This window comes from Hemiscyllium ocellatum, chromosome 19 (genome assembly GCF_020745735.1).
Source record: "Hemiscyllium ocellatum isolate sHemOce1 chromosome 19, sHemOce1.pat.X.cur, whole genome shotgun sequence".
Classification (NCBI taxonomy): Eukaryota; Metazoa; Chordata; class Chondrichthyes; order Orectolobiformes; family Hemiscylliidae; genus Hemiscyllium; species Hemiscyllium ocellatum.
The window spans coordinates 43,800,959-43,945,137 of NC_083419.1; the positions used below are offsets into that span (position 1 = coordinate 43,800,959).

At 40.7% G+C, this 144,179-nt stretch overlaps 2 protein-coding genes across 2 annotated transcripts; one reads left to right on the top strand and one right to left on the bottom strand.

The window, feature by feature from the left end:
* Positions 1-1,010: 1,010 nt before the first annotated feature.
* Positions 1,011-75,730, bottom strand: LOC132825069 (cystine/glutamate transporter-like). The gene is made up of 12 exons (XM_060840077.1): positions 75,511-75,730; positions 72,131-72,257; positions 62,789-62,904; positions 60,734-60,859; positions 53,971-54,070; positions 31,727-31,771; positions 27,678-27,801; positions 20,997-21,100; positions 19,457-19,553; positions 15,083-15,232; positions 9,103-9,280; positions 1,011-1,083 (listed from the first exon to the last, which is right to left on the bottom strand). Exons 1-12 carry the CDS (start codon positions 75,728-75,730, stop codon positions 1,019-1,021), a joined length of 1,452 nt encoding a protein of 483 aa, XP_060696060.1. The 3' UTR covers positions 1,011-1,018.
* A 13,377-nt stretch (positions 75,731-89,107) lies between these two features.
* ttc38 (tetratricopeptide repeat domain 38) lies at positions 89,108-134,981 on the top strand. Its single transcript, XM_060839419.1, has 14 exons — positions 89,108-89,237; positions 97,589-97,666; positions 102,360-102,441; positions 104,008-104,179; positions 106,314-106,487; positions 108,770-108,845; positions 111,591-111,710; positions 113,118-113,177; positions 116,828-116,866; positions 118,238-118,319; positions 121,451-121,616; positions 126,603-126,762; positions 129,120-129,193; positions 132,957-134,981. The coding sequence occupies exons 1-14, from the start codon at positions 89,208-89,210 to the stop codon at positions 133,048-133,050; spliced, it is 1,407 nt and encodes a 468-aa protein (XP_060695402.1). The 5' UTR covers positions 89,108-89,207; the 3' UTR covers positions 133,051-134,981.
* The last annotated feature ends 9,198 nt before the right edge of the window (positions 134,982-144,179 follow it).

Consider the following 144,179-nt stretch of genomic DNA (forward strand, 5'->3'; position numbering starts at 1 on the left):
ATGCAGTACACCTATATCAGCTCAACAAATACGTGCCAGCCATTTGCTTAGCGATCTCTCAGGGTAATGTCTTACCCAATCAGAGTCAACCTACCTGGTTTAAAACTGACAGATTGTGCTAGCTATGATGACACTATCTGCATGGTAACTCCTCTACCAATCAGAGTCCATTTGTTAATCAATCAACATTTCCTTCTCATACATATAGAAGTTAGTTTCCCCTTAAATTAGTCCTCTTCTCAATTGTCTTCATAATTACAAGATGAAAGCCTCAACAAAACATGGCTGTTTACAGCAATACAAAGCGTTATTACACAGTGAATAATTTGGATCTGGGATACATTGCCTGAGAGTCTGGTAGAGAAACATTCTGGTGGAGGAAAATTCAATTGAGGAATTGGGATTGAGAGTAAATTAGATAATTATTTGAAAATATTTGCAGGCTTCCAGGGAAATTGCAGGGAATGGAACGAGGAGCATTGCTATTGCAGAGGGTTGGCATGGATATGATGGAAAGAATAGTCTCTTCTGTACTTAATTTATGTTTCAGTATAAATTGGAGCCTCAATGTTTGGGCCACCAAATGTTTTTAATTAGTTGATCAGTTTGCATACAACAACAATGATGTACCAACAATCATTGCATTTCACAGTAATCCATTCTGCATGAAAATATTAAGAAAACTGACAACTACTATTTCCTTCTCTTTTTAATGTGTTTACTTTTCTTTATTAAATACTTTCTCCCCAGTTTGTTGTTATTTAATAATAAGTCCTCCATCTCTGACAACGAAGCCTAATTTACTTAGCACCTGCCTTCCTGTTGTATAATTCAAGCAATTAGTCACGAAAGAATTGAGCTAGCGAAGTTAACACAGAATTATTTAATGTAACAGAATTAGCAAGAGTGCATTTCTCACATAATGATCATATCCTATCCCTCAGATGGCATGCTTTGTTGAGGGTCTCTTGCAGTGATAAATGTGCAGAAAGAGTTGAGTGCTCTCTGTTACTGATTCTCAGTAAGTCACAATCTCCTGTTGAACCACTTCCATTAAAATCTGCAGTTTGAGAGTGAAAATATCTGAAAAGCAAGCAGATACAGTCTAATATTGAAGAACTAGAACCTGTAAAAGTCAAATAGATTAAAGCATATTGAAAGATAATTTCATCAAATAAACATATCAGGATGTTGAAGTTAATGATGGTTCTTTCCATTCAGTGGAGTATCAATGAGCCCAATTGCTTCTTTAATTGATAATCTGATAGATTGTGGATGTGTGGTAGTGTAATGTTTTGGAGTCATAGGGATGTACTGCCCGGAAACAGACCCTTTGGTCCAACCCGTCCATGCCGACTAGATATCCCAATCCAATCTAGTCCCATCTACCAGTACCCAGCCCATAACCCTCCAAACCCTTCCTATTCATATACCCATTCAAATGTCTTTTAAATCTTGCAATTGTACCAGCCTCCACCACTTTCTCGGGCAGCTCATTCCATACATGTACCACCCACTGCTTGAAAAAGTTGCCCCTTAGATCTCTTTTATATCTTTCCCCTCTCACCCTAAACCTATGCCCTCTAGTTCTGGACTCCCCGACCCCAGGAAAAAGATTTTGTCTGTTTATCCTATCCATGCCCCACCTGATTTTGTAAATCTCTAGAATGTCACCCCTCTGCCTCCAACGCTCCAGGGAAAACAGCTCTAGCCCATTCAACCTTGCCCAATAGCTCAAATCCTCCAACCCTGGCAACATCCTTGTAAATCTTTCCAGAACCCTTTCAAGTTTCACAACATCTTTCTGATAGGAAGGAGACCAGAATTGCATGTAATATTCCAGCAGTGATCTAACCAATGTCCTGTACAGCCACAACATGATCTCTCAACTCCTGTACTCAACACTCTGACCAATAAAAGAAAGCATACCAAACTATCCTATCTATCTGCGACTCCACTCTCAAGGAGCTATGAACCTGCACTCCAAGGTCTCTTTGTTCAGCACCACTCCCTAGGACCTTACCATTAAGTGTATAAGTTCTCATAATATTTGCTTTCTCAAAATACAGCTCCTCACATTTATCTGAATTAAACTCCATCTGCCACTTCTCAGTCCAATAGCCCATCTGATCAAGATCCTGTTGTAATCTGAGGTAACCTTCATTGCTGTCCACTACACCTCTAAGTTTGGTGTCATCTGCAAACTTACTCAGCAATTCTCTTATGCTCACACCCAAATCATTTATGTAAATGACGAAACGTAGAGGACCCAGCACCGATCCTTGTGGCACTCCATTGGTCACTGGCCTCCAGTCTGAAAAACAACCCTCCACCACCACCTTCTACCGTTGAGCCAGTTCTGTATCCAAATGGCTAGTTCTCCCTCTATTCTGTGAGATCGAACCTCGCTAATCAGTCTCCCATGGGGAACCTTGTCGAACGCCGTATTGAAGTCCATATAGATCATATCTACTGCTCTGCCTTCCTCAATCCTTTTTATTATTTCTTCAAAAACTTCTATCAAGTTTGTGAGACATGAGTTCCCACGCACAAAGCCATGTTGACTATCCCTAATCAGTCCTTGCCTGTCCAAATATATGTACATCCTGTCCCTTAGGATTCCCTCCAACAACCTCCCCACCACTGACATCAGGCTCATTGGTCTATAGTTCCCTGGCTTGTCCTTACCACCCTTCTTAAACAGCACATTAGCTAACCTCCAGTCTTCCGGCACCTCACCTGTGACTATCGATGATGCAAATATCTCAGCAAGAGGCCCAGCATTCACTTCCTTAGCTTCCCACAGAGTTCTCAGGTACACCTGATCAGGTCCTGGGGATTTATCCACTTGTATGCATTTCAAGAAATCCATCACTTCCCCCTCTGTAATCTGAACATTTTTCATGATATTAACATCTATTTTCCTACATTCTATATCTTCCATGTCCTTTTCCATCGTAAATTCTGATGCAAATAACAAATTTCTCTCCATCTAAACCCTTAACACTATGGCAGTCCCAGTCTATGTTTGGAAAGTTAAAATCCCCTACCATAACCACCCTATTATTCTTACAGATAGCTGAGATCTCCTTACAAATTTGTTTCTCAATTTCCCTCTGACTTTTAGGGGATCTATAACACAATCCTGATAAGGTGATCATCCCTTTCTTATTTCTCAGTTCCACCCAAATAACTTCCCTGGATGTATTTCCAGGAATATCCTCCCTCAGCACAGCTGTAATGCTATCCCTAATCAAAAATACCACTCCCCCTCCTCTCTTGCCTCCCTTTCTAACCTTCCTGTAGCATTTGTATCCTGGAACAATAAGCTGCCAGTCCTGCCCATCCCTGAGCTATGTTTCTGTAATTGCTATGATATCCCAGTCCCATGTTCCTAACCATGCCCTGAGTTCCTCTGCCTTCCCTGTTAGGCCCCTTGCATTGAAATAAATGCAGTTTAATTTATTTGTCCTACCTTGTCCCTGCCAGCCCTGACTGTTTGACTTGTTTCTGTTCTCAACTGTACCAATCTCAGATTGATCTCTTTCCTCATTGTCTCCCTGGGTCCCACCCCCTCACCTTACTAGTTTAAATCCTCCCAAGCAGTTCTTGCAAATCTCCCTGCCAGTATATTAGTCCCCTTCCAATTTAGGTGCAATCCGTCCTTCTTGTACAGGTCACTTCTACCCCAAAAGAGATTCCAATGATCCAAAAAACGTGAATCCTTCTCCGATACACCAGCTCCTCAGCCATGTATTCATCTGCTCTATCCTCCTATTCCTACCCTCACTAGCTCATAGCACTGGGAGTAATCCAGATATTACTACTCTCGAAGACCTCCTTTTTAAATTCCTGCCTAACTTTCTGTAATCTCCCTTCAGAATCTCAACCTTTTCCTTTCCTATGTCACTGGTTCCAATGTGTACAATGACCTCTTGCTGGCCCCTCTCCCCCGTGAAAATATTCTGCACCGTCTCTGAGACATCCTTGATCCTGGCACCAGGGAAGCAACACACCATTCTGCTTTTTCGCTGCTGGCCACAGAAATGTCTGTCTGTACCTCGGACTAGAGAGTCCCCTAACACAGTTGATCTCTTGGAACCTGATGTACCCCTCATTACATTAGAGCTTGTCTCCATACCAGAAACCTGACTGTTGGTGCTACATTACCGTAAGAATCCATCACCCCCTACATTTTCCAAAACAGCATACCTGTTTGAAATGGGGGTAGCACAAAAGACTCCTGCACTAACTGCCTACCTCTCTTACCCTTCTTGGATTTAACCCATCTATGTGACTGTACCTGTGACTTTTCCCCTTTCCTATAACTGCCATCCCTCATATACTGTTGCTATTGCAAATTTCCCATTGCCTCTCACTGTCTCTCCAACCAATCCATTTGTTCTGATAGGATTTCAACCATCAGTATTTATTGCAAATATAATCTATGGTAACATGTAAACTCTCCTTAAACTGCAAGGTTTGTAGCTCAGGTTAACTCTCCTTCAACTCCCACGTCTGACAAGAAGCGCATATTGTAAATAAATTACATCGACAGTTGCAAGATTGCGTGAAGAAAACAAATTAGTTTGGCAATAAGAACCTGATGAAATCACCTTCACCCAAACCCATTAAATATCGTCTAATTCTAATATACTTTGAAATGGCTGCTCAAGACACACAGTTATAGAGTCATTGAGTCATAGCACAGAAACAGATCCTTCAGTTCAACTCATCTGCCGAGCAGATAGCCTAAATTAATCTCGTCCATTTACCAGCATTTGGCCCATATCCCTCTCAACCCTTCCTATTCATATACCCATCCAGATGCCTTTTCATTGTTGTTATTTTACCAGCCTCCACCACTCCGTTTGGCAGTTCATTCCATACATGCACCATCCTCTGCATGGAAAAGTTGCCCCTTAATCCCTTTTAAGTTTTTCTCCTCTCTCCTTAAACCTATGATATCTAGTTTGGACACCTCACCCCAGGAAAAAGGCCTTGACTATTCACCCTATCCATGCCCCTCATGATATTATAAAACTCTATAAGGTCACCCCTCAACCTCTGACACTTCAGGGAAAAATAGCCCCAGCCTATTCAGCCCTTCCCGAAAGCTCAAACCCTCCAACCCTGGCAATATCCTTGTAAATCTTTTCTGTAAATTTTTCAAGTTTCACAACATCCTTCTTCTACCAGGGAGACCATAATAACATACAGTATTTCAAAAGTTGCCTCACCAATGTCCTGTACAGCTGCAACATGACCTCCTAAATCTTAAATTCAATGCATTAACCAATAAAGGCAAGCATATCAAATGCCTTTTTCAATACCTTATCTACTTGCGACTCCACTTTCAAGGAACTATGAACCTGTGCCCAAGATCTCTTTATTAAACAACACTCCCCAGGACTTATCATTGAATATATAAGTCCTGCCCTGATTTGCTTTTCCAAAATGTAGCACCTCACATTTAACTAAATTAAATTCCATCTGTCACTCCTTGGCCCATTGACCCACCTGATCAAGGTCCTGTTGTACTCTGAGGTAACCTTCGCTGTCCACTACACCTCCAATTTTGGTGTCATCTGCAAACTTACTAAACATACTGCCTATGTTCATTTCAAAATAATTTATATGAATGACGAAAAGCAGTGCCAGCACCAATCCTTGTGGCACATCGTGGTCACAGTCCTCCAGTCTGGAAAGCAACTTTCCAGCACTACCCTCTGTCTTCTACCTTCAAGCCAGTTGTGTATCTAAATGGCTAGTTCTCCCTCTTTTCCATGTGATCTAACCTTACTAACTAGTCTCCCACAAGGAACCTTATTGAACGCCTTACTAAAGTCCATACTGATCATGTCCTCTGCTCTGCCCTCATCAATCATCTTCATTACTTCTTCAAAAAACATAATCAAGTTAGTGAGACATGATTTCCCATGCACAAAGCCATGTTGACTATCCCTAATCAGTCCTTGCCTTTCCAAACACATGTAAACCCTGTCCCTCAGGTTTCCCTCCAACAACTCGCCCACCTCCAATGTCAGACTCACCAGTCTATAGTTCCTTGTATCTTTCTTACCACCTTCCTTATTACCTTGGCACCATGTTAGTCAACCTCCAGTCTTCTACAGTCACACATCTCTGACAATAGGAATGGATAATAAATGTGGTAGTGTGAGTGCTTCCCACTTTCTGAGAAAATTAGATTAATCTAATGCACTGAAGAAATGTCAAGGCTAAGGCATGGCATATCTAAATTCTTGCATTTGCCACATTCAAGGCATTTTGTACGACTTAACTGAAAAGTGGAAATAGAATGTATCCTGAACAAGATGAAGGACAATATTTTCATGGCCAAAATTTTGATGCTTATGTTAATGCTGTTAAAGTGATCAGGAAATAGAAACTGTGGTATAAACTGTCTTAAATGATTTTGCTCTTGGCATTTTTAAATTTTGTCAAGTTTCTTTGGAATACATGAACAGAAGAGATTTTTGTTTGTTCATTCATGGGATGTGGGCGTTGCCCATCCTGACTTGTCCAGAGAGTAGTCAACAGTCAACCACATTTTGTCCAATGTTCTCCACAGTCATTATCACTTCAAGTTTTTTACACTTTATTGTATTGAATTTTTAACCTGGACTGGATATGCCAAATAAAATTAATCGCTCTGTTTTTGATCTCCCTTCCATGTTTTGTAAAGATTGTAAAACCAAAAAACAATTGTGATTTCTTGCTAGAATGAGATGATGTACAACTCAAAAATAAAACACAGAGTTGTAAATGCTGGAGATCTGAATCAAAAATAGAAATTGCTGGAGAAAGTCAGCAACCAAACCTGTCCAGGTTCTCCAACTCACTTGTTAATATTCAACAGCCAATCTATAAATTGGAATAATATCGTGTCAGGAGTGCAGGTATTATTTGGTGGAAGATTTGAAACAAAATTGCCAAAATTAAACATGCTTATTTAAGGAGAATTTTTGTTACATGAGTACTGCTGCAGAAATATTTGATAAATCAAGGATGAAGTAAATTAGCCCTATTTGAATTTTCATTTTTTTAGTAATTACAATGAAAAGTTCTATCCTGAATAGATTGAACAATTTGTCCGTTATAAATTCTAAACAGCCTTGGTGAAATTATTGGAGGTTAAGAGAGAAAGAGAAACCTCTCGGTATGAGATAAAACATCAAAAAGGAGCTGTTGAAATATATACAGATTGAGCACATGAAAACTAAATAGATGACAAAATAGAAAAATTATATTGGACTCAAAATATTAACTTAGGATACTGCCAGATCTGCTCTTATTGTTTGTACTTCAGCTCTCCAGCATCCACAGTAGAGTCATAGAGCGTACAACATGGAGGCAGACCTCTCGGTTCAACTCATCCATGCCGACCAGATATCCTAAATTAATCTAGTCACATTTGCCAACATTTGGCCTATATCCCTCTGAATGCTTCCTATTCATCTACAGAGCTACATGACTTTTAAATGTTGTTATTGTACCAGCCTCTACCACTTCCTCTAGCATCTTGTTCCATACACGCGCCACCAAGAAAATAGCCCCAGCCTATTCAGTATCTCCCTATAGCTCAAACCCTCCAACCCTGGCAACATCCTTGTAAATCTTTTCTGAACCCTTTCTGTAGCAAGGAGACCAGAATTGCACACAGTATTCCAAAAGTGGCCTAACCAGATTCCTGATGAAGGGCTTATGCCCGAAACGTCGAATTTTCTGTTCCTTGGATGCTGCCTGACCTGCTGTGCTTTTCCACCAACACATTTTCAGCTCTGATCTCCAGCATCTGCAGACCTCACTTTCTCCCCTAACCAATATCCTGTTGAGCTGCAACATGACATCTCACTTCCTTTACTCCTATACATACATTCCAAATTCCTTCTTCACTATCCTTTTTACCTGCGATTCCACTTTCAAAGAACTATGAACTTACTTTTGATTTCAGAAATTAAGTATTGTTTTAATAGAAAACAGAAATGTCTTCTCATGATGGTATAATTGGGTTTCTTTTGCAGCCTCACCCAAGGTACAGTTACAACAACTTGAGTTTGCCCTTGTCACATGCATATATGCATCAAACCTTGGTCTGATATTAAGTATATTCCAGATGCAGCATTATTGAATTGTCCCATTTAACACTTATTTTTTAAAATCACGGGATGTTGCAATTTCTTCAAGGTAAAGATAAGTTTCATGATAAGCTTAACCCAACCTTGAATCTTGCCAAATAAGAGACCTGTACTGGAGAGGCAACAGTAAAGGTTATTATGCCTAATTATCTATCAGTTGGAGTAAATCATTGGAAATTTGCAAGCTCTGCAAATTGACTACATTGACATTCTGAGTCAATTCTTCAATTCCAGTTATATGATGCAACACTTCAGCTAATTTCTCTCAATTTTACACTAAAGTTTATTAAGATTAATTTCTCATAACACTGTTTATCAGGTCCTTTGGTTCTTTTATTTTGATTCAATCTCACAGCAAAAGCTTGCATTTATATCTCACACTAACATCATAAAATCCCAGGGCACTTCAGAGGAGCATTTTAGTGCAAAATGTGACACAGAACCACATAACAGTATGTTAGAGTAGGTAATCAAAGGTTAGACAACAACGTAGGCCTTAGGGAGTATTTTAAAGGAAGAAAGTGAGCTACATAAATGAAAAGGTGGAAGGATAGAATTGCAGATTTTACCGCCTCGATGGCAGCAAGTGCAGCATTAATGATCGAATGATGAAAAGGGCAGAATTAAAGTAGTGTAAATATTCTGGATAGTTATGGATCTGAAGGAAAGTTCGGAGAAAGGGAGGATTGAGTTGATAGATGTCTTCAGAAACAAAGATGAGAATTTTAAAATTGATGCATTGTTTAACTGAGTCAACTTAAGGCAGTAAGCACAAAAGTGAAGGTTGAATGGGATATTTGTATGCATTAGGACAAAAGGCAACATGGATTTGGAATACCTTAAGCTTACAGAGTACAAAACATGGGAGGTCATTCAGTAGTGTATGAAAATAGCCAGATGAGGAGGTATGAATTGACAGTTATTAATTTCCATCTGTACTTACAAAGTGCTTTTCTCCACCAGGCTGGTCCATGAGGTCGACTTACTATTAGGTAATAGACAGGTACACCAGACAGTGTTAAAGCACAGCCAATCCCAGTGTTGATAGGGTCAGAGTAAAGGGACATGACTACAAGAAACAGGCACATTACAGTAAAGATTCCAGGAATGATTATTGGAACCTAAGGGAGTTAAAAACATTTTTGATCAGCTCACTTTCAGTCAATTTTGACAGCAGTGTCATTTAAAAGCTTCTTAACAAGCCAGTGTTTTGTAATTTATGAATAAATATAAAATAATAAAATGTACATTTTATATACTATACTCTAGTTATATCATATTTTGACCATTTCCTTTTTGTTAAATAATATAAGCCTTTATCATGTGAAATAGTAAAGACTGTGGCAGTGCTCATTATATCAGGGACATACTGATATGCTGATATAGAGGAGGACTGACTCCATTCAGTTTTGTGAAACTAGTTCAGTTTCTGAATTAGAAAAATGTGCCCATGGAAGCCAATGGGTTAGCACAGGAAGGACAAAGATAGCATTGTTTAAAATCTGCTGCTTGAATTTAATGGGAAATACATTTTGTGCCTCAGCTGTTTTCACCCACTGTTTGGTTTGTTAGAAAAGTGGTGAAACCTCTATTTGGGATGAAGCTTCAGATGGCAAACTGCAGATGGTACAGCAAAGGAGTGTGTATGCTATTTGAAACGAATGGCTACTGTCTTCTCAAAGCATAGGAATATGCTGGTTAGATGGAGGTGACTGAGTGAATATTTTCAGCGTTTGAAGGAAGCAAGATCTGGGAGCAAAATGCACTGGAATCAAAAGAAGCATGAAGATATGGAAGGAAACTTCTCTTTTTTGGGATGAAGTTCCAGATGGCAAGAGTTCTGCTTTTTTGTTATTCACTCTTGGAATGTGGGTGTCACTGGCTGGCCAGCATTTATTGTCAATCCCTAGTTGCCCTTGAGAAGGTAGTGGTGAGCTTCCTTTTTGACCTGCTGCATTTCAGGTACTGTAGGTTGACCTCCAATGCTTTTAGGGAGGGAATTCTAGGATTTTGACCCAGTAGCAGCAAAGAAATGACGATATGTTTCCAAGACAGGATGGTGAGTGGCTTAGAGGGGAAACCTGTAGGTGATGGTGTTCCCATCCATATGCTGTCCTTGTCCTTCCTGATGGAAGTGATCATGGATTAGGAAGGTGTTGTCTAAGGGTCTTTGGTGAATTTCTGCAGTACATGTCATAAATGGTACACACTACTGCTACTGAGCATTGGTGTTGGAGAGAATGGATGCTTTGGGCTGTTTGTCCTTGATATGTCAAACCAATTGTGTGTTCTTGGACCTGTAGCTATCCAGAAAGGTGGGGAGTATTCATCACACTCCTGACTCATGCCTGAACGATGGTGGATAGGCTTTGGAGAATTAGGAGCTGAACAATTCGCTGAAGTATTCCTCACCTCTGACCTACTCTTGTCGCTGTTACATTTATATGGCAAGTGCAGTTGAGATTCTGGTCAATGGTAAGCCCAAAGATGTTGATAGTGTCAGATTCAGTGACAGTAACATGACTGAATGTCAAGGGACAGTGATTAAATTATCTTTGGATGGAGATGCTCATTGACTGGCATTGTTGTGACATGAATGTTACTTGCCACTTGTCAATCCAAGCCTGGATATTGTCCAGATCTTGTTCCATTTAAACATGGACTGCTTTGGTATTTGAGGAGTCACAAATAGTCCTAAACATTGTGCAATCATTGGCAAACATCCCCACTTATGATCTTATAATGGAGGGACAGTCATGATGAAGTAGCTAAGGATGATTGGTCCTTGGACAATACTTTGAAGAACTCCTGCATAGATGTCCTGGAGCTGAGATGACTGACCTCCAACAACTACAACCATCTTCCTGTGTGTCAGGTATGATTCCAACCCCGAAGAGTTTCCCCTCTGATGGTCATTGGTTCCAGTTTTGCTAGGGCTCCTGGATACCACACTCAGTTGAATGTGGCCATGATGTCAAGAGCTGTCACTCTCACCTCACCTCAGCTATTTTGTCCATGTTTGAACCAAAGCTGTAATGAGGTCAGGAGCTGAGTGGCCCTGGTGGATCCTAAATTGAGTGTCACTGAGCAGGTTATTGCTGAGCAGGTGCTGTTTGACAGCACTGTTGATGACACCTTCCATCACTTTATTGATGAGAGAGAATAGACTGATGGAGCAATAATTGTTCAGGTTAAATTTGTCCTGCTTTTTGCACAGGACATACCTGGGCAATTTTCCTCATTGTTAGGGTAGATACCAGTGTTATAGCTGTATGGAACAGTTAGACTAGGGGAGTGGGAAGTTATTGGGCACAGGTCTTCAGTACTATTATCAGAATGTTGTCAAGGCCCATAATCTTTATGGTGTCCATTGTCTCCAACTGTTTTTTTGAATCAAATTGTCTGAAGACTGGCATCAGTGACATTGGGAAGCATTGAAGGAGACTGAGAGGGATCATCCACTCAGCTCGCTGCATCTGACTTGCTTTAGGGGTCATGAATACAAACATACAAAGTAGGGGAGAAGTAGATCCTTCAGCTCCTCAGGCCTGCTGCATCACTGAATAGGCTCATGGCTGATCTGTTTGTTATTTGAAATCCAGATTCCCAATTTACCCTCAAGAAATTTTTCATTCCCTTTCCTGAAAGAAAATGCTTACTTTTCTCTTTAAAATATTCAATGACCCTACCTATCCAAACTATCCTCATAAGATAAACTATTCATTTTAGGGTACCAAGGAGCAGCGAAATCGATGTTTCGGGCAAAAGCCCTTCATCAGGAATAAAGGCAGTGAGCCTGAAGCGTGGAGAGATAAACTAGAGGAGGATGGGGGTGGGGAGAAAGTAACATAGAGTACAATGGGTGAATGGGGGAGGGGATGAAGGTGATAGGTCAGGGAGGTGAGGGTGGAGTGGATAGGTGGAAAAAGAGATAGGCAGGTAGGACAAGTCCGGACAAGTCATGGGGACAGTGCTGAGCTGGAAGTTTGGAACTAGGGTGAGGTGGAAGAAGGGGAAATGAGGAAACTGTTGAAGTCCACATTGATGCCCTGGGGTTGAAGTGTTCTGAGGCGGAAGATGAGGCGTTCTTCCTCCAGGTGTCTGGTGGTGGGGGAGTGGCGGTGAAGGAGGCCCAGGACCTCCGTGTTCTTGGCAGAGTGGGAGGGGGAGTTGAAACGTTGGGCCACAGGGCGGTGTGGTTGATTGGTGCGGGTGTCCCAGAGATGTTCCCTAAAGTACTCTGCTAGGAGGTGCCCAGTCTCCCCAATGTAGAGGAGACCGCATTGGGAGCAACTCATACAATAAATGATATTGGTGGACGTGCAGAAAAGACTTTGACGGATATGGAAGGCTCCTTTAGGGCCTTGGATAGAGGTGAGGGAGGAGGTGTGGGCACAGGTTTTACAGTTCCTGCGGTGGCAGGGGAAAGTGCCAGGATGGGAGGGTGGGTTGTAGGGAAGGCGTGGACCTGACCAGGTAGTCACAGAGGGAATGGTCTTTGCGGAAGGCGGAAAGGGGTGGGAAGGGAAATATATCCCTGGTGGTGGGGTATTTTTGGAGGTGGCGGAAATGTTGGCGGATGATTTGGTTTATGCGAAGGTTTGTAGGGTGGAAGGTGAGCACCAGGGGCATTCTGTCCTTGTTACGGTTGGAGGGGTGGGGTCTGAGGGCGGAGGTGTGGGATGTGGACGAGATGCATTGGAGGGCATCTTTAACCACGTGGGAAGGAAAATTGCGGTCTCTAAAGAAGGAGGCCATCTGGCATGTTCTGTGGTGGAACTGGTCCTCCTGGGAGCAGATACGGTGGAGGAATTGGGAATACGGGTTGGCATTTTTGCAAGAGGTGGGGTGGGAAGAGGTGTAATCCAGGTAGCTGTGAGTCCCTGACCTATCACCTTCATCCCCTCCCCCACTCACCCATTGTACTCTATGCTACTTTCTCCCCACCCCCACCCTCCTCTAGCTTATCTCTCCATGTTTCAGGCTCACTGCCTTTATTCCTGATGAAGGGCTTTTGCCCAAAACGTCGATGTCGCTGCTCCTTGGATGCTGCCTGAATTGTTGTGCTCTTCCAGCACCACGAATCCAGAATCTGGTTTCCAGCATCTGCAGTCATTGTTTTTACCTCATTCTAGGGTACCAATCCAGTAAATTTCCTCTGACCTATCTCTAATTATTGATATCCTTATATAAGACTCACCAAAGCCCTGTATAACTGAAGTATAACATCCTTACTTTTATACTGAATTTCTCTCAATAAAGGAGAAAATTCGATTAGTTTTCTTGCTATACCTGCATACTAACATTTTGAAACGAATGCACTACTGCATAGGTCCCTCTGCAGCTCAGATTTCTGCTGTCATTCTCCACATAAATAATACTGTTTTCTCTTTCTCCTTCTTGCCAAAGTGAACAACTTTGCATTTCCCATGTTATACTCCATCTATCCAAATTTTTCCAGTTCACTCAACTATTTATATCCATCTACAATGTCTTTAACCACCTGCCAGTTCAACATGCCACCCAGTTCCCAGGCCAACATCTCCAGCTCAGGTTTGCTGCAGTGCTCCAGCTAAGCTCAGCGTAAGCTGGAAAAACAACACCTCTTTTTCCACTTGGGGACCCTGCAGCCTTCTGAACTCAATATTGAGTTCAATAAGTTTGGGGCTTGAACTCTCCTAGGTCCTCACCCCCACCTCAACACACTAGGCCTTATTTCACATAGAGTGCTCTTATACACAACCCATTATTAGCCACCGACAGTTCCCATTAGCAGCTATTCACCCTCCTAGCCAGACTGTTATCCACTCTTTTGTCTGTCCAACTGTTTTTCTTTCTCTTTGAGTTCTATCCCCACCTATTGTTTGCTCCTTACCTCCTCTCCCCACCTTATCCTCTGCATAAAAACCGACATTTTCCTAGCTACCATCGGTTCTGAGGAAGGGTCGTTGGACCTGAAATGTTAACTCTGATTTCTCTTCACAGATGCTGCTGGACCTGCTGACCTTTTCCAACAATTTCTGTTTTTGTTTACAAGCTCTGCTTCACCACAGACCTTCTTACCCATGTGTCAGTGGTAAATTTAGCTTCCATGCCTGCATTACCCTCATCATGGATATAAATTGTGAAAAGCTGAAGTCCCAATATAGACATCTTTTGAACTTACCTTATCACATCCTTGTGAGTGGGCGGCACGGTGGCACAGTGGTTAGCACTGCTGCCTCACAGCGCCTGAGACCCGAGTTCAATTCCCGACTTAGGCGACTGACTGTGTGGAGTTTGCACGTTCTCCCCGTGTCTGCGTGGGTTTCCTCCGGGTGCTCCGGTTTCCTCCCACAGTCCAAAGATGTGCGGGTCAGGTGAATTGGCCATGCTAAATTGAGATCACCAATGGGTAAGGGGTAAATGTAGGGGTACGGGTGGGTTGCGCTTCGGCGGGTCGGTGTGGACTTGTTGGGCCGAAGGGCCTGTTTCCACACTGTAAGTAATCTAATCTAATTCTGTGATTAAAAAAAAATCATGCTTATTATTTTCTGCTAACCACCCAGTCTTCTATCCATGGTAATATATTGCCCCCTCTTCCATGAGCTCCTACTTTACACAATGAATGTGGTATCTTGTCAAATACCGCATATTGTACCTAGCAGCTCCTGTCAAGAAGGAGGATGGGAGAGGGAAGGAGGAAATTCCACCCCTAAAACAACAGGAATGGTGCTTCATTACTAGAAAATCTCATGTAGCACCTTAATGGGCTAGAAATGACACAAAGATCAGAAACCGGTCTTCACCCTGACCTTAGTGGAGGTCAGGGCTTTCAAGAGGCAAGCCAGTGAAACAGAATGAAAGAAAGGGAATTTGTTACCAGACCCAGTACCTTGGTACTGTGTTGCCTTTTGGTTAATGAATAATCTATTATACTCTACCTTGAATGGACGATGTATATCTGGTTGTTTGTAACGGTGTCGAATGAGTCCAAGGGTTACAAACCCCATAAACAACCAGCGAGGAAAGCTATTTAAATTCAGCAAACCATAGAGATCACCAATGAAAATCATCAAAATGACCAGCGGATACTGAGGAAGACAAATAAATAGTTTATTAACATTCGACAAAATGTATTAGATATTTTAATGCAAATAGTAGGACATATAAACCCAAGTATGTGTCCAGCTTTGGGAACAACATTTTAGGATCAATGTGAAGGCTTTAGAGAAAGCCCAGGATAGATTCATAGGAATCTAGAAATGAGGATCATTGGATGAATGTATAGATTGGATAAGCTGAGCCTGTTCTCCTTGGAGAAGAGATAATTAAGAGAAATTATTTTAGAGGTGTTCCAAATTATGAAGAATCTGGACAGAATAGATTGGAAGAAGCTTCTCCCATTGGTGGAATAATTAATGGCCAGAGGACAATGCTTAGGGTGATTGATAAAAGAAGCAACAGTGACATATGCAGCAAAATCTGGAATACTTTAAAATTAAGTTAGATAATTATTGGACGCGCTGGACTGAAGGGTTAATTTCTGTGCTATTTGACTCTTTGACTCTCCAACTGGTCCATTCAATCTGGTAGGATTTGCAACCAACAGCATTTATTGCAGATATAATCCACAGTAACCCGTTAACTCTCCTTAAACTCCTACGTCTGACAAGAAGTACATATCACTCTGCTAAAGGCCATTTTTGATCCTTCGCAATCTACAGACCCAGAAAATAATACCATCTTATTCCTCTACAAAATACTGCTCAAGGTTAAATTAATAGTTATGGCTTATATTTTAAGTTTAATCAAGAGACATGTCTCAAAAACCATATACTCACTCTACTCACTCTACTGCAGACTTTATGTAGGCCACACTTAAAACTATTCACTTATCTGATTCTGTGCTGTGATTTTGCCAAAACAGTTCCTTCAAGATTCCTCCGAGAGTAAGTTTACTGATGACACCAAAATTGGAGGTGTAGTGGACAGCGAAGAAGGTTTCCTCAGATTACAACAGGATCTTGATCAGATGGGCCAATGGGCTGAGAAGTGGCAGATGGAGTTTAATTCAGATAAATGCGAGGTGCTGCAATTTGGGAAAGTAAATCTTAGCAGGACTTATACACTTAATGGTAAGGTCCTATGGAGTGTTGCTGAACAGAGACCTTAGATTGCAGGTTTATAACTCCTTGAAAGTGGAGTCACAGGTAGGTAGGATAGTGAAGAAGGCGTTTGGTATGCTTTCCTTTATCGGTCAGAGTATTGAGTACAGGAGTTGGGAGGTCATGTTGCGGCTGTACAGGACATTGGTTGGATCACTGTTTGATTATTGCATGCAATTCTGGTCTCCTTCCTATCAGAACGATGTTAGAAACTTGAAAGCAATCAGAAAAGATTTATAAGGATGTTGCCAGGGTTGGAGGATTTGAGCTATAGGGAGAGGCTGAACAGGCTGGGGCTGTTTTCCCTGGAGTGTCGAAGGCTGAGGGGTGACCTTATAGAGGTTTACAAAATTATGAGGGGCATGGATAGGATAAATAAATAAATAAACAAAGTCTTTTCCCTGGGCTCGGGGAATCCAGAACGAGAGGGCATAGATTTAGGGCGAAAGGAAAAAGGTATACAAGAGACCTGAGGGGCAACCTTTTCACGCAGAGGGTGGTACATGTATGGAATGAGCTGCCAGAGGAAATGGTGGTGTCCATTACAATTGCAACATTTAAAAGGCATTTGGATGGATATATGAATATGATGGGTTTGGAGGGATATGAGCTGGATGCTGTCAGGTGGAACTAGATTGGATTGGGATATCTGGTCAGCATGGACGAGTTGGACCGAAGGGTCTGTTTCCGTGCTGCACATCTCTATGACTCTGATTCTATAACTCAATAACAACATGGGGAAAAGATGGCAAAGTGGGTCTAGGTAAGTTGCTCAGAGCTGGGACACACACATTAATCTGAATGTCCTCTTTTTATGCTGTAACCATTCCAGGATCCTTTCACAACTTTTAGAAGCTATTATCAACAGTGTTATCAAGTTGCAGCAAAATTACAATACTTTGCTCATTTATACTTAGTTTGGACCAGTTGGCTCCAGCTTTCATCAATGGTTCAGTTCAAAGTTGGACAAAGAACTGAACTCCGGCATTAAGAAGAAAGTGACTGTCTTTGACATCAAAGTTGCATTTCACCGTGAATAGCATCAAGGATAATTTAAGTCAATCGGTTTTGGATGGAAATTATCAGGAATTGGATGGCATGGTGACTCAGTGGTTAGCACTGCTGCCTCACAGCACTGGGGACTCAAGTTGAATTCTAGCCTCGGGGTGCTTGTATGTGTCTGTGTGGGTTTCCTCTGGGTGCTCCAGCTTCTTCCCATAGTCCAAAGATGTGCAGGCTAGGAGGATTAACCATGGTAAATGCTAATTTACAGGGATAGGATGGGGAGTTGGGTCTGGGTGGGATACTCTTTGGATGGTCAATGCAGACTCGATGGGCTGAATGGCCTCTTTCCACACTATAGGAATTCTGTGGTATGTCTTCTGAAGCCTCATATATTCATATCCAGAACAACTTGGATAGTATCAGATTTGGATCTCAAATTAACAAGTAATGAGTGCACAATATAAATTCCAGATCTCCTATAACATTATGGAACACTACCATCACTGAGAACTAGACAATTCCAAAAGACATTTAGAAACTAACATTAAATTCTCGCCTTGCCAATGATGCCCAGATCCACAAATCTAAGAAATAAAACTGCAGACTTTGAGAAAATCTAAAAGAAATCACGTTCTTGGGATGAGATTCGATTAAAAGGTATCTAAGATAGTGGTATCTGAAAAACAATTGATAATTACGAGGGAGTTATATCAGCCTAATAGTTGGCCCCGTAGTTCTACCTCCAGAGATGTTTAATGTGATGGCAACTTGAAGTTAATGCACAAGACCAAATAAACACTGCAATAATAATGAGCTTTTATCGCTTAGATGGGGAAGACCACTATGCTTCCTAATAAAGGAATTATTACTTTTATGTGAATAAGACATTGATGTAGAATTTCATGCTTTTGTTAAGTAGGAATCACACTATTCCCACATCAGTGGGAATCACATTTCACTTTCTGACTAATGGGTAGTTCAGTCAGCTGGATGGCTGGTTTGCAAATCAGACTGATGCTAACAATGTGGGTTCAATCCTGTACTGGCTGATATTATCATGAAGAATTCTCTTCCATAACTCCTCACCTGAGGTTTAGTGACCCTCAGGTTATACCACTGCCAGTCATCTCTCTCTAAGGAGAGAACAGCCTAACGGCCTGGTAAGACTATGCATACTTTAGCACCCAGTGGGTGATTCAGCAATAATAGTTCTGTTGATTAGATTATCTCAGTGATAAGGTTTTCTCTTGTTTGAGGTGGTCATTGCCTAGCTCTTTGTGGTAGGAATGTCATTTACCACCTGTCAACTTGAGCTTGGATGTTGTCCATATCTTGTATACAGATGCAGACTCTTTCAGTATCTGAGGTGTCACAACTGGCACTGAATATTGTGCAGACATCAGTGAACATCCCAATTCTGACCTTATGATGGAAGGGAGGTCATTAATGAAACTGCACTTGTGGTATGATGGAACACCAGTTAAGTTGAATAATAACACGGCACAGCCAGCACACAATGCATGACATACTGAGGGCAGCACATGTCTGGAGGTTTGGTGGTGAAGATCTCTAAGATGCCCATCAAGAAATAAGCACTTGTCTGTGTGCATGGATTCACATATTTTTGAGAAGGCATTGCAGAACACCAATGAAAATACTTAGTGGGTTGGATAGAGAGGAAGGAATGGTTTACAAACACAGGAGGAAATTACACTAAGTACTTCAATCTGTAGTTACAGTGTAGGTTACGAGGATGGTGTCTAGAAGTGTGTAACACATGTTGGGAAACCCTTCCTTGATATAAGGTCAGCAACCAACTTTGCACAGACATAAGCTTCATTGAGAGTTATGTATCATTGAGGAAAATAAAGCTTCCATTGAATGAAATAAAAAATATGGTTTGAAACATGATGGCAGCACATAAGGAGTGCATTTCCCACGTGAGGTCCTGCATTCAATGTCTAACGTCTGAACAACAGCAAATTAAAAGTAGTTCAGAATATTCAAAGCCAATTCAAGTGACCTGATTCCATACGACACAAGATGGAACTGAAAACCAATGGTATTTGATGCAGAATGTTTTGTTTGACACATGCTTTAGACTGTGGCCAGTTCTGCTGGGAAGTAATTGTGATCTGTACTCACCATTAAAAGTACAGCTGGAAGAGGAGTGTGGTGTCGAATGTGGATCATTGAGAAGAGAGTTGGCCATTGATTTTCCCTTGAAGCCACGAAGAATACCCTTTTGCGAGACAGAAAATAGCAGGTATTATCAATGATTTTGGACACGCTGTCTCCACCCATCCATCTCAGGATCAGTTCCTGATCTGCACAGCTCTCAGTGTGAAAAAGAATTGTTGGCTTAGGCACTAGCTCAGATAGTTCTCTTAAGCTCAGTGTTATAACTGCCCCTAATCCTAATAAACTGGAATATGAGCTTGCAATGCAGAAGTAACACTGCACAGAGCCTTCTTCTATTAACTTAGTATGTGGGTAATGAAAGAATACATATTAGTAGATTACAGTTTAGGCTATAAAATATATATCAGGTTTAAGTTAAAACAGTAGCACAAACCCAATGCAATCACTTTAATTTGGCTACAGAATTTCAACAGGCAAAGACTTTTCTAATTCCCTTCATAAGGGCTCTCAGAGATGTTCCTTCCACCAATAACTTCCCTTTTTGACATAAATCCATCTTACAACTTGTTCCTGGTTTTTGTTTTCGTTCACTGGAAGCAGTTTTGTCCCATGACTAGGTGCTTTGTTAATTTCGGTACTTGTCCCATGTAACACATATTGCCAAGATCTCCATCTCTTCTCAACAAATCCTTGAAGAACCCATTCAGCTACTAGAATGGGCATGAGTACTATAATTAAATATAACAATGGATCTGTTCCTTTCAAATATTAGAAGTAATTTTGTTACAGAATGTAGAATTTGAAATTCAATTTCAATGAATGACATATCCAATAATAGCAAATCATATTGAGTAGCCAATGTAACACACTAGCTTAAACTGGCCTCTTGTAGATGTTAAATTTTATGTTATTATCTGCAGTGATGTTTGATTGCAGATTTACAAGATGTGATGTGTAGTTGTTGCAGGCTGTTCTGAGTCTAGCTGCTAGCGAGGGCTTTTAGCAAGTATGCTTTGATGCAGTGTCAGACTTCCTATCTCATCGGTAACTAATCTTTAATGTTAGAAGAAAATGGAAGGAACATTCTTCTCATTGTGAAAATACCCTTTGTGCAATATCTAGACAATTCAGTTGACAGCACCATGGCTTTCAAAATATGCCTTGCTCTGGGCTAAAATTGTACAATACATACCAATGTATTCAAGATGTTTGTCTCAGCTTGGATTTTGTTTGGGAGTCAGAGCTGCAGTTATTCTTCTTTGATTGTCAATTGATTGTGCACATGAAACCAATTTCAGGTTCATTTCAAACTGCAGCATAATTGGTTCTTCGTTCTACTTAGTCTGCTGCTCGAAATATTTATCAATTTTTGAAGGAGAAAGGGGAGGAATTTATTTCTTAAACCAAATAGCAAGCTGAGAAATGAGGAAACTTGACATGTTGGTACAATGAAGCAACTAGTTTTAGTGCTTTTTACGACAGTTTCTGGTTTCAAGGAGGCACTTCATAATATTACACATACTTTCCATATGCTGAGCCATACCTGGAAACTGCAAATAGACCTCCAGTTATTGCCCCAAGGCATGACAGTGACACAAGAACTTGAATCACTGGGGTAAAGCTTTCCAAAGTCCTCTCTCCAAAGGTCTAATTAAAGCAAAACTCAAAATCATTATTTGGAAACACAGGTTCCCCTCCATATAGTTTTACTACAATGTTGACCAATGACTAATAGTATTTAATAAAATTCCTGATGAAGGGCTCTGGCCCGAAAAGTCGAATTTCCTGTTCCTTGGATGCTGCCTAACCTGCTGTGCTTTAACCAGCAACACATTTTCAGCAATGACTAATAGGGCAGTATTGAACAGTTATGAACAATTGGCTTGTCCAGAGGCAGAAGTATTTGAATGTTGTAGGACTCTATTAGGGCTGACATGTGGGAGCAATGACATTCCCATCTGGCTTATCCAGCTTCTTTCAAATAACTTGCATTAATGTAGAACTTAGATGGGTTTAGGAACAGAGCTCTGAGGTGTGGTGTTGAGAATGTTGAAGAATCTTTCATTAAAAGTGAGGAAGGGGTGAATAGGGCATGCAAAGTCCAGAGAAAGAAGATAAAATGATGTGGAAAAGGATATAAAGATAGAGACAATTATGTAGAAGAAATATTGTCTCAAATTATAATTTTTATTAATGCTTTTTCACTTTATGCACATTTTTATGTTGTTTGTCACATTAGAGAAATGAGACCTGAAAGTTTACTCTGATGAGAATTCTGCAAATTACATTAACTTTGGTGTGTGTGTGTGTGTGTTACTGGCCAGTAACCAGTTTGGATATTCTTGCTCCCTTGGCACATGAGGCCTAACAGAGCATTGGTACCTCATATACCAGGGAAAAACCAGGCCTATCAGGCTGACATGTGACAGATATGAGTTGATTACACCATTTTCCTCATCTCCCCTCCCATCACCTTATTCCAGATCCAACCCTCCAACTCGGCACTGCCCTTTTGATCTGTCCCATTTGCCCATCTTCTTTCCCACCTCTCTGCTCCACCCTCTGCTCTGACCTATCATCATTACCCCCCACCTGCATCCACCTATCACCTTCCCAGCTACCTTTGCACCAGCATACCCCCCACTCTCCCTCCTACTTATCTCTCTGCCTCCCCTTCTCCGCCCCAAATTTGTGATGAAGGCTTTATGCCTGAATTGTCGATTCTCCTGTTTCTCGGATGCTGCCTGACCTGCTGTGCTTTTCCAGTGCCACACCTTTTGACACAGATATGAGTCAGCCTCATGGCTCAGGTCATACACACGGCCTAGGCCTCTGAAAAGGAGGACTCAATATAACTGGGTTATAAGGTAGTGGGATGAGTGAACAGAGCGGTGTTCATATATCTATCTAACATGGGAATGCTTCTTTATTTCTGATAAGTACATATTCAAGCAAGCTGAGTTCAAAATTCACAATAGGGAGATCTTATTTGTGAAACAGAGATATTTGAGTATGGTGATAAGCCGAGTAAGTATTTAGCGTACTTGGCCAGAAAGAAGAACGCTCCCCAATCTATTACATGTATTAGAGAGAGTGCTGGTACTTTGACTTGCGATGCCAAAAAGATTAATGCAGCATTTAGAAAATTCTATTTTGAGCTGTATCAATTAGAGGGCTGTGAGGAAGATAGAGTCCTCTTTTAAGAATTTGGACCTTTCGGGTGTAACCTCGGAGCAGGTGTCCTTTTTTGAGGGCCCCATGACAATTCGGGAAGGCGGTGAGGCTGCTCCAGAGGGGTAAAGCGCCCGGGCCAGATGGATTTCTATAAGGAGTTTATAGATGAACTGGCCCAGCCACTCTTGGACATGTACAATTATTCATTCAGTCAGGGTAGCCTCCCATCCTCTTTGAGAGAAGCAAATATCTGTCTCATCCTTAAGAAAGGGAAAGCCCCAGGAGATTGTACTTCATACAGGCCTATATTGTTGTTGTGGTTCTGCTCGCCGAGCTGGAAGTTTTTGCTGCAAACGTTTCGTTCCCTGGCTAGGGAACATCATCAGTGCTGTTGGAGCCTCGTGTGAAGCGCTGCTTTGATGTTTCTTCCGGTATTTATATTGGTTTGTTCTGGCCGCTTCCGGGTGTCAGTTTCAGCTGCAGTGATTTGTATATGGTGTCCAGGTCAATGTGTCTGTTGATGGAGTTTGGGGATGAATGCCATGCTTCTAGGAATTCTCTGGCTGTTCTCTGTCTGGCTTGTCCTATGATAGTGGTGTTTTCCCAGTCAAATTCATGTTGCTGGTTGTCTAAGTGTATGGCTACTAGAGATAGCTGGTCGTGTCGTTTTGTGGCTAGCTGATGTTCATGGATACGGATTGTTAGCTGTCTTCCTGTTTGTCCTATATAGTGTTTTGTGCAGTCCTTGCATGGTATTTTGTAAACTACGTTAGTTTGGCTCATGCTGGGTATTGGGTCCTTTGTTCTAGTGAGTTGTTGTCTGAGCGTGGATGTTGGCTTTTGTGCTGTTATGAGTCCTAAGGGTCGCAGTAGTCTGGCTGTCAGTTCTGAGACGCTCCTGACGTATGGTAGAGTGGCTAGTCCTTTTGGTTGTGGCATGTCCTCGTTCCTCGGTCTATCTCTTAGGCATCTGGTGATAAAGTTGCGTGGGTATCCGTTTTTGGCGAATACCTTGTATAGATGTTCCTCTTCCTCTTTTCGCAGTTCTGGTGTACTGCAGTGTGTTGTGGCCCTTTTGAATAGTGTCCTGATGCAGCTTCGTTTGTGTGTGTTGGGGTGGTTACTTTCATAGTTTAAGACTTGGTCTGTGTGTGTTGGTTTCCTGTGTACCCTTGTGGTGAATTCTCCGTTGGGTGTTCTCTCTACTAACACGTCTAGGAATGGGAGTTGGCTATCCTTTTCTTCTTCTCGTGTGAATCGGATTCCTGTGAGTGTGGCGTTGATGATTCGGTGTGTTTTTTCTATATCTGTGTTTTTGATGATTACATCAAAAGTGTCATCAACATATCTGATCCAGAGTTTGGGTTGGATTTGTGGTATGGCTGTATGTTCTAACCTTTGCATAACTGCCTCTGCTATGAGTCCCGAGATTGGTGATCCCATGGGTGTTCCGTTGATTCGTTCGTATATCTGATTGTTGAATGTAAAGTGTGTGGTGAGGCACAGGTCCAGTAGTTTAAGTATGCCGTCCTTGTTGATAGGTTCGGCCTCCTGTGTTCTGTTATGTATGTCCAGTAGGTTGGCTATTGTTTCTCTGGCTACGGTTTTGTCAATTGAAGTGAACAGTGCCGTCACGTCGAATGATACCATGGTTTCTTCTTTGTCTATGTGTGTATTCCTGATGACGTCCAAGAATTCCTGTGTTGATTGTATGGAGTGTTTGGATCCGCTGACTAGGTGTTTCAGTTTTTGTTGTAGTTCTTTGGCCAGTTTGTATGCTGGTGTCCCTGGTAGTGATACTATGGGTCTGAGTGGGATGTCTGGTTTGTGTACTTTGGGTAGTCCATAGAATCTGGGGGTGTTGTTGCTTTCAGGTTTCATTCTTTGCTGGTCTGCTTTGGTTATCTGTCCATTTTTTTGTAGATTCCTTAGTGTGTTGTTTATTCTATTGGTGAATTGTGGTGTGGAGTCGGAATCCTTCATTTGGTAGGTGTTGGTGTCTGCGAGTAGTTGTTGTGCTTTACTGATGTAGTCTGATTTATCTAGGATGACCGTCATTCTGCCTTTATCTGCCGGTAGTATGATTATGTTTTTGTCATTTTTCAGTGCTTTCAGTGCTTCCCTCTCCTTGGTGTTGAGGTTATGTGTTTGTCGTTTTCTTATCATCATGGGTACTACCGTTTGTCTCACTGTTTGTTGTGTCTCTTCTGTCAGTCCATTGTTCCTGAGTGTGCTTTCTAGTGCTGCTAGGAAGTCTGCTGTGTTGGCATCCCTGTGGTTGTATTTGAGTCCCTTGGCCAGTATAGTTCTTTCCATGTCTGTGAGCTGTCTGTGGGAGAGGTTTTTAACCCAGTTGTGTGTTAGTTTGTCCATTTTTTTTTCTTAGTGCTGTTTTTTTTTGCGGAGTGTTGTCCTGTTCTGTCCTATAGTGACAGCCTGTTCTATGGTCCGGGTCCATTCCTGATTAGTGGTTTTTGAAATTAACGACTTTTGGCGCGCAATTTCTTGCTTGTATCTGTGCAGTCGGTTGTGAGCGTCTGTGATCATTACCTGGACCATCCTGAATCCGTTCTTCTTGGCTGTTTCCCTGGCTTGTGGGTTATTTATTGGAGGTCTGTACTTGACACATTGTGGAAGGATTTGATTTTTTCTGCATTCGTGGAGGAACTGGAGTTGTTCATATGTTGCGCTGAGGCGGTTAGCGCAGGATTCCCATCTCCTGGCTTGTTTCACGTTTCAGCGTTTCTCGCCCGTAAGTGTTTAAAATCTGATTGTTATTGAATGTGGATTTCAAAATCCTGTCGAAAATGCTGGCATTACGGCTGGAGAGGGTATTGCTGTTCATTGTAAAGGAGAACCAGACGAGGTTTATTAAGGGTCATAGGTCTACCAATAATATTAAAAGAGTATTAAATATGGTTGAAGTATTGGGTTTGGGTAGTTTCCCTAGACACAAAGAAAGGGTTTGATTGAGTGGACTGGCCACACCTTTTTTATATCATGGAACGATTTGTTATTGGAGAGATTTTTACCAAATGGGTGGCAGTGCTGTATAGTGGCCCGAAAGCAGCAGTGCTCACTAATAGTATAAGATCAGATAGTTTTAGTGTTGGCAGAGGCAGTCGTCAAGGGTGCCCTCTTTCATCATTATTATTTACACTGGCGATCGAGCTGCTGGTGGAAGTCATTCAGATGGATCCCAATATAACAGGAGGATCTTCCAATATCTTGGTTGGGCAGAATAGCTATGGTCAAGATGAATGTTCTTCCCGGCTTATTATATCCCATGAGAATGCTCCCTTTGATGTTGCCAAGGCAAGCGCTGTGCAGGCTTTATAGCTGGCTCAGATCTTTTATTTGGCATCAAAGGTGGCCTCTTATTAAGTTGGGTAAATTGCAACTTTTGCAAGAAAGAGGTCGATGGGGGCGGTTCTAGATTTTCTGTACTTTAGGAAGTTCCGACTGAGTTCCTTGTTATTCCATGTGGCTGATTAGGCTTCTCGTGATCCGTGATCAATCTGGTTGGATATCAAAGCCTCTCAGGCAAAATGCCCCTTTATTAACCTGTTGGTTATGGATAAGGTGAGAACTTTTATGGATCACTGTAAAAGTCCAATTGTCCTAAACACAGTCAAACCTTGGAGGATGATGCGGCAGGGTGAGGGCAATTTACAAAAAGACCTCCCCTTTCACTCCTGTAGTGGGAATGCTGGGATTTCAGCCAGGTTTGATGGACTCTGGCTTTAAGCTTTTGGAGTCTAGAGGAATCTCTTGTTTGGGAGACTTATTCGATGGGGAGGTCATGATGTCCTTTGAACAGCCAGGTCAGAAGTTTGGGCTACCTAGAAAGGATCTCTTGTGATATTTCCAAGTTAGAGACTTCATACAAAAAAAAACACATTGATGGTTAATCCTTACAAATTGGACACGGAGAGGAGAGAGCTCCAGTCAGCAGGTGCCCCCTCTGTTAGCACTCTCTACCACTTACTAGGTAGTAATGTGTTGAACGAATTAGGGGTAGAAATCTCCTCAGCGATGTGGGAAAATGTTAGGAAAATCTCTATTTGTAATAAGGCTCAGGCTATTCAATTGAAGGTACTCCACTGGGCCAAGTTGGCACCAGAACCACTTGTGAACTTTAAGACAGGGGTGTCCCCAATGTGCCCCACATGTAAAACGGAGGTTGGTTCTCTTACCCATTGTTTACAGACATGCCACAAGATCCACAGGTATTGGGATGATTGAGCAAGTGCTTTGGCAAAGGTTTTGGGAACTGAGATTGGGTTGGATCCTGTGTCCCTCCTTTTGGGTTTGCCAAATCTTCCCTCCCTGGATATACATGGGAAAAAACTGTTTACTACTCTTTCTTTCTGCACGAGGAAGAACATTTTAATGAGCTGGGTATTGGAAAATCCCCCAGGGCTGTCAAATTGGCATTTCCCTGGACTTCCATATGATGATGGTGCACCAGAACACACATTTGTTCAAAAGAACATGGTGGCCCTTTTTGAATTATATTGATGTAGATATATCGGCTATATTATCCAGGGCCTTTGTCTGGCCGTGAGGACAGTGCCTGTTGGTTTGGGGGCCCCTGGGAAGAAGAATCCCATATAAATATGGGTCTACTCACTACTGCCCCCAGTGTTGGGGAGCTGTGATGAGAGTGTGCTGAGTGTAGTAATTCAATTGAATGTAACTTAAACCACCTTGTTTTAACTTGGTTTAATTTTATTTTGTCCCTTTATTTATTTTTTCTTCTTTCTTATTGGTTATTTATTGAACTGTAGTTTTTATAGAGTTTTTTGTTCTTTTTGTGTTTTGGTAGCTTGTGGAGTAGATTAGTAGTTTGGTTTTTCTTTTTGTTTTGTTGTTGCTATTATATTGTACAGCAGTCATACTATTTTGTACTAGTTTTGTAAATTTGTGAAAAACCTAAACTCGTTTTGTCAATAAAAATATTTATAAAAAAAAGTTCACAATAACGATTTAAAAGGAGGAAAAAATGTAAAGGAAAAATAGATGATAGTGAGTGTTCTTGGTTACCCACCACAGCTACTGCACCAGATGCTAACACCTCGTCTGCTGTCAATACTGTGTAGTATGCCACATTTACGAGTAAGTAGAGTATTGTAACAATGATCAGAGAGGAGATAGTTGCCAGAGGAATATTCCTGCAAAATACAATATATAATCAGAAACTGATTAATAATGGACTTTGCTTAAATTCATTTGAAGATATTGATGATTAATGACAGTTTGATAATGTTTAACCTTGTGATTACATGGTGAGAGTAAATGTATACAGAATTACATACATTCTGAGATAAGTACTTAGCTTGCTCAAAGTTTGTGAGAAGATTTGTAGCTCGGGTGCTCGTTGTTGTGGTTCTGTTCGCCGAGCTGGGAATTTGTGTTGCAGACGTTTCGTCCCCTGTCTAGGTGACATCCTCAGTGCTTGGGAGCCTCCTGTGAAGCGCTTCTGTGATGTTTCCTCCAGCATTTATAGTGATTTGTACCTGCCACTTCTGGTTGTCACTTCCAGCTGTCCGTTGCAGTGGTTCGGTATGTTGGGTCCACGTCGATGTGTTTATTGATTGAATCTGTGGATGAGTGCCATGCCTCTAGGAATTCCCTGGCTGTTCTCTGAGTAAAAAGTGAGGTTTGCAGATGCTGGAGATCAGAGCTGAAAATGTGTTGCTGGAAAAGCGTAGCAGGTCAGGCAGCATCCAAGGAGCAGGAGATTCGATGTTTCGGGCATAAGCCCTTCTTCAGGGGCTTCCTGAAGAAGGGCTTATGCCCGAAACGTTGAATCTCCTGCTCCTTGGATGCTGCCTGACCTGTTGCACTTGTCCTTTAATTGTAGTGTTGTCCCAGTCGAACTCATGTTGCTTGTCATCTGCGTGTGTGGCTACTAAGGATAGCTGGTCGTGTCGTTTCGTGGCTAGATGGTGTTCATGGATGTGGACCATTAGCTGTCTTCCTGTTTGTCCTATGTAGTGTTTTGTGCAGTCCTTGCAGGGGATTTTGTACACTACAAACCAACAGCCACTCTCAGACAACAACTCACCAGGACGAAGGACTCGATACCCAGCATAAGCAAAACCAATGTAGTGTACAAAATCCCATGCAAAGACTGCACAAAACACCACATAGGACAAACAGGAAGATAGCTAACGGTCCGCATCCATGGACACCAATTAGCCACGAAATGACATGACCAGCTATCATTAGTAGCCACACATTCAGACAAACAACATGAGTTCGACTGGGACAACACTACTATTATAGGACAAGCCAAACAGAGAACAGCCAGGGAATTCCTAGAGGCATGGCACTCATCCACAGATTCAATCAATAAACACATCGACCTGGACCCAATATACCGGCCACTGCAGCGGACAGCTGGAAGTGACAACCAGAAGCGGCAGATACAAATCACTATAAATGCTGGAGGAAACATCACAGAAGCGCTTCACAGGAGGCTCCCAAGCACTGAGGATGTCACCTAGACAGGGGACGAAACGTCTGCAACACAAATTCCCAGCTCGGCGAACACAACCACAACAACTTAGCTTGCATAGTGTACAGAGTTAGGAAGGTGACCTATTTCATGCTGCTCCCACCCTATTCCTGCTATCCTGGGATTTGAGAAACAGAAGCAGACTAGACTAGAAGCAGACATTTTGAGAGTGTAATTAGGAAATTACTTCTTCACTCAAAGGTTGGTAGAAGTTGGGAACTGTCTTCTGAAGCTGGATCAATTGTTACTTTAAACTTATAGATTTTTATTCGCCAAAAGCAATAAGGGATATGGAGCAAAGGCAAGGCATCCACTATTGGATTTATCTTGGGGCTTTGTGACCTCCATATTGGGACCTCTGTGTTTCCTGGGTCTGTACTAGCTGGCAGTAAGACCAGCAGCACTCCCTTCTAGGAAACTAATTCAGACAATAAATTGGTGTAAGTGTAAAGATTGGGGGTACTTTGGAAGAATTGCATTACCATATAGTGGATCTGGCTGTAGACATAAAATACAATGATGATCAACATATGGGATAGCCTTACGGATAGTGATGGAGATAAAATACCTGAAGGCATTTAGTGAATAATAAGATATGACTGTGGAAGTCATTGAAGGCTCATCTGAAAGGCTTTTGTCATTGATAATTTTTATGATTTGGTGACTGTAAAGATTTCTGAAACAGCATGCAATACAGATGCAAAAAGAAAAAAGGCAATTTAAAAAGGGACTGGAATAATTTCGAATGGATAAAATCCATTATAAGTGGAGTACGAGATAAAGAAAATAAAATGAACAGGTGCTTTATTGCAGTTTATTTGATGTATTGCAATCAAAAGGTATCAACATTCATTTGCTTAAAGTGCATCTTGAACAAAAAAATCTCTGTCAAACATTTGTCTCTTTACAATGCAGATCATAATTGCATCACTCTCACCATATGCCATGTACATTTCACAGCATAATTACTTAAAAGTAATTTGCCTTGTCGACTGTGAAAAAAACAGTGATACTGCTCCAAGGATGATATGTGTGTTGGAGGTGAACTTGCAGATGTACCTGTGCATCTGCTGCCCTTCTCCTTCCAGGAAGTGGAGATCATGGGTTTGCAGGTTCATAGCTCCATGAAAGTAGAGTCACAGGTAGATAGGATAGTAAAGAAGGCGTTTGCCTGAATGGTCAGTGCATTTAGTATAGGAGTTCGAAGGTCATGTTGAGGCTGTACAGGACATTGGTTAGGCCACTTTTGGAATATTGTGTGCAATTATGGTCTCCTTCCTATCGGAAGGACGTTGTGAAACTTGAAAGGGTTCAGAAAAGATTTACAATGATGTTGCTAGATTCGGAGGGTTTGAGCTATAGGGAGAGGCTGAATAGACTGGGACTGTTTTCCCTGGAGTGTCGGAGGCTGAGGGGTGATCTAATAGAGGTTTATAAAATCATGAGGGGCATGGTTAGGATAAATAGACAAAGTTTTTCCCTGAGGTGGGGGAGACCGGAACTAGAAGGCATAGATTTAGGGTGAGAGGGGAAAGATATAAAAGGAAACTAATAGGCAACATTTTCACACAAAGGGTGCTGTGCGTATGAGCTGCCAGTGGAAGTGGTAAAGGCTGGTACAGTTACAGCATTTTAAAAGGCACTTGAATGAGTATATGAATAGGAAGGGTTTAGAGGATATGGGCCAAATGCTGGTAAATGGGACTAGATTAGGTTAGGATACCCGGTCAGCATGGACTAGTTGGCCTGAAGGATTGTTTCCATGATGTACATCTCTATGACTCGATGAGTCTATGACTCAAGTGAGTGAACAGTTTTCCCTGATTCACATCCTCTATTTCCCATTGACTTCCATTTTCCTCGAGCTCCTTGATGCCACACTCAATCAAATGCTGCCTTGATGCCAAGGGCAGTCACTCACACTTGACCTCTGGAGTTCAGTTCTTTTCATTTGATAAGTTGATTTGATAGTTACACCACATAAAATGTGTTCTGGAAAGAGATGTCAGGATCTTCAGAGTGTTGCTTTGAGGAACTGGTCGACCTGATGTTTCAGCAGCATATTTTGCCTGTCTTGTTGAAGAGTGAGTGGAACAGGTTAAAGAGAATGCAGTAAGTAGTAGTGGAAGGGACAATGAGGGCAATCTTGCTGTTTATTGATCAGACTATTGTGTTTGTAGTAGATGTGTACGTACTAGCATGCTTGTTGCTGATTGATCCACTGAGTATAATTGATGATAATATGTTTCTTGTGGAAGGGTATTTGAATGTCACTGATCACAAGGCCACTGCTTTTGGAAACTGTGATACTGGTGAATCTTGATGGTGTTTTTAACTAAGATTCAACAGAAGAGTAAATCTCAACCAAGATAGTTGTTGAAATCTCTGGCTCTTCTTTCAACAATTTAATGGAGATCTCTATAATCACCTACATCGGCAGATTAAACCTCAGTTTAATCATTTTTCTGAATGACATTAAGCGATGGAATGTGGTTTAAATCCTTTGATTCTGATTGAAGGATTATAACATTATTTATTTGCTTGTTGATAAGAATTAATACAACTGTCATACACACCTTTCTGGGTTAATTATCTCCTCTGTGACGAAGTTCATATAAAACCTAGAAGAAGAAATTCAGAATTGACTGTAATTTTAAAGAAGCATCAGCATACAATAAGTATTCCTTGTCATTCACACAATCACTCAGCATCCTTCACCTGTTGGATAAGCACTATATTAACTCACATCAGTCACATATTCTTTACCAGGTGAACACACACATCTCACATGTCCTTTACACTATCAGTGTAAATAATTCATATTGTGTAACATTTACTGGTTCACACACTCCATTTATAGCCTTTTCAATTAGTAATATGCATGAATGACTATAATTCAGGTTTGTCTCTAACTATTTTGAATTATTTAAGTGGTTTGACAATTATTTCTGTATACAAAGTGATTTTTTTTTACAAAATGCATCTTCCTTGCCGAGTACAGATTGATATGTACGGAATGAGGATCTCACTTGCTCATGCGAAGAGCCTGCGTGTGATCTCTTTTAACATGGAGATACTGTTGCTCTGCAGCTACCACATGGGTCTTGCTGACCAGGAAACCTTTATTCTCTCCACCCCTGCCATACAATTATTAGGAGGGTTTACAGGTTGTTTGGATGTATTATGACACAATCCACCTTGACATCAAGTCATGAATGGAACTTGAAGCTTCTCGCCTGGAGGTTGGGACATTATCATTGCACCAAAAACCTCTAATGGATTGTGTAGGGGTTAACAGTTTTCTGCCAATGGTGTAAACTGCTGACTAAAGAATATATAGGATGACAAGATGACAGAAAAAACATTGCAGCACAGCCAAGCTTTACATTGGACAAACAATTATCCTTGGATCACTCAGAATGTTTTGTGTCACAATTTCTTGCAGTCAAGGCTTTATTTGGGGGTGTCATTTTGCCAACTGTAAAATACAGAAAACTGACCCCCCCCCCAGCTCCCAGTAAACAGTAAAGTCATTCAGCATTACTATTTAATAGAATTGAAAGCTTTACAAGGAAGAAAATAATACGTGGTCGCAATACTATTCAATTTCAATTGCAGCATTGCTATTTATAGAAGTAGATGTCTTCAAGGGGAAGAGATTGCTGTAGCATTCAGAGACTGGAGAATTTAAAAGCTTTGAAGTAAGAAGAATATGCAATCACATTAGGAAGATTTAATAACAATGATGAACTATTTGGAACACAGAACTGCCTATCTTGGAAAAAAGAGTTCTTAAGATATAGAATTTCTTCAAACTTACGTACTAAATCACTAGATGAACAAGTAACTAAATTACTGTTTCCAATAGGACCTATAGCTGATAACATTATAAATTGTCACACATGATAGACACGGATACTTTTGAAGGAGTATATAAGCTTTGATTTACTTTAATCTGTGAATGCATAAAATTCTTGAAAGAGCAGAATTTAAATTAAGATGTAGTGGTTCTGTTCGCCGAGCTGGAAGTTTTTGTTGCAAACGTTTCGTCCCCTGGCTAGGAGAAATCATCAGTGCTGTGGAGCCTCCTGCGAAGCGCTTCTTTGATGTTCAAAGGAAGGAACATCAAAGAAGCGCTTCGCAGGAGGCTCCACAGCACTGATGATGTCTCCTAGCCAGGGGACGAAACGTTTGCAACAAAAACTTCCAGCTCGGCGAACAGAACCACTACAACAAGCACCCGAGCTACAAATCTTCGCACAAACTTTAAATTAAGATGTTATCACCCAGAAGAATCCATATATTATTTCATTAATGAATTTTTAAAGATTAGTGGAAAATTGTAACTATAGACCTTTTTAACCAGATTGTAGGAACAGCAGAATTATTGGAACTATTGATGAATCTTCATTAAATTTGTTACGTTACATTGAAGATCTGACTGAGGACAAAACCATTCAGATTGTGCTGAAAGCAGAAACCAGGAAGAACCACAGACAGGTGTGGAGAGAAGGACAAAACTGTCACAGGAGATCAAAAGAACCTATCCACTGAAATATAAACATTCTAAAGAGACATCTAACAGGCCAACACAATGTGTAGGCCAAACAGAGGATACTAAGTGCCAATGTCAATTCTGTGGAACATGAAAAGTTTACAAGTACAAGTAATGCTCAACCATGACACAAGAATGCTTCATCCACAAAATGTAATTCACTTCAAAAGTACAGAAGTAAGTCACAATTTCAGAGCAGCAAAATGTCAAAAACTGACTCATACACGTATGTTAATGTGGTAGACTAATTCAGCAGGGCGATGGGAACCTAAATTGTAGCTCCAGTGTCCAGGAGGTTGAGAGTAGTGAGGTCAGAAATAAAGTTTCAAGGTTGCAAGGGTGCACCGGCAAGCAGGAAGGAGGTTTGAAGTCTGTCTACCTCAACGCCAGGAACATCCAGAATAAGGTGGGTGAACTTGCAGCATGGGTTGGTACCTGGGCTTTGATGTTGTGGGCATTTCGGAGACGTGGATCAAATAGGGACAGGAATGGTTGTTGCACGTGCTGGGGTTTAGATGTTTTAGTAAGTACAGGGAAGGTGGTAAACGAGGGGGAGGTGTGGCATTATTAGTCAAGGACAGTATTATGGTGGCAGAAAGGATGGTTGAGGACTCATCTACTGAGGTAATATAGGCTGAGGTTAGAAACAGGAAAGGAGAGGTCACTCTTTTGGAAGTTTTGTATAGGCCTCTGAATAGTTCCGGAGATGTAGAGGAAAGGATAGCAAAGATGATTCTGGATAGGAGCGAGATAACAAGGTGGTTGTTATGGGGGTCTTTAATTTTCCAAATATTGACTGGAAATACAATGATTCAAGTAAATGGGTGAGTATTAGTCCAATGCGTGCAGGAGTGTATCCTGAAATGGCGAACAAGGGGCAAGGCCACATTGGATTTGGTACTGGGTAATGAGCCCGGCCGGTTTTAGATTTGGAGTTCGGCGAGCACTTTGGTGATAGTGACCACAATTCGGTTATGTTTACTTTAGTGATGGAAAGGAATAGGTATATACCGCAGGGCAAGAGCTATAGCTAGGGTAAAGGCAATTATGATGTGATTAGGCAAGATTTAGGATTCATAGGATGGGAAAGGAAACTGCAGGGCATGGGCACAATTGAAATGTGGAGTTTATTCAAAGTACAACTACTGCATGTCCTTGATAAGTATGTATCTGTCAGGCAGGGAGGAAGTGGTCTCATGACGGAGCTGTGGTTTATGAAATAAATTGAACCTCTTGTCAGGAGGAAGAAGAAGGCTTATGTAAGGATGAGACGTGAAGGCTCAGTTAGGGCGCTTGAGAGTTACATGTTAGCCAGGAAAAACTTACAGAGAGCTAAGAACAGCCAGGAGGGGACATGAGAAGTCATTGGCAGGTACGCTCAAGGAAAACTCTAAAGCTTTCTATAGGTATGTCAGGAATTAAAAGAATGAGTAGAGTAACATTAGGGCCAAACAAGGACAGTAGTGGGAAGTTATGCGTGGAGTGCGAAGAGATAGGAGGAGCGCTAAATGAATACTTTTTGTCAGTATTCACACTGGAAAAAGACAATGATGTCAAGGAGAATACTGAGATACAGACTACTACACTACATGGGATTGAGGTTCACAAGGAGGAGGTGTTAGCAATTGTCTGGGCAGTTAGGGAGGGAATTGCAGGGCCTATGGCTTTAATCTTTATGTCGTCGTTGTCTAAAGGAATAGTACCAGAAGACTGGAGGATAGCAAATGTTGTTCCCTTGTTCAAAAGGGGAGTAGAGACAACCCTGGTAATATAGACTAGTGACCCTTACTTCGGTTGTGGGTAAAGTGTTGGGAAAGGTTATAAGAGATAGGATTTATAATTATCTCTAAAGGAATAAGTTGATTAGGGATAGTCTACAAGATTTTTTGAAGGGTAGGTCGTGCCTCACAAACCTTATTGAGTTCTTTAAGAAGGTAACCAAACAGGGGGATGAGGGTAATTGGTTGATGTGGTGTATATGGATTTCAGTAAGGCATTTGATAAGCTTCCCCATGGTAGACTATTGCAGAAAATACAGAGGCATGGGATTGAGGGTGATTTGGTGCATTGGATCAGAAATTGGCAAGCTGAAAGAAGACTGAGGGTGGTGGTTGATGGGAAATGTTCATCCTGGAGTTCAGTTCCTAGCGGTGTACCACAAGTATCTGTTTTGAGACCACTGCTGTTTGTAATTTTTGTAATTGACCTTGATGAAGGCGTAGAAGGATGGGTTAGTAAATTTGCAGATGACATTAAAGTCGGTGGAGTTGTGGAAAGTGCCAAAGGATGTTGGAGGTTACAGAGGGACTTGGATAAGCTGTAGAGCCGGACTGAGAAGTGGAAAATGGAGTTTAATTCAGAAATGTGTGAGGTGATTCACTTCGGAAGGAACATCTGATGAACTGTTGTCTGAGTGTGGCTATTGGTTTATGTACTGTCATGCATGAAGCCAAATATACAGCAGCGCTTCACAGGAGGCTCCATTGCACTGAGGATGCCACCTTAAAAAGGGAATAAAATGTTTACAAACCAACTTCCCAGCTCAGCAAACATACCCACAACAATTGCGACCGGCACCCGAGCTACAAATCTTTGGAGACCTCAATCAGATTTCCCTCAGTCTCCTCTGAGGAGGGAAAACAAACACAGTCTTTCCTCATAATTAAGATTTCCCAACCCAAGCAACATCCTAGTCATTCTCCAGTGCAATAATATTCTTCTGATGGTTTGATGGCCAAAAACTCACACAGTCTTCCATCTATGGCATAACCAATGTTTTATTAAGTTATAACAAGACTTTCTGCTCCTCTATTCTCCACCCTGGTCAATGAAAGCAAGCATCCTATATGCCTTCTTCACCACTCTGGCTACCTGTGCTGACACCTTCAGGGATCTATGGACTTGTAAACCAAGGTCCCTTCTTTTCTTAGTACTATCTAGAGATCTATCATTCATGAGGTATGTCCTTTCCATATTGTTCCACCCAAAATTCATAACCTTGCACTTATCAGGATTAAATTCTATCTACCATTGCACTGCCTAATTTACTTGCTAATGAATATTAGGCTGTACCCTGAAACCATTCTCCTCACTATTAACAAGACCACCAACTTTTATGTCATGTGCAGATTTACTAATTATGCATTCCTCATTTGAAGATCTGAACCCCCGGGGGTCTCTCAGTTCCGTGATCGGTCAATAAACAAACCTGTAAACAACTCTTTGTCAATCACACAAGCAATCATTTATTCTTTGATGGGGCTGGCTCAGTAGACTCTGATCATCCCAGACAAATGGGTACTTCTAGACCACCAAAAGAATCCAACAACTCACAGAGTTTGCATAGGGTTCATATACGTTGTTCATAGGCAGACATGGAGCATGATTGCTTCGTCATAACTAATAAAATAGCATAAAGCATTTGTGCGTACTGTCTCAGCCTATCACAATTTTTTCTAAACATCCTGTTCTTACAATCGTATTTGTCCTGCCTTGTGATTCGGGTTAAACCGTTATTTTATCAAATATACATCAGCTTGCGGATTCTTATTTCTGTCTGGTTCAATGCAATCTAATTTAGCAATGCAGAAGCCATTTTGTGCAACTCCTCCATCCATTTTGTCCTACCCCTCAAATGCCCACATCCTCATTCCCCACTTTGATCACAGGATAGGGTAAATAGACAAAGTCTTTTCCTTGGGGTTGGGGAGTCCAGACCTAGAGGGCATAGGTTTAGGGTGAGAGGGGAAATATATAAAAGAGACCTATGGGGCAACTTTTCCACACAGAGGGTGGTATATGTATGGAATGAGCTGCCAGAGGAAGTGGTGGAGGGTATATGAATAGGAAGAGTTTGGAGAGATATGGGCCCGGTGCTGGCAGCTGGGACTAGATTGGGTTGGGATATCTGGTCGGCATGGGCGGGTTGAACCGAAGGGTCCATTTCCATGCTGTACATCTCTATAACACTCTGCAATCACTAAAAGGGAAGGCTAATCCAAACGAATGCCCTTCAAGGCATTCCAGCTATCAACATTGTCTAGAGCGGCACCACCATCTTCGTGAGCTCACCTGGTCACATTTATCATCACCATTAATACAGGCAGGTGAGCCATTGGATCGCAAAAGGAGCATCTTCTGGGCAATCTATATCACTAAGGGAGCTTATAAGTTCAGCAATTAAACACTTAACAATAGCAATACCAAAGAATAGATAAGGAAGAATGATTCTGATATACATAGCTAAATTGATAAGCCAATTATACCAAGAGCCCGGTCCCCAGTTTCCCCAACTGGTCCTCTCAGTCATTCCATCAGGGAACACCTGGATCTAGTTTTGTATCTTAGTAAATTGCCAGTATGATTCAGAATGCCCATCATGCATTTATCTTGGACAATACTACAGACTCACCTTCCTGGGCTAGTATATAGTCTAAGGCATACCGATTCTGCATACAGTAAAGACGCAGATCTGATAATCCCAGTTTAATCTATTCCAGAGCCTCTTCTGTCTTATTTCTTTGAATAGGAAGGCCGCAGATGAGATAATTGCGGTTCTTTTGACATATTACCCCTGCCGATCCTCCCAAACGCAGGGTACTCAGGATTCCCCAGCTTATTGAGTGTCCTCCATACCCAGGCTGTTGGGATCCTTCCGATTGAAGCCAAAGTTGGCTGAGACCGACTGCTGCGTCCTCCTCAGATGAAGGTTCCATAACTTGCCCACTGGCCGGACAAGGGCTTCGACAGCAACCTTATGGAGGACATCTTTGGCATCAAGGACAAGGAAATCGGTAGCTTTACCTTGGCTGAAGAAATAATAGCCTGGTTTGGTGTATATGAGGGAGGGTTTGTTAAAATAGGTTACTGAAATGTTACAGCACAGGTACTGGTCAGGTCTACGGGGGTAAAGGCCCAACATTTTGCAAGAGCTGTCGTTTGAGCGCCATAAGAAGCAGGCAAAGTGACTGTTGAGTGTTCGCACTGTATGGTGGACAATGGTTCTCAGCATTCTGTTCCCATTAGGCTCTCCCTTAGCTCTATTGCACATGGTCTTGGCAACAGTATCAGATTCTGAGAAGAGAAAAGACGTATAAATGCGCAAGGGCAGGGTTCCATTTCGGATCCGTACAAGGAGATGGGTATAATTACAGTTGTCCCCTAGCCAATGGAATGCAAGCTGTTTGTGTACATGGGCAGGAGGTATAAGACCCCTTTGACTTACACAAGTGGTCGAGATAAGTCTCAAATAGGCAGCAGATGTTATGGGGAACGTGAACAATTGCACATCCATACCTAGTTCCATTAAAGCAATTCACATATGACCCTGCAGTAGAGTCAAAAGACATCAGCAAACAGGTGGCAGGAGGGCTAATACGGTATTGGAAGTGATATTTCTCTTCGGAGGTTCGGCAGTAGGGAGCCTGACAATTAGATTGGAATCAGGGACTGGGACGGGGCAGGTATGTCATCTACTGATAGAGAGAAGTAACATCCTACTGACTGTAGGGTGAAGAGTGTCCTGTGGGCCTGTATAAATAGGGCACTTGTGGATTGAGGAGTTTCCCTTATCATGCTTCTCATTTGTCGAGTAGGGCTGTCCTGCAAAAAGGGATGGTGCTCCCGGGCCTCCTGAAAACATTTACCATAGTAACGGGATTGATAATTTCTATCCTCACTAGGCTTACGTCTGCAGGTAAAATCAAAAAGACAGCTTTGGTACCGACACAGTAATTTTCACTGATTTTTACTGTCCAAATGGACTATATGGTCTTTCTGATGTAAAAGCCTATTGTAATAATCAATCTTAGTCACGCTCCACACGCCGAAGGTGCCTGGTCCAGTACACTGGACAACATCTCCTCGGCATAGGTGATGGATAGTCTCAGATCATTCTGGGTCACATCAATACTTATTGGCTTTCCCTATCAGGATGTCATACATGATCAAGCTGATCAATAAGTAGGCAATCCCCCACGTCTCTACTCCTAGTTCAAGTATCTGTGATAAGAAAAGCATTAAAACAACAGCAAAATTCAAAAACCCAAACGGACATGATCTCGGTTTCCTAAGATTCCAGTATTCTCTCCTCCTCCCCCCCCTTTTGATTGGCGCAGCAATCAATTTACAATGGTGCAGGTGGACCCAAGCCAAGCGACCAGTGACTTTGACCGTGGTAGGGGTGGTAAGTAAAACCTGGAAGGGACCATCCCAACAAGGTTGGAGACCCTTCTGAGTTCAGTTCTTGATGAGCAAACACGAACCAGGCTCCATCCGTGACGAGGCTGAAAGGGAGGGAACATCGGCGTAGGCCACGCGTACCTGGGAGTGAAAGGCACGTATAACGTTAGTTAGAGCAAGAACATAACTAATCATTTCTTCAGCCATGTAGTGGAAGGGGACTGAGGAGGGAGCCGAATCGTTCCAAGGAGTACAGAACGGGCGACCGTAGAGAATCTCAGCTGGAGACAGTCATGTCTTGCCCGATGGAGTGGATCACATCTGGAATAAGACCACAGGGAGCAGCATAACCCAGGAGAGGACAGTCTCAGCCATTACTTTGGCAAGTTTAGTCTTAAGAGTCTAGTTAAAACATGCAAAAAGGCCGACAGCTTGAGGACAATAAGCACAATGCAGTTGCCAATGAATAGAAAGCTGGGAACAGAGTTCTTCATTAATATACCCACAAAGTGCGGCCCATTGTGGCAGCTAATGCATGCAGGTATACTGTAGCAGGAAATAATTTCCTTAAGAAAAATCTTCACCACAATCTCAGCAGTAGCATTAGTAGTAGGGTGGCTTCAATCCACTTAGAAAAGACATCTACAATAACCAAAACATATCTATTACATTAGCATTTACTCAACTCAATGTAGTACAGTTGGAGTATCTCAAAATGGCTGCCTGGTGAAGGGTATATTCCCCTGATCACAGGGAACACCCTTGCCATGGTTATGCTCCCAACAGATCAAGCAATAGTCACTAACCCTCTGAGCCAACAAACTGCAGGCAGGTGCTCAGAAGTAAGTCACTAACCGCTCTGGCACCACAATGAGTTGTGCAATGAACACATTCAATAACCCATAGTACAAGATCACCAGACATACAAGTTGGAGTGGGAGTAATCCAGAGTTGAGTGTCAGGGTCATACAAACAGCCCAACTTGGACCATAACAGCTTATCAGTGTCGGGGGCATCCCCCTGAAGTTTAACAACCTCTTGGATGGTTAGCATTAATTCATCCGAAGTAGTCTGGTTTTTGTTAGAATTTGTAGGTTGCCTCATCATTCTGGGCACAACCATAAGATCCCCTTTCGAGGCTGCTTTTGCTGCTGCATCTGCTAAATGATTGCCAATGTCAACTAAACCTTTGTTATTATGATAGTATATTTAATAAATTTATCAGCTGTAAAAATGATTTATGAGAACCTCTCAATCTGTCTCCTTATCCCTTTTTATTTTGTAACATTCGGTTTTGCTCCTCCCAAAGCCTCCTAACTCCTCCACTCTCTCTATACTGCAAGACTACCATTCCAAAATCCAGTGTTGAGTAATCCAGAATTTCTTCAAATCAAACTTTGGATATTTTAAGCCATCACCCACTGCCAGGTTGCAGTTTTTATCTTCGTACTTATTGGATTTTGAACTGAAGTCCCAGTTTCACATCATTTCTATCAGAGGTTGTTTACTTGCACCTCTGCATCTTTCTCATAATTTGCCACTGAAGCTGCTGTACATGACAGCGTTGTCACTTGCAGACTTGATGATTTCCCAGATTTGGTGTCACCTCAGCAGTGAGTCCTAGTTGACTATCAACAGCATCCCCACTGAGCTACATTGTCTTCTGACTTAAACGGAATTTGATGCGTACTTCCATGGAGATTCATTTCCCCTTTGGAAGTATCGCTGTCCAATTATTAAGATTCATGGATTCAAAGTCTCCCTCATTAATTTAAGGCCAACCTTTAAACTGTGTAGTTCTTTGGTATTGTCATTACATTTACATAGAGATCTCTCAGATTGTAACCTTGTCTCGTATGCACATTCCTTTTTAAGAACTTCAACCAGTTTAAGAATACCCTCTTTGGTCAATTTGATGCCTAATTTAGTAGCATTTTCATGCCAAGAGGCTAGTAAGAATTATCTTTAAGTTCCTGACAATATTGATGCCAAAGTCCAATTAATTCTATTGTTTTTGAGCCCATATTTTTTTCGCCAAATTTGCTGTTGGGCTGTGACTTTACCATGTCTTCGGACCTCCAATGGCCACTGTTCATCACCTAATTGTTTTGGTTGGGTCACCAGACAACTGTCTAAAACTTTGGGCTATTTCTGGATATTTATCACATAACGCCTGCAAAGGATAATCTTTCTTAATGGTCGAATCTACATCATTTCCCATAATTTCTTATTTTCAAAGCAATTTAAAACAGATGAATATTTCAACATATGTGACAACACAATATTAAAAGACATTTTTAAAGTGAATTTAAATCTTTAAAATACAATTTTCTAATCCAATTTAAATATCTAAATCACAATTTCTTTAATCAAAACAATTATTTTATGTGTAGAGCTGCAGAAAATAAGACACAAACATTTAAACACATATGCATACCAACCAGACAACGAGTTAAATTTTCTACAGGCTGAAAGGAAACAGAAACAGCACTGTGTCTCTTCTCTCTCTCTCTCTCTCTCTCTCTCTTTCTACCGCCCCCACCCCCACCCCCCCAAACACAGACACGCACACTCTCTAACCTTTTCCTCTATCACCATTCAATTCAGGACAGGTTTTTAATGCCGTTTCGCTACTCTGCGATGCAGGAAAATATGCAACTAGAACGGATTTTAACTTAATCCCTAAAAACAAGATTTTCTTCCCAAATTTATATTGATTTACTTTTTCATCAATTACACACATATATCAAAGTTTGTGAGAAGATTTGTAGCTCAGGTGCTCGTTGTTGTGGTGCTGTTCGCCAAGCTGAGAATTTGTGTTGCAGACGTTTCGTCCCCTGTCTAGGTGACATCCTCAGTGCTTGGGAGCCTCCTGTGAAGCGCTTCTGTGATGTTTCCTCCGGCATTTATAGTGGTTTGTCTCTGCCGCTTCCGGTTGTCGGTTCCAGCTGTCCGTTGCAGTAGTCAGTATATTGGGTCCAGGTCGATGTGCTTATTGATTGAATCTGTAGATGAGTGGAATGCCTCTAGGAATTCCCTGGCTGTTCTCTGTATACATATATCCTTGGGACCTATAACTTTTACCTTATATTCCTATTAGTCCAAGTAACTCAGTCCCAACAAAATTTTCTCTTGGCAATCTGCCTTTAATGAATAAAATTCACAACTTCTCAGTCATTGTCTTTATGACCAGGCAGTGTCTCGTCAGTATTCCATTTTGGAACCTGAGCCAGCAACTGGTGTCCTATCAGACGTCTGTTTCGGAACCTGAACATCCTTTTGTATAATACCTTTTTGTATAATCTCACAGTTTATCATACCATTACAATATATCGCGATATTTCTTTACGTCTGTCTTCTCACACAATAATATAAAATCTGTTTATCACAAAGTCAGTATCTCGTCCACATTCTGTTTCGGAACCTGAACCATCGACTGGTGTCCCATCGAACTTCCATTTTGGAACCCGAACCACCTTTTTCATGTAGATCCTAATGTCTTTAAATCAAACTTTTGTCTCATAGATCAAAATCTCTTTTTCTCTTTTAACAACTACAAATTAATTTTTCCAAATTACATACTTGACCGTCCCTTTTTGGACTTTTATGGAGAGTCCCCAACTCCCTTTTTTAAAAATCCTTTGACAACCATCTCTTACCAAGACTGATCCTTTTCAGGCTGGATGTTGACAATGAACAGCGAGGGGTTGAGTCAGCCGCAACTTGAATGAGAGGAAAACCAAATGGATAAAATACTCACGTCTGGCTGGCTGGTTCCTCTACACTCAATAGTGGAGGACTCAAGGCTCTTACACCGCTGTCCACAATCTGAATTGAGTCACGGCATTGAATGAAGATCTGAACACCAGGAGGGTGTCTCTCAGTTCCACAATCGGTCAATAAACAAACTTGTAAATGACTCTTTGTCAATGACACAAGCAATCGTTTATTCTTTGATAGGGCCGGGTCAGTAGACTCTGATCAGCCCAGACATATGAGTACTTCTAGACCACCAAAAGAATCCAATGTCTCACAGAGTTTGCATAGGGTTCATATACATTGTTCATAGGCAGGAATAGAGATGATTGCTTGGTAGTAACAAAGAAAATAGCATAAAGCATTCATGTATACGGTCTCAGCCTATCACGATTTTTTGTAAACAACCTGTTCATACAATTGTATTTATCCTGCCTTGTGTTTAGGGTTAAACCTTTACTTCTGTATTTTATCAAATCTACATCAGTCTGCAGTTTCTTGTTTCTGTCTGGTTCAGTGCAATCTAATTTAGCAATGCAGAAGCCATTTTGTGCAGCTCCTTTAGCCATTTTGTCCTACCTGCCAGATGCCCATATCCTCACATTCATTTCTAAGTCATTAATGTACTTAACAGATAGCAAGGGTCCCAGCACTGATTCCGCTGGTCAAGGGTTCCAATGAAGAAACAACCCTCCATGGTGGCACAGTGGTTAGCACTGCTGCCTCACAGCGCCAGGGAACAGGGTTTGATTTTTGCCTTGGTTGACTGTGTATGTGGAGTTTGCAGATTCTCCCCATGTCTGTGTGGGTTTTTGTTGGCTGTTCTGGTTTCCTCCCACAAAAGATGTGGAGGTTAGGTGGATCAGTTATGCTAATATACACTGAAGTGTCCAGGAATGTACAGACTAGGTGGGTTGCCATGGGAAATGCAGGGTTACAGGATAGGGTGGGGAATGAGTCTGGGTGGGATGCTCTTCAGAGGGTTAGTGCAGACTCAATGGGCCAAATGACCTCAGCACTGGAGGGATTTGAGAGTCTTGTTCACTGCCACCAAACCACCTCTCAGTTCCTGTTACATTTGAGTCCACTATCACTGAAGCTGTCTGTCTTTATCCTCCCCTGCTGTGCAGCAGAACCAACCACCTGATTTGGAGGTGCTGGTGTTGAACTGGAGTGGACAAAGTTAAAAAACACACAACACCAGGTTATAGTCCAACAGGTTTATTTGGAAGCACAAGCTTTGGGAACACCACTCTTTCATCAGGTGATTGTGGAGTATAAGATCGTAAGACACAGAATTTACCACAAACATTTACAGTGTGATGTGACTGAAATTATATATTGGAAAAGACATGGATTGTTTGTTGAGTCTCTCATCTTTTAGAATGTTGGTTTCAGTTCTTGCATATATACATCGCAGAACCTTTTTAAAGGTACATTCTCAAGTGAACTCTATTGATTGGTGTCATGTCGGCCCAGATAATGCACTGAAGGTGTGAGGTGCCCGGTGTGACAACAGTATCCAATATGGTATATCTGTTTGAGAGGGGATTAGTTACAGGGGACTCCTGCATTGCCTGCCTGTGGTTGCTAGTCTTCCTGATGGTCACCCAAGTCTTTTCTGCCTGTGTAGCCCATACTTATGGTGTGACCAGCTCACCAAGTATGCAGCCTCAGCCTCATGGATACTGTATAACAATTCCATATGGTTAATCAGGCATTGCAGCTAAACACACTACCTGCATACAGTCGCCATGGATACTGGAAGTGACCCTGACTTCCCACACATTACAACAGGACGAAACAAGTGCCCTGTCATTGTGACCTTCCCAAATACAAACAATAAATGCATGAAACTAAATTATTCATTCAATGGATTAAAAAAATTATTCAAAATAGAATTATTAGTCACATGGACAAACATGCGTTAATTCAGAAGGGTCAGCAAGGATTTGCCAAAAGAAATTGGAGCATTTTGAAGAGATAATAGAGAGGCTTGATGAGCACAAGGCTGTTGATGTGGTACATACAAACTTCCAAAGACTTGAGATACAGTGCCACACCACAGACTTGTGAGGATGGGCAATAAATGCTGGCCCAGCCAGTGATGCCCACGTCCCACAAGTGAAAAAAACAATCCACTATGATGGAGCTCCATAGTTCTGGTTCAGACGTTTGAACTGGGCCTCTTCCGAAATATGGACTACACCTGTTTTCAGAATCCTATTTTGTACTGTAGGATTGTTGAGGAAGTCCAAGCCACACCTACTTTTTATGGCATTGGTTCATTAATTCATGAACATATTAAACAATGTTTAGAAATTTAAATTGCTTTTCAGTGTATTAATGACTGAATGTAAGTGAGATAAGTAGGTCTGGTGGCAGGATATGGTGGAGCATGGAAGGCCACCTGGTCAGGTCAGTTTGGGTTGGTTTGGAGGGCTACTGAGGCCTTGATTGGCAGATCAGAGGTGAGGGTTGGAGGATTGGGGCAATCAGAGGGTCAGGAAGGATTCAAAAGTTTGAATGGAAATGTCAGAATGGGGGATGGAGGAGATCAGATGACTGGTGAGATGGAGGATTAGGATAGGTTAGTTTGCAAAGGTCAGTTATATTCAGGAATTAGAACTGTTTTCGACTTATCTAACATATTAACTATTCAGGTAAGTAAGTTAGAGCCCTCTAAATTTCCAAATGAAATTTGGAGACTTTTGGAGGTTCCAGTTGTAGGGCAGTTGCCCATTGAAATTTTAGACTTCCTGTACAACTTCATTGTCAATATGTCAGACCATCTAAGGGATATTAATATATATTGTTAGGGGTGTGTCTGCTCTCCGACAGTATGCAGGCTGGAAGATTGACCCTGCATGTCAAATATAGTGGGGTTAGTACACTATCATTTAACCTTTAAAAACATGATTGAATCTAGTTCTGAAAAATTATTGTCAGCATTTAATATTAATGATTATGTGAATAGGTTAACAATTATATCCATTGTTTACCCAACATGCTGAAGATGTACCTAAGAAAGAACATTGATCTCTAACCAAAGGTCAAAAAATATACTAGTTATTTACAGGATATTCTTCAATATGTTTATATATCATTTTTGTAAAAGAAACATGGTTGTGAACTGGAGGTGACTTCAAGATTTTATTTTTTGTTAGGCTTTCATTCGTAGTTTTAAAACTCTGTTACAGTTTGACATTAATTAGTAATTACATGGGTTCAAGAATTTTGTTACTTCTATTCAAACTGAATTATTGAACTTTTCTTTCATTGTCAGCAAATTTTACACTAATGTCTCGTTGCCCAGTTATAGCTACAGTTAATCTGCCTCAGTGAATTTGGACTTGTTTCAGATCTCGTGTCAAAAACTGAAAGGCTTTGTGCTTGGCTACAACAAACTCAGTTGAGATTGTGGGTGTTTCAGTGTTACTTCTTATTAATGTTATCATGAACTAATCTACACTGAGTGACAAACTTTAGCACTGGTATTTTTCAAAACATTTTTCCACTCTTGCCAAAGACACTTTTCAAGCTTAACGTCTCTCAATTATTCTGTCATTGAGAATGATTACAGTTTCATTGTGACAAAACTGACACAGTCAATATATTCTATGAAGCCTAATAGGTAAACATTTTCAATACACTTGATTCACACTTGAAGGCCCAATTGGAGCATCATTCTCTTACTAAGTGAGTCCTTATTTGACATTATGCCATTTGGCTGTAGACTCTTCCACAAAGGGAAACAACCTTAAAGCATCTACCCTGTTAAACCCTCAGAACCTAATATCCTCTCATTCTCCTAAACTCCAAACTATTCAACCCCACATCATAACTAAATTCCTCCATACCTGAGATCAACCTGATGAAGCTTCCCTGGATTGCCTCTGATGCCAGTGTATTGTTCCTTCGATAAGGGGATCAAAACTGTTCACAGTATTCCAGAACTGATTTGACTTGCACTTATATAGTTTTAGCAAAATCTCCCTAATTGTATACCGCATTACCTTTTGAAATCAAGGCCAGCAGTCCACTTGCTTCCTTTGTACCTCCTGAACTTTGGATTTTAGTTTTATTTTTGTGATTTATGCACGATAATTCCCAAATCCTTTCTGCAGTCTTTTCCCATTAATAATATGCAGCTCCTCTATTCTTTCTCCTAAAGGAAGAATATGTCATATTTTCCTACATTATGTTCCAACTGCCAAGTTTCTGCCCAAATACTTGAACCTTTAATATCTCCCTGAAGACTCTTCATGTCATCCTGAACTCTTGCCTTCCCCATCTATTTTTTGTTTCATCTGTAAACTTGACTATAGTACATTCACTTTCCTCATCCAAGTCAGTAATATATATTATAAATAATTGCGGTCCCTTCACTGAACTAGCTACAGGTTGGAAGTCTGACAATGTTCCTTTTACCTCTACTCTCTGGAGTAAATCACAAGTATAAAATGAGGTCTGCAGATGCTGGAGATCACAGCTGCAAATGTGTTGCTGGTCAAAGCACGGCAGGCCAGGCAGCATCTCAGGAACAGAGAATTCGACGTTTCGAGCATGAGAGGGCTCATGCTCGAAACGTCGAATTCTCTGTCCCTGAGATGCTAAATCACAAGTATGATGTAGACACTCTTGTTGTGATGCTGAATGAGTTTTCTCACCATATCTCACTAAACTCTCCACTATCATTGTCATTTGAGCCCTCATACCAAAAATACCAGCCTATTTTCATTCCACGTGCCATTCCCAAAGCAACTCACCATTCACTGGAGATCGCAGAATTGACAGGTATTCCTGGCATGGGTATCCTATTTAAAAGAACTTTGCCAATTTGATAAGCATTATCAGTCTGGGACTGTCCTGCACAGTTGTTGAATAGTTCTTGGATATAGTAGTCGGGGTTGTTCCACTTGTCTCCCACCTTTTTGATAAAGATGTTACATGGGCTAGGGGCGTTTCCTGACTCTAAGGATGTTTGGAAAATTGCTAGCATCCACTCACTCTGTAGTCACTTTCTTTAGTATCCTGCAAAACATCCCAACAAACAAACCCCTCACTACATGCACACATACCACTTGCAACCCTCAATACATTCACACACACCACTTGGGCACCCATCCCACACACATCACATGGACATTCCTCAAAACACTCATACACCCTTCAGTCTATTCCAGGGGTGGGGAACCTGCGGTCTTTTGGGGTATTAGTTGTGGCCATCTGCCTATTTGTCCGCAAATACTAAATCCGCCTCTATAAATCTGTATACCATTTTAAAAAGTTTTACTAGTAACCCAGTCATATCAACAACTAAGAAAAGAATGTTAAAAGAAGAGAACAGAGTATTCAATGAAGAATGGGAATTGCAGTATTACGTAGTTGCTGTGAAAGATAAAATGATGTATCTGCTCTGCGACACCATAATTGCAACAGTGAAGAAATACAATGCATATCAGCATTATGCAACTCATAAGGACAACAATTATGCTAAACTGGAATGAGACCCCCAAAAGTGTACACTTAAGAAAATGAAAGATCAAAAGCAGCAACAGCAGCAACAGCAGGACAAAGGACTGACGTCACTGAAACAACTTATAAAGTCGCATATATACTTGGAAGAAGATGTAAGCCATTTAGCGATGTGGAAATCATGAAAGAATGCATTGTTGAAATTGTAGGATGTTTAGATTCAGATAAAGGTTAATAAGTACAAACAACTGCCTCTTTCAAGAAGGACCATAACTGATTGGCAAGATGAATGAGCTGTCAATGTAACAGAACAACCTCATACAATATGCCAATACAAAGACATTTATTATTTGATTGCCTTGGATAAATTCACTGACATTACTAACTCTGCACAGGCGTTATTTTTTATTTGCGTTATAACTGCAAATTTTCATTGCCACAAGGAACTCTTATGGCAAGGATATGTGTAATTAGCACCATCGTTATCTTCACAGTAAACTGCCATGAAGCGAAACTGAATGTATGTAATTTAGTAAGTGCATGCACAAATGGTGCACCTTCCATGAGAGGAAAATGTGAAGGATTTGTTGTGTTACCACAAAAGGAATTGCCAATTCCAGATACTTTGACTTGTTTTCATTGTCTTTCACATCGGCTGAATCTCTGTGCCGAATCTAGTGTTTTAAGTGACACACTAAAGTAAGTTATAGGTATTGTAAGCCACATTCAAGCAAATGCACCATGGCATTTACAATTTCGCAACATGCTTCAGCTTGACGATGAAATATTCAGTATGGGTCTGCCATATCATTCGAAAATGCACTGGTTGTCACAACGACAAATATTTGTAGAACTTTTATCTTTGCAAATTCAAATCGCAAGATTTTTTGAGGAACTGAATGAACCATGTGAATTGCCAAAAGAGGATTTCTGCAGAAATGCTGCATTTTTGTGTGATATGTCAAAGCAAAATGACCTGGATGTTTTCTTGGAGGGAAAAAAACCGATATTTATATATGATATGTGGCGAAATGTCTGGCATTTCGGGAAAAAGCTGACCTTTTTCAAAACTCTCTTACCTGACTGGAACTTTCAGCTGAACACTTTCCTGAACTGGCAAGGTAATTGTGAACAGAGTACAAACAAATCATGAAGGAAATGTAATGTGAAAGAACACATGGCTTTTCTAGACTCCCTGACTGAAGAGTACAATGAAAGGTTTGCAGATCTTGAGAAACATGATCTCACCCTGAAACTAGCTTTTCGATCACACCTGGTTGCTGCCTCCAAAGCACCTGATAACTTAGAGATGGAACTGATTGATCTGTCAGAAGATAATATTCTAAAGTCTCTATTTGACGCTAAGAGGAATCCCATTAAAATATGGAAAGATGCCATTGATAACCCACTTCTATGTCAACATGCTTGTCGGATACTGTTTGTTTTGGCACAACCTACTGTTATGAATCAACATTTTCATATTTGACACATATTAAAATGTGCTTAAGATCTCAGGTGATGGATATTCTCCTGGAGGACTAATTAAAGCTACGGTCAACAAAGTTGGAACCAAATATCTAATCCCTATCTCACAATAAGCAATCTCACAAAAGTCATTAAATGGTTTGATGTCTAAGTTTTTCACTTATTATTAATTCTGTTGTCAACTTTTCCAAACAAATAAATGTGTCTTTGCTGAATTTTTATTTTGTTTGAAGTCCTCCTATAATAGCGGGCATTAAGTAAAATTAGTAAATATGTCAACAAAAATTTGATATTTTGTTGTATATGTGAAAGTCTTGGCAGTGTCTCTAGGTTCTCCATTAAATAAAATGTGACCTTCCGATGTAAAACAGTTCCCCGCTCCTAGTCTATTCACACATGCTGCTTGTGCATGCTGCACTCAATTCACAGGTCAACGTACACCCAATCATTTCATTCGCATAATTTTACACCCTCACTCCATTTATAAGAATGTAAGGTATGGGAAAGATGAAGAGCTTTATGGCCTCCTTAGGCCTACAGTGCCATGCAGTAAAATCATGGCTGACCTGATTGTGGCCTTAACTCCAGGTTCTGCCTGTCACTAACGACTTAGCCTGGGTTGTACTTAATGACCAGCCGCCTCTACTTGCTAGGGAAAAGAATGCAAATGACTCTCTAACAAAAGAGTGCCCTAGGCCCAACCAACTTCAGCTGTTTTCTCCTTCGCTCCACTATAACGTCAGAATTAGCTGCCACCACTGCCTTAAGTGCAATAGGAATGAGTAATAAATACTGATCCAGCCAGAGATGCCCATACCCCATCAATGAATTAAAAAAAAAGAAATCCTCTCCATCAGCAACTTAAAAGAGACACTCCTGATTTTGAAATGTGCTCCCTAGTTACAGATTTCCCACAAAGGGAAACATGTTCAATGTGTTCTTCTTAAATCCCTTACAATTATACAAGTTTCAATAAAATCACCTTTTATTTATATAAAATCAAGTGAATATAGGCCCAATCCTACTTAATCTTTCCTCATAAACAAGCCATTTGTCTCAGGAATCAGCCAAGTGAATCTTGCTTGAATTGCCAACAATGTAAGTATGTCTCTCACTAAGTAAGGTGAATAAAAATGTACCTGTAGCAATTGTAATGAGGTCAGCACCTGGACCTCATGGAATAGGAGTTCCTTGATTGAGGCTGTTAATCTGGTCCAATCAGGGAGCCCTGATTGACAGATACAAACAGTAGTATCAGAGATTCTGACTCTGAGAGCTGACTCTGAAGAGGAAGTATTGGAATCAAGGACTTTTCACAAGTAAATAAAGGGTGACTTGGTCACGAAATACCTGTCTCTGTTGAGTTATCTCATTACCCAGTGCCTTAGATGTGGTGTCGTCAATGCCTTGCATTGTTGTAGCAAGGCTTCCCTACTTTTGCCCTCCATGCTCCTTGTAATAAAAAAACAATATTCCATTTGCCTAATTACTTTCTATAATTCCCTATGGACATTTTGTGAATAATGTACATAAATCCATTTCTGCTGCAGTCTCCTGTTAAATAATATTCTGCTTGTCTATTCTACCAGTCAAAGTGGATAACATCACACTTTTCCACATTATATTCCAACTGCCAAAAGTTTGTCCATTCACTTAACCTAGCTATATCGCTTTGCAGACTCTTTGCCTCCTATTTATCCTCATATTGTCAGCAAATTTAGATTCAATACAGTCAATCTCTTCATCCAAGTGATGGGTGATAGTTGAGAAATGACTACTGATCCCTGCAGGTTGCAGTTTGGCATCTCGAAGATGATCTATTTATTCTGACTGTTTCTTCCTATTAGTTAGTCAGTCCTCTGTTCACTTTCCACTATCACCTCCAACACAGTAAGCTCTTATATTGTATAGTAACCTTTGATGTGGTGCCTTATCAAATTGCCTTTTGGAATCCAAATACACATATTTACTGGTTCTTCGTTATCTCTAGTACATTGGTCAAACATCATTATAAATGGACAAATATCTGAATTAAGTGTAGAATTAGGATCACCCTTTTATTAAACAATATTGACTCCACCTGATTGCATTATGATTTTCTCAATGACCTACTACCTCCTCACTGATGGATTCTATAATTTTCCAATGCCAAATGTTAGGCTAACTGGCTATGACATCCAGTTTTCTGCATTCCTTCTTTATTGAACAGAGGCGTTACCATTACAGATTTCCAATCTGCTAAGATATTCCAAGAAGCTGGATAATTTTGGAAGATTACAACCAATGCATTGACAGTGTCTCCACCACTTCTCTTAAGACACAGGTTCCAGGTTATTTGATCCAGAGGACGTTAGTCTCACGTTCAATGAACATTCCCATCACTTTTTCTCCAGTGATGGTGATTGTTTTAACTTCCTCCTACCATTCTGCCTTTTGATTTTCAACTATTCTTGCAATGCTCTTCTGTCTTATATTCTGAAGATAGATTGCAAATACTTATTTAAAGCCTCTGTCATTTCTTCATTTCCCATTATTAATCTCAAGTCTCATTCTCTAAGAGTTTAATAGCCTCCTCAGTTACACTTTTTCCCTGTTATATTCTTTTATTGCTTGTATAAACCAATTTCTTTCCTTTTCTAATCATCTTTTGCTCGTTTCTAACACATTCAAACATCTTTTCTACAGCCCTCACTCTTGTATTCTGAATACAAACTCCTTGCTCTATTCACATACTCAACCTTTGTATCCCTCAAACTATTCATATACCATTTACACACATCCCTCATTCTCTAGCGCACATTGCTGTCAGTTCACACAGTTATGCTTTGCATATGTTTCACTCACTTCATTTACTTTTCTCACTCTCATTCATCTTCCCTTACTTTCTTTGGATTTATTCACTGTTCCTTTTAAATATAATCTGCTCACAATCTCATTTAGTTTCCACACATCTTTAAAGCTCAACCTGCTGTTTTCACATTTTATTACATTGCTAACAACAATTGTTCTGTATCATATTTCTTTTCAGTGCTAATCTTTTTTTAGAGGAATGTAGGGTTCCATTTTCAATGCATCTAATCAGCTGAATCACAAGTTTGAATTATAGCTTTCTATTAAACAACAAAGACAGCTTTTGTTTCTTGTGTCATGAATTGAGTACAGTGTGGGATTTTGCAACTTCATGTCAACTGAGCACAACTGTTGACTTAAGTAACTTTATGCTGATAAATAGAGGTGAACTCTGTAGTTTAGCTTGTTGCTAAAAATAATGAAAAGCACATGCAGCGAGCAATGCCCAAGTTGTGTAAACATGCGTTTCCTCTTACACCCTCATGCAGGTTGGATATCATCGAAGTGCTTACATACCAACCACTGTAGGCAAACATGCCTGAGTAGAAAGCCAGTGGAATTCTGTCAAGTGTAATTGTATTACTGTCGAAGGCATTTTGAAAGTTTTCGGTGCGTCCTGTGTAAAGAACAGAAACTGAGTTTAACAAAAGATAAAGATAGACAAGTTTCAAAGTTAAAAATCACACAACACCAGATTATCATCCAACAGGTTTATTTGGAAGCACCAGCTTTCAAATCATTGCTTCTTCATCAGGTGGTTGTGGAGCAGAACCACAAGACGAAGAATTTATTGCAAAAAGTTACAGTGTTATGCAGCTGAAATATATTAAACAAACTCAGATTAAATCTTTTGTCTTTTATAATGGTTTTGCTAATTTTGGTTTGTTAATATGTAAATCCCAGAACTCCTTATACAACATATTCTCAAGATAACTTCAGATTTTCTAACACAATGTGTCATCTCAGCTCAGACAATCCATTAACAGTATGAGGCTAAAGTCTGTCTGTGTCCCAGTTTGAGTCAAACTGGTTCCATTTCTAAAGGGGGATTTACAGAATCGTACGTGGATTGACTGTAGGTTACACATTTTTTGAGCAAAATAAAATACAATGCTGCGAATACAGATTCACCTCATAAACTTATGTGTGTGTGTATGTGTGTGTGTGTGTGTGCAGGAGAGATGGAGTAAGTGTATGTGTGTGAGAGAGGGAGCGTATAGTGTGTATGGGTGTGAATGCATGTGAGAGAGTGTATGTATGTGTGTGTGTGAGCTTGGTAAAGTAGGTGTGTGAATATGATGGGATATAAGCCTGTGAGAGGGTGTGTGCATGGGTATGAGTGTTGGGGGCGTATGAATGTGCGTATGAGAGAGAGCTTGTGTATGAGAGAGGGTCTTTGTTCAAAAAATGCACAACCTACACAATCCATGTAAGATTCTGTAAATCCCACATTAGAAATGGAACCAGTCTGACTCAAGATTGGGACACAGACAGACTTTAGCCTCATACCTTTAGTGTACTGTCTGAGCTGAGATGACACACTTTGTTAGAAAACCTGAAGTTATCTTGAAAATGTGAAATGCCAGGAGTTCCGGGTTTAACATATTAATGAACTGAAACTAGCAAAACCATTGCAAAAGATGAAAGACTTAATCTAAGTTTGTTTAATATTTTTCAGCCGCATGACACTGTAACCTTTTGCTATAAATTCTGTGTTGAGAGTGTGGTGCTGGAAAATCACGACAGGTCAGGCAGCATCCGAAAAGCAAGAGAATCGACATTTTGGGCATAAGCCCTTCATCAGGAATGAGGCTTGTGGGCCGGGGTTGAGAGATAAATGGGAGAAGGGGTGGGGCTGGGGGCAAGTTAGCTGAGAATGCAAGAGGTAGATGAAAGTGGTGGAGAAGTGATAGGTTGGAGAAGAGGGTGGAGCAGATAGTTGGGAAAGAGGATGGACAGGTCAAGAGGGTAGTGCCAAATTGGAGGCTTGGGACTGGGAGAGGGGCAATGATGGTCATTGCCAAACTCTAAGCATCCAACGCCTGGAGGAAGAATACCTCATCTTCTGCCTTGGGACCCTGCAACCCTTCGAGATTAATGTGGATTTCACCAGTTTCCCCATTTCCCCTCTCCCCACCTTATTCTAGTCCCAGGCCTCCAACTTGGCATCGCCCTCTTGACCAGTCCATCATCTTTCCCACCTATCTGCTCCACCCTCCTCTCCGACCTATCACCTTCTCCCCCACCTTCATCTACATCTTGCACTCTTAGCTACCTTCCCCCTCCCCCACCGCCCCACCCCCTCTCCCATTTATCTCTCAGCCACCCCGGCCCGCAAGGCTTGTTCCTGATGAAGGGCTTATGCCCAAAACTTCAATTTTCCTGATCCTCGGATGCTGCCTGACCTGCTGTGCTTTTCCAGCACCACACTCTCGACTCTAATCTCCAGCATTTGCAGTCCTCTGTGTCTTATGGTCCTGCTCCACAACCACCTGATGAAGCACTGCTTCGAAAGCTAGTGCTTCCAAATAAACCTATTGGACTATAACCTGGGGTTGTGTGATTTTTAACTATGTCTACCTCAGTGCAATACCAGTCCCTCTAAATCAGAAATTTCAATGATTTGTAGATCACACGTTTGTCTCAACTAGGAGTATGGCATGTAAATATTGAATAAATCCTTAATTATTAATGTAATAAAGAAACAAGTTCTCTAAAACTTATGGTGGAGAAAGTGAGGACTGAAGATGCTGGAGATCAGAGCTGAAAATGTATTGCTGGAAAAACGCAGCAGGTCAGGCAGCATCCAAGGAGCAGGAGAATCGACGTTTCGGGCATGAGCCCTTTTTCAGGAATGAGGCTTGTGGGCTGGGGGGCTGAGAGATAAATGGGAGAGGGTGTGGGACGGTGGGGGAGGGGGAAGGTAGCTGAGAGTGCAAGATGTAGATGAAGGTGGGGCTTTCTGAAGAAGGGCTCATGCCCGAAACGTCGATTCTCCTGCTCCTTGGATGCTGCCTGACCTGCTGCACTTTTCCAGCAATACATTTTCAGCTCTAAAAATTATGGTTAACATATATGTGAGGGATTATGTTTGTATTTAAGTCTATTAGTGAGGTAACATTGAATAGATACCTATAGACACAGCGAGGTACGCTTGACATAAAGCCTGAAAAGAAGAGATAACAAATGATAAAGGTAATCAAAAGGGAAAAGCACCACCAATACTAAGGAAATTAAAAAGGAACAAGTTCAGTTAAAAGTTAGAAGAGAAATTTGCAAATTAAACATTATAGAACAATGGTGAATGGTGAAAACGGAAATTAAGGAATGGACCAGATCTATTCTCACAAGAAGTAAAGATAATTTGGCAAAATTGAGTTGGTTCAATGAGTAGAGAAATTAAAATTGGAATACAGCTTAAAAAGAGTCAACACAGCTCTATGAGCCAAATATCTTCCTGCTCTGCTTTAACCTGCTGTCTGTGCTATTTTGTTTCATTATTTTATATACAGACATTAGTTGTCACAATTGTGGAATCAGATCTTTACCCTGAATAATCTTGAGACACTTTTTTAACATGAATACTCAGTCAAACCAGATCACATGCTTCTCTATGATTATATGATTCTTTATTATTGAATTCATAATTAATTAATTAATATTGAATTCACTATAAGAACTCGGGTACCATACTTCACAATTCCACCATGACTACAGCAGGTTACAGTTATTTTAAGTCCAGTGACTTCTTCAGAGCAGTTCTGAGGAAGGGTCACTAGACTTGAAATTATAACTCTGTTTTCTTTCTACAAATACTGTAGAACCTCGATTATCCCAACAGGACGGGTGGGGAGTATTTTGTTCAGATAATTGATTGTTTGGATAACTGGAAACAAGTGGTAATTTATGAGTGTCGGTTATCCAAACATTACTCAGTTATTCAGCAATGCATGCCATAATGCGAGTTAACCAATAACTGATCTATTGTAAACAAGTGGTAATTTGAGTGCCAGTTATCAAATCTTTCTCAGTTATCTGGCAATGCACGCCATAATGCCATTTAACTGATAACTGAATACTGAGTTGCCTTCTGCTGTTTTTATGAGACCTTGAGATCTAGTTTGGATAATCCAAAATTTGGATAATTGATGTTTGGATAATCTACTGTAGTGCCAGGCCCACTGCGTTTCTCCAGTATTTTCTGTTTTTGTGTGTTTCAAAGTGCCAGCATCTGCAGTCCTTTGTTTTATTTTAGTGCTACCTTCCATGCATACTGACACTAACTAACAATACATCAAAAGACTCATAATGCATACTGTCAATGACATGAACCCCAGAAAATACAGTTACAGTACTGTGTAGGATGGGTTAGAATTGTTGATGATATTGGAAAGCTGCGTGACCTTGAATAAGTCCTTGCAATGGACAACTCACGTTCCTGTCCATGCCGAAGATGACATAATCAACTTGCTTTTCTATACTTGTTGTTTTTTACACTGTATAACACAGAGGGTTTTGTTCTGAGTTATTGAACTTCTCCTCAGACTGGGATTACAAACAGTGCCAAAGCAAACCTCAGCCTCCAGACCAGCCATCAATTGAGGGATCTCCATGGACAGAAGGGTGTGAGGCTCATTGCTTTCTTTATTTTCCATTTTTTTAAATCATTACTTAATAAACTTCATATTTAAGCAAATTGCTGTTGTTGAGTCTTCTTTTACTTCTGAAATACATTTTGTGATCCAAGTCAAGTACAAAATACATTGTGTCCCAATTACTCAATAACCAAGGTGATGTGCTCAGCTTTACCTCTTCAATCACTTCATTCTGAACACAAAAAGCAGGACAAGTCCAACCCAGCCAGTTACAGGGCCATCAATATTCTCTTGGTCATCGGTAAAGTGTTAGAATGTGTCATCAATAGTGTTATCTTTCAGCTCTTGCTGAGTAACTACCTCCTCACTGACCCTCTCACTGGGAGGTCAGGTGGCTGCCGTTGATATCAAGGCTGCATTTGACCAAGTGTGACATCAAAGAGCCCAAGCGAAACAGAAATCAATGGGTAATAGGGGGAAGACTGTCCACTGGTTGGGATCGTACTTCTTGGCATGTAGGAAGATGCTTGTGGTTGTCGAAAATCACTCATTTTAGCTCCAGGACATCTCTGTAGGAGTTCCTTAGGATAGTGTCCAACCGCCATAAGCTGCTTCATCACTGACCTCTCCTCGATTGCAAAATCTGAAATGGAGATGTTTGCTGATGGTTGCATAATTTTCAGCACCATTCATGATTCCTCAGATACTGAAGCAGTCCATGCTCAAATGCAGCAAGGCATGAAGAATATCCAGGCTTGGACTGAAAATTGCTCAGTAACATGAATGCCACATAAATGCCAAGTAATGACCATCTTTAATGAGAGAAAAATCACTGTATCTCCTATCATCAACATCCTGGAGGTTGACCAAAAACTGAGCTAGACTAGTCTTTGAAGTATATTGGCTACAACAGATGGAACACTGTAGCGAGTTACTCACTGCCTGATTCCCCAAAGCTTGTCCATCATTTACAAGGCACAAGACAGGTGTGATAGAATATTCCCTCCTTGCTTGCCTCCAACAACACTCAAGAGGCAGAACACCATCCAGAACAAAGAGCGCACTTGATTGGCACCACATTTACAAACATCCAGTCCCTCCACAACTGATGTTCAGAAGTGGTAATGTGTACCATCTACAAGATGCACTGCAGAAATTCACCCAGGTTCCTGAGACAAGACCTTCCAATTATCCACTCATCACTTCCGTCTATAAGGACAAGGACAATATATACATGGGAACACCATTGCTTCCATATCACTCACCATGCTGATATGAAATATATTGCTGTTCCTTCACTGTTGCTGAGTGAAAATCCTGGAATTCCATTTTAACAAAATTGTTTGTCTATCTGCAATAATTCAAGAATGCACCGACCATCACCTTCTAAAGGGCAATGAGGGTTGCACAATAAATGCTGACCCAGCCTGCAATACTCACATGCCATGAGTAAATTAAAAAGAAAATGACCACACCAATGTGTCACAGACTCTTAGACATGGATGAATAGCTAGCAATTAAGCCTGCCTCACAAAACATCCCTGCTGAGCTGCATTTTTTGAATTCATTTATACCAAAGCTACCAACAGCAAAGATATTCAGATACATGGACAGTGTGAATCTGCATTCCAACATAATGATTCTATGATTCTCTATAAAACAATTACATAAAGGTTACAAAACAGATATAAGCCCAATAATGCAGAAATTTAATCAAGCCACGCAGAGAAAATATGGAGAGAAAAAAATTGGTAAGGTTAAGAGACAATATGAAGAAAGATTGGTAATTAACAAAACGCATAGTAATTAAGAATAAACTCAAAATCAAAGAAAAGCTGACAGGTTCATAGATTGTTAAATAGTCAGATTAAATTAATTGCTGAGAAGTGCATCATGGTACATCTTAGGGAGGTATAATGTGGACAGTTTATATCCTGTAAATAGTAATGTATTAGTAGAAGATACTTCAGATACTGATAAATATTTGTTGTAAAGCTAATGGGATAAACTAAAAATTTTATAAATAAAAATCGTGTCATAAAATACTTCTTGTAATTAAGGTTTTGGAATACATGCCCTAAGGGATAATACTAATCCTATATAAAAGATTGAATAGACCAAATATAGAATAGTGTGTCCAAATTTGGTTGCTTTCTTTTGGAATAATGTTAAATATAGGATAGAAAGCAGACGTGAGAAACATAGCTATGAGAAACTTTAGTTACGAAAAAAACTAAAGAAATTGGAGACTTTTTTTATGGAAACAAAGTAGTTTAAGAGGAGATCTGATAGAAATATCCAACATAATGAAACATTTTGCTAAATTGGGAAATACTATTTCTAATAATCAATAGGCAGTAACTAATGGATTTAATTTCAATGTCGCCAAATGAACAAAAGAGTTTTGGAGATTTTATTTTTGCAGCGGTGTGTTCGGTCATGCAATGTCCTACACAAACCAGTCATGGAAACAAATTGGACAGTAACTTCTAAGAGAAAATGTGAATATTGTTGAAATAAAACAAGTTAATTAAAAAATTGTGAAACTAATATGTGAAAGTGAGAAGTTGTTGACAGCTGTTTCAGAGATCTAGTACACATATGATGACATCCTCTGTGTTGTATATGTATGACTTGGAAAAAGATTCTCAAGATCAAATAAGCTATATTTGGATATTTCATACCTTCAGACAAGGCCATCATCCCTGGAACAATGATTAATCCTATTGCCAGCAGTTTAAAAATTGTGAGAATAATCTGAATGCGGGCAGTCCAGTTCACACTGCAGGAATTTATATATACCACCAAAGCTGCAGGAAGGAGAAACACAGAACAAGATCTTTGTCATGAAACAAAACCAACAGTAGTTTTAAAATACCATAATTAAGAACTCAAAAGTACTAAGCAGATCTGCAATTTTACCAGCCGTGGGGCAAGTGATGGGAGGTCTTGCCCACAGAATGGACCGACTGAGATCAGGCCTAGTTGCTGTCCTTATTGGAAATTTACCCAGGTGATGGACAATTGTTTTAGAACTCCACATTCTAGACCTAACCAGAAAGAAAGCTCTTTCTGACACACTAAAATGCAGCAAAGAATTTTCAGCCAAATAAGAAGGGAGAAATTACTAATTGTCAGAGAGCTAGCTAAAAATACAAAACAGGTAGCGAGAATTTCTATGGGTATTGAAAAAAGAAAAAATAAAATAAAAGTGAACATTGCTCTTCAAGAGATAGACTGTGGGAAATTAATAATGAGAAATAAGAAAATTGTGATGAATGCATTGGCAAGCATTTTTTGCCGATCTTCAAAGTAGAAGACACAAATAACATCACAAAAATTCTTGGAAATCAAGAAGTAAAGGGAAGGAGGATTTGGGTCTTATTGTTAACCAGAAACTGACTGGACCAGTCAAAAATGCAGTCATGCATAGTCATATAAGATCAGATTGGAGGCTAGGAGGCATGCAGCAAGTAACTCACATTCTGAGTGCTCAAAGCCTGTCCACAATCGATAAGACATGTTAGGAGAGCGAATTAATACTGTCAAGTTGCTTAGATGAGTGCAACTCCAGTAACACTTCAGAGACTTGACACCATCCAGCACAAAGCAGCTGCTTGATTAGCATCACAACCACCCAGATCGACTCCCTCCACCACAGGCATTCAGTAGCAGCAGTGTATACAACGTACTATAGGCACCACAAAAATTCACCATAGATCCTTAGACAAAACCTTCCAAATCCATAACCACTTCTATTTAGAAACACAAAGGTAACAGATACATGGGAACACTGCCACCTGCAACTTCCCCTCCAAGCTGCCTACCATATTGACTTGGAAAATATCAGTCCTCTTTCAGTGTCACTGGGTCAAAATCTTGGAAATTTCTCTCTGACAGCATTGTGAGACTACCTATAGCAGGACTTGAGCAGTTCAAGGATGCAGTTCGCCACCCCTTCGCAAGGGCATCTAGGGATAGGGGGAATAGGATCAATAGATAATGTATTTTCCCTGGGTTGGGGGAGTCCTGAACTGGAGGGCATAGGTTTAAGGTGAGAGGGGAAAGATATAAAAGGGACCTAAGGGGCAACATTTTCTCACAGATGGTGGTGCGTATATGGAATGAGCTGTCAGAGGAAGTGATGGAGGCTGTCAGCATTTAAAAGGCATCTGGTTGGGTATATGAATAGGAAGTGTTTCAAGGGAAGTGGGCCATGTGTTGGCAAATGGGACTAGAATAGATTGGGATATCTGGTCGGCATGGACAAGTTGGACAGAAGGATCAATTTCTGTGCTGTACATCACTATGACTCTAATAAATGCTGTGCCAGCCAGTGACACACATGAATTAATTTAAAAAAAGAAGAGAGACAAAGGTGTGTAGACTGGAAAGGGTTGAGGCCACAATGGTTCACACAGGAGCTTATCAAATGATGGAGCAGGCTTAAGGGACTGAATGGGCTACTCAGGCTTCTAAGTTGAAAATAAATAAATGAAAAACAAAGGATATTTATACTTTAGTTGGTACTTTCTGTAACTCTTAGCAATAGTTAAATGTGATCATAATGAACCTACCAAATCCAAGCAGTATACCCTGCAGTTAAAACCTGCTCAATCATGCAACTCAAATTACAGTATTTACATATCTAAAAACATGAGAAATTTCAGTCCCAAATGCTAACCTTATGTAACACAGATCATATTTCTGTGACTGACAGGTATACCAATGTTACTTACAGACTCCTGCAGCTGTGAGAAGTTTTACTGCCAAAACTGGAGCTTGGCAAGGGGCAAAGAACGGCTCAATAATATAGCGTCCAAACGACAAGCCAACAACAGCAGTGATTGCCGGTCTGCTCAAAATAAAGGGGACATTTTATTGTGGAGCAGAATGTAAACATTGTATGGAATTTATGTGTGTTTATGAGAGAAGTGGAGAGGTTAACTAGCACTCCTTTTTTAATTGCATAACTTTACATTTCATTTCTCCTCATAATTATACAAAACATCATCCAAAATTTTGGAGATTAAACACCAAAACAAAAATATATTGCAAATTCCAACTCAATCCTTTCAAAAAATTGAGGTTTGTGAGCACCTTTCTTAGAATGTAATTTTTATCTCTTTCTACACATTTATGTACACAACAAACTTCACAACAACTTGTATGCTTAGAGGTTGTGCAATAAGTTATGGGAAACTTCATATTGTTATTGACCAGACCAGCTCCCCTCAAGTCATATTAAGAAGGTAGCCTAGACCCTAATATTTCTTATTTTAAACATAAATGTCAGGTGCTGTGTTGTAGATGCAGTTTGCTTGGTCAATCTACTTGATGTTAGGCAAAATACAATTTATTCAAACACAGTAATTAAAATGCAGCAAAAGAAAGAAGAACTTGGAATAACAACTACATTGGAAAACTTAACAGAATAATAGATACAGTAACTACTACAAATTAACTGTTTCAGTATATTAATATCCCATACACAACAACAAATTCAGAAAATAGATTGTCTCATATTCAGTTCTCCATTGCAGGAACAAAGAACATCAAAAGATAATTCTGAGAGAGAGAGTGTAGCAGCTGGGAGAGACTCACTGCTTTCCAACCTTGCTGAGACCCCCAGAATAACTGCTGCTGAAAATACTATAAATCCTGGTTCTATAAGAGCTCAACTACACCTATTCAGGCTACTTCTATTATTCCAACTTTTAAAAATCTGCTCAACACTGACCCAGCTGAGTAAAGCCTGGTGCAATAGGTTTCTAAGAGTAACTGCAAGCACAGTTTATTTTGTCATGATTTGTCCTCATGATTTTTTTAAAGAAAATGGCAAAGGAATAGTTAATTTGGTGAGTTCCTTCTTCAGGTTTCATTTTTTGAAGCTAGCTGACATTCTTGCTTTGATTAGGCTGTGGAAAAGCAGTATCAGTGTTTTGATCAGTTTGAAGACAACATGTGAGGGCTACTTGCAGTGTGCCAGTGATTACAGTCAGTAGTGGGATTCCCAGGTTCTCTCAGCAGTTGAGAGTGTGGTGCTGGAAAGGCACAGCAGGTCAGACAGTATTCGTGATGAAAGGCTTATGCCTGAAATGTCGACTTTCCTGCTCTTTGGATGCTGCCTGACCTGTTATGCTTTTCCAGCACCACACACTCTCGACTCTAATCTCCAGCATCTGCAGTCCTCATTTTCGCTCTGTCTCAGCAGTGGTGCACACAGAAATTGACAGTGAGTTCTGAAGCCCTCTCCAAAAAGACCTAGTTGCCTGTAGTCATGTACTTCCTGCTGCAGGGACAATCACCACTGCTCTGAGTGGCTTTCCCTCAGGTCATTCCAATGTGCTACAAAGCACAGTTCAGCCAGCTCTCAATCTGTAATTTACAGATGCAGCATATACATCACCAAAGCTCTCTTTGCCAGAGCCAATTATTACATCACTTTCCTTATGCACGCCAACATTCACAACAAGAGAGCTCAAGATTTTCTGCATCATTGGTTTCATTCAACTGCAGGAATGACAAACTGCCTACACATAACCATTGCGTAATCTGAGTAGTTCACACTGGCCTGGATCGTTCATTCCCAGGTCAGAAACTGAGAGATGAAACAATCCACAACTCCACAAATCTGACCCGAGAAGCAGAGCTGCCTAGGCGTGGGGCCCACTGACCATGGAACAATGGATGTAGGCTGCTGCTGTGGATGTGGATTAGCTGAAATCCTGCCTGTGAACTGGCACTGTCTGAAAGAGTAACAAAAATATAAGAATAAAACAAAAAACCAACTCTCCAGCCCTCATCCCCCACACGCCATCACTCCCCAACACATTCCATGCTCCATCAATGCTAATTCATATACTCTACCCAACTCCATCTCACATTCCCTCTGTGCTAGATTATACTCATCTCCACACACACATACCCACCTCATAACTTCCACCTGCCCTGCATGGTTCTTATAAGCCTTATGTTAACTAACAGATGCCCTGCACTCACCATCCTTTGCTCTTTCAACTATCATCTCAACTGATCCAACATAATGTCCATGATGGCACACCTCAGCACCCATGCAAAGATAATAAAATGAAAAGATTACATAAAGTTCTGAGTATATTTGCAAATCTCTCAACATAAAAAAAGTCATTAACTACATTTCCACTTTCAATTCAGTGAAGCCTGATTAAAAACAAATATTCTATTCAAGTACAGCAAGCATTGGAAATCATAATCACACATCAGAGTCCATAACCATTTGTAGCTGTCAATCACTCTGTGAAAATGATGGTACCACATTGTGATAATGGTTCCTTGAGAAATCAACAGTAGAGCACTAGTCATGCAGTGTAAATCTGCTGGCTTATGTTAACAGGCAAAGTTAAGTATAATTCAATTGCTTTAGTGCTCCATAATTTATTTCAAAGTTTACACAGTGTAGGCTTGACCGTTCTTTGACAATTTGACACCCTCAACTGGCATTGCACGGTCTGGAATAATAGCCTGCAAGGCCATAAGAAGGGCATTGACTTTCTTCATTTCACCTGGATAAGTATGACAATCTTCTCTCTGCTTCCTCAAACCCATTCTATCTCTACACCACCTCCCACTGAGCTTCATGCTTTGCTCCTCTCCTTATTGCTTCCAACATCTTCCCACACCTGCTCACACCCTCACCGAACTTCTAAAACACTAACCTCACATAATCTCTGTGCTGCCATGGGCACCTCACCACCGTCCATTCATCTGCATCAGGACCAAAGGTTCTGCTACTCACTTTCATAGGTTATTGCCAAATAGTTGGAAAACATAGAAGGCCAATGTCAATATTATTATTTTTGCAAGGTTTGTGAAGGTTTGTAGCTCAGGTTGAGGTTTAGTGTGTAGGTTTGCTCGCTGAGCTGTAGGTTTGATATCCAGACGTTTCAATACCTGGCTAGGTAACATCATCAGTGGCGACCTCCAAGTGAAGCGAAGCTGTTTTCTCCTGCATTCTATTATATCTTTCTCCTGGATGGGATTCCTGGGGTTTGTGGTGATGTCATTTCCTGTTCGTTTTCTGAGGGGTTGATAGATGGTATCTAGATCTATGGCATTGTGGTTGAAGTGACAGGCCTCTAGGAATTCTCTGGCATGTCTTTGCTTAGCCTGTCCCAGGATAGATGTGTTGTCCCAGAGAATTCCTAGAGGCCTGGCACTCCAACCATAACGCCATAAACAAACACATAGATCTAGATACCAACTATCAACCCCTCATAAAATGAACAGGAAATGACATCAGCACAAATCCCAGGAACCCCATCCAGGAGAAAGATATAAATAGAAAGCAGGAGACAACAGCTTTGCTTCACTTGGAGGTTGCCGCTGATGATGTTACCTAGCCAGGTAATGAAATGTCTAGATATCAAACCTACAGCTCAGCTAGCAAATCTACACTCTAAATCCGTTCCCCCCTCAATATCATTAGAGAGAATCTGGCAAACAGACTGGGAGCAGCCACTTGCAGGTAAGTCTACATTTGGAAAGTGGGAGTCTTTTAAAGGTCGAATAGTGAGAATTCAGGGCCAGCATGTTCATCTTAGACTGAAAGCCATGGGCAGCAAGTGCAGGAAACCTTGGATATTAAGGATATCGAGAGTTTGATGAAGAAAAAGAAGGAAACATATGTCAGGCGCAGTACATGAAAACAGGGGAAGCCCTTCAAATGTATACAGAGTGTAGGGAGTTGCTTAAAAAGGAAATTAGAGGGCAAAAAATGGTCATGAAATATCATTGGCAGATGAGATGAATTAAAAGCTTTTTGTAAGTATACTAAAAGTAAGAGGAGAAATAGTGAGATCTAACAGAGACTAAAGGGGTAGCCTGTGCGTGGAGCCAGATGATGTGGGTCAGGTCTTAAATGAATATATTTCATCTGTATTCACAGAGGAGAAAACATTGTAGTCAAGGATTTCAGTTAGCCTGATGAGGTTCCAGAACATGTTAAGATTAATAGGGAGAGATTTTAGATATTTTAGAGGCCATAAAGGTGCATAAATCCCCAAGGCCTGAAGAGATGCATCCCACGCTGCTTTGGGAGGCAAGGGAAGAGATTGCTGGAGGCCTGGTGGAAATATATAATACTTTGCTGGCCGCAGGTGAACTGCCAGACGATTGAGGATAGCTATTGTGGTTTCTTTGTTCAAGAAGGGCAGCAGGGATCAGCCAGGTAATTGCAGATATCAGTGGTATGGAAATTATTGGAAAGAATTCTGAAGGATGGAATTAATCAATACTTGAAAGGCAGGGATTGGTCAAGGATAGTCAACGCAGGTTTGTTAGAGGGACATCTTTATGACTAATTTAATTGATTTTTTTGAAAAGGTCACCAAATAAATTAATGAGAGTAGTGTAGGTGATGTGGTTTACATGGACCAGAAAGGCATTTGACAATGTCCTCGATGGAGGCGGGTCCAAAAGGCTCGAGTCCATAGGATCCAAGACATGTCTGCAACCTGGATCCAAATTTGACTTACAAATAGGAGGCCAAGTGGGATAGTGTGGAGATGATTTTTGATTGGAAGCCTGTGACCCTTGCTGTTTGTTATATACATTGACAGCTTGGATGTGTTTGGAGAAGGTATATTACTACGTTTGTAGATGACTTGAAAATTGGTGGTGCTATTGATAGGTCACAGGCTACAGTCTGATATTGATCAGCTGGTAAATTGGGCAGGAAAATGGCAAAAGGAATTTAATTCAGATTAGTATGAGGTGATGCATTTTGGGAGGTCTAATAATGGAAGGACATAAACAGTGAATGGTAGGTCCCTAGGGAGTGCTAAGGAACAAGGGGACCTTGGTGTACAAGTCTATAGGTCCATGGAGGTATCGGCACAGGTGGACAGGATGCTGAAGAATGTATACAGGTTGCTTGCCTTCATTGGCCAAGGCATAGAACATTGGAAAAAGGAAATCTTGTTATAACTTGATAAAATATTGATTAGGCTACAAATGGAATATTGTGTGTAGTTCTGGTAACCATGCTATTGGAAGGGTGTGTTTACTCCAGAGAGGGTGCAGAGGAGATTCACCAGGATTGTTTTCCTTGGAGCAGAGGAAGCTGGCAGGGTATCTGATTGAGGTGTACAAAATTATGAGAAGTTCAGACAGAGTACATAATGAGAATGTCTTCTCCATGGCAGGCATGGCTTAGACTCCAGGGCATATGTTTAAGGTAAGGAGTAAGTAGTTTAGAGGGATCTGAGGAAAAGATTTTCATCCAGAGGGTGGCACCTTCCAAACTCACAACCATTTCTGTCTAGAAGGACGAGAGAAGTAGATGCATGGAAACGCCACCACCAGCAAAATCCCCTCCAAGCCACTCACCAGCCTGACTTGGAATAAATCTCTGTTCTTTCAGTGTTGTTGGGGCAAAATCCTGGAAATCCCTCCCTAATAACATTGAGGGTCTATTTACTACTTCGCGTGGGTAATTAGGAATGGGCGATAATTGTTGGCCTAGATAGTGACATCCACATCCCTTTAGTGACTTTAAAAAATGAACTGTAGAAATTCAAGAAGATGGTTTACCACCATTTTCTCATGGCTAATTAAGGATGGACCTTAAATGCTTACATAGAGTCTTTTTTTTATTTCAAAAATATACTTTATTCATAAAATACTTTGATGGTCTGTACAGTTGGACATGCCATACATATGAAAACATTCCATTTCTTTGCATACTGAAACAGAGTAATCATTCCTATTTACAGGTCTGTATGATTACATTTTTAGCTGAGGCGTCAGCAGAGCCCAATTTACTGCGCGGGCCCCCTGTTCTTCTTTAGGCAGGCAGACGTTACACGGTGGTCTTTCCCCACCGTGCCTTGGCGGCAGCTGCCCCGAGCTTCAGCGCGTCCATCAACACGTAGTCCTGGACCTTGGAATGTGCCAGTCTGCAACACTCAGTCGGGGTCAACTCCTTCAGCTGGAAGATCAACCGGTTTCGGACCGCCCAGAGAGCGTCCTTCACCAGGTTGATGATCCTCCAGGCACAGTTGATGTCCGTCTCGGTGTGCGTCCCGGGGAACAGGCCGTAGAGCATGGAGTTCCGCATCACAGCGCTGCTCGAGACGAACTTTGACAAACACCACTGCATTCCTCTCCAGACTTCTTCTGCGCAGGCACATTCCAGAAGGAGGTGTGTGACAGTCTCATCCCCCCCGCAGCCGCTTCGAGGGCAGCTTACATAGAGTCATAGAGATGTACAGCATGGAAACAGACCCTTTTGTCCAATTCATCTGTGCTCACCAGATATCCTAACCTAATCAAGTCCCATTTGCCAGCACTTGACCCATATTCCTCTAAACCCTTCCTATTCATATATTCATCATGAATGAATTTTTAAAATACCATGACAATTGGAATCAAAAGAATATTTGTGTGCTGTGATCTCCACATGGTCTCACACAATATAATTTATGCGTATTCTATTTCTGCTGGGACTTAATTGGCTAGTTCATGTATTTGGGTCCATGATTCAAGCACCACATAAAACTTTGTAAGAATTATTTTAATGCAACAGCACTGTTTAAAGCCAAATTGTACATCTCTTGAAGGTGCTGTGTATTTGTGCTGCAGCAGAACAATATTAGGCCATCAGCAAAGAATGACAATAGAATGGCCTAGTGTCATTAATGCAGGAGATGGCCTGGAGTAGAGTTTCTCTTTCCTCAGGAGATAGTGTGAAAAGTTAGCATGTTCTCTGCTCCTAAATCTTATGTTGTGATGGTCAGTAACACCGGTCTAGCATTGAGTTTGAATGCTTTTAGTAATGTTTAACAATCTTACACCAGCAATCATAGTTAGTCAATACATTTTTTCATTCCAAATCCTGCCAATTTGGCTTACTCACTGCTCCTTTCACTCACTTAACAATCTTTATCAGAAAGAGTCAAACCTGACATTCATGCACTTCACCTCATAGTCACATACTTAGCACTTCTACAAGTTGCTCATTCAGGTCTCACAGCTGGAATCTGCAGACAGCTATTCAACAATGGTATGCACATCACCCAAACACTTTGAAACATGCCCACTGATTTACGTCAGTTCCTTTTGGAGGACAACATTGCCAATATAAATAGTAGCAGAAATAAACATAGGAGGGGTAGCTTTGGTGCGTGCTGACCTTATTGAAAGAAATTGTGCTGGAGATAATGGAGTAGCCATCACTAATGCAGTGGCCAACAGTAGTGCTGAAGTCATCAAGGATGATTGTATGGTCCTGCCTCAATCCAATGGAATGCCTGTTTTAATGTAGAAGCTGCAAATGTTGTAAGCATCTTATTCATGTTTCTTTCTATACTTGAACCCTCACTCCAACAGTGCTCTTTCATATTTCTGTTTGCAGATATCCAAGATATCCAGCCAATGGACCATGAGGCTAAAGGCCTAGAGAGAGAAACACTCTAACTTCAACCCCCACTCATATCGACTAGCTAAAATATCGACACTGCTCATACTTAGCAGAGTTGTGTTGGGTCAAAATCAACACAGGGTGAATCACGAACACTATGGCATGACATGGGAAAATTTAGCAGCTGTTTCAATTTATTGGAAGATCTAATTGCACCCAGAATCCTCTGTAGAGGACTTGGATGAGGACTTTAATGGGATGATGTACAGAAAACTCCTGATCGTGCATTGACAATAGGCACCCAGGAGGATTACCAAAGTTAAGGATGTTGGTAAGGCTTTGGTAAACTGTTGGTAAGATTGAAATTTACAGAATACTGAGAGGCCTGGATACAGTCAACATGGAGAATATGTTTCTACCAGTAGGAGAGACTAGAACTAGAGGGCAAAGCTTCACAGTTTAGGGACGACCCTTTAGAACTCAGTACCACAGAAGGCTGTGGGGCCCAAGTCATTGAGTGTATTTAGGACAGAGATAAATAGGTTCTTGATTAGCAAGGGGGTCAAGGGTTACAGGGAGAGGGCAGGAAGTTAGGGTTAAGAAACATATCAGTCATGATTGAATGGCAGACTCGATGGACTGAATGACCTAATTCTGCACCTCTATCTAATGGTCTTATAAGGAGCACGGAGGAGTTGGCACTGACTTGACACACAGTTTTCTGAAGTCTGGAGCCCATGTTTTGCAGTGGGTAAGTGGTCACCAACTGCATGTGAATACGTGTGGATCCAGCCATGACACAACATCCTACAGCCAATATCTCAGCTTCCACTGCAACATAAGCAGAGGCTACATAACATCTCAGTGTGGCAGTGGCAGATCAGACTGATGCTATGAAATCTCCACCTGTTGCCATGCAAGCTCTGACTGCTGCCATTACTTGTTCTCACACAGTCAGAAGTCACACAACACCAGGTTATAATCCAACAGGTTTATTTGAAATGACAAACTTTCAGAGCTCTGTTCTTTATCAGGAGCCGTTAATGTGACTTCTAACTTTGTACATCCCATGTCCTCAACATCATGGCTACTTGTTCTCAAAAGGTTTGGGAGATCTTACATCAGTGCAACAATTTATACTGGAGATGGACACATTTGTAATTTGTTTGTTCATTGTTGTGTAAGGTTAATGGGCTCTTTATTCAAAGGGAATTAATTACTTTTAATTCTAACTTGAAAGAGACAAGCAGGCACAGCTCAGATTTGTGAGGATTGCCAGTTTCCCCAAGGTGCACTTATTGTAAAAGAGATTACTTTCTAAGTGCCACATGTCAACTCTGACCTATATCAGAACTGAAAGGGATTGCACTCTGTTAATGCCCAGCTGTGTGTGACCATAGGCAGCAAATCATTTAGGTTAATGCCTGAACTCCTCACAGCATTCGTGAAGCCTTCGTTTGACTACTGTTGACATACGTAGCTAAAGAATGCAGTTAGCATGGTCATGGAAATGAACAAGCAGCATGAAGTCAGCCTGGTGCCTTTAGCTGGCTGTCTGCATTAACGTATTAAGTGGGTCAACTGTGCATTGTAATCTCTTTTCCCATTTTCAGTTTAGCCTGCTAAGTATTTCATTTGGTAGAAAGTACCAGATTATTACCATTCCACAAAGGTATCTCACCTGATTACAATGATTTCACACCACAATCGAACAAATGCTGGAAGTGGTCCCAAAGTCTCCAGAAGATAGATATAGTGTCCACCAGATTTCTTAATGCTTGTTCCAAGTTCTGCGTAGGATAGAGCTCCTGGTGCATAGTAAATAGAAAAGATATCAGCAGATATCACATTCTACAACAACTTACAATTTGTTATTGAATATAATTATTTTCCCCACATTTTTCTCTTTCAATTCCTTAAAAGTTCCACGCACATTTTATTTTCTGATATCTGAAGATGTGTTTGTCTTTTTTTGAGTCTCTAACTTCCTCAGTGGGAGGTGAAGAACAGGCTGTTCTCTGACTCTTCCCCTGATAGGAAATGCTTCCTTTTTAACTACCTCCCTCTCCTAATAACTCTGGATCAAACTATATTGTGCATAATGAGGGGAATTGGGTGTCCCCTCACTCTAATGCACTTAACTCGCTCTAAAGCAATTCAACTTAATTTATCTCAAACTTTTAAATGATGACCGCACACAAAAATGGATGTGGGAATAATAGATGTTTTTTCTTGCAGTGTCATCCAGTGAAAAGGTATTGGTGCACTCTACTAGACCATATGTCTTTATATCAGACATACTGACAATTAAGCACGTCTGTGCCTTCCTGGTTCTCAGGATATGAACCATTAAATGGTTATATTGAGAGATACTGACAAGAGGAGCTTGTTCAATCAGATCAAGATTGATATTTGACCACATTTTATCTACTGGTCTTTAACCCATATCAAATAATATCTTTGGGTTAGAATTTAGAATGAGAATCCCTACAGAGTGGAAAAGGCCCTTCGGCCCAACAAGTCCACACCGACCTTCCGAAGAATAACCCACCCAGACCCACCCTCCTACCCTTTTTTTCCCCTGACTAATGCACCTAGCCTACACATCTCTGAACAGTATGAGCAATTTAGCACGGCCAATTCACCTAACCTGCACATCTTTGGATTGTTGGAGGAAACCGGAGCACCCAGACGAAACCCAATAGACACGGGGCGAATGTGCAAACTCCACACAGACAGTCACCCAAGGCTGGAATAGAGCATGGGTCTGACGCTGTGAGGCAGCAGTGCTAACCACTGTGCCACTACTAGCAATCTCAGTTTTAAAATTAACAATTGTTAACAGCATCAATTGATGTTTGCAGACAAACCAGCCTTTGCATTTGGAAGTGTTTCCTAATTTAACTCCTGAAAGATCTGGCTCTGAGGTCTGGGTTACACCTGCTCATCCTGGGCTCCTCAATCATATTAGTTCCCTATAATAGCTGAAAAATTCAGACGAAATTATCTCTTAACCTTTTGGTAAGGGAACGCAATTTGTACTTGTGTAATGTTATCCTAAGCAAATTCTTCGTAACCAATCTCATTAATCTAAATTGCACTTTTTCCATGATCATTCCATTCATCCAAATATATGGTGCTCAGAATGGCTTACAGGTTGTGGTCTAACCAGGGTTTTAGAAAGTTGAAATATGACTTATGTTTAAGTTCTCTAAATAAAAAAAATCTATCATTACACTTGCCTTTATTTTACCTTCTGTACCTGTTCATGACATTTAATAGTCAATGTACATGGATTTTCAAGTCTCAGTGGATAGTTCACTGTTTCCAGTTTTTCACAATTAAAAGGTATTCTGTCCTAGCCTTCTATCCAAAGTGTTTGGCCTTAGTTTGCCCATGTTGAATTCCATTTCACCATTGCTGGCCACTTTATCTATTCATCCATTTTTATAATTTTACATTTCCAGCCAAATATAGCTGCTTGTGGAATTTTGTTATATAAAGTCAGTTATAACCTGCTCATTAACTGAGTCAGTGAGTCAGTCGCTGAACCTGGTTAATTATTCACCTTCAATTTCATAGCTTCAACTTCAGTGAACAATCTCTTATAAATACCTTCTGAAACCCCATATAAATAAGATCCATTCCCTGTCTGTAATTTTAGTCATCTCTGAAAAAAATCAGGCAGGACTCCCTTTTCTAAATCCATGATGGTTCTTTCTGATCAGCTGAGTATTTTCAAAGAATTACTCACGCTACCTTTAATTAAGAACTTCTGTAATTTCTTGACAATTGTTCCCGTTTTTTAGGTATGGCAGTGAGAGTTCATGAGTTACTTGCTCCCAGTCTCATTAAGGCAAAGACAGAAAATTTGCAGGTACTATTAGTGGAACTTGATGGATACAGGAAGACACTGGTGAATGCGCACATTCAGGTGCTTGATGCATTGGCAAGGCTGCCAGACATCCTTTTGTCACTGAGAAGAACAACCGAGCAGTTCGGCTTCAAGTGAGCATGAGTGCATTGCACAGACCTTGTCCTTTCCTTAGCCTCTGCTCCATCTCTCTGTTAAATGACCGACTCAAATGCACAGCCACCGCTACCCCAACAACTGCTGCAGCCTTTGTGCGAACAGATACCCAAATCCTCTGCCCATCCTTGTGAGAATGCAGCAACACTCCCTGTTAATTCTCCACAGTCCCTTCAAACGAAAGCTGCAGTATTTATAGAGATTTACTAAAGCCGAAATTCTTCAGAAGTCACCTGACTTGGAACCTGGATGCCTAGCCTTTACAGGAGTGCCAGCACCAGCCCATCTTGCAGCTGAATATTTTATTTTTGATGAGTCAAATGAAAATTTGTTGGATGGACTTGCATTATCTACATGTGGCAAATAGGCATATTAATCAATGGGGCTGTGTGATATCATGAAAGGACACATTTGGTCATTTTCAGTACTCACAGGGGATGAGTTCCCATTTCCAGCTGGTTTGCTATGTGGGTTACGTATTCAGCAGCACCTTCAAGAGGCATTAATCTCAGAAAGGATTCTGAGCTGAATCTCATGTTCCAATACTTTAAGCATTTTATTGAAACCCATTTCATAAATTGTAATTTCTAACTTCAATACATTTTAAAATATTTGAAATCTTCCTCAGATACTCATCATAACACAGTGTGGTCTTCAGCTATTGTTCATGCTAGGTTTCAAATGATTTCAAAGGTTGTATGCCAGTGACAATGGAGCGGATAAACAATATTCTTGCCTATATTTAGTACTTTTGATAACCACCTCCGAACGGTTCATGGAGACATGTGGAAGCCTTTGCTTTAAAATATTGATCTTGAAATATGAACACACAAGTGGTGAATGTGTTTGGACAATGAAGTGGATGAACACTTTAATTAAGATTTGGAAGAAATAAATTAAATATGAACAATTTGTGAAGAGCGTAACTTTAAGCCATTGGGACTGCATCACATTTGCTCTAATTCAGTGCTATGGAACAGAGATGTCAGTCTGCTGTATCTCCACAAACATTAAGAAAAATATGCACTTACCAAACATTGAGAGTATTCCGCAAGCCAACCAGATCACCAGGGATGTACCGACATTGCCAGAATTCATCAGAACTCCTTTAGGTGAAATAAATATACCGCTGCCTATTATTGTACCAATTAAAAATGACACAGATCTCAACAAGCTAACCTTCTTTCTCAAAAACACAGCTTGCTCCTTAGACGCAGTTATAATCTTAACATTTTCTGAAGAACTTCCCATGATTTTAAAGGTAAATCACTTCAGAAGGTGAGTTGGTGAAATTTCAAAAAGAAATCTTTTAACCTTCCTACTGTTAAGTATCTTCTTGAATAAAATATATTTTCTTTGCAGAGAACAAAATCTTCAGTCCCTCCACTCTGTCAACTGAAAGAAATGGTACACGTGAAGCTCATTTAAATCAGCTGCAGTTTGGCAAGAATTCCCAAAAAGACAAAAAAAATGATGGAATGAAGCCAACAACTTTCCAAAAGAAAACTAAACGAATAAGAATTAATTTTTGCAATAAGGTTTGACAGCTGTAGCACAGAAACTCATGTAATATACAAATAGTAGTTAAAAATTAACCAGATGAACATATTACCACGTTCTCAAAAGGAATGCAAAATAATAACAGAAACATTACGCTGTCATTAATAAGTTTAAGTTTGAGTGTTCCAATACTGAGATCAACTCCCAGCTTTCTTTCTTTTTCTGTTGTTCTGTGATACTCAGCTGAAACATAGACAACAGCAGTACATCACACTTGTGACTACTTAGCCATTTCTTTAAGAGAACATTTATTCTCCTTTCAAAGTATGTTAATAAAAAGAAGTTAAAAATCACACAACACCAGGTTATAGTCCAACAGGTTTAATTGGAAGCACTAGCTTTCGGAGCATCGCTCCTTCATCAGGTGATCTGTGTTGTGTGATTTTTAACTTTGTATACCCCAGCCCAGACCGGTATCTCCATAACATAATAATAAAAAAAACTTGCATTCATGCGGCACTTTACATGATCTTTGTACATGCCAATGTCCTTTTGAAGTAGAGTCATAGTTGGGATGTAACCTAATGGGAAACACAGCAACTAAGTTGTGCACAGCAGATTCCTACAACCAGCAATGTGATAATGACCAGATAATCTGTTTCTGTGATATTCATTGAGGGATAAACAGAGGACAAGACACCAGCAATATTCCCTCTAAACTGCGTCACTGCTTCTCCACTCCAAGGTCCCATGCACCACTGATGTTATGTATTACCCCATCTTGTATTTTGAATAATTTTACTTGCAAACCTGTTGTCTTTTGCCACCACTTGACTATTTTAGGAATATTAGACATTGGAGCCAGATGCCGTTATTGTGGGTAGGTTTGCTAAGCCTGGGAATTTAGACGGCGGACATTTCACCCCCTTTCTAGGTGACATCCTTGATGCTGTAGAGCCTCCTGTGAAGCGCTGCTAAACTGTGTCAGTTGGAGTTTATTTGGTTTCATTCCTGCTGCTTCTGGTTGCTAGTTCTGGTTGTTCATTGAAGTGGTTCATTTAGAGCTAAGAGCAGCGAGAAGGGGACATGAAAAGTCCTTAGTTGGTAGGATTAGGGAAAACCCAAAGGCTTTCTATAGGTATGTCAGGAATAAAAGGATGACTATGGTAGGTATCGGTCCAGTCAAGGATAATAGTGGGAAGTTGTGTGTGGAGGCGGAGGAAATTGGAGAGACACTAAATCAATACTTTTCGTCAGTATTCACTCAGGAACAGGACACTGTTGCTGATGTGAATATTGAGTCACAAGTGATTAGAATGGATGGCCTTGAGGTATGTAGGGAAGAGGTCTGGGGAATACTGGAAAGGATGAAAATAGATAAGTCCCCTGGGCCTGATGGCATTTATCCTAGGATCCTCTGGGAAGCTAGGGAGGAGATAGCAGAGCCATTGGCCTTGATTTTTATGTCGTCGTTGTCTACGGGAATAGTGCCAGAAGACTGGAGGATAGCAAATGTAGTCCCCTTGTTCAAGAAGGGGAGTAGGGATAGCCCTAGTACCTATAGGCCAGTGAGTCTCACTTCTGTTGTGGGCAAAGTCTTAGAGAGAATTGTAAGGGATAGGATTTATGAACATCTGGATAGGAATAATGTGATCAAGGATAGTCAGCATGATTTTGTGAAGGGCAGGTTGTGCCTCACAAACCTTATTGAGTTCTTTGAGAAGGTGACCAAGGAAGTGGACGAGGGTAAAGCAGTAGATGTGGTGTATATGGATTTTAGCAAGGCGTTCGATAAGGTACCCCATGGCAGGCTAATGCAAAAACTGCGGAGGTATGGCATTGAGGATGCATTAGAGTTTTGGATTAGGAATTGGCTGGCTGGAAGGAGACAGAGGGTAGTATTTGATGGTATGGGTTCATCTTGGAGTGCAGTTACTAGCGGTGTTCCACAAGGATCTGTTTTGGGACCATTGCTGTTTGTCATTTTTATAAATGACCTAGAGGAGGGGCTTGAAGGCTGGGTGAGCAAGTTTGCGGATGACACGAAAGTCGGTGGAGTTGTGGACAGCGAAGAAGGATGTGGCAGGTTACAGCGGGATATAGATAAGTTGCAGAGCTGGGCAGAAAGGTGGGAAATGGAGTTCAATGTAGCTAAGTGTGAAGTCATTCACTTTGGTAGGAATAACAAGAAGATGGATTACTGGGCTAATGGTAGGCTACTTGGTAGTGTGGATGAGCAGAGGGATCTTGGTGTCCATGTGCACAGATCTCTGAAAGTTGCCACCCAGGTAAATAGTGCGGTGAAGAAGGCATATGGTGTACTGGGCTTTATTGGTAGAGGAATTGAGTTCCGGAGTCCTGAGGTCATGTTGCAGTTGTATAAGACTCTGGTGCGGCCTCACCTGGAGTATTGTGTGCAGTTTTGGTCGCCATACTATAGGAAGGATGTGGAGGCATTGGAACGAGTGCAGAGGAGGTTTACCAGGATGTTGCCTGGCATGGTAGGAAGATCGTATGAGGAAAGGCTGAGGCATTTGGGGCTGTTCTCATTGGAGAAAAGAAGGTTTAGGGGAGATTTGATAGAGGTGTACAAGATGATTAGGGGTTTAGATAGGGTTGACAGTGAGAAGCTTTTTCCGCTAATGGAGTCAGCTGTAACTAGGGGACACAGCTTTAAATTAAGGGGTGGTAGGTATAGGACAGATGTTAGGGGTGGATTCTTTACTCAGCGGGTTGTGAGTTCATGGAATGCCCTGCCAGTATCAGTAGTGGACTCTCCCTCTTTATGGTCATTTAAGCGGGCATTGGATAAGTATATGGAGGTTATTGGGCTAGTGTAGGTTAGGTAGGCTTCGGTCGGCGCAACATCGAGGGCCGAAGGGCCTGTACTGCGTTGTATTTTTCTATGTTCTATGTTCTATGGTCGATGTAGTGGGTCTAAGTCAATGTGTTTATTGATGGATCCTTGGGTGAACGCTATGCTTCTGGAAATTCTCTGGCTGTCCTCAGTTTGGCTTGCCTTCTTATTGTTGTGTTGTCCTACTCAAATTTGTGGTCATTGTTTTCTGTGTGTATAGATATTAGGGATAGCTGGTTGTGGCATTTACTCACCAGTTGGTGTTCATAATGTGAATCGCTAGTTGTCTGCCTATTTGGCCTATATAGTGTTTTGTGCAGTCTCTTGTACATCATGTTTGTTCTGCACATTTTGAACATTGGGCCTTTTGTTCTAGTAAGTTGTACTCTGAGCATGGCTGTTGGTTTATGTCCCGTCATAAATCGAAGTGGTTAGAGGAGCCTGGCTTGTCAGTTCTGAGACTTTTTTTATATAAGATAGTGTGGCTAATGTATTAGGTCATGGCATGTCCTTGTCACATTGTTCGTCTGCTGGAATCTGCACTTGAAGCTGCCTCTGCTATTATGCAATGGTGCTGCTTACCTCAGTTGACAGAATCTTAGCCAGAAAGATAGCCTCCTTGACAGATGATATGATGGGAAACCAATCAACAAGGACTACACACTCATACCACTGGACCTGTGCTTGATGATGCACTTCACGTTCAACAGGCAGATGTATGAAAAATCTATGGGTTCATCCATCTCCAGGCTTGTAGCAGAAGCAACATCATCTGCAGATGCCTGGCATCTAGGTTACATTGCAAGTAGTCATCATTTTTGATGTTTCTGTTGACACTACCCAATAAATAGCTGATTTGACCCTGAGTTTATGTTTCTTGATTCACATATTTTTTGATTATCTTCTGGAGAAGTTTCTCTTTCATCATTCGGGTCTGATTATTCTGAATCCAGCCAGCAGAACATCATTATCTGGTGAGATGTCATCTCTAATAGGACATTGCGTCTGTATTGTTGGTTATGCTTACTGTATCTTATTGGGCCATTCTTGGATCACTTATTAAGCAAGCTTCAGTAACTCTTTGTCTTTGTTGGTCTCATCTCTAATTTAACTCAGCTTTAAGTGATGAATCTTCATACCTAAATCTTTGCTTCTGTATATCTCCTGTGTTGACAACTGAAGAGAGGGCATTTACGTGAACTATTTCTCTTTCTGCTTCTCTTCTGTGTATTTCAGGGTGACATTGTAAGTTTGAGGTTTCAAGAGAAACTTCTGTAATCTTGCTGGGGGTTTACACAGGAGTTTTTTGTAAATTTGTTTCAGTGGACAATGATTGCTCTTAATTATGCACTTGCTCTCAAATAGATATGTGTAAAATTCTCTTTCAATGCTGACCTAACTGATCTCAACTGATGTTAGAGTTTTGGATGTCAACACTATAGCTCCACTATTATACCAAAGCTGCTCTGTGTTCTTTGTGAAGCAAAGTGATAGATTCAATTCTTTGCGAAGTAATAGCTTCAATTCTTTCATAATAATAACAAAGTTGTCTCCTTCCATGAGACTTGTCTTAAGATTGTTGAATCTTCTTTTGTATGACTCTGATCACTCATCATCTTCTGCATTGGCCAGCTATCAAAGTTTTGCTGTCTGTTTGGCCAAATTGGAGGTATAGTGTAGAGTGAAGAGGGTTACCTCAGATTACAACAGGATCTGGACCAGATGGGCCAATGGGCTGAGAAGTGGCAGATGGAGTTTAATTCAGATTAATGCGAAGTGCTGCATTTTGGGAAAGCAAATCTTAGCAGGACTTATACACTTAATGGTAAGGTCCTAGGGTGTGTTGCTGAACAAAGAGACCTTGGAGTGCAGGTTCATAGCTCCGTGAAAGCTCCTTGGAGTTGCAGGTAGATAGGATAGTGAAGAAGGCATTTGGTATGCTTTCCTTTATTGATCAGAGTATTGAGCACAGGAGTTGGGAGGTCACGTTGCAGCTGTACAGGGCATTGGTTAGGCCACTCTTGGAATATTGCATGCAATTCTGGTCTCCTTCCTATCGGAAAGATGTCGTGAAACTTGAAAGGGTTCAGAAAATATTTACAAGGATGTTGCCAGGGTTGGAGGATCTGAGCTACCAGGAGAGGCTGAACAGTCTGGGGCTGTTTTCCCTGGAGCGTCGGAGGCTGAGGGGTGATCTTATAGAGGTTTACAAAATTATGAGGGGCATGGATAGGATACATAGGCAAAGTCTTTTTCCTGGGATCGGGGAGTCCAGAACTAGAGGGCATAGGTTTAGGGTGAGAGGGGAAAGATATAAAGGAGACCTAAGGGGCAACTTTTTCACACAGAGGGTGGTACGTGTATGGCATAAGCTGTCAGAGGATGTGGTGGAGGCTGGTACAATTGCAATATTTAAGAGGCATCTGGATGGGTATATGAATAGGAAGGGTTTGGAGGGATATGGGCTGGGTGCTGGCAGATGGGACTAGATTAGTTTGGGATATCTGGTCGGCATGGACAGGTTGGACCGAAGGGTCTGTTTCCATGCTGTATATCTCTATGACTCTATGACTCTATGGTACCTGTTTAATTGCCAATATCATGATCCTTGTTAATTTCAAACTTTGGTATAGTCTGTGGAGGGGTTGGACTAGGAAAGGAATCAGTTCACTACTCTACATAGTTGCAACATAGTTGAGGAGTTTGCTTAGTTTTATCCAGTACAAGTTCCTTCATACATCAATAGAGTCAACATGGAAACAGACCCTTCAGTCCAACCCGTCCATGCCGACCAGATATCCCAACCCAATCTAGTCCCATTTGCCAGCACCTGGCCCATCTCCCTCCAAACCCTTCCTATTCACATACCCATTCAAATGCCTCTTAAATGTTGCAATTGTATCAGCCTCCACCACATCCTCTGGCAGCTCATTCCCATACACGTACCACCCTCTGTGTGAAAAAGTTGCCCCTCAGGTCTCTTTTATATCTTTCCCCTCTCACCCTAAACCTATGTCCTCTAGTTCTGGACACCCCGACCCCAGGGAAAAGACTTTGTCTATTTATCCTATCCATGCCCCTCATAATTTTGTAAACCTCTATAAGATCACCCCTCAGCCTCCGACGCTCCAGGGAAAACAGCCCCAGACTGTTCAGCCTCTCCTGGTAGCTCAGATCCTCCAACCCTGGCAACATCCTTGTAAATCTTTTCTGAACCCTTTCAAGTTTCACAACATCTTTCCGATAGGAAGGAGACCAGAATTGCATGCAATATTCAGTTAAGAACCAGAAACAAGTGAGCCAAATTTCTTTAGTTAACAAATAATAAGTAGTTTCTTACAAACAAAATTTAGTCAAGCAAAATGCAAAGATTATTGGCCAACCTTCTACATTATGCAACAGTATATTTTTTTTGTTGATTCAAGATGTTAGAACATGAGTCAAATATGGGTAACAGAACAGCTGTGGTTAAACATCATACAGATCATATCAAATAGCGAGCACTGTCAAGACAAATTCAATGATTTTCTAGCAACCTTGATATTTTGGTGTACCAGTATTGCAGAGAATTTATTAGTTTTATTTTACAACTTGAAGGAAAATTGGAACTGTGTGTGAAATAACTCCACATGGGCCAGTACCCTGTTACCAAGTCACCCTTTATTTACACATGGAGAGTCCTTGACACTGTTCCAGCTCCCTCAGAGCCAGCTCTGAGTGTCAGAATATCCAACATTTTTTTATTACCTGTCACCCCAGGCTCCTATAATTGGACCAGATCAACAGCCCATTCAGGGAACTCATATTCGATGCGATCTACTTGGCTGACCTTGTTACAATCACAATAGTGCACTGTTTACTTCCTGGCCTCACAGAGCATGTAATGTTTGAAAAAGCTGGATTGGATACTTTTGTGAGCCATGCTTGCACCAGGTGTCTTTGGTTTAAAAACATCTGCCCATCAACAGCTTTCTAAGTGAAGTTGCAGTTTTTTTTTTATAGAACTAAGAGGGCCCTTGCACTCAAATATCCAGAAATTCTGCCAAGGCAAGTCTCTCTCTGTGTCTCTCTCCCTCTGAGAGTGAAAAATAAATAGCGCTTAAAGACTGTGAAAAGGAGACCTTCTAAGTGAAGAGAAAACCTCGTTCCAAATGACCAGCAACCAAACTTAGGAGCTTCTACAGTTGGCAACAATGTGATATCATTACCAAAAATGAAAAGAACTGTCAGTCCACCCTATTAGTTTGGACTCTTGATATACAGAATTTATTCATTTTATGTTTTCTACAATTGACACTTGTGCAGAACTGTCCGCATTGTCTGGGTTAATTGTAAATTAATGCGTGTGAATTTGGATTTAAAGTGGTATGGCTTAAGATTGCATATTGACACCAAATAATTCATTCTGTGACTGTTAAATAGGTTTGTTACTGTAAGTACATTCTATTTTTTTGTTTATTGAGGAAACCTGGCATGAGTTATCTTTTCCTTAGATAGTGGTCAAAATCAGACAAATTAACCAACAAGTAACTGTATTGTCTGTGCTGATTACATTGTGATGACTAATAGAATTAAGTTCCATTGCATTCTTCCCAAAGGGATGCTGACAAGAGGTTTAGGGCTCGTCTGAGATCTCTCAGTACAGATAATTTGAGATTGGATGTGAAGTAAGATTAGTTGATACCATGACAAAATGACAAATAGCAGTTTTTGCATGCTGTTAAAAAAATGACAATGGAATAACTAAAACTATCCTGCAAAGGGAGGAATATGCATTATTTTGCATTTATTAGAAGAGATATCCCTGACTAGTTTACAAGATTTAACTCAGGCTAAGGTTGTAGAATTGATGAAGGAGCTAATGGTGGAATTTCTTGCAAGATCTAGCATGTAAAAATATTTAAAATATTAATATTAAATGATTGTCAAAATGCAACAAAGACTAGTTAATCCAAGCCATATGGCATCAGTCGTTGCTTTAAGTTACAAATAAAGCAGCTTGAACACAAAGGGAGAGATGAAGAAGGAAAAAGACATTGGAATTAAAAAGGATAGAATTGGAGATGAAACAACTTGAACTTGAGGAAAAAGAGAGGTGCAGAATATTTAAGAGGCTGAAACTAGATAATCAGAACAGAGAAAAGGATAAAGAGAGGGAACCAAAACAGAAATTGCTGGAAAAGCTCAACGGTTCTGGAAGCAGCTGTGGAGAGAAAGGAGAGTTAACATTTTGGGTCCAGTGACACGTTCTCAGAACTGCAGGAAAAGGTTGGTATTTATGCAGACAACAGGATTGGTGATGGGGAGGAGTAATAGATGGAGATAAGAAGTGGAATCCAAAGAGAGGGAAAACAGTTGGACAAATGAAGGAGTGGATAAAGGTCAGCCTGGGAAAATGAAAAGCTGCTACTGAGGACAATATGTGTGGTAATAGCCTATGTGATAACAAGGCCTGGTGTGTGGGGTTAGGCAAAAGACATGAGGAAAACTGCCCAAGACCTAAAATTGTTGAACTTAATATTAAGCCTAGAAGGCTACAGAGCTCTCCCCCAAAAATAAGGTGCTGTTCTGCCACCTTGAGATGAACTTTGTTGGAGCACCGCGGCAAGGCTGAGATGGAAAGGTTGGCCAAAGAACATGATGTATGTTGCAGTAGCAGGCAATGGGAAGCTCAAGGTCTTTTTTTTGTGGTCAGAATGTAGACCTTCTGCAAAGTGGTCAGCCAGTGTATGTTTCGTATCCCCAGTGTAGAGGATATCATGTTGTGAGCAGCAAATGCAGTAGACTAGATTGAATGAAGTGCAGGTAGAGGATTGCTTCACCTGGAAGGTGTGTTTGGGGCCTTGGATGGTGAGGTGAGAGGAAGTAAATGGGCAGGTGTTACAGCTTGTGCAATTGCAGGAGAAGGTTATATGGGGCTGTGGGAAAGTATTGGGATGGAAAGAGGGAATTGATTCTAAGAATATTGGCCTAGGAGGATAGAAATTTAAAAAGAAACCTCTAATGCAGAAGAGAATTATGATGACAAAAACCCTAGCCATAATCTATGTGTCCTTCATAGGTTGTTGAACAGTCAACTCCCAGTTCCACCATACACCATAAAGATGCCAATACTTGGTTTTGGAGCATCTTTCCTTCAGTTAACATTTTCTTTCTAATTTCCAGGAAAGAAGTTCTGATATACCTTGAGTTTGATGATATTACTCTGTGCTCCAAAATAAACCTTCAGCTTCTCAAAGCAGTTGTGACTAATTTCTCTCTCTTTTACCAATCTGAAGGACTGCATAAATTTCTTTCATCTGGAAACGGTTACATCCAGCCATCTTCTAATGGTTTGTGGCTCCTATGCCCATTCTGTGCTGGAAACTCAGCATTCTCTTCAAGGGTATGGATGTGTTTGTTCTTTTTACTTTTTATTTGCCATGTACCTTTGTCTTTGATAACATATTTGTCATCTTGTTTCATTGTTCTGCACATCTATTTCACAAACTCTGCACTTTGAACTTTTTGTGGCATGTTTCCTTTTGTCTGTGAAGTTAAGTTCTTGCCCACAGCTCTTGAATGTCTCGCTCTGTGCAATGGATATTCTTTTGTTTCAATGCATTAATCTTGCTACCTTTCTGAAGACATAACAGAAAGCTAATCATTTGGTGGCCAACATCTTCACTTGTCCATTTGTAGCTATATGTGCTGTGGTATTGTCTTCACTCTCTGATATTGTTGTGAGATTGTCTCTTCAATACTTTTGTACTTTGTGATGTGCAGGGCCCCAGTTGAACAAACCTATCAGCTTTTCATCAAAAAAGAAATATGTTAAATACATTTTACAAATTTTTGTGTTGTGTAAGGGGTTTCTGTGAGTATTTTAAAACATGGAAAAGGTGTTTCAGAAACAAAAATGATAGAGAACCTCTGTAGGAAAACACAACAATGCCTATAATTGGCGAACTTAGGCCTCTGCTCTGTGCACTTATTTATGAAGTATTAAGTTCTTGAAAAATAGCATCGACTAACGGCGAGGAGAGTAGTAACAGCTTGCCATACTTGTTTACTCAAACTGAGGTTAGCTCAGAGATGACAGCAGCTTGTTGGTGGTGATAGACTACACTCTTACAAGAAAGCTGTATGAGTTAATTAAAGAGAATGGAAGATGGTGCATTCCAATCTAAGAAACTGTAAGGTGGGGTTAAAGGAAGCAGAAAAACAGAAGGATTGCTTGTCAGTACAGCTACAATAGTTCAGAAGCCTGCACCACTGCTAAAGGTCAGATGCAGTTTACAGTGTTCAAAGAGCACCCACAGAGAGAATGCCAGTTAAAAATCTGTGAAGCTCTGGAGAAAAAGTGCCAATGTTTTTAAAATTAAACAGTAGAATGTCCACTTAATCAAACAGTAGTAAAAGAAGAGATGTTATCTAAAGCCAAGTCTGAAATCTGCATGCAAGGACTGAAATATTTCTACAGTAATATAGTTGATATTTAATAAAGTTTGTTTATGCTGCTACAATTTTCCAGAATCAAGCACTGTTTTCTTTTCTGTCTGTATACATTATAAATACCTCTAAGATAAATGTGACAACAGTGATAGTGAGAAGGGTGTGGAGTAGTACAGAGTTTGGCAATATTAAGAGCCATTTTTAAGATACCACATTTTTAATAAATTTAAGAGCTATATTGCTGTTGATCAAATGCCAATAATAATGCATAAGACAGGGACGGATGTGAATTTCTTTTCAACTTCATGAATCAAGATGAAACATTTGAACATAAAATATTTATTAGGGATTAATTCTGAAATAGAATGATATAACATGCTGATTCAACATGCTTTTTTCAACAGAGCACCAAATCCTTGGGCTTACCTGAGAACACCACATACTTTATTTACTGCCCTCTCTGCCTGTCTTGCCACTTTCAATGATCTATTGCATACGCACATATGCACCCAGATTCCTATACTCCTGCACCGTCCTCCCTCACCCAAATACCAAGATCCAGATCACTAATATATATCAGGAAAAGGAGGGGCCCTAATACCGACTCCTGGAAAACTCTGCTACAAACCATATTTCTGCCCTACCGATTTTGAATCCTTCTATTCCCTGAGTTCCTCCTCTGTTATAATAACCTGTGTGGCATCTCTCTCTTTGGTAAAGACCGATGCAAAGTATTCATTTAACACAGCAGGTCCAGCAGCGTATGTGGAGAGAAATCAGTGTTAATGTTTGGGTTGAGTGACCCTTCCTCAGAACTGCTGGTATCTAGAAAAATGTTAGTTGATATGCAAAAGATAGGGTGTGGGGAGGGAATAAGGAGTAAACGATAGGTGGGGATAGAGCCCAAAGAGTGAGAAAAACCGTTGGACAGACAAAGGAGTTGATAACAATCTGACAAGGAGGGTGAATAGCTGTTAATGGGGGAACTGTTGGTGGCTAAAACTGGTGTAATTGCAGGTTATGTGATAACAAGGCCTGATATGTGGGATTTGCTGTAAAGACATGGGAAAGCTCAAGCCCTAAAGTTATTGAACTCACTTCTGAGTCCAGATGGCTCCAGGGTTCCCATTCGGAAAATGAGATGTTGTTCTTCAGCTTGTGCTGACATTCACTGAAACCCTGCAGCAAGCCTGAGACAGAGATGTTGGCCAGGGAACAGGTGGTGTGTTAAAGTGGCAGGCAACTGGAAGCTCAGGGTCTTTTTTTTGCGGCCAGAATGTTGATGTTCTGCAAAGTGCTCACCCAGTCTATGCTTTGTTTGCCTAATGTAGAGGAGACCACATTGTGAGCAGAGAATGCAGTAGACTAGTTTATGTGAAGAACAAGTAAACTGCTGCTTCACCTGGAAGTTGTGTTTGGGCCCTTGGATACTGAGGAGAGAGGAAGTAAATGGACAAGTGTTGCACACCTTCTGCAATTACAGTGGAAGATCCTGTGGGGGGCTGTTGGGAGTGAAGGAAGAATGGAGCAGGATGTAATGAAAAAACGGTCCCTGCAGAAGACGGACAAGGGAGGGGAGAGAGTATGTGTCTTGTAGTGACATCTCACTGGAAGTGGTGGAAATGGCAGCTAATGAGCCCCGAATGTCGGTGCTGGTGGGATGGTAGGTAAGGACAAGGGGAACCCTATTGCTGTTGTGGGAGGGAAGAGAGTGGGTGAGGGCGGATGTGCAGGAGATGGGTTGGATGCAGCTGAAGCCCCTGTCAACAGAAGTACTAGGATAACCTCACTTGAGGAGGAAGGTGAACAATTCAGATGCTCCCTTGTTGGAGTTGGCATCTTTGGAACAGATGCAACAGAGATGGAGGAACTGGGAGAATGGAGTGGGATCTTCACAGGAAATTGTGGGAGTCAGTGGGTTTGTAGTGGGTATTGGGCAAAGGTTGGCCATTCTTTGGTGTGTCCAACTTTGTTTCTCTCTTTGGGCTCTATCCCCACCTATATAGGTATTCATCCTTTTTTACTCCTGAATCAGCTGTACTCCTTTTCTAAACCACTCTTTTAATATTTTAATTGCAGTAGAGGACTTCGGGATGCCTGTTTGTGTTGAGTGCTAATCCTCGCTCATAATTCCTATGTGCTTTTCTTCTTTGCTTTTTCACTTCTCCTGTGAATTGATATTCCTCAGTTCTCAATTTTAGTTTCTACTTGACACTTGTCATAAGCACACTTTTTCTTTTTCAACTTAATTTCTATCTTCTTTATCATTCAGGAAGCTCCAGGTCTGTGTAGTATTACCTTTCCCATTTGAAGAATGGCCTAATTGTAACTGAATCACCTCTTTGAAGCAATACCATTGTTCATTCACTCTTTTTCCTTCTAACCTTCCATTCTAGCCAATCCTAAGGACTTTCTGAAGATTGAACTTTAAGCTGATAATCATCATAATCATCTGTGCATTTATGGATATATGTGTTCTCATATTATTTACAATCTGTGATATTGTGAGCTTGTCCCTTCTAAATAAATCTTCTTATATTTTGCAAAGTGTAGAGCTCCAAATGAGTGAATCTAGTATCTATATTTTCGTTAAAATGCATTAAACATTTTTCAAAGAAAAAAAAGATGTGTTGTGTAAATTTGGTGAACTTTTTGAAACATGAAAAGTGTATGTCGGAAGCAAAACTGTAAACCCCTGGCCAAGATAATATCCCCACGCCCATTTTTTCAGAATTGAGGTCACTCTCTCTACCCTTACTTATCAAGCAGTAAGTTATTGAAAATAGCACCAACTATTGGTGTGGAGAGTAATCTATTTAAGCAGCCTGCCAGACTTCTTTCACACTCTTCGGTTTGCTCGGAGCTGAGAGCAGTTGGTAGATCGTGGTAAACCCCACTCCTGCAAGGAAATCGAACTAAGTCAATTGAGAATAGAAGATGGTGCATTCCAATCTAAGGGACTGCAAGGTAAATTGAAGAGAAAACTATAAACTGCTTGGAAAGAAAGCTACAATAGTTTAGAAGGCTCCACCATATTTTAGGGTCAGATGTGTTTTTCAACATTCAATGAACACAGGAAACGCCTGTTAAGAATTTGAGTTTTGGACGGAAAAGTGTTGACGTCTTCCAGAATAAGCAGCGGAACGTTCACAAAGAGAATAGCAGTAAAGGAGCTATTTGAAGCCAAATCTGAAATCTGCATGTAGTACTGTAACTTAAATGCTTTTGCCGGAACATAGTCAACCATTTAAATGTGTTCTGTTTATGTTGCTGGCGGTTTGCCATAGTCAAACACTATTTTCTAAGATAGTTGTAACAGCGGAGATAGCGGGAAAGGATGCGGCACAGCACAGAGTTTGGCAACATCAATATTAAGCATTTTTTTAAAAAGATATTGCATTTTTGTTAAATTTAAGAGCCACAATGCTGTTGGTCAAATGCCAATAATAATGAATAACAAGGTGGGGGCAAAGTTATGAATTTCTGTTCAAATTTTTGAATCAAGAGGAATATTTGACATAAAGTATTTCTTAGTGAATAATTCTACAATGGAATGATATAACATAGTGATACAGCATTTGTGTTTTCGTTTCAAAAGAGTCCCAAATCCCTTGTCTTACATTTAAGTTGTCAATGAAAACTGAGAAAATATTGTCTCCCTCTATTCTTTTTGTGTTGTGACACAAAGTATTTGTTGTTCTGTTCAATCACCCAGTGATCGTTCTATGTTATGATCGGTCTGTACTGCATGAGAAACAGAACTTTCGCTCTGTTTAGGTACACATGACATTAATAAATCAAATCAAATCAATGAGCACTTCTTGGATCTGATTGCTCTAAGTCAGGAGCTGCACTTGAGTCCTTCATGAATTGCATAGAGCTTCAAAGCTGTAGATTGCTGACCTCTGATCTGGAAAGAAAATGGTTTCAGTAGTTTTGATCGGCTGAAAGGTCTCATTGTCAGAAAAGTAGCTTGAGCTTACGGTGATCAAAATCGAAGCAAGTTGATTTGTAATCAGTGTACACGTAAAAGTTGAACTAAGGTTTTGGGACAATATTTCACCTCTGTTTTACTTGTCTTGCTGTATGAGCCTTTTACATAGGAGCTCTGAATATCATTTGTAAAGAATAGTGGAGAAGTGGTAGTGGAAAGTTTCTAGTGAAGTTAAACAAATCGGATGTGTTATGGTGGATCATTCCATTGAAATAAATTATTTTAAATAGGATATCAAAATCACATTTTCCCAATTTACAATTCAGACCAGTAAATTCGCTCTCAGACATTGTTCAGTTCAAATTTTCTTCCCTGTTGTTCTGGCTCTGATAATGTATTTACGGTCTTCGGTCATTATTCTGCATGTTATTTCCACAAGCTCTGTAGTTTGTGTGATTTGCAGGACATTTCCCTCTCTCTATGAACTCGTTGCCCACAGCTCTTAAAATGTTGTAACCGAAACTGTCCAGAGTATTCCAGCTGAGATCTAACAAATGTCATATACAGTTTCAACATCCTCCCCTTGTTTTTCTATTCCACACTCATTTTAGTAAAACAATAAATACTGTGTGTTTACTTGCTACTTTCAGTGATCTGTGCATATACACTTCAGTCCTTCTACTTCTATAATTCCCCCTGCATACCAAGACCCAGATCACTAACATAGAAAAATCACACAACACCAGGTTATAGTCCAACAGGTTTATGTGGAAGCACTAGCTTTTGGAGCACTGCTCTTTCATCAGGTGGTTGTGGAGAATAAGATTGTAAGACGCAGAATTTATAGGAAAAGTTTCCGGTGTGATGTAACTGAAATTACATATTGAAAAAGACCTGAATTGTTTGTTAAGTCTCTCATCTTTTAGAATGACCATGTCAGTACCAATTCTTTCACATGTAAACCACCAAATTTTTTTTTAAAAGTTACATTCCCAAGTGAACTTTAACAATTGGTGTCATGTCAGCCCAGATAATGTATTGAAGGGCTAAGCTCCCTGTGAGGCTGTCTGTGCCACAATGATCAGACTGATTCTAATCTAAAAAACGGAATCTTACATGGATTCATGCAGTTTTTGAGCAAAGTAAAATGTAATTCTGCCAGTACAAATTCACCCCACAAACTTATATGTGTGTGTGGGTGCAGGGGGTTATGAATGTCTGTGAGGGAGTGTGTATGTGAGTGTAAAGGGGTATAAGTCTGTGAGAGGGTGTGTGTGGGAGTGTCTGTATGTGTCCATCTGTCTGTGTGTGTGTATAGTGCAACAGGGTCACCTGTAGTGTGACATGAATCCAGTGTCCAGGTTGAGGCCATCCTCATGGGTACCGACCTTGGTTACCAGTCAAACACACACACACTCTCCTACAGACAGACAGACAGACACACACACACTCTCCTACAGACAGACAGACAGACAGACACACACACACTCTCCTACAGACAGACAGACAGACACACACACACTCTCCTACAGACAGACACACACACACACTCTCCTACAGGCACATACACTCACACACACACACACACTCACACAGACCCTCTCTCATATGCTGTCAAAAGCATACTTTTTCTTCTTCACTTTAATATCTATCTTCTTTATCATTCAGGAAACTCTGGATCTGTTTGTTATTACCTTTTCCATTTGAGTAAATATGCAGTGACTGTACCCGGATCACCTCTTTGAAGGTACCCCATGGCTCATTAACTCATTTTCCTGTTAACCTTCCATTCCGGTCAATTCTAAGGACTTTCTGAAGATTGAACTTTAAGCTGGATGGTCAGCATTGTCATCTGCCCATTTATGGATATATGTTTCCTCATTTTATCTACAGTCTGTGATATTCTGATATTCTTCTTATACTTTGCAATGTGTAGAACCCCCAAATAAGTGAATCAAGCATCACTCTTTTCATCAAAAATGCAATCTATTAATTTTTTTGAAAATTGTTGTGTTGTGTCGGGGATGGCCTGTGAACTTTTTATAACATGGGACATCTCAGAAGCAAAAACTATAGAGAACCTCTGGCCATGAGAAGGTAACCACGCCCATAGTTTCAGTATTCAGGCCTCTGCTCTGTGTTCTTATTTATCATGCACTAAGTTCCTGAAAAATAACACCAACTAAAGATGGGAAGAGTAATCTTATTTACAAAGTTAAAAATCACACAGCACCAGGTTTATTTGGAAGTACAAGTTTTCAGAGTGCTTGCTTCTTCGTCAGGTAGTTAGTGGGGCAGGATCATAGGACACAGAATTTATAGTAAAAGATCAAAGTGTCATACAACTGATGGAAATATTGAACAAACCTAGACTGCTGTTAGGTTTTTAATGACTTAGAATGGGGATACAGGCTTTGAGTAATTAACATGCAAATCCCAGAACTTCTTTCAAGTCACAGTCCCGAGATAACTTTATTTAAATTCATTTTTGGGACTGGGCGTCACTGGCTGGTCAGCATTGATAGCCCATCCCTATTTGCCCTTGAGAAGGTGCAAATAGGGATGGGCTATCCCAAGTACCTGCTGCCCTAGTCCTTTTAGGTGGAAGTGGTTGTGGGTTTGGAAGGTGCTGTCTAAGGATCTTCGGTGAATTTCTGCAGTGCATCTTGTAGATCATACATACTGCTGCTACTGAGCGCTGGTGGTGGAGGGATTGAATGTTTGTAGATGTGGTGCCAACCAAGTGAGTTGCTTTGTCCTGGATGGTGTCAAGCTTCTTGAGTGTTGTTGGAGCTGCACCCGTCTAGGCAAGTTGGGTGTATTGCATCACACTCCTGACTTGTGCCTTGTCCATGGTGGATAGACTTTGGGGTGTCACGAGGTGGGTTACTTGCCACAGCATCTCTGGTCTCTGACCTGCTGTTGTAGCAGCTACTGTGTCAATGTGGTGAGTCCAGTTGAGTTTCTGGTCAATGTTAACCCCAAGAATGTTGACAGTGGGGAATTCAGTGATGGTTAACACTGTTGAATGTTATGGGGTGGCAGTTAGATTGTCTCTTATTGGTTATGGTCATTATCTGGCATTTGTGTAGTGCAGATATTTCTTGCTACTTATCAACCCAAGCCTGGATATTGTCCAGATCTTGTTGCATTTGAGCATGGACTGCTTCAGTATCTGAGGAGTCGCAAATGGTGCTGAACACTGAATCATCGGTGAACATACCCACTTCTGACCATATGACAGAGAGAAGGTCATTGATGAAGCAGCTGATGATTGTTTGGCCTAGGACACTACACTGAGGGATTCCTGCAGAGATGTCCTGAAGCTGAGATGACTGACCCTCCATAACCACAACCGTCTTCCTTCGTGCCAGATATGACTCTAACCAGTGGAGTGTTTGTCCCGATACCCATTGAGCTGAAAATGTGTTGCTGGAACACATTTTCAGCTCTGATCGCCAGCATCTGCAGACGTCACTTTCTCCCCGATACCCATCGATTCCAGTATTGTCAGGGATCCTTGATGCCATACTCGGTTAAATGCGGCCTTGATGTCAAGAGCTGTCACTCTCACTTCACCTCTGGAATTCAGCTGTTTTGACCATGTTTGAACCCAGGCTGTAGTGAGATCAGGAGCTGAGTCATCCTGGGCATCACTGAGCAGGTTGTTGCCTGAGCAGGTGCTGCTTGATAGCCCTGTTGATGACTCCTTCCATCACTTTACTGATGACAGAGTAGACTGATTGGGCGGTAATAGGCCGGATTGGATTTAGAACGTGGAACATGGAACATTACAGCACAGTACAGGCCTTTCGGCCTTCGATGTTGCACCAAACTGTGGAGCCAATCTGAAACCTATCCATCCTAAACTATTCCATTTTCATCCATATGTTTATCCAATGACCAATTAAATGCTCTTAAAATGGGATTTTTCTTACTATAGTTGCAGGCAGGATATTGCCCATCCCTACTCACCTCTGAGTAAAGAAATCACCTCTGACATCTGTCCTATATCGATCACCCCTCAATTTAAAGCTATGTCCCCTTATGCTAGCCATCACCATCTGAGGAAAAAGGCTCTGAATGTCCACTGTATCTAACCCTCTGATTATTTTATATGTCTCAATTAATTCACCTCCCAACCTTCTCTCTAATGAAAACAGCCACAAGTCCCTCGACCTTTCCTCCATACGAGGCAACATCCTAGTAAATCACCTCTGAACCCTTTCCAAAGCTTTCACATCCTTCCAAAACACAGTGACCAGCACTGTATACAATACTCCGAGTGCAGCCGCACCAGAGTTTTGTACAGCTGCAGCATGACCTTGTGGCTCTGAAACTTAAGCTCTCTACTATTAAAAGCTAACGCACCGTATGCCTTCCTAACAACCCTATCAACCTGGATGGCAACTTCCAGGGATTTGTCCTGCTTTTTGTGTACAGGACATATCTAGGCAATTTTCCACAGTGTCGGGTAGATGCCAGTGTTGTAATTGCACAGGAGAGTGGCAAGTTCTGGAGTGCACATCTTCAGTACTATTGTCGGAATGCTATCAGGCCCCATTGCCTTTGCAGTATCCAGTACCTCCAGCTGTTTCTTGATATCACGTGGAGTGAATCAAATTGGCTGGAGACTGGTATCTGTGATACAGGGGACCACTGGAGGAGCTGGAGAAGGATCATCCACTTGGCACTTCTGACTGAAGATTGTTGTGAATTCATCAGCCTTATCTTTTGCACTGATGTGCTGGGCTCCTCCATCATTGAGGATGCGAATATTTATGGAGTCTCCTCCTCCAGTGAGTTGTTTAATTGTCCACTACCATTCACAACTGGATGCGAAAGGACTGCAGAGCTTAGATCTGATCCGAGGATTGTGGGATTGCTTAGCTCTGTCTATCAGTTGCTGTTTATGCCATTTGGCATGCAAGCAGTCCTGTTTGATAGCTTCACCAGGTTGACACCTCATTTTTAGGTATGCTTCATGCTGCTCCTGGCATGCCATCCTGCACTCTCCATTGAACCAGGGTTGACCTCCTGGCTTGATAGTAATGGTTGAGTGGGGGATATGCCAGGCTACAAGGTTGTAGATTATGCTGGAGTACTGTTTTGCTGCTATTGATGGTTCGCACAGCCTCTTGGATGCCCAGCCTTGAGCTGGTAGATAGGTTCAAAGTCTGTCCCATTTAACACGGTGATAGTGCCATACAACACGATGGAAGTTATTCTCAATGTGAAGGCGGGACTTCATCTCCACAAGGACAGTGTGGTGTCACTTATACCTATACTGTCATGGACAGATTCTACTGCAGCCAGCAGATGAGGAAGGATGAGGTCAGGTATCATTTATCATCTTGTTGGTTCCATTACCACCTGCCGCAGACCCAGTCTAGCAGTTATATCCTTTAGGACCCAACCACTTCAATCAGTAATGCTGCTGTCAAGCCACTCTTGATGGTGGACAATGAAATCCCTCACTCAAAGTCCATTTTGCACCCTTGCCACCTGAAGTTTAATCTGAATAGGTGTTAGATGATGCATTTTGGAAGGCCACATACAACAGGAAAATATAAAGTAAATGGCAGGACCATACAGAAAGTGGAAACACAGGTGGACAAGATGTTAAGGAAGGTGTAAGGCCTGCTTGCCTTTAGCGGTCAGGGCTTTGAGTATAAAAATTGGCAAGTCATGTCATAGCTTTATAAAACTTAAGTTATGCCACATTTGAGTACTAAGTGCAGTTCTGGTCGCCAGCCTATAAGAAGGATGTGGAGAGGGTGCATAAGAAGATTATCAGGATTGGAATGTGTTAGCTATAAGAAGAGATTGGACAAACTTGGATTTGTTTTTGATAGATAGGCCGAGGGGCAACTGGGTAGAAGTATATAAAATTATGAGAGGCATTGATAGGGTGGATAGTCTTCTTCCCAGGGTGGAAATGTCAAATACTGATGACATGTGGCTAAGGTGAGGGAGACAAATTCAGAAGGGATGTTTGAAGCAAGATTTTCACTCAGAGGGTAGTAGGCACCTGAAACATGCTGTCAGGGATGATTACTAGAGAAAAGAGATAAATGGACAATGTGCAGGTAGATGGGATAAATTTAGAATGAAATCATGGTCAGCACAGACATGGTAGGCCGAAGGGCCTGTTGCTGTGTTGTAATATTCTATGTTCTGTTTTGAAAGTTTGTTCTATTTGCAGATGTTGTTTTAAACAGATGTCAATGAGGTGTGTCATAATGTGCTTCTTATCTTGAAAGAATAAGCTGTTACTCATAAATTCTGCAGTTTAAAACCCAAGGATTCGTTTAACTTATAAGATTTAGGATGTATCTTGCCTCACCATTTTCCACACCACATTTATTATTCCACTTTGAAACACTGACAGTTAGTACAAGGATATCAGAAGAATGTAAGAAATCACTCTTCCTTCACCAATGATTACTAATCACTTATTCTTTAATCACTGCAAAATTTCAATGTGCCTTCTGATACTTTTGCTGGCTTTTGCTATTTATAATTTGCTTGGTGAATGGCATTAAATGTGGGGTAATTAAAATTGTGTTTGCGTTATTCATGAAATGGTGTCTTGGCCTTGATTGGCTGGCAGAATACATGTGTTTGTAAAGAGTTTCTTAACATACCAGAATATCTAAATTTTAAACTAAAATATATATGACATAAAATTCTCATTTAAACCAAATTGTTCCCATTCAACCCTTTCAATCTTTGACCTGATACAATGTTCCAATGAAGGTCATCATCAACTTGATGAACGGTACATTATCTTTTGGCTCGACACTCTACATCTTTCTGGACTTAACATTGCATTCAACAATTTTAAATCATAGCCTCTGCCCCCAGTAAGTTTATTGGTTTTTGGTTCAGTTTCCTCAGTTTCTTTATTGCTTTCCCATTGCATGTGGGTGGCTGTTATGAAACATTCACACATCACCTGGATATAATATTTGTTTCTTTACATTATCCATCACAAGTCCTTTAGGCTTTTGTTTCGCGGAACTTTTTGTAACTTAATCTCTGCTGCACTTTGCTGTGGCCTCTCCTTTAGTTTATCTTTCCCCTCCCCTTCTTCACTAGCTCAGAGGAGGCCTAGCCACATTCCATGAATAAAAAAAAGTATTATATTTCTATCTTTCACCAGTCTGATGAAGATTCATTGACCTGAAATAATAACTTCCTTTTCCCTACATATGTTGCCTGATCTGTTGACTGGTTCTGGCATTTTCTGTATTTATTCCAGGAGCGGACTGTTGTGTACACAGACATCTCATTGTTTAGTTTTGCCTATTTTGCAAAACAGTTTCGTTTCATATTTGCAGTAAAATTGATTTAGTAATGTCATACTTTGATTTGTTCCCAGGCCTGGCAGGATATTGGTCTGCCCCTTTCCACAACCAGCAATGAGGCTTGCAAAATGTATGATGCTTTTCTGTCACAGGTAAGGCTTCAGCATTAATAAAACGTGTTAAATCCTTTAACTATTATCTTTTGCACTCCCACACTCAAAAATAATCAAAACTTGAGTTTCAAAACTCAAAATTAAACAAAATTTACATTTGGCTGACTGATTAATGCTGGTATTTGTGCTTTACATGAGTGCCCACATTCTGCTCCCGATCCCCATTTAGACCCACCTCATCCCATCAGTGTTTATACTTTCTGTTCAGTACATCTAATCCATATTGTGTAGCAAAATTCACATCTTCATTTTTAATACAGTAATCAGGGAATGTTCAGGCTGATGATTGAAATTGGAACATTATATGAATAATGATTTGGTCTAATAGAGTTGGTTGGACAATGGAGGTATACTGGGGTTAGCAGTGCAGGGAAGAAAGAAAGTAGAATAAGCTTAAGAGGGAAGAAAAACTACAATTAAGAGACAAGGAAGATTGTCAGAAGAGCTGAGTAGAATTCAAGGGAGTCAGTAATTATCAAGGATAAATAAGAATGTGGAGTTGAGGTCAAAGTCAGATCAGCAGTGATCTAGTGGAATGACAAAGTGGATAGAGGGACTGAATAGTCTACAATACTTGCCATTTAGGAGCAATTTATTGCAGATGCTGGAATCTGCACGGAAAACAAAAAAATGCTGGAAATCACGGTCGGTCAGGCAACATCCATGGAGAGAGAGCAAGTTAACATTTCAAGTCTAGATAACTCTTCATCAGACCTGGGGCTGAGGAGTGGCAGATGGAGTTTCTTTTGGATAAATGTGTGGTACTGTATTTTGGAAAGGCAAATCAAGGCGGTACTTATACAGGTAATGCTAAAGTCCTGAAGAAAGAGACCTTGGAGTGCAAGCTCATATTTCCTTGAAAATAGAGTCACAGTTAGATAGAATAGTGAAGAATACATTTGATATGCTTACCTTTATTGATCAGTGCACTGAGTAAAAGAGTTGGGAGGTCATATTGTGGCTGTACTGAACATTTCTTAGGCCATTTCTGGAATACTGCATGCAACTCTGGTCTCCCCCTATAGGAAGAATGTTGTGAAACTTGAAAAAGTTCAGAAAAGTTTTACAAGGGTTGGAGGGTTTGAGCTATAGGGAGAGGCTAAACAGGCTGGGGCTGTTTTCCCTGGAGCATCGGAGGCTGAGGAGTGACCTTGCAGAGGTTTATATAATCATGAGGGGCATGGAGGGTAAATAGATAAGGCCTTCTCCCCAGAGTAGTGAAGTCCAAAACTAGAGGGCATAGGTTCAGGGTGAGAGAGGAGACATTTAAAAGGGAACTGAGGGGGCAACTTTTTCACAGAGAGTAGTAGGAGTACAGAATGAGCTGCCAGAGGAAGTGGTGGAGGCTGGTACAATTACAACATTTAAAAGGCATCTGGATGGATGGATTTAGAGAATGGGCAGGCCACTGTTGGAACGTTATGTGCAATTCTGGTCTCCTTCCTATCGGAAAGATGTTGTGAAACTTGAAAGGGTTCAGAAAAAATTTACAAGGATGTTGCCAGGGTTGGAGGATTTGAGCTATAGGGAGAGGCTGAACAGGCTGGGGATCTTTTCCCTGGAGCATCGGAGACTGAGGGGTGGCCTTATAGAGGTTTACAAAATTATGAGGGGCATGGATAGGGTAAATAGGCAAAGTCTTTTCCCTGGGGTCGGGGAGTCCAGAACTAGAGGGCATAGGTTTAGGGTGAGAGGGGAAAAATAGAAAAGAGACCTAAGGGGCAACACAGAGGGTGCAACGTGTATGAAATGAGCTGCCAGAGGAAGTGGTGGAGGCTGGTACAATTGCAACATTTAAGAGGCATTTGGATGGTATATGAATAGAAAGGCTTTGGAGGGATACGGGTCAAATGCTGGCAGGTGGGACTAGATTGGGTTGGGATATCTGGTCAGCATGGATGGGTTGGACTGAAGGGTCTGTTTCCATGACTCTATGACTCTATATGGGCCAAATCTTGGCAAAAGGGACTAGATTTATTTAGGATCAGCATGGACACAATGGACCAAAGGATCTGTTTCCATGCTGTATATTCCTATGACTCTAAGTACAAATCTTTTTATAAAACAAGGCTGATAAAAATGAAGTTGTAAAAGGAGGCAATTCATTACTTTTTAGCAATCTTACACAGAATGGGAGAAATGGGAGAAAAAACAATTTGGAGAGAAGTTGACATTGATTAGGATGAGAAATCTCTGCCTTTTTGCAACATTGGTGTTTTAGAAATCCCTGATTTTAAAAGTATATCCTGGTATTTGTACAGGACTGATTTTTAAAAAACAGCATTCTGCTGTCAGTCTGTGAGAGGGGAACTGACTACTTTGTTGTAAATGGAGGAATAGTAAATGCGAGAGAGACAGAGCTGTTCAGATTTTGACTGCTCTATCTCCTTTGATTGTGAATCCTCTGTTCAGCTAAACTGTCAAACCGAGGATGATGGAGTAGAAAAATAATGTGGCCAATACTCAATTGTTCACACATTCTGGAGTGGCTTGGCCATAAATTGCTGCCATCACCTGCAATGATACCTCTTGGGGAATTGAATAAACTAAAACAGTGTACTAAAGGACCTGAAATGTTAACTCTGATTTCTCTCCATAGATGCTGCCAGACTTGCTGAGATTTCCCAGCATTTTCTATATTTGTTTCAGTTTCCAGTAGGTGTGGTTCTTTCTTCTATACAAAGTACTGTAGTGTTTTGGTTCTTCACTCCTGCAATGACTTGACCACTTTGTACATTGCTTATTTCCTCAAAAGATTTTCAGATCTTTTTGTCATTGGCCAGTCACTTGCAGGCCTTTTTCTATTGGTCACTTTCCTCCCTGAGATATATTAATTAAACTAATCGGAAGCCAATCAACAAAATTACATAAATATAAATGTAAGTTAACCACCTGAAAGAATTCTTATGTATTGGCACCATTCATTATTGAAAAATGAAATAAAAATAGGGTCACTTTGAGGAAACTGAAATAAATAAAGACCATCGGAAAGGGATGGCAAGAAGCAGCACAGGACAGAAAAGTTTTTCATTGCTTACCACAATGGGTATGACACACAATAGGCCTTCATTTCCACAAGGCCAGTGAGGTGAGCAGATTGGGTGGATTAGCCAGCAAAGCAATTGAGTAAAGGCAATTAAGCTGTAAGCAAAAACAGTCAGGATGATCCAGTATTGATGCAATTATTAACACGTGGGAAATCACTGCAGAATTTACAAATAAAAGCAAGGATTCTGACTTTTGCAACAGTGTTAAGAAGAGAGTGTCATGCCATGAAGAAATCGAAGCCAATGTCCGAAATGCAGTTTAATCCCCTGGAGATTGAGAGAGGGTTAATTTAAATAAGCAGTGAAGCAGAATTAAAAGCATCAAACAATTGTGGTTTCATCTAGTGGCAACACTTCTTCTGAAGGATGTCTTTTTTGTGGAAGTATATAACTTTTGAACTGGGGCCTAGTTCAGTACCAGACATTAATGGATTGCTGTCAATGTTACTGGAGCAACAGGGTCTTTGTGGCCTTGTGGTTAGCAGCAAGCCATTATTCACAAAAAAGTTTCATGTTAGCACATACATCTAGCTTCAAAATGTGTCTGTGAGTGTAAGCCCAGAGCTGGCATGCCACAAGTTGAGGCAATTTGAGGATTTCACTAAAGAACATTTAAAATATAATTATTCAGTATATGTGAGTTTTGCAAATCACTAATTGCCCTGACTAAGGTGGTGATGAGTTGCCTTCTTGAACCACTGCAGCCCTTGGAGTGTAGGGATAGCCACAATACTGTTAGGAAGGCTTCGTTAGGAAGGCTTTTTTTAAGAGCTGAAAATGTGTTGCTGGTTAAAGCGCAGCAGGTCAGGCAGCATCCAAGGAACAGGAAATTCGACGTTTCAGGCACAAGCCCTTCATCAGGAGGGCCTTCATCAGGCTTGTGCCTGAAACGTCGAATTTCCTGTTCCTTGGATGCTGCCTGACCTGCTGCGCTTTAACCAGCAACACATTTTCAGCTCTGATCTCCAGCATCTGCAGACCTCACTTTTTACTCGAGGCTTTTTTTTAATCCAATGACCATAAAGGTTCAGTGTTACAGTTCTGCGTTAGAAAGTTGTGTCATTTGGAGGGATACTTGCAGATGGTAATGTTCGAAAGCATCTGCTGCCTTTATCCTTCTTGATGGCATCCATTGTGGCATTGGAAGGCCTACCTAGGTACCTTTTGTAGGTGTAAATGGCAACTTAAAGCTAATTAACTAGTTCATTCATTCAAGTGCTTTTGAAGGAGCCTTGATGAGTTACTGTAGTGCATCTTGTACATGATATATACCGTTGCCACTGTGTGCCAGCAGTGAAGGAAGTGAATGCTGAAGATGATAGATGGATTGCCAATCAAGTGATCAGCTTTGTCCTCATTGGTATCAGGCTTCTTGAGTGCTGGAATGGCACCAACCAGTTAAGGAGAGAGTATTCCTGAATACTCCTAAATTGTGCACCACTCATGTCCAACTGTCCCAAAAAATAAAACGTCCAACCAAGAGCTGATTAAAAAGGAATTGCATTGATTCCATAACTACTTGAATATTTTGGTCCTGATCTAGCCCAATATTAACTGTTGTGCCACAGAAGTATTGTTGTCAATGATTGGTTGTATAAATAAGTATTTCACCACTTATTCCCCAGTGGGTGTCTTGGACTAACGACTCAAGTCTTGGAGGAATTGAGGGTTGTAAAACTCGGTTGCAAGCTGCAGATCCGGATTTTGGTAAGTAAAGAATTAATTTACTTTACTCATTAAGTCCCAAGCTTTTTGAGAGAGATTGAGGTTATGGGGTGAAAACTTTAAGGGAGATATTACAAGACAATCCAATGTGTAAATATTATGATTGTGACATTCCAATGCTGTATCAAGCAAGGACTTAAAAATAATAGATCTGGATGAGTAATTAGCTTTATAAAGGTCTGAAGGTTGGCAAGGTCTCATTCACTTTGTGGCTGTAAGTTTGTGAGACTTCATGAGGTTTGCCTAGTAAACAATACAAACTGAACTCCAGGCCTGAATTTTTACCAGAAAGCCTCCTCACAGGAGGTGAGAAATAGAATACTTTAAATGACATATAATTATCAGTCAACCATACAGCCATTGAATCTCTCCCTGAAAAACAACATTCCCTCATCTCAAATACTAGTTAATCTGTTAAGATATACAAACAGATATTCAAAACAATAATTCCTATAGCTTTTTCATAAGGCTGTTAATTAAACAAAACCATAGATACATAAAGAACTCCTGTTGAGCTAAATCCATTATAGTTTACTGGAATTCAGTCATTTTGTACATAATGGGATTACATTACGCAGCTGAACAAATGAACTCAACAAAGTCAATACATTGGATTAATTGCAGTTCCCTGCCTAGCTGTCGAGAAACCTGTTTCTTTTCTAAATGCTCAAGTTTCAGTCAGAAATATTGAGCAATTGTTCAGTCTTTTCTTAAATCTGAGAATATCTCATTAAATCACTTTAAAGATCTCTTTAAAACTTTAAACCACTGTAAATCTCAAATCACTGTGTTCAAATTACCCATTTAAACCAGATTCAATAGTGTTGAACACAGAAGAGGTAAAGTACTCAAAAGCATGGGAACATTCAGAGAATCCTGATCAATAATCATGTAGCTTTTGCAGACAGAGTCTTATGATCAAGCATTACCATTAAAAATATATATATAAATCATCAAAAATTAATTCATTGCAACATTTAAAGTTGTTAAGCTTTCAAACATTTCTGTGAAAAAGTTCCTTGCTTCCTTTACAGACTTTCCCTAAATTTTATGCATCAACTTACTGGGCATAGTTTTCACAGTTCTCAGGCAGCAACCCAGTTTGACAAAAATTGGATTTGTTGCAGTCATTTACTTGGTTGCTGTGATTTCATATTAACTGAGTATTAGGGTACAAGCTGTCTTGGTTCCTGCCTCAAGGAAAATAGTGCCCATCAGAAATCAACTGATAACAAACCCCATGACTGACCACCTAACAAGAAGGACTGTAAGATTGAATTTTATTTCTTTATGTTTCTGCTTTTCTATGTTTTGATTTTTTTTCTGTGTTTTGAGATGGCGCTGAAGAGTGGTGACACTATACAACACTTTTCACTGTATTTTGTAACAAAATACAGGTGACAATAAATAAAATCAAAGTATAAAAATAAAATAAATAAAATCAAAGCTGCTTTGCATGTCTCCAGTTTGGATCTCCTGAAATGCATTCAGTTAGTTTTGGGGAGGGGAAAATCCAACTCATTGTCCTATCCCTCCTTTCTCTTCCAGTAATGGGGCATGTTCTCATAAATGGAATAGAACTGACTGGTACAGGGAACTCTATTCGGCTGGATAAAGACCTGGATACTGCAGTCAAGAAGATGGTTGGACTTGCAAAGACACAAGGGATCACTGAACGGGAACGTCTCCATGTAGAAGCACTGGATCTGTTTTCAAAAGGGTAAGAAGAGTTATGGAAGGTATGATTTCAATTTAATTACATTGAGGATATTCTTTTGAGCTCATGACTATCAGTTATTAGTGCTCATTTTTATTAGTCCAGTTATTCAAAAGGTTAATCAGCTTTATACAGAGAGTGATTTTCATAAAATAGCATAATTTATATCACCCACAATCATCAGCATCAGGCAATTTTCCACAGCCAGTGTGACCATCATAAAAATAAAGTAGTTATGAAAAGTTCAGATTGTAACATATTAAGTTTTATTTTGGGCAAATCAGTAAATTTTTTGCATCTTGTTAAAGGATAATCACTTACAGCTGAATAAGATGTAAATCAAATATGACTTAAAATAGAGTCAGCAGTTGTTCCTTGGAAAGTGAAATGATTTCTTTCTTTATACTAACAGAAGTGTCCTATTTTCCTATCATTTGATATCAATTATAATAGATGATGATAGATGTAGCTGCAATTAAGTGGTTGATTCCTGTAGGCCAATAATTGCTGAAGTAAAATATTATAGAACATAGAACATTACAGCGCAGTACAGGCCCTTTGGCCCTCGATGTTGCGCCGACCAATCTGAAGCCCATCTAACCTACACCACTCCATGTACGTCCATATGCTTGTCCAATGACGACTTAAATGTACTTAAAGTTGGCGAATCTGCTACTGTTGCAGGCAAAGCATTCCATATCCTTACTACTCTCTGAGTAAAGAAGCTACCTCTGACGTCTGTCCTATATCTATCAGCCCTCAATTTAAAGCTATGCCCCTCCCGTGCTCGCCATCATCATACTTGGAAAAAGGCTCTCCCTGTCCACCCTGTCTAATCCTCTGATTATCTTAAATGTCTCTATTAAGTCACCTCTCAACCTTCTTCTCTCTAACAAAAACAGCCTCAAGTCCCTCAGCCTTTCCTTGTAAGACCTTCCCTCTATACCAGGCAATTTCCTAGTAAATCTCTGCACCCTTTCCAAAGCTTCCACATCCTTCTTATAATGCGGTGACCAGAACTGTACACAATACACCAAGTGCGGCTGCACCAGAGTTTTGTACAGCTGTAGCATAACCTCATGGTTCCGGACCTCACTCCCTCTATTAATACAAGCTAAAACACTGTATGCCTTCTTAACAACCCTGTCAACCTGGCAACTTTCAAAGATCTGTGTACCTGGACACAGAGATCTCTCTGCTCATCTACACTACCAAGAATCTTACCATTAGGCCAGTACTTTGCATTTGGTTACTCCGACCAAAGTGAATCACCTCACACTTGTCCGTATTAAACTCCATTTGCCACCTCTCAGCCCAGCTCTGCAGCTTATCTATGTCTCTCTGTAACTACAACATCCTTTGTCACTATCCACAACTCCACCGACCTTTACTAACCCACCCTTCTACGCCCTCATCCAGGTCATTTATAAAAATGACGAACAGCAGTGGACCCTTTTGGTACACCACTAGTAACTGGACTCCAGGATTAGCATTTCCCATCAATCACCACCCTCTGTCTTCTTTCAATTACTGATCCAAACTGCTATAACTCCCACAATCCCATTCCTCTGCATTTTGTACAATAGCCTACTGTGGGGAACCTTATCGAATGCCTTGCTGAAATCCATATACACCACATCAACCAATTTACTCTCATCTACCTGTTTGGTTACCTTCTCAAGGAACTCAATAAGGTTTGTGAGGCACAGCCTACCTTTCACAAAATTGTGCTGACTATCCCTATCAAATTATTCTTTTCTAGAAGATTATAAATCCTCTCTCTTATAACCTTTTCAACACTTTACCAACAACTGAAGTGAGGCTCACTGGTCTATAATTGCCAGGGTTGTCTCTACTCCCCTTCTTGAGGTTCAATCATTGTTTAATTAATGTTGAGTGAGAGATGTTACTAATTGGAAAGTTCTTGCAAGTTTTTGTTAGGAAAATTAATATGAATAAAATTGCATTTCTGAATATTTTACACATTTAAGTATTTGGGACAACATTTGTAAAAATTAGTGCATTTGGCAAGTTTTAAGTGAGGTATTATCCAATTCAAACTGTCTTTAATATCCTGAATTCATCTCGATAAAAAATCGTAATGATGTTTAAGCTTACCTCCTTTTAAATTCTTTAGGGCTTTTCCAAAGGCATGTAAGGTGTGGGAAGAGATTTTAATGTATCAGCCAACCGATATATTGGCATTGAAGCTGGCTCATGATACCTACTTTTATCTGGGTCTCGCACAACAGTTAAGAGATTGTCTTGCACGGGCCCTTCCTCATTGGACACCACAAATGCCACTTTATGGGTACGTATTCCATCATGTATCAGAAAATATTGTCAAAAAATATTCTGTAGTTTTGTTTTTAGGAATTACTCATCCATATGCATTGATGTCATTGGGAGGAAGGATGTGGATATATCTCCAACATTTGAGGCTAGATTTGAAATTCAGTCATTCATGCTTCAGCCTCCCCAGAGGTAGATCGTCTTTGTTGTTCTGCAGCAGTCATCAGTATTAACACACAGAAGTCAATTAATCAAACTGTCAAATGTATTCCATTAATGTTGTCTACAAGTGCACAAACTTATGACCGTCTGGACTCTAATTGATGGTTCATCTTCAACTTCTCAATTAATTTGGGTTATCTTCAGGCTCTAAACTACAAAGCAAAATTCAGCTGAGGCTGGAAATCTGAAAAAGAGCAAAAAAGTGCAAGATGCACTCAGTGGGTCAGGCAATATTTGAGAAGAAGAACACTACGGAGTTGATCTTACAGCGATCTTGATAGTTGGCCTGAAGTACCAACTTTCCTTCCTTCCTCACAGACATTGTCTGAGCCACTGAGTGTTTTCTTCAGGCTCTGCCCTTCTTCTGTTCACCCCTGAATTGAAAAAAGACTTAGGCAGGGTTGAGGGGTTTTGTTGAATGGCTCAGTCCTGTTCCTATGTTCCTATTCTGTTCCTTCTTTACATTAATAGCTACCTGTATTCACCATCCATAATCCATAAATTTGAATCATTTTGTTTTAATTGAAACAAGTATTTTTTTTATTGTTTGAAAACACATCTTTGGATAATCAAAGTCACACTGTTGCTGTTATTCTGAAGCACAATCTGTTAAACTAACCAACTGAACTTACTGACACCTTCAGTTAGTTTACTTTTTTTAAAAATAGAGTAAGTAGGAACCATTTCATTAGAAATTGGTATTTCTCATTTTCTGATGCTAAATAACAAAAAGGATGATTTCATCTGTGTAAATATTCCAGTCTTGTTACCAGTGCCAGAGGAAGTGATAAAGACAAGTACAATTACAGCACTTAAAAGACATGTGAACAGTACATGGATTGGAATGGTTCAGAAGTATACGGGCCAATTGTAGGCAAATGGGACTAATTTAATTTAGGAAACCTGGTCGGCATGGAGGAGTAGGGCTGAAAGGCCTGTTTCCGTGCTGTATATCTGTATGACTCTATGTTACAGGATAGGATCTTTGTGGCATTATCTTGGTGTCAAAAATAAATAAATTGATGTTCAAGGAGTATCTGCAAATTACACAACCACTCACTGTTTGGTAAAGTGCATATGTTGATTTTTCATGGGAAACATTCAAGAAGACTTTATTACAATTATTCCCCTTTTGATGTGCCTGTGCATGTGGTAGCCAAACTCACTGATGTGCAGATTGCTCAATGTCTGTTGAAAAGACACAAAAGAAAACTGCAACTATCTCAGGTTTTGCCGAGCTCAAACTATCTCTTGTAAGTATGACAGATGTTTCAAGATTTCATGTGTGTGAACCACAACAGTTAATTTGAATTAATAAAGTGCCCTTAACATAGGTCCTAAGGCATTTTTACAGGAAAGTTATAAGAGAAAAATTGATAAGTTCACAGATGGATATCATAGAATCCCTACAGATTGGAAACAGGCCATTTGGCCCAACAAGTCCACACTGACCCTCCGAAGAGTAACCCATCCAGACCCATTCCCTAACCCAATTACTCTACATTTACCCCTGATTAATGTACCTAACCTACACATTCCTGGACACTATGGATAACTTAGCATGGCCAATTCACCTAACCTGCACATCTTTGGATTGTTGGAGGAAACCGGAGCACCTGGAGGGAACCCACACAGACACATGGAGAATGTGAAAACTCCACACAGACAATCGTCTGAGGCTGGAATTGAACCCGGGTCCCGGGCACTGTGAGGTAGCGGGGCTAACCACCGAGCCACTGTGCTGTCCATATACTAGATCATGTGACCAAAACAGGACTTGTTGTGTAGTAGGATACAACCAGCAGAGTTTTGAGTGGCCTCCGATTTCCTGAGGATAGAATTTTGAAGGCGGGCTGGGAGTGTATTAGACTAATCAAGTCTCCAGGTAAAAATAGCACTGGTAAATGTTTTAGCAGTGAGTGAACTAAGGGGGAAGTTGCATCAGCATTTCCATTTACACATGCATTGCTTGAAATAAGCTGAAGAGCAACCATGGTAGAGCATATTAATCATTTATTAAAAGTCAGCAATAAAGGCCACTGATTTGTATTAATAACCTTGTGTCCTCAACCTCTTTAGTTACTTGAAAGGGATGTACTCATTTGGCCTGGTGGAGACTAACTTCTATGATCTGGCAGAGAAAACTGCCAAAGAGGTAAGTAATAACTAAAATATTTGATAGAGAGAAAAGAATGGAGCATTTGTTTAAAGGACCACAGCATATTCACCACATTGGTGATGATCCATTGTGGGAGAATTGGTTTATTGTGTTCCGTGCAAAGAATTAACAGAGTAATTTATGGGGCACAGAAGAAGATTTCTCAAGTGTAAAATCCTAGCATAATTTTTGGTAAACACCAAACCTGACCTGATTCAAAAAGATCTGTAGAATTCTGCAGGTGTTGACCAGTACACTATCAGAAGAGTCATGAGTGGTTGGACAGTCAGAGATAGTAGGAATGAGCGAATTTGGGTGACACATAATGAGGAAAGAAGGATGTAACTTTGAGAAATAATGTTCATTTAAATTTGAGGGGGAATCCTTTACGTCCTTAAGGATTTAAGCTTTGTTTTCATATAGTCTGATCTACGTGTTTACTTAGTGTGACTCATTTACACTAATAATAAAATGGTGGTTTATTGTCGCTGAAACACAAGATGGAGATATATATATTATATATACAATTTTACAAAACTCATCTTTCCCTCTAACTTCCTGAGTAACTTTATAGTTCTGAAATGTCTATGGCCACACTATTTAAAATTGGCTTTGGAAGCAAATAATGAAAAAAAGTTATTCTATCTGGATTACAGCTGGTCGAACTGGACTTGAGGCTGTTCTTCTTGTTCCCAAGGTTCCTGTGTTTTGGTTCTGATGTTCTCCGGAGTATGTGAGATCCCCCTCTGATTTGAGTGGCTTCTTTTAACTAGAGTATTGTGTGCAATTCTGGTCTCCCTCCTATAGGAAGGATGTTGTGAAACTTGAAAGGGTTCAGAAAATATTTACAAGGATGTTGCCAGGGTTGGAGGGTTTGAGTTATAGGGAGAGGCTGAATAGGTGGGGTTATTTGCCTTGGAGCATCGGAGGCTGAGGGGTGACAGCCTCTGAGGTTGATAAAATCATGAGGGGCATGGGTGGGGGAGTCCCAAACTGAGGGGAAAGATTTAAAAGGGACCTCAGAAACAACTTTTTCACGCAGAGGTTGGATTGTATGGAATAAGCTGCCAGAGGAAGTGGTGGAGGCTGGTAAAATTCCAATACTTAACAGGCATCTGGATGGGCATATGAGTAGAAAGAGTTTAGAAGGATATAGACAAAATGCTGGCAAATGGGACTAGATTAATTTGGGATATCTGGTCGGCATGGACAAGTTGGACTGAAGGGTTTGATTCCATGCTGTATATCTCTACAACTCTATGACTAGTTATTCAGGTCATTTCTGAGTCCTGTGGCTTAGCAGCAATTTGATGTAACAGTGTAATTAGCATAATTTAGTTACTCAGTGTAAATTGGGTTTCTGTCTCAGGAAGGGTGTTACAAAAGCCAGAATTGGATATAGTAATTTCCTTATTGACGGAGCCACCTCTAGGAACTGAGTTGTCTCAAAAACAGTTATACTGAAACTCAGATCTATTATTCCACCCAAAACCTTGTAAGATTGACTCGTCAACCATCCATTCAATAGTCAATCAAGGTGAATGCCTTGCATATCTGTCTGGTTTGTTTAATTTGACAGTGAATGCTGCAAGCTTCCTGACTTGATATCTCAGTTGCACTGTCTTAATAAAACCTATTAACTGGTTTGCACATCTGTCTGTCTGGCCTTGCTCAATTTCCACCACACAGTTCAGTTGGCCAGTTTCCCCACATGCCATTCTTATAGCCAATGTTGCTTTCAGTAGCTCAGAAGAACTGTTTTCTTTGAAAGGGGATTGCACTACCTACAAGGCACAACATTTGAATAAACTTTTCTACATTAAATTGGAAACTGATTTAATTTAAATGGCAAATCATAGCATTATTATGATGCAGATGGAGGCTAGTTGGCCCATTGTGCTTGGACTGGTTCAATTACCAAGTGCTGAAGTTCTACATTTTCCTCTGTATCCTTGTACACTACTACTACCCAAATAATCATCCAGTGCCCTCTTGAAATTCTTCCTTAAAACAGCCACCACCACATTTCCAGACAGTGCACTTCATATCCTAACAACTCACTGTGAGAAAAAGACTTATTTCTCATTATTGTTGCTTCTTTGGCACATCACTTTAATGGTGCTGTTTTCAATAAAAATGCTTTCCTTCTCGAGAATTCCCTTTAGACAAAAATGAGAATAGAAATATATCTGAAAACCACAGGAAGTAAGAGTATTACATTTTAATGAAGTGTATAAATGGAACATTTTTCATACCTATTTACGATAAAAGAGATGCAGAAAGCTTGGACTCAGCAAGGAGCTCTATTATACTTTGCTTTTGGGATGGTAAATAGCTTACTTTCATCCCCCTTCTTTCCAATTTCTGTTCCAGATTGTAAGAATGATATGGATCCCTGAAGATTAACATTTGTTTAAAAGTTTATGTTCACTTATTTTGCCTTTTCATTTAAAGGGACAAAATGGGGCTGGTTCGGGGAGATGGTGTAATATCTCCAACCCTCTCTGTGGCAGGAGACAGGCTCCAGACTTTACAGCAATATGGAATATATAAGATTAGCTGTGAGTTACGGGGAGGCTTGCCTATTTCATCATCAAGTGTACTCCCATAGCACTCACAAATGTAAGATGGAAACCCAAGTGCAATTGTGTTTCTCCAATTCAGGGACATGATTTGTATTTTTTTTTCTGTAATGTAAATTTTGACTCTCTTTATCCCTTTGCTCTTTGTTCTTTTTATCAGGGCTTGGTTCTGAATCCATGTGATGCTTGGTCTGCACATTCCCTGGCACATGTGTATGAGATGCGTGCAGATGTGACCAATGGATTAAAGTTTATGAAAGAGACAGAAAACAACTGGAAGGTAAACCTAAGAAAACCAAAAATGCATGGTTCCTGATCAAGCCCCGTGAAAAGATATAAGTTAGGTCGGTAGCTAGTACAGCAACACAGAGAGCCATGGGAATGCATTCCATACATTTCTGATACATTGTAGAGATAGAAAACCATCATCACTGGGTTTGATATACACTTCCTAGCAGAAGTTTGGGAAGTAGGTTTCTCATTATCTTTTTCAACCTTAGTTTCTGGTGTCTTGGAGAAAATGTAGAGAAGGAATGTTGTTCTCACATTTGCTTTTTTTTCTAATGAATGGTGTATAATTGAATTCATAGGGTCAGATTGAGTGACAGCACTTGCTTATGTCATATCTGTTATCACCCCAATAATTAACAGGGAAAATTGAGAAACAGAAAATCTGTGATTAAGTCAATGAGTCCTAAAGAATAACTGCTGGAAACCTAGGGGTTCGGGTACATAGTTCCTTCAAAGTTACATCACAGGTAAACAGGGTGGTTAAGAAGGCATTTGGTACACTTGCTTTTATTGCTCAGAGCACTGAGTAAAGGAGTTGGGATGTCATGTTGAGATTGTACAGGGCATTGGGGAGGTCATTTTTGAAGTACTGTGTACAGTTCTGGTTGCCCTGCTATCGGAAGGATATTATTTAATTGGAGATAGTTAAGAAAAGATTTACCGGGATATCGCTGGGACTGGAGGGTTTGAGTTATAAGGAGAGGCTGGATAGGCTGAGGTTTTTTTCACTGAAGCGTAGGAGATTGAGGGATGGCCTTTTGAGGTTTAAGAATCATGAGCACATTGTAAGGTGAATAGCAAAGGTGTGGGGGGGGGGGGGGGAGTTCAAAATTAGTGGGCATATGTTTAAGGTGAGAAGAGAAAGCTTTAAAGGGGACTTGAGGGGCAACTTTTTCACACAGACAGTGGTTCATGTGTGGAATGAACTGCCAGAGGAAGTGGTAGATGCAGGTACAATTACGACACTTAAAAAACATTTAGATAGAAACATAAATAGGAAAGGCTTAGAAGGGGTATAGGCCAAATGTAGGCAAGTGGGATTTAGTTTGGAAAATTGGTCAGCTTGAATGAGTTGGACCGAAGGGTCGGTTTCCATGCTGTATGACTCTATGAATCTACTAAGTTAGCTGGAGGTTTGTGCTACCAGGGCAATGGAGAATTCTTTAAAAAACACTGAGATGCTGGAAATCAGAAATAAAAACAGAAAGTGCTGGATGAACGCAGCAGTTCTGGACATAGGAACAGAATTAACATTTTAAGTTCACTATGACTGTTCTTCGAAACATTTCTTAGTTGGGAAATGATGAACTGTCTGCTATGAGGGAATAGTGATAAGAGCTAAGCATAAAATATCTATGGGAATGTTTTCACAGTTGTCTTTTCAATCTGTTCACAGGGTTCTGATATGCTTGCCTGTCATAATTACTGGCACTGGGCATTATACCACATTGAAAAGGTTTGTTGTTAATTTGGACACTTAATGCTTCCTAAGTTTGTATTTATTTGTTAATTGCCATGCCTTCTTTAGCTGCTTCACCAATGATCTTCCTCCCCATCAGAAGGTCAGAAGTGGGAATGGTTGCTGGTGATTGCACAATACTCAGCACCATTTATGACTCCTTAGATACTGAAGCAGTCCATGTCAAAATTCAAAAGACCTGAACAATATCCAGACTTCAGTGAAGAGTGGCGGGTAGTATTTGCACCACACAAATACCAAGCTTGAATATCTCCAACAAGAAAGAATCTAACCATCACTCCTTGACAATTAATGGTATTTAATCACTGAATTCCCCATTATTAATATCCTGGGTTACCATTAATCAGAAACTGACCTGGACTAGTCATATAAAGGTCTGTGGCTTTCAGAGCAACTAAGAGATTAGGAATCCTGCACAAGTAATTCATCTCCTGACTCCACAAAGCCTGACAACATCTGCAAAGCACAAGTCAGAATGGAATATACCCCACTTGACAGCTCATTAGAAAGCACCTACCAAACCCATGACCATCTCCATCTAGAAGGACATGGTAGCAGATACATGAGAACACCACCACCTGCAAGATCCCCTTCAAGCCACACACTGCTTAGAAATATATTACTGTTCTTCCAGTGTCACTGAGTAAACATCCCAGCATTCTCTCTATAACAGCATTGTAGATCTAACTTCAGGAGATGGACTGCAGCTGTTCAAAAAAAGCAGCTCACCACCATTTTCTCAAGAACCAGTAGGTGTGGGCAAATAGTGCTGGCCCAGTCAGTTAAATCTACTTTGAATTAATAAATTAAAATAAAAGTTAACATCCACAGCCTGATTTTCCAGCACACACATGTTGCTGCCTTGTAGGATTAAAGGATGCTGTACTTTCTCTGTGCTGGATTTTACTTCAGTGAAGTTTATATATTAGTGACAGATGCAGAACTGATCTAACTGTTTGAAAATATCTTGGTAAGTTAACAAGAGAGAATTAATTCATGCAGTGGATTTTGCTGAATTGATTGTCAAATAAGTTTAAGCATGCTTAATCTTCTGCTTAATGAAGTGGTTGTGCTTGAACAGTGTCAATCTGGGGACAGAGTCATTAAAATATTTTAGTTAGAACTCCTGCTAGGATTCTAATTGCTTGGGCATGGGGCTTGCCATTTTGAAGAATTTTACGGGGAAGGGTTTGAGAGATGCTAAAGAGGTCAGTGACAAAAGAAATCACCAACTTAAGGCTCTATTCTGCCTCCAATTTGAGATTGCCCGTATTTGGAATGGGCAGATGCTCTATGGACCCTCCTATAGAAGTCTTAACTTTAGACCAGAGCTAATTTGAGTCACATGCCTGCTGGAAAATCAGCATTGTGTGTGCTGGAATGGAATTCGTAAAACCAAGTGGAAAAAATGCTTCAATATGAAGTATTCAAAAACAATCAGCTATGTTGCCTCTGTAATCACAGATACACTGTCCTAGTTCTGATCTCTGGGGAAATGGCCTGTTCTCAGACCTTGAACTCAAAACAATTTTAAACAAACGTCTGAAGAGGAGCCAATTTGAAATAAAAACAGAATAAACAACATGCTGTTTACTAATTCCAAGCCTAATATTTTTTTAGAATCCGTACTGTGTGGGAACAGGCCCTTCAGCCCAACAAGTCCACACTGACCCTCCGAAGAACCTCCCACCCAAACCCATTCCTCTACATTTAACCCTGCATAATGCACCTAACCTACAAATCCCTGAACACGATGGGTAATTCAGCAAACCTACATATCTTTGGATTGTGGGAGGAAATCGGAGCACCCAGAGGAAACCTATGCAGACACATGGAGAATATGCAAACTCCACACAGTCAGTCGCCCAAGGCTGGAATCGAACAAGGGTCCTGGTGCTGTGAGGCAATAGTGCTAATCACTGAGCCACTGTGCCACAATGACTTTTGTAATCATTCCCAGCTTCTCTGGCTGTGCCAGCTTTTATTGTCCATGTTTATATCCTTGAGAAGATGGTGGTAGACAACCTTTCTGAACCACTGCAGTGCATGTGGTCTAGTACAATGATACAGTTCGATGTCAGGAGGATGGTGTGTGGTTTGGAGAACTTGCAGGTGGTGGTGTTCCAAGGTGTTCAATGCCCTTCTAGGTATTAAGAAGGTGCTGTCTAAGGCATCTTGGTGAATTTCTGCAGTGCTTCTTGTAGATAGTACACACTGCGCATTGGTGATTGAGGGAGAGAATGTCAAAGTTTAGTGGCTGCCAATCAAACAAGCTGCATTGTCCTGGACTGTCAAGCTTCTTGATTTGTTGGAGCTGCATTATCCAAACTGGTGGAGTGCATTCTAACAAAATCTTGACTCATGCCTTGTTGTTGGAGGACAGGCTATGAGAATTCAAGAAGTGAATTACTCATCACAAAATTCCCAGCCTTTTCTTTACGTTAAAATCAATGTAGCATATTGAAGACTGGACTGATTATGGGAATCCAGCTTGTTCATTCGAATTTATGATGAATTATAAAGTCAGTTTCACTTGAGGACAAGGTTTGCAGGACCCTTGTCCATTGGCAGGGGTTCATGTACACAAAATGTACAATGATGGAAAGAAATGAGTAAAATACCTTTAATGTTGTGATCTCTGTCAGCTGAGTCCAAACTCCTCCTGACGGAGCAGGGAAAAAATAGGGGTTGACAAAGGTTGATGTGGACTCTTGGGTCATAGTCCTCTGCCAGTATGTTTAGATTTGAATGTTCCTCTGTATTTTAGCCTCTGTAACATATACCACAAAGACTGGATTGCTGTTGAGACAGATGTTTATTAACAATTCCAAATAATTTATACTGCTGTAACATATCAGACTTACATATAGTCTGGGTGCTATGCTTTCTGCTGCTCCTGTTACAATAGTAATTATAGTAATGGCTACCAAAGGTGAGGTAAGTTCATTTATATTGGACTGTCATCGATATGTCTTAGTGTTGTATAGAAACATAGAAAGTATGAGCAGGAATAGACCATTTGGTTCTTGGAGCCTGCTCCAGCATTCACTATAATGATGGTAGACCATCTAATTCAGGAACCTGTCCCTGTTTTCTCTCCATAACCTTTGATCCCTTTTGCCCTCAGAATAATATCTAGTTCCCTCTTGATCCTTAATCACATTCTGTACAAGACAATTCCAAAGGCTCACCATTCTCTGGCCTAAATGACCTAGCCGATATCCATAAACACCCTGTCTGGTCTGGAGTTAATACAATAGTGCAAAAGTCAATGCATTCAATGAAATTCATCAACATAAAATGAATTTATGTCAGTCTGCACCAGTTGATCCAGATTGTCCCATATTCCTTAGTGAGTGACGAAAGCACTATCCAGTACTTGCAGCCCTCATAAAGGGACATAAGAAATAGAAATGCTGCACTGATAAAATATGGACTGCTTTCTGAAGCTGAATTTTAAATGTGTTCTTGAAGCCTAATGGAACAAGATTCATCGTGCAACTGAATTGTATTTTATTTGGTCTGGGTGGTACAATATCTTGGAATGTTTGATATGAGCAGTGATTACGTTGTGGTTATACTGTAATTCTTAGGTAAGTCCTATTGATTGTGTTCTTTTCCCACAGGGTGATTATGATTCAGCACTCTCAATTTACGATGCTCGCGTGAGTACAAACTGTAGTTGAAATAGTTGAGCCTTCCTTCACCATGCTATATCAGGTTGCCACAATGCTGGTTGATCTTCACATAAATCATCATCTTGAATTTGATATGTCAGTGCACTTCCTCCCACTAATCCTCCCTATTTATTTAGACCTATTCACTCGGCTTCGTTACATTTGTGGCTTGGTTTTTTGTCGAAGCCAATACATTCGGGAATAAGGCTTTAACCCAGGGCTTTCTGACAAGAGACAAGAGAGCTACTCACTGAGCTACAACAGGCCTCCATTGATTCATAACAGAAAACCATTTTACGAGAGATGTAGGCTTTGTAGTTCGTTTCATTTCAAGGATTAGTGTGGTATTAGAGTTTGCTGAATACTTTAGCATTTAATGTACACATTGTGCTTGAAACACAGTTAGAGGATATTTTACAGACATTGTATTACTATACCACTACCTGGAGAATAGTGTTTGCATGTTATTACTTGTTGTATATTACGCAAGTGTAGTATTATTGCAAGCTATTTCAGATTCCATTCCATTTACTCATTGTACCTAATGCTACTACGAGCTGAATGTTACTGTTTGAAGCAGGATTGATTTGTTTAGAAGAGAACAATTATTTGAAAAGCCTGTTTCATTATTGCTTTTTCTTATTGTTCCGTTAAACATAGTGTCAACTGGGCCAGTTAAGTTGGTCCTCCATCCTCAGTGCATTGTCCAAAAGTTTTCCAAAGCTTTCTTAGTGATGTAATAACATGTACACTTATAATAGGAGTAGCCCTAGTGTTTGGGTGATAACGAAGTGGGGAAGTTGGATGGTCAGGCAGGATTTACATGGACCTCAGGGATGATGTTTGCTAGCAACCAGATGGATACTCTTGTGTAATCCTCAGCATAACTCCCTTGATTCCTGTCTCAGGATCAGTTGAAGTACATGAAACATTCAAATACCAGCAGAAGGACAGAAGGCCCTTGGGAATCCTTCATGCTCACTACTGAGTTTACATTTCCCTTCTGATTTTTGGCACTACCCCCAACCAGAGAGCACTTAGAGGAAAACAGACCCACCATTCTTTAAATTAGGTAAAATAAATTGGGATGTGGTCTATCCCTCCATCACTTCCCCTACTTCTTGGTACCTCCTGATGGAAGTGAATTGTCTGTTTTAGGGGATGAAATAGGCAAGGAATATCTGTGCCAATGTTTATAAAACAGCCTCTATAATTCAAAATATAATTTATTGTGTGAAACAGCTAATGTTTTGATGTGGAAATGATAATGCAACTTCAAGTATATTAGTTTATTATTTCTCTCCGCTGCATGTATTTAGCTGTGATTTCTTGATGTTGTTTTGTCTGTACCTTGTACAGGTTTCCAAAAGCTGTTTTGAAACTGCATCAATGCTGGATATCATAGACACAAGTTCCATGTTGTATCGACTCCAAATGGAAGGTAAATGCTATCCCTTGCTCAAAGCTTCAAATTAAATACAGTATTTATATCTTTTTCATGAAGTCCATTCATGGGATATGTTACTTGTGCTGATGTCTATAACTTCCTCCAGCACTATATGACACTTCCTGTTTGACTGACTCTGTGCATGCACCACTTTCCACACAAAAAACAACTTTGCCCTATCATTGGTAATTGTGCCTGAAGACCTAAATTTCCTTTTTAGACTGTCTGTCTCTTTGGCTATAAAGACCACCACTGATAAATGGCTTGGTCAGACTTTCTAATATTTACTCTGTAATTTTGGCTGTTCTAATGAAATTGAAAGTTATTTTCATCTCTTTTTGTTAATCCTGTTATTGGTTTAATTGTATTGCTACCTTTGTTGGAATATTTCAAATCAAAGGGTAGAGAACTCTGTGCAGTATAGATACATTGCCCCAATTTCCAACTCCATTGTAGAAAGGACATGAAAACTGCTGTAGCATAAGTCGACCTGAGCAAAGTTGCAATATAATGATATACATCTTTAAAGAAATATTTCTTGAACTGCTGTCAATCATTGCACATGTTGGCAGATATGATGAATTAGGCCCATGGCTTTTTGAGTAGTCTGAAGGAGCAATAAAAGGAGTTAGTTGTAATAAGTTCCTAGTGAACTTAATCTGAATGTAGCCTGATCTTCAAATAAATAATGCACATTATTTTATAGTTATTTGTGAGTGATTGTCATGTTTACATCTGAGAGAAGACTATGGTATGAGCAATGAGAAACCACAGACGTGTGGAGAGACAGAAGGGAAAAAAACCTCCTGATTCTTTCAAGAATGGGAGGCCATGACTCCCATGTTCATCTGCCAAAACTTACCTCTGTTGTGGGTAAATCGCAAGTTACTTTTAATTTGGCTACGCATTAAGAAATCTCACAATCAAATACTGAAACAATGATGTAAACATTACTGTATGTCACACCAAAATAAGACCCCTCAAATAAGTAAGTTAAGCCTCACAACTGAACTTGGCTATTATCCAATTGATGGTGGAATTTAGCCATGATTCCAAACAACTGTGTCATTCTGGAAGTGTCCAGTTTGGATCCTTGTGCAGTATTGTTCTTCGAAGCTGCTGAAGATTTCTGGAGTTGAATTCTTATACAATTTTCTGTCTCTCTCAAGTTTGTAGTGTGACATTATTGACAATCTTTTAGTTTATTTCATCCCAAGTATTGATTACATTTATGGAGACCACAAGTCTGTAACTTGCTTTCTTTTCAGAAGTAGCTCTGCAGTTCCTTGTAATATTCGGCGTTAGCTTTTGGTTTAAAATAGCCTGTCCAGCAATTAACTCATTAAATTCTTCAGGGCATTCCTTCTGTAGGCAGTCTTAATTGCCCAGTTGTCACGAGACAGCTAATTACCCAGCAGTAAAACTCCTGTCTTACAGGAAACAGCTTGTTTATGATACTTTGACTCCTTTTTCCCCAGGGAAGGTTAATTAACAAATTGCTTTTAATTCCTTTATAACAGTTCCTCCTTTCATCTTGGGAAACAATTTATTCCAGAAAGAACTATTGCTGTTTCTTCCAATCCATAAAGTTATTAAAGTTCTGAAGTTTACATTGTCACACCTCCAAACTTCCAAAGTTCCAGGGCACTTTCCTGAGTTGGGATTGCACATTTAGGTATTATCCCAAACGGAGCAAAAATTCAGCAGATTAGTTTGCATTCCTGGAGGTGCTTTTGGTAACTGTGTACAATGTTGGAAGCTGTGTGGACAACAAAACCATGAGTTCAAGGAAAGCAATCGTGGAACAATTTGATTTAGGTGACAGAAAGGGGATACTGAGCTAAAGATAAGAGAATTAGAAGTCACAAATTGTGGTGGAAGGAATTAAGACAAAAAGATTTTGTCCACTGGCAAAAGAAAAAAAAAATAAAAGGATAGTTGGGAGAAGAAAATTTAAAAATAATCAAAAATTGTATTGTTGATCAAAAAATGCAGATAGTCTGATTAGTTTGGACATGAAACCCAAATTGGCAGAGTTGCAGATAATGAGGAGAATTGTCAAAGGATGCAGCGGGATATAAATAGATGCCAGAGAAATGACAGATGAAGTTTAATCCTGATAAGTGGCAAGTTATGTTACAGCTGTTAGGCCACATTTGGGATATTACATGCAGTTCTGGTAACCACACTACCAGAAGGACGTGGATGCTTTAGAGATGCTGCAGAGAAGGTTTACCAGAATGTTGTCTGGTGTGGAGGGTTTTAGTTATGAGTAGAGTTTAGATAAACTCAGATTGTTTTCACTGGAAAGATGGAGACTGAGAAGCAATCTGTTAGAGGTCTACAAAATTATGACAAGCATAGATAGGTTGGATAATCCAGGATGGAAAAGTCCACTACAAGAGGGCATTATTCAAGGTAAAAGGAGAAAAGTTTATGGCAAAAGTGCAGGGAAATGTTTTGACAGAGGGTGGTGGGTGCCTGGAATGCACTGTCAGTGGATGTGGTGGAAGCAGGCACATTAGCAATGTTTAAGGCGCATCTTGATAGATGAATGTAAGGCAAACAGAGGGAAGAAAACTGCTCATTGGCACTATGTTGTGAGTCTAAGTAAGGATTAGGAATTAGCACAGGTTTGGTGCGTCTGTTTCTGTGCTGTATTGTATTGTAATGTATTGTAAAATCTTGAAATTAGTTGGGTTGGATTAGAATCGCCAAAGACAAAGAGATTATGAATGTAAAGAGTCAGGATGGAAAGGAGGAGATTTTAGAAGGGAAGTTAGGAAGGGACCTGATGGAGACCTTTAAACAATCAGGATATCTAAAGGTGTGAAAGACAGCAGAGTATATTGTTCAAATTGGGAAATGTGTTGCAGATTTTGTAGAGAGTCTAAAGTGAGACCTAGCACTTCCACCCAGAAGTGAACAGCATGTTTAAATGGGTGTTTTATTTTGTTTCTATTATTCACATGTTTTTAAAAAAATTATTCACATGTTATTGTACTGCTGATTACACAATTAAATCATGTGTTACTGTGTTGATGATCACGTAATTAAATGACAATTATGAAGACTGAAAGAACAAGCCAAATCCCCTGTTCCACTGACAGTACAGTCTTCCACAGGTGTTAATGTTGACAATCAATGGAAGAAACTTGCTAGAGTCACCAAGGATCATGCCAAAGACCAGATTCTTATCTTCAATGATGCCCATATACTGATGTCACTGCTTGGAGCTAAAGAGATTGACACTGCAAATGAGGTCATCACATCACTGCAAGAACTCTCCAAGTAAGCATGCCTGTATATCAGACACTTCCAGCCATTTAAAGGCTTGAGAATAGGTTCTCTCAAGGGAGTTATTCCCAGACTGCAGACTCTGGATACCAATCTGTTGATACATTGTGATATTACTGAAAATCTTACCTATTTATAAGTAATTCACTGAAAATGAACCCTTCTTGCACATTGTCCCTTGTTGTTCTTACATTTTGAATATAAATAATTGTTTCAACTCAAAGCAAGGGACAGAATTGAATACCAAAATGCTGGAATGTAATCATCTAACATAGTTACTCTGAGAGTCAGAATTTAAAGCATTTTAGAAAACTAAATGCAAGAACAGGAGTAAGCCACCCAGCATGTCAAGTTTGCTTTGCATTTGGAAGGATCATGGCTCACCCAACAGCTACCTCAACTCTGCACTTTTGCCTATCCTGATAATCTTTAACTTCCTTTGCTTAACATGTACCTATTCACCTTTGCTTTAAAAATATTCAACGACTCTGTTTCCACCACCTTTTCAGAAAGTGAGTTGCAAAGACTCAAGACCCTCTGAGAAAGAAACATTGTGTCTCATCTCCTTTTTAACTGGTTGACTCCTGATTTTTTGAATAGTGATCCTTGGTCTAAATTCTCTAACGAGAGGAAAGAACCTCTCATATGTACCTGTCAAGATCCTGCAAGATCTTATGTGATTTATTCAAGTCACCTTTTACTTGTCCAAACTTCAGCAAATGCAAGCCTAGCCATTTTAATCAATCCTTCAATGACAATCCATCTATTCAAGGTATTAATGCATTTATATATTCCCTGAAATAAGTTGACCAATGCTATGCACAGTGCTTCAGCTGAAATCTTACCAGTACCCTGTGTAACTGAAGCATAACTTCACTACTTCCTTCATCATAAATGGCAATATATTAGTAGCTTTCTTGATTATTTGCTGTATCTGCATGCTAACCTTTCACACACAGGGACACATTGACTCCTCGGTTCAATTTATCTGACTTTGCCTTAGTTTGCAGTTTTAGTTCTTCAGTCTCACTTTCTATGGGACCAATGCCCACTTTTTAACTTTTCTTTAAATATTTATAGAAACTTGATTATTTGTTTTTAGCTTCCTAACTAGCTTTTTCTCTTATTCTAACTTTCCTTTTTTATTGTTTGCTTTTTTGATAAAATCTCTCTAATCTTCTCATCTGTCAACTGTCTTTGTACAATCATACTGCTTTTCCTCTTAGTTTGATCATTATCTTTAACATTTCAAAATAAACATGGTTAATAGCTCAGTCCGTGGGATTTTTCTTCCTGTTAGAATATTACTATTTCCACTTAAGCAGTTAGACCCTACAACTTACAATAAAGTGTCAGATTTAGCAATTATATGTATCAAGAGTAGGAATACAGGGTTAAACTGTCAGATCGCTAATTGTTAAATCTACATAGACAAATAATTTTCCAGAACAGATAATTGTGTAAGCTGTAAGATTTCATCTACACAAGAAACTGATTAACTGCTTCTAAAAGAAAGATATAATCAGGAAAATAGTTGAGAAATTGCAATAAATTTAAGAAAGGTTTTACTAAGAAAAACCAAAGGTTTGCATTCAGTGAGCTACTGTTTTGTGCAACAAAGGATATTTTGTAGTGAGACGCTTCATATGAACAATTAGATTTGACTCCAGAATGTTGTTACTAGCAGTTGAGGAAGAGTAGAATGGCTACCCTTCATAAAATCCCTATAGTGGGGAAGCAGGCCATTCAGCCCATCGAGTCCATACCAACCCGCAGAAGAGCATTCTACACAGATCCACTGCTCTATCCTATCCCTGTAACACTATATTTCCCATTACTAATCCACCTAACCTACAAGATCCCTGGACACTATATGGTCATTTTAGCATGACCAGTCCACCTAATCTGCACATCTTTGGACTGTGGGAGGAAGCTGGAGTGCCCGCAGGAAACCCACACAGACACAGAGAGAATGTGCAAACTCTGCACGGTCACCGCAAGGCCGGAATCAAACCCAGGTCCCTGGTGCAGTGAGGCAGCAGGACTAACCACTGAGCCACCATGCCAACCCAAATTTGGCCACAAACTATTTTTCTAAGGATGTGGCTGTCAATTCAGTCAATTTCTATTTAAATACTGTGACTGTAAAAGAGATACAGAGACAAGTTTCTTTGTTAAGCTTTAGTAAAGGAAAGAGAATAATATTTATCAGATTTCACCCAGTCTAATAAATGTAATTGAGTACTCTACACATACATGCACTCAGATTCACACACACACACATAAGTTACTGTAAGGATGGATTAGTTAGATCTTTTTAGAGCCTGCCAAAATGTATTTTTTTCCACAATAGGGGAGTCCAAAACTAGAGGGTATAGGTTTAAGATTTAAAAGGGATCTGATGGCACTCTTTCATGCAAAGGGTGATGTGTGTATGGAACGAGCTGCCAGAGGTGGGTACGATTACAACGTTTCAAAGGCAACCGGAGGGTATATGAAAAGGAAGGGTTTAGATGGATATGGGCCAAATGCTGGCAAATGGGATAGCTGGTCAGTGTGGACAAATTGGTCTGTTTCTGTACTGTATAACACTCCAACTGACAAGTTTTCTGAATATGATCAGGGCTAATGGATTCCATGACCATTATTTACATTAGATTATGGGTGGATGAATTTCTTTTTTGGCCAAAATTCATTGTCTGAGGTGATTTCACCTAATACTCTGTCTTACCCAGTTGCATATCTCAATGATTGACTACTTTATGAATTGGTTAGGAGATAGTCAAATCACACTCCTTCAAGGATTTTATCTGTAGTTTTCCATACAGGCTAGCTCCATTTTAATGGCACTAGAATATCTGAGGTACAACCATGTAAACATCCAGCCATCCCTAATAGCTGTTGTTTCAAAGTCTCCAGAATGTTGCTTTGGTCTTCTAAAACTAAATCAGTGATTTTCAGCAAGTAAATATATAGTGTTGTTTTGATATAAAGCATGGCTTTGTTACAACACCAGCAGGTAAAAGTCATATTTGTACTGTGCCCCTCAGGTTCACTAATTGTTTGGTCTATTTATAACATTGGCAACTAACTTTAGTGATTAAGTTCATAACATTTTATTCAATTAAGAAATGAAAAACTAATTTGATTCTAATGGTGATTGATGTGTCATTAAGGGGGCAATACAGCAATGATATTACATTTTTAATTGTCTGAAACTTTGAAGGTAACAATATTGTGAATCATTGGGTTACTTGGTCTCTTTTGTATTTCCTCTAAACCCAAGTACCCAACTAGTACCTGCCTTCTTAACTGTGTCCGGAATTCCAACCACGAGCTCACCTGCCAAGTCTGCTTAAGATTGTTAGGGACAACTCTGCCTTGCCAAATTATTCTTTGCTATCTTAAGTGCAGTACAGAACAGAATGTTTTACTTCACCAGTATTACTGACCAATACCACCTCCAAATCTTCATCGCCTGTTTTTAATCCACTTCCAGACAAATGTTCAAGCCTTGTTAAATTGAGCCCTACATTTCCTGGAGTCATCAGAAATTTAAAAATTGTACAAAATGTAAAGTTCCCCATTTTAACTGACTTTCAGACCCAGATTAATGCAAAGCATGGACAAGATTTCTGTAACTGAACAAGAATAATTATTTATTGCAATAATTAGACTCTAGCTATATGTAAATGTTTTAAACCATCAGCTTATAATACCACCAATTAAAACTGTCATCACCTTGGAAATTCCCCCTTACACACAGACGGACAGGATAAATTGGGTTATGGGCAGAGGGGCCAAATTGGAAAGATAGTTTGGATAGTCTTTGTTCCTGGGTTTTGTTGTTAAGATTATCTTTATGACTCTTCTGCTGGCCAGCATATTACTTCTGTCATCTTTCTCTGGATGTATTCACTGGTTGGTAAGAGACACAAGGCAGTCAACTTATTAAAAAATCTGACTTATCAGTTAAAAGGCATAACTTACTGCAACTATTGTAGGAAAGATGAACTTGTTTTCTTCAGGTTTATAGTGAGTTTTGACTGCAGAGAACGGAGAGACTGCTTCTGAGCTGGGGAAGAACTGAACACTTGTCTCTCTCTCTCTCTCTCTCTCTTTCTCTCTCTCTGTAACTTGTTCCCAGCTGCAGGCTGGTCAATTACCTGAGAACCAATCACAAATTTATTGGCAGGCAGAAAGGTCTCTGTGATCGATAATGCTAACTTTAACCCTATCGCAGTCCATAGACTGATCATGTTGTTGCCAGCAAAAGCTGCATCTGTACACCCCTTGGCTTCAAATCGTCTATAACTCAACCTTCAATTATTGTTCATGCAATCCTTCACATAATGCCTGGCATGGATGTCAGATAACTTGCTTTCAAAACATACAGTCACCTTTTAAATACATTGTTTAAAGTAGGTCCTAATCATTTCAATACCCAGTTTTGTAAAAACCAAATTTTTTTAAAAAATGAAAGTTTACAACACTATGTATTTAAATGCAGCAAAAGAAGGAATGCTTATTTTTGTCTGAGATGTTCAAACCACAGTTTTGTTTTTGAATGTTTCCCAGGGCAACCCTCCTGCTTGTAAAGTTATACAAAAGTGCCTCTGTTTTGTTTCCCAAACTGGAATTAATGTGATGTTAATTCCCTGATACAGAGTAATAAAATATAACTTAAAAATAATGAAAATAGTAACTTCTTTGAGAAAAACATTTCATCCTAGTAATATCAGCTTGGTGCAAAATTCACATAGATACCAAATTTGTTTTGCTTGTGAAGAAAGCCTTTGGTGAAGTCTCACATTAGGCTGTGTATTTCCATTGGATGATGCTCATCTACAATAAAAAGCTGCTTAAATCCATTTCTGGAAAAAGTGCTAATTGACATTTTAATGAAAATTATGAATTCACATGAGACAAAATGCAGTGAGCAATATGCATCAGACCACTAATTATAGAATTTTTTTTCAGAACTCCTGGTGAAAACTATCAATACCAAATTGGTAAAGAATTGGGACTTCCTATCTGTCAGGCAATAGCAGAGTTTGCGAATGGAAATTACAGTCGCACAGTGGATCTGTTAAATCCAGTTCGTTACCGGATTCAGAACATTGGAGGCAGTAATGCACAGGTATTTCCTGGTATCTTTTCAGAATAATCAACATCAGCTGAAATCAGATTACACATCAATCTCAACAGCTCTGAAAACATGTTGTTTAAGTGATGGCAACATATGGCACAGGAATAGACCATTTATGCTTTGAGCCTGCTCCATCATTTGATAATGTCATAGCTCATTATCATCATTGCTTAGATGCCTTTGTTCCAAATCTTTTGATGCAGCTACCTAACAAGAACTTATTGATCTCAATCCTGAAAGCTCCAATTGTTCCTATCACCCACAGATGGGGAGGAAAGAGTTATAGATTTGTCTTAGAGTTTTTGTGTGATTTTGCTAAGTGGGTTAAACCAAATAGAATATTGTGTGCAATTCTGGTCTCCCTTCTATAGGAAGGATGTTGTAAAACTTGAAAAGGTTCAGAAAAGATTTACAAGGATGTTGCCAGGCTTGAGCTATAGGGAGAGGCTGAATAGGCTGGGGCTATTTTCCCTGGAGCATCAGAGGCTGAGGGGTGACCTTACAGAGGTTTATAAAACCATGAGGGGCAAGGATGGGATAAATAAACAAGGTATTTTCCCCAGAGTGGGGAAGTCCAGAACTAGAGGGCAGAGGTTTAGGGTGAGAAGGGCAAGATTTAAAAGAGACCTAAGGGGCAACTTTTTCACGCAGAGGATGGTGCATGTATGGAATGAACAGCCAAAAGAAGTGGTGGAGGGTGGTACATAACAACATTTAAAAGGCATCTTGATGGGTATAATAATAGGAAGGGTTTAGAGGGATATGGACCATGTGCTGGCAAATTAGATTAGAATATCTGGTCAGCGTAGATATTGAACCGAAGGATCTGTTTCCATGCTGTGCATCTCTATGACTCTACTATGCTACCCCCCTCCCTTTAATTTTATAAATAAACCTGTCATTTGGCAATGTTTGAAAATCCAAATACAAACATCCACTGCATTTAGAAGAGGTGTGTCTAACAAGGATAAAATAATAATGGGGGATTTCAATTTTCACGGCACTGGGAAGCAAAACCTACAACGAAAAGAATGGATGATACATTCATGAAATGTAAATAATGATTGCTTTCTGGATCAGTATATTAAGGAAGCAATCAGGGATCAGGGTGTTTTAAATAATGTACTGTACACTGAGACAGGTCTACTTCACAGCTATGTACTAAAGGGATCATATAGATTTGTCACAAGATGGTAGAATTTTACATTAGCTGGAATTTTATGCTCATTGTGGAGTGGCCTTTACTTCACAGAGGTGTTACAGTGCAGGAGGAGGCTATTTGACCCATCTTGCCTCCATTGACTCATCAAACGAGCAACATTACCTAGCGCCAATGTGCTGCTTTTTCAACATTCCCTTCTACACTATTTATATTCAAATAATCACCCAATGCCCTCTTGAATGCCACAATTGAATTTGCCACCACCACACTTTCAGATGGTGTATTGCATATCATTACTTTCAACACATTTCACAAACCAAACTTCCTTAGCAGGAGGTTGGTCAGAATAAAAATAATAACATTAATAACTTTGTGTCAGATTTCTTTGAACAAGCAAAATTGAAGGATATGGAGGTCTTTTTACTCAATTTATTTTTACTGCATTAGATGCATGATTTTTTTATGTATTATTTATTCTCTTCCTTGCTTTTGGAGACAGGAGCTTGGTTTTTAATTCATGCTGAAACCAAGAGGGAACGGACAGCTGCTAAAGTAGGGCTATTGGCCATCAACCACATTTTCTAATTTGTGGGATTGGGAGAGTGGCGGGGCTAGGCCACCAGCAGTGCAGTCAATTAGGCCTATTAAGCCCACTTAAAAATGCCTCCAGGTTACTATAGGTCGCAAGGACCAGTTTAGCTTTGTGAAGATCATTTTCAAGTAGGGACTCGTGGCATTTGGTAGTGCTCCTGACTCTGAGCCAGAAAACCTGAATTCAAGGTCCCATCTGCTTAAGAGGTATCATAGCACATCTGAACAGGTTGATGCAAATTAGCGAAACTGAAGATCTTGTCAATTAGGCAGGCTTCGAGTCCCACCTTATTTGCCAGATGCAACAGCAGGAGCATTTGGCCACTATGGAGAGGGATTGCTCCCACCACTGTGAAGGATCAGCTGCAAAGAAAGGCTATTTTAAAAAAGCATTGCAAGAGGGGGTCTCCATTTTGAAGTATCTTCTCCATTAAACGCACAATGCATTCATGCTACCACCTTCAAACTAAATTCCTGCTGTTGAACTCTGAATATGTTATGGTATTGTGTCATATAATTTGAACAAAATTGTGATAATTGGATTTTTTTGACTGCAGATTATCTAATTTCTTTAAAACATTTTTGTTTTTTGCAGAGAGATATCTTTAACCTGCTATTGATCCATGCTGCTTTAAAATCAGACAGCAGAGATCACCAAAAACTAGCCAGGTATGTGCCAGATTTAATGGAGGCAATAGGCTTTTGGTATCAGGCTTGAAAACTGGGAGGGTGTAGAAAAAAAGATGGGGATGTAAACTTACTGATTCACTAGGACGTGGGCTGCAATTGGTCAACAACAGCCAATTACCTGCCAATTAATTCTTGTCCCTTTGAAAGATGGTTACCTGTCCTCAAAGGCTGCTGACCAATCAAAAGGTGCAACCAGAATTGGTGGTCACTGCTGGAGCTGCAGGTGGAGAAAGACAAGGTGATGGTTGTGTGATCTCGCAGCTAGGTAAGGGTGGGGGTCTGTGGACGCTGGGGTCAGTTGGACATCCCTAGGCTGTGTGGATTGGTGAGGGTGGACAGCACCCTTGCTGTGTGAGCAGGTATTGCTGCAAAGGAGTAAGTAGCTCCTTGACCAAAAAGTACCTAAAGTAGAGGTAAATCCCATGCCCCTTCCCATTAAGCCAGCCAGGAAGCCACCAGAGTTTACATTATGACCTCTTGACATGGTAGAGAACTCAACTGATTTCTGGTTGAGAGGATTTTCTGACACCTTTCCTGCCACAGACAAAGTAGCATGCCAGTGCGACAATGATTTCAAGAACATGACAATTCTGTACTATGATTCATTATAATGTTGATTGACCCAGTTTGCACATTGCACAATTTTTCAATCCATTATGCCTGTTGTTTAGGAGACCTATCCAATCCTTCCCGTTCTCTTGTTGTATCACACAACTCTGAAATTATTTCCATCTCAAGTTTATATGAAATTTCCTGTTCAAAGTTACTACTGAAGCTGCTTCATTTACCCTTTCTCTTAATTGAAAATAACTTTTGGATCATGACTAAATCAAAGAAATTTGGTCAGATGATTTTTATATAACCTCTTCAGACATATATTGTATAGACCAGACCAAACCCCTTCAAAATATATCAAGGAAATAGCTGAGACCTGAAATTTTATCTTATTTAAAGGCAAGTGTAAGTGCTGTGATGTGACTTGATTGGTCAAATTACAAGACTTCAACCAATTTAAGGTGTTGATTGAAATGTTAGCTGTTTGCTCATGTGGATGTTAAAGATTCCATGACAGTACTTAGAAGTGAAGAGGCATTATCCCTGATACTAAGTCAAGAATTATTCATCAATCAACATCCCAAAAACATCTGAGTGTTCTCCCACAATATTTTCAGAGTCGTGGTATACAACAAGAGAACAGGATTGATTGGATAATCTCCTAAAGAGATTGAAAAATTGCAATGTGCAAACTGGGTCAATCAACATTATATTGAATCATAGTACAGAATTGTCTTTTTCTTAAAATTGTCGCACCAGCATGCTCCCTTGTATGTAGCAGGAAAGGTGTCAGAAAATCCTCTCAACCAGAAACCAGTTGAGTTCTCTACCATGTCAGGAGTTCACAATGTAAACTCTGGTGGCTTCCTGGCTGGCTTTAGGGGAAGGGGCATGGGATTTACCTCTACTTTAGGTGTTTTTTGGTCAAGGAGCTACTTACTCCTTGGGATCTTGCTTTATGCAAAGTAGCTACTGTTTCCTAAATTACAGAATTAGCTACCTTTCAAAAGTGTTTCAGTGACAGTAAAGCATTCTTGGATTTCCTGTGGTTGGAAACAGTGCTAAGTAAATGCAATTTTATGCTTTTGTTTATTATATGGATTCACCTTTCAATTATCCTAACCTGACAAATGAAGCACCATCAATTAAAGAAGAATAGTCAACTGATTAGCTTTTTAATCCATTATCTTTTCTCACTTTAAGATAAAGTCAGATACCACACAAAAGTAACATTCCTTTGCATCTCATCCACTCTTGTTCATCTTGAAGGGCTTTTGCCCGAAACGTCGATTTTCCTGCTCCTCGGATGCTGCCTGATCTGCTGTGTTTTTCCAGCACCACCTCAATCTTGACTCATTTACTTGTATGTTAATCATGAAAATCTACAGGACTAACAGCTTGAAGAATATCACAACTTACTTATTGATAACTTCGACTTTTGAACCTGGACATGCATCTCTAAAGGAAACCGATCTGGCATATAGATGATAGTTAGAAAATGTGGCTCATAGCATCTATCCACTGACACTATGGCTCAGAGAACGATACTCTGCTCAAATTGTCCCTTTAATAAAATGCAGAGCCTTGGACCCCCAGGTAGGTTGCTTTGTTGCTGCTTGGCATACTACTACACCTTCTCTCTTAAGAGTGCAGACCAGCTTGAATTCTCAACCGAGGAGTCTCCTCGGTTACTTATTCCTCCATCAGAGATCACCTTGTTTGAAACTGGCAGATGTTTTGCTCCAAAGGTTCTCTGGAACTTGGAGCAGTGACTGGAACACAAATAAGGCCTAGCTTATATCTCCAAGTTTTCACTTTACACTTGCCTAACATAATGTCATGATGTGCTAGACCAGTGAAAATTCAGACCCATTACCATTACATTTATTATCTGGATTTATTAGACTTCTTAGGCAGTGGTTCAGGTTGAGCACGACTGGTTTCCACTCTCGTCCAATGGATTCTGAGATGTCTGATAAATTCAATGTGCTCAATCTGCAGACTCTGTCACATGCAGAGAAAGTGGTGCTTGTGAGGTCAGACAGATGAGGTGTTTGGAGGTTTGTGTGTTCCCTTGACACCTTTGCCTCTGCAGCTCCCAACAAAGTCTCTTAATGAACTCAGTATCTGACTGAATGAACTGTCTCCATTTTAGTTGTTGGTCACAAAAATTGGAGGGGATGTTTAATTTCTTCAAGCTATCTTGAGGACATCACCACTAAAATATTTCTTCTCTTATCCTGGGAGTCTCCTGCCATGGCTCAGATCAGTATGGATCTAGTATCAGCCATGATTTGGAATTAGTTGCTCCTTTAGGAGTAGGAATGCTATTAAAACTTTCTAGTTTACTTAGCAATAATTCTTACTGTTTTCCAAGCAATCAACAAATTATGAAACACCATTTTATAAACAATTTCTCATACAATAATAAATATGTTGTATGTTTTAGGTTTATTTGAAAATATGCTTGTCAGTGAGGCTGGAGTTATTTTATAACACCAAAAACAACCTGTGTAATCTGTTACTAAAAACACAGTTCACTTTGCTATTCCCTATTACCCGGAAATCACAATGATCAATGGTGCACTAAGGCTGCAAGATGTGAGGAATTCTGCTTTGAGTAACTTCACTTCTGACTTGTCAAAGCCTGTCCACTACCTATAAAGGGCAACTTCCAAACTTGGGATCTCTACCAGGTAGAAGGTAAGGGTAACACAAGCAGAAGAACACCACAATCTAAACGTTCCCCGTCTTGCCTCACTATCCTGATTTGAAACTATATTCACTGGTGATCAGCAGAAATCCTGTAATCCTTTTCCTTACAGGACTGTGGGTATACATATACCTAAGGAGCTCACCATCAAGAATACTTCAAGAATATAAAAACTAGAATTATCATCCTGAAAACCACACTACTATCAAAAAAATGCAGGGGATTAAACAAATGAATTCTGAAATTCATCTGGGGGAAGTAGCATTGAATACTTAACAGATTTGAAATTGTCTTAGTGAGTTAGCAGAGGTGTTGGTGCAGTTCAGATGAGTATGCTAAGTGCATTATTATTTAATTATTCAATTTCAGAGCATTCACGTGAAGTAGAACTTGGATCTGTATTTATTCCCTCTAAACTTCATGACTACTTTCTTGTAATTTTCTAGGTTTTTAATGGTTTTCTTTCACCAATAGATGCCTCGTCCTGGAGCGAGATGCTTTTCGACCAAACTCCCCAATGACTGAAAGGCTGATTCGCAAGGCCACAGCACTGCACAATGTGGACTGAATCAAGATTAAGACATATTCAATACAAATGGGATAATTACTTTAACTTGCTTTAATAGCCATTTGCTAATAATTAGAGGGATTATAATTAAGGGAGGGAGTGATTGGAACAGGGGAGAAAAAAGGCAGGAGGAGGGTATCAGGGAAAAACGATGGGAAGGACAATGGATAGAGTATGGATGTTAAAAACAAAAAACTTCTATGAGAACAGTGGTAAGATAACCCAATTATGGATTTTAAAAATAATTTGCCATTAGATTACTAATTACACATTTCACCTCCTTGAGTAATGTTGCAGATTCAGCATGAAAGCTTCATGCTTGTGCTCCCCTTTTGAGCGTAAAATATGATATTGACTCAAGCCTGTGATTCACTGTATTGGTTTTGTGCTTTCAATGTAGTTCTGTGCCTGTAACTGCTCAGCAACAACAAGATTCTGTTCCAAAAACTAAGATTCCAGTCTAGAATTTCTTTGTTTACATCACTCCTCTACCTGGACCCCTTCCAGTATGGATGCATTCACAGTATTTCTCCAGTTCCTATCAAGAATTTAATTGTATTTTTCATTCGTCCTCTGTGTCCAATTTCAAAATTAAATTCTGCTTGGCTCCTTTAATTTTTACTTTTGCTGTTCAGCTCAAAAATAAGTTTGTTTGCTGCTATTTGTTCTGGGGACTATTGTAAGCATAGGATAAAATCATGCCTCTTGTGTCTTATTCATACAGTCATACAGCACAGAAACAGATTCTTTGGTCCAACTCATCCATACCGACCAGATATCCTGATCTGACCTGGTCCCATTAGCCAGCATTTGGCCTATATCCCTCTAAACACTTCCTAATCATATTCCCATCCAGATATCTTTTAAATGTTGTAGTTGCACCAACTTCCACCTTTTCCTCTGGCAGGTCGTGTCCTACATGCACCATTTTTTCTGTTTAAAAATTTACTCCTCAGGTTCTTTTAAAATTTTTCCCCTCTCATCTGAAAAATATGCTGTCTCATTTTGGATTCCCCACATCCAGGAAAAAAGACATTGGCTATTCATCCTACCCAGGCACCCTGTGATTTTATAGACATTATAAGGTCACCCCTCAGCCTCTGATGCAGCAGGGAAGAAAACCCCAACCTATTCAGCCTCTCCCTGTAACTCAAACCCTCCCATCCTGGCAACATCCTTGTAAATCCTTTCTGCACCCTCTCAAGTTTAACAACATCCTTCCTATAGAAGGGCGACGAGAAGTGTACGCAGTATTCTACAAGTGGCCTCCCTATGTCCTGTATAGCCGCAACATGACATGTAAGGGTGACTCTGTAGAGGTTTGTAAAATCATGAGGGGTACAGATAAGGTGAATGGCAGGTGTCATTTCCTTTGGATGGGGATTTCAAGACTAGGGGGCATATTTTTCAGGTAAAAGGAGAAAAATTTAATCAACTTTTTTTACACGCATGGAACGAACTTTAAAAACAAGTGGTGGATGTAGGTACAGTTAGTGGGTTACTACGCATAAAAGATACTTGGATAAGTACATGAATAAGAAACGTTTGGAGGGATACAGGCCAAGCACGGTTGGGACTAGTTTCGGATTATGGTTGGCATGGACTGAAGGGTCTGTTTCCATGCTGTCTGACTCTATGACTATAAAGATCTTGAAATATTTTGTATCACATTTTAAATGTATTCTGATTCATATTGTTTAGAATTCCTATCATGTTAATTCTAAAATACCAATACAAATATGTCACTTTATATGCTGTCAGAAGTTCTAGCTTTATAACCAATTTGCTTTGACATAAATATGAATGAAGAATATCTACGAAAACTTTTTCATGTATAAGTTTGTTTTTGTACAATTGAACAAAATTATATTCCTTTTGGAAATCATGATTTTTGCTAACCCTTCCTCATTAAACCTATTTTTCAAAACTCACTGTGGCTAAAGCACTTGCTTTGTAACTGTCGAATTTTGGATTTAGATCCAACTTGCTCCTAACTGATGTTAGTATTCATCTTCAGGCTTTGCCACAAAGCATTCATTCAACACATTTTAATGTACAATGGTTTCAAGAGGTGGGCACAGTTTTCACACACAATCTGGTTGCCATGGGGAGAGAAACCCAATTGAATGAATTTAATGGTGGCTGACAGGATGAAGGAGATCGAATGGGAAGTGTGCAGTATTCTTTTCCTTCCCTGTATCAGCATGGAGATTCAAGTGTGAACCAGAAATTACTGGCTTCCTGATGAGAAGGCTGGCCAATGAGAGCTGGGAGGAATGGAGCCTCCGCACTCAATTGCATGTGTGGGGGTGATGTTAACAGGAGTGAACTATTGTGAGCTTAAAGTTGGTCATTGTAGGCCACTTAAAAGCACAGTGGTACAGGAGTGGTGACAACTCCATGTTTTATGACAGCACTCTTTGAAGAAGGTTAAAAATCACACAATGGCTCTGGCACCATTAAAGGCCTCCGAAAGCACTCTGGTGCTATTATCGGTTCCTCAACTGTTCCAGAATCTTCCATCGGCCTCCAAAATTACTCTGGCGCCATTAACCACGCGGCCGCTACAGCGCCTGCAGCAGCAACCGCCGCCACGAACCATGACATCACTTCCGCCCCCACCAACCTTGCAGCCTCCGCGATCGCCGCCTAGACAACCGCTTCCATGATCGCCAGGAAGACCATCGCCAACAGATTTGCGGCAGCCACTTCCGCCCCCAGTGACATCACTCACCTGCACAACGACCACGCCGCATATGTCTCCGCCCCCACGCCGATCTCCATCACCACGCCTAACCCTGCCCCCACGCCGATCTCCATCACCACGCCTAACCCCGCCCCCACGCCGATCTCCGTTCACACGCCTAACCCTGCCCCCACGCAGATCTCCGCCACCACGCCTAACCCCGCCCCCACACAGATCTCCGTCACCATGCTGATCTCCATCTGCACACCTAACCTCACCCCCGCCCGGATCTCCATTCCCGCCCCCACGCCTAACTCCACCTCCACTCCCAACTCCAGCCCCACACCAAGTCCTAGCTCCCAGCCCTGCCATGTTTTCACCATCCCTCCAGACCTCCCCCTCTCTGAGGATGAAAGATCAGTCCTCGGCAGAGGCCTCCCCTCCATCCCCCTACACTCTTGGATTAACGAGTTCAACACACGGCAAGACATCAAACAATTCTTCCGCCGCCTTCGCCTCCGCGCCTACTTCTTCAACCAGGATTCTCGCCCATCCTCTGACGACCCCTTCTCCCGCCTCCAACACACCCCATCCACCTGGACACCCCGTGCTGGCCTCTTACCCGCCCTCAATCTCTTCATAGCCAATTGCCGCCGCGACAGTAACCACTTCAACCTGTCCACCCCTCTCACCCACTCCAACCTCTCACCCTCGGAACGTGCAGCCCTCCACTCCCTCCGTTCCAACCCCAACCTTACTATCAAACTTGCAGTCAAGGGAGGTGTGGTAGTAGATTGGCGCACCGACCTTTACACTGCTGAGGCTAAACACCAGCTCACGGACACCTCCTACTGCCCCCTTGACCATGACCCCACCTCCCACCACCAAATCATCAACTCCCAGATCATCCATAACCTCATCACCTCAGGGGATCTCCCATCCACCGTCTCCAACCTCATAGTCCCACAACCCCGCACCGCCTGTTTCTACCTCCTGCCCAAAATCAACAAACCTGACTGTCCTGGTCGACCCATTGTCTGAACCTGCTCCTGCCCCACCGAACTCATCTCTGCATACCTCAACACGGTCCTGTCCCCCTTAGTCCAAGAACTCTCCACCTACATTCGGGACACCACCCACACCCTCCACCTCCTCCATGATTTTCACTTCCCCGGTTCCCAACGCCTTATCTTCACCATGGACATCCAGTCCCTGTACACCTCCATCCCCCATCACGAAGGACTCAAAGCTCTCCGCTTTTTCCTTTCCCGCTGTACCAACCAGTACCCTTCCACTGACACCCTCCTTCGACTGACTGAACTGGTCCTCACTTTGAACAACTTCTCTTTCCAATCCTCCCACTTCCTCCAAACCAAAGGAGTAGCCATGGGCACCCGCATGAGCCCGAGCTATGCCTGCCTCTTCGTATGATACATGGAACAGTCCATCTACTGCAACTACACTGGTATCACACCCCACCTTTTCCTCCACTACATCGATGACTGTATCGGCGCTGCGTCGTGCTCCCATGAGGAGGTTGAACAGTTTATCCACTTTACCAACACCTTCCACCCCAACCTCAAATTTCCCTGGACCATCTCAGACTCCCCCTTCACCTTCCTAGACCTCTCCATTTCTATCTCGGGCGACCAAATCAACATGGACGTTTACTATAAACCAACTGACTCCCACAGCTACCTAGACTACACCTCCTCCCACCCTGCCCCCTGTAAAAACGCCATCTCATATTCCCAATTCCTTCATCTCCGCCGCATCTGCTCCCAGGAGGACCAGTTCCAATACCAAACAACCCAGATGGCCTCCTTCTTCAAAGACCGCAATTTCCCCCCAGACATGAACGATGATGCTCTCCACCACATCTCCTCCATTTCCCGCTACTCTGCCCTTGATCCCCGCCCTTCCAATCGTCACCAGGACAGAACCCCACTGGTCCTCACCTACCACCCCACCAACCTCCATATACACCACATCATCCGTTGTCATTTCCGCCACCTCCAAACGGACCCCACCACCAGGGATAGATTTCCCTCCCCTCCCCTATCAGCGTTCCAAAAAGACCACTCCCTCCGTGACTCTCTTGTCAGGTCCACCCCCCCCACCAATGCAACCCCCACTCCCGGCACCTTCCCCTGCAACCGCAAGAAATGCAAAACTTGCGCCCACACCTCCCCCCTTACTTCCCTCCAAGGCCCCAAAGGATCCTTCCATATCCGCCACAAATTCACCTGCACCTCCACACACATCATTTACTGCATCCGCTGCACCTGATGTGGCCTCCTCTACATTGGGGAGACAGGCCGCCGACTTGCGGAACGTTTCAGAGAACACCTCTGGGACACCTGGACCAACCAACCCAACCACCCCGTGGCTCAACACTTCAACTCCCCCTCCCACTCCACCAAGGACATGCAGGTCCTTGGACTCCTCCATCGCCAGACCATAGCAACACGACGACTGGAGGAAGAGCGCCTCATCTTCCGCCTAGGAACCCTCCAACCACAAGGAATGAACTCAGATTTCTCCAGTTTCCTCATTTCCCCACCCCCCCCACCTTGTCTCAGTCCCAATCCTCGAACTCAGCACCGCCCTCCTAACCTGCAATCTTCTTCCTGACCTCTCCGCCCCCACCCCCACTCCAGCCTATCACCCTCACCTTAACCTCCTTCCACCTATTGCATTCCCAACACCCCTCCCCCAAGTCCCTCCTCCCTACCTTTTATCTTAGCCTGCTTGGCACAGTCTCCTCATTCCTGAAGAAAGGCTCATGCCCGAAACGTCGATTCTCCTGCTCCTTGGATGCTGCCTGACCTGCTGCGCCTTTCCAGCAACACATTTTCAGCTAAAAATCACACAACACCAGGTTATCGTCCAACAGGTTTAATTGGAAACACACTAGCTTTTGGAGCGACGCTCCTTCATCAGGTGATTGTGGAGGGCTCAATCGTAACACAGAATTTATAGCAATAATTTGCAGTGTGATGTAACTGAAATTGAAGAAGGCAGTGTCCATATTAGGCACTGAAGTTGCAAAAGATGAGAGAATATTTTTCCCTTTTCTGGACTATTGTGCTGGATGTGTTTGTTTCAGGATCCTTGCCAGAACAGTCTATCCAGTAATAGCCCTGGTAAAATGTAGGATCTGATTGTAATGCATCTCCGCCTATGTTCATGTTTTTCTCACCAGGCATATCTTCAGCCAGTATTTCCTATCTTCAAAAAGTCAACTCTGTAATGGCTCTGGTAGACAGAACACCGTGGTAGCTGAGAGTCATTACTCCCAGGATAGCAGTCTCACACTTGCAGGATCTGCCCAGTGGAGCTTTGAGGGCCACATGCACACAATCCATCACAGCCTGAGCTTCAGAGAATCCAGAAGTAAACACAGGTTTGATGGTGTAGTTGGAACAGGTTTAAACTAGCCTGTCAGGAGATTGGGAACTTGACGGGTAACCAAGTTTAATGAAAGTGAAGCTACCAGAAATAGAAAAACTGCGAGCGAAATTAAAATATAGGAGAAACAATGTTTGACGTCAAAAATGCTTTCAATGTGGATTTAATATCAAAAGGACAAAATTAAGGACACTACTAAATACATTCAGCATTTGCAGCAAGATAAATGATTTAAGGGCACAAATAAAGATAAATGGGTATGATCTAATTGCTATTATAGAAACATGGCTGTACTGTGAAACTGCAAGTTCAAGAATAATCAAGAAGGAAAGACAAGGTGGAATTGCACTGATAATTAAGGAAGGAGTTGTTACAGTAGTAAGGAAGAATCTTGGATCAGAAGAACAGCATGTAGAATCTAGACAGGACTAAAACAGCAAGGGGCAGCAAACGTTGGTTGGAAGTAATTATAGGCCATCAAATAGTCATGACAGGGTGTGGCATGACATTAATCAGAGATGAGAGGAGCGTGCATAGAGAACACAGTAATCATGGGTTATTTCAATCTATGTATGGACTGGGTAAACCCGTTGAGCGGGTTTGTGAAGACCCAGTGTCAATATGGTTGGATATTGAGGCCTCCCATGCAAAGTGTACTCTTATTAGCCTGTTGTTCTTAGATAAATGAAGACAGTTGCAGAATACTTGGTAATCCAATAATTATTAATACTGTCAAAGTGTGGAGGGCAATGTGGCAGAGTGAGAGTAATATATTGAAAACTTCTTTTCGTAGCCTAATAGTTGGTATGCCGGGGTTCCAGCCAGGGATAATGGACCCTGGGTTTAAACTCTGGGCTGCTAGGAGAGTCTTCTTTGACGGTGAAACAATGATGTCCTTTGACCAAATAAGCCACAAGTATGGATTATCTAACAGAGACCTTTTTCATTTTTTCCAGGTTAAGGAACTACGCTTTTGACTAACTCCTACAGACCCGATACAGAGAAGAGGGTGCTTCATGCCAAGAGCATGCATTTTGGGAAAGCAAATCTTAGCAGGACTTATACACTTAATGGTAAGGTCCGAGGGAGTGTTGCTGAAGAAAGAGACCTTGGAGTGCAGGCTCATATCTCCTTGAAAGCAGAGTCGCAGGTAGATAGGATAGTGAAGAAGGCGTTTGGTATGCTTTCCTTTATCGGTCAGAGTATTGAGTACAGGAATTGGGAGATCATGTTGCGGCTGTACAGGACATTGGTTAGGCCACTGTTGGAATATTGTGTGCAATTCTGGTCCCCTTCCTATCGGAAAGATGTTGTGAAACTTGAAAGGGTTCAGAAAAGATTTACAAGGATGTTGCCAGGGTTGGAGGATTTGAGCTAGAGGGAGAGGCTGAACAGGCTGGGGTTGTTTTCCATGGAGCGTTGGGGGTTGAAGGGTGACCTTATAGAGGTTTACAAAATTATGAGGAGCATGGATAGGGTAAATAGACAAGTCTTTTCCCTGTGTTTGGGAGTCCAGAACTAGAGGCATAGGCTTAGGGTGAGAGGGGAAAGATATAAAAGACACCTAGGGGCAACTTTTTCACGCAGAGGGCGGTACGTGTATGGAATGAGCTGCTAGAGGATGTGGTGGAGGCTGGTACAATTGCAACATTTAATAGGCATTGGGATGGGTATATGGCAGGTGTGACTAGACTGGGTTGGGATATCTGGTTGACATGAATAGGTTGGACCGAAGGGTCTGTTTCCATGCTGTATATCTCTATGACTCTATCTGTTGCGGGGGGGGGGGGGGGGGGGGGGGGGAACGTGGAGATCTCCTCTGAGATATGGGAGGATATTTGTGAAAATGCAAGAAAGATTTTAATTTGTAATAGGACCCATGCCATGCAGCTGAAGATACTTCACAGGGTTCATCTAGCCCCAGATCGTCTCTCGAAATTTAAGGTGGGTGTATCCTCAGTGTACCCCAAGCGTAAAATAAGTATTGGTATTCTCAATCACTGTCTGTGGTCCTGGAACAGCCTTTGTACATACTGGAGTGGTGTGGCAGGAGTTGTAGGGAGGGTCTTGGGGACCGAAGTTAAGATGGACCCAATCTCTCTTCTCCTGGGCCTGCCCAATTTATCTTCTTTAAATATTCATGGGAGAAATTTTTTTAATATCCTTACTTTCTGCATGAGCAAAGCACATTTTGATGTATTGGATGTCCAAAAAGCACCCGGGCCTGTCGGGTTGGCATAAGCTAATCATGGAACATATCCCCGTGGACTTTCTCACAAATATGGTGCAGCAAAAAACTGAACTTCTGTAAGACATGGCAAACCATTTTGGATTACCTAGATGCAGATTTGTCTGCCATTTTAATTAGGGCTTTTGTGTAGCCATGGCAATCTGATTAGCGAGCTTGGTACCCCGAGAGGAAGAATTTTGAATAAATGCGTGTGTAAAATTCAACACTCTCAAAGGTTGGGAACTATTGTTTCATTGCGCTGAGTGGTGTTATTTATTACTTCTACTGGGCTGTCTACCTTGCACATGAGTATAGTTTTTGTTTGTTTTGTTCTTTACCTCTGATTTTTAAAAATTTCTTTTTTATAAAGTAATGTTGGTTTATTGTTGTAATCTTGTAAGTTTATAAAAAAAGAAATCATTTTTCGCAATAAAAATATTTAAGAAAGAAACCAGTTGAGCATTAAAATTGTGGAAGATGTGTTTCTGGAGTGTGTTTAGGATGGTTTTCCAGAGCATTATATTGAGGAGCCATTTGGAAGAGAGGCTTTTTAGATATCACATTATGTGAGTAAACTTTTGTTGCAAAAGAGCCTTTAGGGATGAATGACCACAAGATGGTAGAATTTATATGTTGTTTGAAAGTGAGATTATTCAAACTGAAGCAATGATGTTAAAATTGAATAAGGAAAATTATTAAAGCATGAGGCACAAATTGCTCAGAAAGGTAATCTCTGCTAAAGCTACAAGGAGATGTGTTTGCTTTCTGGTAATCCTTCCATTATCAATTTATTGAATGTTCAGAGAATAGAATGTCAGTTACAAGAATTAAACTAATATTCCTCGGAGACCACTGGAAGCTATTTGCACTGACCAGTGTCTTCAGAAAGCATGTAAAATACAATCCCATGTTCCTGTACAACTATTCATCATGGAAACTACTTAAGTGAACCTTCCAGTTACTTTTCCTTCATTTTCTTTAATTAATTCCTTAGTTGTGTCAGCCTGTCCGTCTGTGTGTGAGTGGGAGCTAGAATCAAAGGTTTTAAATCATAAATTATTTTACCTTGTTATTTAACTTTGCTCCACTTCGGCTACTGCACTATTAATCAATTGTTGTCTTTTGGTGAATTTATAAATCTGGTGTCTGGTATTGATTATTCACAAAGCCTGATATTGGTTATTCAAATGCTTATTGTGCGGTGAATGCAGGGATAGGAGACTGATTTAATTTGGTTGTCTATCTCTGACCTCCCATGTAACAAAGGGAGGTCAGAGACAGTAACAAGTTCATTTAGAAAAGCAGTGTACATGTTCCTTTCAGAGACTGGGGCTGTGAGTATATCTAGGAATGTGGTTCAAAGTGAAAATTAAACCAGTAGATCTTTTTCGGTTTCAAATGTGGAGTAAAAGTTAGATTCAGATGTCGAATGAATAGCTATTGAATAAGTTAAAATAGTTTATAATAAATAATTAAAATAATAATTAAGAATCAGAAATGCAGCCAACAGATAAGTGGCAATTATCAAACAGTCGAATGAGGTGATGAAGGCAATGAGGTGGCAGGAAGCAAAGCTAAAAGGTAACCATCAAATCATAAGAAAGGGATTTTTAAGCCCATGGTCAGTAAAGCATGGTCAGAGTGAAGGAGTATTTGTCTGAGTGAGACAGAGGTCAACTGAGAATTTCATTCAAAGTTGGAATTTGGTGCTGAGAGGGATGAAAGTGCTTTAAATAAGATTTACTGCAAGAAGTAAAGTCCCCAGAGAAATAAGTGAGCAGGAGAGGATAAAAGGCACAGATAAGAGGCCTGCCAGTAATGGCATGATGTTATGAACCACAATATGATGTGATTGCAAGGAAGACAGTTGATTGGTGAATAAGATTTCTGGACATTTCTACTCTTTAAAGTGATAGTAAGGTCTTCAGTTTTTTTTTCCTCATTAAAAATAGGTTGTTGAGAAACTGGTAGCATGGAGATCCAAGATGGTGGTGATCAAGTCGATCTGCCCTGCTGAGCTCTGCACTATAACCTGGGCAAGGTAGTGCATTTACCGTCCCTTTTTTAGCTATTGTTGCAAAGATAGGCAGTCTTGGGTCCCCAGAATTGCTGTGTATTAGTTTAATTGATCAGGGAAGATGTCTAAGGGAAAAGGACTGCGAGGATCACTCCTGTGCAGCAACTGACATGCCCATGGCTATAGCGTCAGCCTCTGCCAATGTTCCTGTGAACTTAACTGCGCAGAGGAGCCTGGTCTCAGAGTTCGTGAAACTCCAATAGAAGATTGATTTAGTGATGGAGGAGACCTGGACCAGGTTGGAACCGATCTCAGCCATGCAGCAAAAGCATGAGCAGGAGATCCAGCATCTCGGGCAGCGAGTGGAGGAGGTGGTGCAATGGACTGCAGTTTCTGAAATCGCAGCAGAATCCTCGGCAGGTCGGGTTCAGGCCGTGGAGAGCAGGTACGCACCTTATTGGAATAGGTCAATGACCTCGAAAATTGAGGCCTTCAGAAGAACATCCATCTCATCAGGCTGCCAGAATGGGAGGAAGGAGGTCAGCTAATCAGCTTTGTGGAGCAATGGCTCCCGCAGTTCTTGGAGGTGGAGGTGGAGGTGGGCCGGGCACGAGTTGAACAGGCCCACCAGGTCACAGTGCACAGGCCTGAATTGCACCAGCGCCCTCACCCGGTCCTAGAACGACTCCAGCACTATATAGATAAGCAAATGATGTTGGAAGCCTCGAGAGCACTGAGGAAGGATCCATTGGCCCTGATATACAAGGGATCAAAGATTATGTTTT

Coding starts and splice junctions, on each gene's coding strand:
- ttc38 (XM_060839419.1), top strand. CDS start 89,208: ATGGTGCATTCCAATCTAAGGGACTGCAAG. Junction 106,488..108,769: donor CCACAAATGCCACTTTATGG/GTACGTATTCCA, acceptor CAACCTCTTTAG/TTACTTGAAAGGGATGTACT. Junction 116,867..118,237: donor TCTCAATTTACGATGCTCGC/GTGAGTACAAAC, acceptor TACCTTGTACAG/GTTTCCAAAAGCTGTTTTGA.
- LOC132825069 (XM_060840077.1), bottom strand. CDS start 75,730: ATGGGAAGTTCTTCAGAAAATGTTAAGATTATAACTGCGTCTAAGGAG. Junction 62,905..72,130: donor TGTGAAATCATTGTAATCAG/GTGAGATACCTT, acceptor TATTTTGAGCAG/ACCGGCAATCACTGCTGTTG. Junction 27,802..31,726: donor GAGATAATTAACCCAGAAAG/GTGTGTATGACA, acceptor TGTATTTTGCAG/GAATATTCCTCTGGCAACTA.